Genomic DNA, 105,138 nt, shown 5'->3' on the forward strand with positions numbered 1-105,138 from the left:
CGCATGGGAGACCAGAAGAAGCTCCTGGCTCCTGGCTTTGGATTGGCTCATCTCCAGCCATTGCAGCTATTGGGGAGTGAACCAGCAGACGGAAGACCTTTCTCTCTGTCTCTCCCTCTCACTGTCTATAAATCTACCTCTCAAATAAATAAATAAAATATCTTAAAAAAATTTTTTTAAATGAAAGCAGAGTTACAGAGAAGCAGAGGCAGAGAGAGAGAGGGAAAGAGGTCTTCCATCTGCTGGTTCACTCCCCAGTTGGCCGCAATGGCTGGAGCTGCGCCCATCTGGAGCCAGGAGCTTCTTCCGGGTCTCCCACGTGGGTACGGGGGCCCAAGGACTTGGACCATCTTCTGCTGCTTTCCCAGGCCATAGCAGAGGGCTATGTGTGTGTGCATACAATCTTTGTGTCTGTGTGTGCCGTTATATAGATTTGGATCAAAATTAGTTTTGAATACAAACATTTTAGAAAAAATTGTTAATTGCCTTCTTCACTGCGCAACCTTGACTTATTTATTTACCATGGAGGAGACACATCTGGGACAAAGAGCATATTGTGACAATAAACTCTCTCACCAGACCCACGGATACCTGATTCTCCTTCTGCAGAGGAAATCGCTTGTTTCTTGCTTGTCCTTCCAGAAACATGGGTTGTGCTTATACCAGGAGACTTAACGAAAGTTCATGAAAAATAGGGGCCAGTGTTGTGGCTCATGGGGTGAGTTGCTGGCTGTGGTGCTGGCATCCCATATAAGTGCCTGTCTGAGACCCGGCTGCTCCAGTTCCAACCCTGTTCCCTGCTAATGTGCCTGGAAAAGCAACAGAAGATGGGAACATGGCCCAAGTGCTTGGTGCCCTGCACCCACCTGGGAGACCCAGATGGAGTTCCAGGCTCCTGGTTTTGACCTGGCTCAGCCCCAGCCATTGTGGCCATTTGGGGAGTAAGCCAGAGGATGGAAGATCTCTCCTTCTCTCTCAGCCTTTCAAATAAATTAATCGAAAAGAAAGAATGGAAAAAAAATGCACTGCATACCCCCACCCTTCCACACGGTGCACCACGGAGCCTCTGCGTTATCCCCTGCGGCCATGGGGCCCCTGATCAATGGCCAAAGAGCATTGGGCTGCATATCCCTGGCCTGGGGCAAAGATCCAAATTCAGTGTTCAAAGTCCGTGTCTACCAAATCCGTGTCGCTTTCACACCACTGTGAAATCGGGGATGGCTAGGGGCTGCGTTGTGGCACCACAGGTTAAGCTGCCACTTGCAATGCCAACATCCCATATTGGAGCACTGTTTGGAGTCCTGGCTGCTCCACTTCTGATCCAGCTCCCTGCTAACGCACCCGGGGAAGGCAGAAGATGGAATCCTTGGCTCCTGGCTTTTGGCCTGGCCCAGCCCTGGCCGTTGCAGCCATTTAGGAAGTGAACTAACAGAAGATCGATCTCTCTCTTTCTCTCTGTTTATCCTTCTTTCTCTGTAACTGCACATTTCAAATAAACGAATCTTTAGGGGAAAAAAATGCAGACATGACCATCAGCAAGTGATCAACATTAACTTCCACAATAATGGAATGAGCTGACGTCATGGGCCTGCTGACGTGACTATACCAAGGACACAACATTGTTTCTGTAGTAGTCCTGCCAAAAAATGCATAGCCTGAATCTAATAATGAGGAAAAAGACCAGTGTGGGGACACGCGTTTGGCACTCTGGTTAACACACCACTGGCAATACCCACGTCCCATATTGGAGAGCTTGGGTTTGAGTCTTGGCTCCCCTACTGATTCCAGCTTCCTGTTCCTGTGCACTGGTGTGGGGGGGGGGTGGCAGGGGCCCTGCCACCCATTTGGGAGACCTCACTGAGTTCCTAGCTCCTGGCTTCAGCCTGGCTCAGCCCTGGCTGTTGTATTTGGGGAGTGAACCGGCGGATGGGAGATCTCTGCCTTCAAAAAAAATATCAAAAAATAAATAAAAATAAAACAAAAACTGGGGGATATTCTGTAAAACTGCCAGCCTGTACTTGGAAATATCAATGTTGGGGTGGCATTGTGGTGTAGTGGGTTTTATTTTTATTTATTTTATTTTTTTTATTTTTATTTTTTATTTTTTTGACAGGCAGAGTGGACAGTGAGAGAGAGAGACAGAGAGAAAGGTCTTCCTTTTGCTGTTGGTTCACCCTCCAATGGCCGCCGCAGCTGGTGCGCTGTGGCCGGCGCACCGCGCTGATCCGATGGCAGGAGCCAGGAGCCAGGTGCTTTTCCTGGTCTCCCACAGGGCCCAAGCACTTGGGCCATCCTCCACTGCACTCCCTGGCCACAGCAGAGAGCTGGCCTGGAAGAGGGGCAACCGGGACAGAATCCGGCGCCCCAACCGGGACTAGAACCCGGTGTGCCGGCGCCTCAGGTGAAGGATTAGCCCAGTGAGCCGCAGCGCCGGCCACGCAGTGGGTTTTAAACAACTGCTTGCGATACCAGCATCCCATATTGGAGCACCTGCTCAAGTCCTGGCTGCTCTGCTTCCAATCCAGTTTTCTGCTAACATGGCTGAAGTGCTTGGGTCCCTGCCAACCACGTGAGAGACCCAAATGGAATTCCAGGCTTCTGGCTTCAATATGGCCCCAAACCAGCTGTTGTGGCCACTTGGGGAGTGAACGAGTAGATAGAAGATGCCGCCCCGCCCCATCATTCTGCCTTTCAAATAAATAATTTTTTAAAATACATACCAACACTGTAGAAGACAAGGAAAGACAAAGGAACTGTTTTCCATGCAAGGAGCTTGAGTGCAACATGTAGTCCCGAGTTGGAAGACAGAGTTGCTATAGAGACCATTATCACAACCAGTAGGGGATTGGGTGACTAGTGGAGTGAAGCAGTGTTGTGCCAGCAACTGTTCTGTAGGTTTACATTTTTCAAAATAAAAAGCTAAAAAGATCCCCACCTTAAAATACACTGGAATCAATGATCCAGGATGGGCTTTCTAGGGGATTCTATTTGTGATACCAAACTTGGGATACTAATCCACTGAGCCGCTTAAACACACACGTCTATCTTCCTAACGTCACTGGTGGAGGATGCTCGGAGCCCGAGTGGCTGAAGTTTGCTCGCCAACACGAGTTGTTAAGAGGGGAGCTTCGGCTGGCGCCGTGGCTCACTAGGCTAATCCTCCGCCTGTGGCGCCGGCACCCCGGGTTCTAGTCCCGGTCGGGGCGCCGGATTCTGTCCCGGTTGCTCCTCTTCCAGTCCAGCTCTCTGCTGTGGCCCGGGAGTGCAGTGGAGGGTGGCCCAACTGCTTGGGCCCTGCACCTGCATGGGAGACCAGGAGAAGCACCTGGCTCCTGGCTTCAGATCGGTGCTGTGTGCTGGCCATAGCGGCCATTTGAGGGGTGAACCAATGGAAGGAAGACCTTTCTCCCAGTCTCCCTCTCTCTCACTGTTTAACTCTGCCTGTCAAAAAAAAAAAAAAAAAAAAAAAAAAAAAAGCCACTAAGTGGATTTAAAAAAAGGGCGGGGTTAGGGATTAGGGTGGAGCCCCATTGTGGAGTCCTGATGGCTTTATAACAAGAGGGGGAGAGGCCAGAGGACACCCACGCAGGCTCCCTATCTTGTGCCCGCAACGCCACTGGGGCTGGACCAGCAAGAAGGCCATCGCAGGATGCGGGCCCTCGACCTTCCTCCTCCAGGACCATGAGCCATAATAAGCCTCTTGTTGTCAAAACCAATCTGTGATATGGTTGAAACTGGAGCGATGTAGAGGCGCAGGGAAGGGGGCTTTGGGATGTGCCGGACTCTGTGTTTAAAGATTTATTTATTTATTTGAAAGGCAGAACTACAGAGAGGCAGAGGCAGAGAGAGAGAGAGAGAGAGAAACATAAATAACACTAATTCTGGCCAAAAGAGATGGAGGTGGTGGCCCAGGGGTGGAGTCCAGTCCTCCTGGTCTAACACTAGCTCATCTTGGTTTGCCCACCACTGTCCTGGTTTTGCACTGAAAATGCTTCAAGTTCCCCCGCACTGGGAAGGTCCCTGTGTACTGCTGGGCTGCCACCAGCATGCCATATCCTGCAGCCCCTGGGTGGTCAGATGGTATTTATTTATTCATTCAACAAACTCCCAGTGGCCCTAAGGCTACAGGGGCCAGCAAAGCCTGCCTGGTACCACCCTTCCATGAAATCTACTCTTTGTCTTGAAGTGATATTAAACTTGGCCTCCACAAAGAAAAACAAACAAAGCCTTACTTTCCCCTTAGGGTCATGGTAGAATATTTAAAAAGTAAGAAAAGCATTAAAAAAGGCCAGGGGAAAAAAAAAGCCCACACTGGCGATTTCCTGCCAGTATTTTTCCTGCACATTTCCCATCAGTGTCCTAAAAAAGCCCAAGTGCGTTTTCGCTTTGGCCGCACACCAAGAACAGAAAGGTTAAGTGCATTGAATTAAGTTTTCAAGCCAAAGTTATGGGATGTGAGGATGATGGGCCGTCTCCCGGGGTCCCGGCCTGTTTTTTTCCATTAGCAGGTGTGGACCACAGGCCGGGCCGCGGTAATGATTTTCCCTCTCCCAGCAAGGCTTGCGGCTTCACAGGGATTTTCTTGTAGTGAATTAAAATGCTTGGTTCACCAGGCAGGGGAGAAGACAACAGAACACAAGGATGCCTCAGCCCTCCCCGCCTCGCTCCACCCTCCCCGGCCCCACTTCCCACCACCTGGAGGCGACTCCCTTCATGGTCTTAGCTCCCCTAGAGGTAATTTCCGAAACCCTAGCTACAATGTGCACACTGCCATTTCTTTATGTATCCACCTGAGCCGGCACAACTTTCTCATACAAAACCACGTGGGGTTTTGGGGTAGGCCTTCAACCTAGTAGCTAAGAGACTGGTTGGGACACCTGCATCTCTATCAGAGTTCCCGGTTCGAGTCCAGCTTAGTCCCCGATTCCAGCTCCCTGCTAATTCGTACCCTAGCAGGCAGAGGTGATGGAACGAGTGGGTGGGTCCCTGCCACCCACATGAGAGACCTGAGCTGAGTTCTCGGCTCCCAGCCTCTGCCAAGCCCAGGTAGCTGTGAGCATTTGGGGACTGAACCAGCAGGTGGGAGATCTCTCTGTTGGTCTGTCTAGTTCTCTCTCTCTCTCTCTGTACTCTCAGGATAAACTCATTTAACATGTGATGTTTAAATCACACTCCTGGGGCCAGCACTGTGGCACAGCGGGTTAAAGCCCTGGCCCAAAGCGCCGGCATCCCATATGGGCGCCGGTTCTAGTCCCAGCTGCTCCTCTTCCGATCCAGCTCTCTGCTGTAGTCTGGGAAAGCAGTGTTAGTCTGGGAAAGCAGTGGAAGACAGCCAAAGTCCTTGGGCCCCTGCACCCGCGTGGGAGACCAGAAGAAACTCCTGGCTCCTGGCTTCAGATCAGCTCAGCTATGGCCATTGTGGCCATCTAGGGAGTGAACCAGTGGATGGAAGACTCTCTCTCTCTCTCTGCCTCTCCTCTCTCTGTAACTCTGTCAAAAATTAAAAAAATAACTCACACTCCCTCTTCCCGGCGATGACTACATATTAATTTTTATTATAATTATTTTGGTTATTTAAATAAGCCTCTCTCTTCCCACCTCGTTTGGCCTGTGCTTCTGGGGAGACAGGCCCGAGGCGACTCCTCCTCTTTCACCCATTTCCACAGACAACCTTTTCCCAGGTCCACACCTAGCAAAAGTCAAGTCCTTACTGCAATCACACCCTAGTCTTCTGGATTTTTCTATCGGTTGACTCTAAAAGCTGAAATCCAATAAGTGGGATTTAACATTATCACGGCCTTGTAAATATTGGTGAAGCTCAGGCCAAACAACGTGCTGGGATTACACTTTGTCCTCCATACACAAAATCCGATGAGGCACCCGTCACTGCAAGGAGACCGCATCAAGTACTGAGGTCCTCTGTGGCCAGGGAGTGCAGTGGAGGATGGCCCAGGTGCTTGGGCCCTGCACCCCATGGGAGACCAGGAAAAGCACCTGGCTCCTGGCTCCTGCCATCGGATCAGCGCGGTGCGCCGGCCGCAGCGCGCTGGCCGCGGCGGCCATTGGAGGGTGAACCAACGGCAAAGGAAGACCTTTCTCTCTGTTTCTCTCTCTCACTGTCCACTCTGCCTGTCAAAAAAAATAAAATAAAATAAAATAAAATAAAATAAAATAAAATAAAAAAAGTACTGAGGTCCTGAACTGAGAACTGTGACAATGCAGTCATGTCATATCCCAGCTGGTTTTTCATTTTAATCACATTTAGATGGGGTCTTTGCAATCATGTTTAGTTCTCTGAGAAATAGTTCACGTTTTCTGTGTGCTCCTTTTCATTATAGCATTTGGGAATTTTCTGGGAGATTCTAGTTTGTTTGAAAGTCAGAGTTACAGAGAGAAGTAGAGACACAGAGACAAAGAGGTCTTCCATCCGGTGGCTCACTTCCCAAATGGCCACAATGACCAGGACTGGGTCAGGCAGAAGCCAGGAGCCAGATGCTTCTTCTGGGCCTCTCACGTGGGTGCAGGGGTCCAGGTACTTGGGCCATCCTCCATCTTCCACTGTCTTCCAAGGCATATTAGCAGGGAGCTGGATTGAAAGTGGAACAGCCGGGACTTGACCCAGCACCCATATGGGATGCCGGCACTGCAGGCCGGGACTTTAACCTGCTACACCACAGCACCAGCCCTCTAGAAAAGTCTTGGATAAAACTTAATATATCAGGGCCAGCCCCCACCCCCACTCCTGCTCTTTTAACCTAGTCCATATGTTATAGCATGAACATGGTTGGTCCCCTCCAAAACTCATGCGAAATTTCACCCCCATTAATGAGATCAGAAGAGGTGAGACCAGGTGAAAACTTCAAGAAGTAGTTAGGGCTCTGCCCTCATCCATGGGTTAATCTTTTCATGTGATAAATGGATTGATAGATCAAGGGAAGGAGGTTATCTCCAGGGTGGGTCTGCCATAAAACTCAGCTTGGCAAGGTCACCACACAATGCCCTACACCGCCCACTCTCCGCCAGCGAGAAGGCCATCGCCAGATGTGACCCCTTGACCTCTTCATAAACTTCTCTTTCCAATATCCAGCCTGTGCTATTGTGTTTTTTTTTCTTTCTTTCTTTTTTTTCTTTCTTTTTTTTTTTTTTGACAGGCAGAGTGGACAGTGAGAGAGACAGAAAGGTCTTCCTTTACTATTGTGTTATGAGCAACAGAAAATGGACCATGATATCACATCTTTAGCGTTTTTTTCAACCTGTCTCTCACACCCTTTTTTCAGTTCAAAGACCATCTGCCCTCCTGCTCAAGTTGAAGGCCACAGACCGTGGCGCTTGCTCCACAGCTGTCCTAGCTCTGCTGCTGATTGATCCTGAGTTCGAATCCCTTGCTTTTTTTACCCCAAATATCCCCAACAGCCAGGGCTGGGCCAGCTGAAAGCCAAGAGCCTGAAACTCCCTCTGGGCCTGTCAGGGCCCAAGGACTTAAGCCATCATCTGCTGTCTCTGAATGCAAATGAGCAGGAAGCGGGGTGGGAGGCGGAGGCAGGATGAGCCCAGGCCGGGGTCCCAGGTGGCAGCTTAACTGCTCCGAATTGCTTTTTCCTAGAAACTTTTCAGATTGCCCTTTTATTCTTGATTTCACATTTCACGAGGAAGTGTCTGGGTACGGCTGGTTTTCCGTTCATTACGTAGAGCACGAATAAACCCTTTCCACACAAAGACCTGCCTTTCAGTTCTGGAAATTTCCTCTTTGTTTTTCCCCCAAAATATTCGCCTTCCTCCTATTTATTTGAATTTCATTTCATTTCTGAGATTCCTAATAACCATATAATCCTTCTACGTTGGCCCTCTGTGTTCATATTTTCTGAGTTCCATCTTTCATCTTTTTGCTGTATATTTTTAGAGCTGTTTTTTAAATCCTTCTTTTGAACATTTTATTTTTGCAATCACATTTTTAGTCTCTGAGAAACACTTCTTATCCTCTGTTTTTTTTTTTTTTCATATAGTATCCAGTTCTTGTTTTATGGATGCTTCGTCTTCCTGAATCTCTTCTTTTCATACATTTTATTTTATTTATTTTTTTCATTTCATTTTATTTTATTTTTTAAGATTTATTTATTTATTTGAAAGGCAGACTTACAGAGAGGCAGAGGCAGAGAGATCTTTCATCTGCTTATTCACTCTGACCACAATGGCTTGGGCTGCGCCAATCTGAAGCCAGGAGCCAGGAACTTCTTCCTGGTCTCCCATGTGGGTGCAGGGGCCCAGGGACTTGGGCCATCTTCCACTACTTTCCCAGGCCATAGCAGAGAGCTGGATCGGAAGTGGAGCAGCTGGGACTTGAACTAGTGCTCATATGGGATGCCAGCGCTGCAGACAGCGGCTTTACCTGCTATGCCACAACGCCAGCCCTGGGAGCTGTATTCACTTTTGCTAAGGCTTGGAGGCAAACAAGGTATTTCTACAGGGCTCTTTCAAAACTTTTTTTTAAGCACTTATGTATTTTTCTGATAAGCAGAGCAACAGACAGAGGGAGAAACAGAGAGATGGTCCATCTGCTGGTTCACTCCCCAAGTGCCTACTAAGCCACAGCACTGGCCCCTTTTCATTTTACTTGAAAGGCAGAGAGAACAAATGACAGACAGAGGGACCAGCACTGTGGTTTTAGTCCTGGCTAGTCCATTTCCCATCCAGCTCTCTGCTGTGGCTCAGGGAAAGCAGTAGAAGATGGCCCAGGGCCCCTGCACCTGTGTGGGAGACCCAGCAGAAGCTCCTGGCTCCTGGCTTCGGATCGGCTCAGCTCCGGCCATTGAGGTCATTTGGGGAGTGAACCAATGGAGTATGACCTTTCTCTATCTGTATAACTCTGACTTTCAAATAAATAAATAAATCTTTGTTAAAAAATCTTTAAAAAAAATGCACTCTCCCATCCCCTGGTTCATCTCCCCCAAAGCCTGAAAAAGCTGGGGCTGGGCCAGGCCAAAGCCAGGAGCCAGGCACTTCAACCCCATCTCCCACATGGTGGCAGGGACCTGAGCCATCGTCTGCTGTCTCCCAGGCACATCAGTTGGAAGCTGGAACTGGGAGCAGATCCAGAACTTAAACCTAGGCCCTCTGACATGGAGTATAGGTGTCCAGAGCAGCACTTTTTTTTTTTTTTTTACAGCTATCCACTTTATCAAACTGAGCATAAAAATACACGTTTCCCTGATTCTTTGGGTCTTTTCTGAAGACTCTAGTGTTATGTAAAGCTTTTATTAAATAAATTGGTGCTTTTTTTCCTATTAATCCTTGTTAGTTTTATTTTCGGACTCATCCCCAGACCCCAAGAGGGTTAAGGACAATCTTCTTCTGCTATAGCAATATTTAATAAAGAACTATCCACGTGTGCTGTGTTTTATCTGACGGTGCCCCTGGGGGTGTACGGATTGTATTAATTTTCCTTTAGGTCTGTCTCTGGGTAGAAATTTTGCCTAGACTCTTTGAGGACCTGTCGGTGCTGTGGCACAGCAGGTTGTCACTTATGGCATGAACATTCCGTATTGGAGTGATGATTTGAGTCCCAGCTCTGTGTGACTGGGAAGACAGTGGAAGATGGCCCAAGTGCTTGGGCTCCTGCCACCCACGGAGGGCACCAAGATGATATTCCTGGTTCCTGGCTTCAGCCTGGCCCAGCCCTGGTTGTTGTAGCCATTTGGAAAGTGAACCAAAAGATGGAAGGTTTCTCTCTCTCTCTCTCTTTGCCTTTTGCATAAATGAACTTTTTAAAAAATATTTTTTAAAATATAGGACATGACAACTAAAAGGGGACAGCTTGGGTTGGGGAGAGCTGACAGCCTCCCGTCGCTCCCAAAGCTTGAGTAAGGGACATGTATCATGGATCCCCTGGCGGCTTTCATCCCAGCAGCCTGGACTTCCCTCGGAAAAGGAGCGCGGTTTCTTTGGAGAGGAGCCTCTGACGCCGTGTCTGGGGGTAACTGCCTCTGGGCGAGGAGGGACGGGGCCCTGCAGTGCTGCTGCCGTAGCCTTGCCCACTGCCAGTGGACTCCGGGCTCCCAGGCCTGCTCCCCTCCTCCGCCTTTGCTTGCTCACCAAGGACTGCGCCCTCAGCAGCCTGAGCAGCTGCTGCAGGTGGGGAGGACGATCTCAGTGCTTGTCTCAAGTGGAAGAATTTCCACACAGACGAGCACCCGGTGAGCAAAGCAGCAAAGCGGAGCTTACCGGAAGGGAGGGACCTGCTGCCACAGCCCTCAGGAGGGAGGCTCCAAGGGAGGAATTGCCAGAGAAGCTTGCCAGTGCTGGCTGTTTAGTATACAAAGTGGCTCTCCAGCCGGCTCCGTGGTGCAGCAGGTTAACACCCTGGCCTGAAGCACCAGCATCCCATATGGGCGCTGGTTCTGGTCCTGGCTGCGGCACTTCCGATCCAGCTCTCTGCCATGGTCTGGGAAGGCAGTGGAGGATGGTCCAAGTCCTTGGGCCCCTGCACCTGTATGAGAAGACTTGGAAGAAGCTCCTGGCCCCTGGCTTCGGATCGGCGCAGCTCCGGCCATTACTGCCATCTGGGGAGTAAACCAGCAGATGAAAGACCTCTGCCTCTGTCTCTACCTCTCTCTGTAATTCTGTCTTTCAAATAATAAAATAAATCTTTAAAAAAAAAAAAAGTGGCTCTCCCCGACTGGCCCCTTTCTCAAAAGTGAGTACAGAGTTAATCAATCAGAGGAAGGGCAGAATAACAATCAATCAGGATGCCCCTGTTATCCCTTAACAGCCAATCAGGGAACTGAAACTGTATGCTAATGAGGCATGCTACGTGAACAAATCAGGAAGCTGACGTTGGAGTAGTGTGATTTGCACAGAAGCGTGCAGAGTTCTCAACCAGGTCCATTTGGCAGGCTTGGCAACATCCTTTATGTCTCCCCTGTCTCCAGTCTCCCCTCCCTCAGGGCTCCTGCAGGGTCACATGTGTTTTTCTTTCCTGGAATCCCTACCACAACTGGGCTTAGATGCCCAACCCCACCCCCTGCCGCCATATTGTCTCTCTCATTTATTATCTTCGCTTATTTTATTTATTTTTTTTTTTTGACAGGCAGAGTGGATAGTGAGAGAGAGAGACAGAGAGAAAGGTCTTCCTTTGCCGTTGGTTCACCCTCCAATGGCCGCCGCGGCCAGCGTGCTGCGGCCGGCGCACCATGCTGATCCGATGGCAGGAGCCAGGTACTTATCCTGGTCTCCCATGGGGTGCAGGGCCCAAGCACCTGGGCCATCCTCCACTGCACTCCCGGGCCACAGCAGAGAGCTGGCCTGGAAGAGGGGCAACCGGGACAGAATCCGGTGCCCCGACCGGAACTAGAACCTGGTGTGCCGGCACCACAAGGCGGAGGATTAGCCTAGTGAGCCGCGGCACCGGCCTATCTTCACTTATTTTAATGAGATCTAGGGTGGGATTGGAGGCATAGGAGTCTCTTGGCCTCAAAGCAGAATTCCCGTACAGTGAGTAGAGTGACGGGGCCGATGGGACGGCTCATTCATCTCGGGCCATGGCTATCCGTGAACTGCTTACTGAATGTCAGGGCTGCAGAGAAGGAGCGGGTAAACTGAGGCAGGGATGAAGTCACTTCAAGGAAGCATGTTGTGTGGGTCAGGTTCTTCCACCTGGGGAGCTCTCTGGCTACATGAGGGGCTTAATGGCCGGCTTTATGGCAGCCACGGGTCTGGTGGAAGCTCCTGCCATCCTCCCTCAGGGCTGCACCCCAGACCTCCTCAGGGGGGCGCTATGGCCCAGCCAGGAGGCTCCACCTCTCCCCTTGCTCAGGACCACTGCTTTACCCTGCGGTTAAATTGTTACTCTTCCAGCAGTACTGTTTCCCAATACTCTTCATTGCAAATCTGCACAAGCAGACGTTACAGTTAAAACATTCTGGAGCACTGCACTGCTGTTCACAAAACCGTGTTCAGCGCCCAAAGGGTCCAGCTTTGACCAAATCCTTTGATGAGGCTCTTGCAACCCGCCTTGTCGTCCAGTATCCTTATTGGCAGTGTAACCAAAAGTGTAGAATTTAGGAAAGAGGGGGCACTGGAGCCGGGGCTCAGACTGCAACAGCTTGCTTTTCAGAAGCCGTTCCTGGAAGGCATACCTTGCGACATCGCACTTAGCGGGGAGCGGACTCCAAGGAAGCACCAGCAAGAACCCATCCAAGCTGCAAGAAACCGGTTTTGAAGTCAGATTTTTGAAGGAGGTGTATGGAGATGTGTGTTGTTTGAACAAAAAGGGCCCTCCCATGCTCCCTTTTCTACATCCTGGTCACTTCCCTAACCTAACTTGCTCTAAACACTCAGACGTAGGCGCTGTGCTCCCGACTGTCTCCCGTACCTGTTATTTTTGAGATATTATGTGACCACACCCCAAGCTGAAGGACCCCTTATGTCCACTGACATGAAGGGACTTCAGAAACTTGGTGGAAAATGGAATTAAAAGATGTTTTAGTAAAAAAAAAAAAAAAAAAGGTTGGCATTGTGTTAAGCTGCTGCCTGGGATGCTGGCATCCCACGTTCTCACGTGAGCTGCTTTTTTTTTTTTTTTTGAAGATTTATTTTATTTATTTGAAAGAGTTACATAGAGAGGTAGAGACAGAGAGAGAGAGAGAGAGAGAGAGAGAGGTCTTCCAGCTGCTGGTTCACTCCCCAGATGGCTGCAATGACTGGAGCTGCACCAATCTGAAGCCAGGAGCCAAGAGCTTCTTCCAGGTCTCCCATGTGGGTGCAGGGGTCCAAGGACTTGGGCCATCTTCTACTGCTTTCCCAGGCCATAGCAGAGAGCTGGGTGGGAAGTAGAGCAGCCGGGACTCAAACTGGTGCCCATGTGGGATGCGGGCAATGCAGGCAGGGGCTTTAACTTGCTGTGCCACAGCGCCGGCCCCAAGAGCCACTGTTTCTAGTCCCCACTTCTGGTCCAGCTTCCTGCTCATGGGCCTCAGTGCTTAAGCCCCTGCCTCCCATGGAAGAGACCTGCATGGACTTCCAGGCTCCTGCTTAGGCCTGGCCATCTGGGGAGTGACACGGTGGATGGAAGATGTCGCTCTCTCTCCTACTCTAACTCTGCCTTTCAGATAAATAATTAAAAAAAAAATGAAATCCTTCAATGCAAAGATTTCAAAATGTTTCACACCACAATAAACTTATCTCTTAATTCCAATTCTCACAAGCGTTTGGAGTTCCAGGGTATTAGCCGGAGCGGTGCCCCATGTTCCCAGGGAATGAAGTTCTGGAAACACTGGCTGGGGAGGCACCGGCTGTCCGGCGTGCTCCCAGTAAGCTGCAGGCCGCAGCGCTTGGGGAAGAGGTGAACCCACGACCGAGCTCATCGCTCTCTGTCCCCAGCTACTTCCTGGAAGGGACTGCCTTTAGGTGCAGCCGAGAGAAACCAAGTGCGTCAGGAGGACGGGGCCTCGGGCCTCGCTCGCAGCCCGCGAGGCCTGCGCCGCCCAGGGCTGGGCGTCGGATCGCGGGTCCGCGTGGGCAGCAGCCCCGGGCCCTCGCAGCCCGCAGGTCTGGGGGGAGTCCCGGCTCCGTCCTACTTCACTCGCTCTCTCGGGCCGCCCCTGCGGCGCACACGCACCTCTGCCCCGCCGGGCGCTGGGAGCCCGGGCCGGGCGCCGGGGGCAAACGCTCGGCTGGGGCGCGGCGCTGCGCAGAGGCTCCAGGCGAATTCCACAAACAGTGTCCGGCTTCCTGTCCTCATCCCCCCTCCCGCGCCGCTTCCCTCGCCCCTCCCTCTCCGCCGCCCGATCCGCCCGCCCGCTCCCCCTCCCCGATCCCTCGGGTCCCGGGATGGGGGGGCGGTGAGGCAGGCACAGCCCTCCGCCCCCATGGCCACCCGTCGGAGCCAGAGGCGGAGGGGGCGCCGGGGGGAGCTGGGCACCGCCCTGCTGGCCCCGCTCGTGCTGGGCCTGGGCCTGGCTCTGGCCTGCATTGGCCTCCTGCTGGCCGTGGTCAGCCTGGGGAGCCGGGCATCGCTGTCCGCCCAGGTGAGGCCCCGCTGCACACCCCTCCTTGGGCACATTAGGATCGGGCGGGCTGAGGGCCAGGGGACCTGAGGACGGGTGGAGGGCAAGATGTCAGGTGGAGGAGGACAAGGACGGGGTGACGCTGCCTCCTTCCCAGCAGGCGTCTTCCCAGGGGAAGCTGGTGGCAAAGGAGGAGCCGGAGCCCCCGGTGAGTGGGTGTGGGCGCGGGCTGCAGGCGGCTGGGCGCGGGGAGGCTGCGGGGCTGTGCACGCTGTGCCAGCTGTGCGGGGCAGATGTGCGCCCGCTGTGGATGCGTGAAGACAGCACGTGCGGGTCCCTGCGTGGGTGCACCAGCTGTGCGAGTGAGAGAGGCAGCCGGTGATGGATGTGAGGAGCTGTTGCCAGCGTTCTGCCACCTGAGCGCCGAGTGTTTATTGGCTTTGGGGGAAGTGGGGATCGGAGGTGTGTGAATTGAGCGTGCCCTGGAGGAGCGACAGCTGCGGCGCGCAGGGTGCATGCGCTGGCTGGGCGCATTCTGCCCCGGTGTTGGCAGGTGTGCAGCTTGCACAGGGTCTGCTGGGTGCGAGGTGGGTGGAGGGCACGTGGCTGGCCTCAGGCAGGGGGCTGAGCGCCGGGGCCTGCTCTGTGTGGCTGTTTCCTAGGGCTGGATGGTGGCTCTCAGGAGGGGCTTCGTAGGTCCCAATTTATGTCCCTGGTTGAGCCCTGTCCCAATTCCCTTAGGAGCTGAATCCCCAGACAGAGGAAAGCCAGGATCCTCTGCCTTTCCTGAACGGACTAGTTCGGCCTCGCAGAAGTGGTAAGCCCGCTGCAGCCCAGCCTCAGGAATGAGGACAGGCAGAGCAGAGCCCATTATCCCCGTGGAGAAACTGAGGCACACAGAGTGAAGGGAGGCCATGCAGCTAAACAGTCAAGGCTTGAATCTAGAAATTCTTCTAGTATTATTAATTTGTTTATTTTTATTTATTTAAAAGTCAGAGAGATGGGGGCCAGTGCTGCGGTGTAGTGGGTAAAGCTGCCGCCTGCAGTGCCAGCATCCCACATGGATGCTGGTTCAAGTCTCGGCTGCTCCACTTGCTCTCTGCTGTGGCCTGGGAAAGCAGTAGAACATGGCCCAAGTGCTTGGGCCTCTGTACCTGCATGGGAGACCCGGAAGAAGCTCCTGGCTCCTGGCTTGGGAGCAGCCCAGCTCTGGCCATTGCTGCCATTTGGGGAGTGAACCAGCAGACCTCTCTCTCTGTCTCTGCCACTCTGTAACTCTGCCTTTCAAGTACACTTTTTTTTAAAAAAAAAAAAAAAAAGGAAAGAAAGAGCAGAGACTGAAAGAGAGAGACAGAGAGACACACAGAACTCTCACCCGCTGGTTCATTTCCTGAATGTCTGCAATAGCAGGCTGAAGCCAGGAGCCGAGAACTCAAGCTGGGTCTCCCACGTGGGCAGCAGGGACCCAACTACTTGGGCCATCATCTGCTGCCTCCCAAGGTGTACATTAGCAAATGGCTGGAATTCAGAGTGGAGCTGGACTTGAACCCAGTGCCTGAACCACAAGACCAAAGGCCCCACCCAGCCTAGGAATTCTGATCCTCTTTTTGCATCTCCCCCGAAGTCAGAGGCCTGGGCCTGGTAAGCAGACACAAGCGTGGGGCACCCATGTGACTTTTATGCACAGGGCTGTCCTGGCCTATACCTGTCTTCTCAGTGTGATTCCTAATGGCACCCCCTGTGCTCCCAGAAGGATCCCGATTTGGAAGATGAATTACAGTCGCTTTCCTTGGGGAGGAAGATTGTGAGGCCAGAGTCTGGCTGAGAATATGGAAGGCCGGGTGCTGAGAGGGGAACAGGCCTGGGGGTGGGCCCTGGACCCGAAAGGAGCCTGCTGCGCTCATCTGTCTGTCTTTGATTCTCAGCACCCAAAGGCCGGAAGCCCCGGGCTCGCAAAGCCATTGCCGCTCACTATGAAGGTGGGTGACAGGCAAGGCCCAGGGCCAGGGAGGGTTCTGGGGAGGGGTCAGGCAGGCCCCCTAACCCTTTGCTGTGTTGTCTTACAGTCCACCCTCGACCAGGACAGGACGGAGCACAGGCAGGTGAGACCCCGGCCCCACTGAGCTCTCCCCTGACCACCCCCACAGCTCTGGCTCCCTGGGAAAGAGGCCCCTCAAAGCCTTTGACTTCACACTGCCTTCCTGCCTTCATTCCAGGAACCCCAGAAGCCAGTTTATGAGAAGTCGTCAGGGCTCAGTTCTCTCTGGGACCCAGGCAGAGGACCCCGGGGAAACCTCCCAGGACCCAGGCTAGCTCCGTCCCCACCCCTGCACCCCCCAGGAGGCACCTGGGATTCTTCCCTCTTTCCCTCCATATTCCACAAGTATTCATGGCCTGTCTTTTTCTTTTTGTGCGTGGGGGGTGGGGGGTGGCTGATCATTTTCCCCCAGAATGTTTCTAGTGTCCGCTGCTGCCTCTAGTTCCTTCCCCCTCCCCACCCATCCACTCCATCCCACCATAGTGCCAGGCTGTCATTCCAATGCTTCCTTTCTGGTCTCGCAGCATTGCCCTGTGTACCCTGGCTGGGTGCCACGCGTGTGGGCTGACCCTCCTGCCTCCTGTGGACGTGGCACATTTCATTTGGGGTGGCAGTCCCTGTCCTGGAATGTCTTTCCTTTGGAGTGGCCTGGAGGCCAGACCTCGGAGTGGCTGAGACTAGGGCTTTGGCACTGCAGGTGGAGACAAGTGCACAGATTCAGCGTGAGGCGTAGGGGGTCGGGTGTGGAGAAGAAGAGCAAGGGGGAGTCGCAGCTGACTTGTGGGTTTATAACCAGGGAAGAAACAGGTCAGGAGGGGTGGAAATGTTTAACTTTGGGATGTCTAATAATAAACAAGTGCGTAGATGACTTTAAAGTGAAATCCACAAATAGCTGGCTGGACCCACTAGACTGGGTCAGGCCAGGTCAGGATGAGTCCCAGCCTGTGCGTGGTTTATTTATTTATTTTTTTAAAGAATTATTTATAGCCGGCGCCGCGGCTCACTAGGCTAATCCTCTGCCTTGCGGCGCTGGCACACCGGGTTCTAGTCCCGGTCGGGGCACCGGATTCTGTCCCGGTTGCCCCTCTTCCAGGCCAGCTCTCTGCTGTGGCCCGGGAGTGCAGTGGAGGATGGCCCAAGTACTTGGGCCCTGCACCCCTTGGAAGACCAGGAGAAACACCTGGCTCCTGCCATCAGATCAGCGTGGTGCGCCGGCCGCAGCGCGCTGGCCGCGGCGGCCATTGGAGGGTGAACCAAAGGCAAAGGAAGACCTTTCTCTCTGTCTCTCTCTCTCACTGTCCACTCTGCCTGTCAAAAAAAAAAAAAAAGAATTATTTATTTATTTGAAAGTCAGAGTTACACAGAGAAAGAAGGAGAGGCAGAGAGAGAGAGGGAGAGAGGTCTTCCCTCTGCTGATTCACTCCCCAATGGGCTGCAACAACCCAAGCTGAGCCGATCTGAAGCCAGGAGCCAGGAGCTTCTTCTGGGTCTCCCATGTGGGTGCAGGGGCCCAAGTGCTTGGGTCATCCTCCACTGCTTTCCCAAGCCAAAGCAGAGAGCTGGATGAGAAGTGGAGCAGCCAGGACTCGAACTGGTGCCTATAGGGATGCTGGACTGCAGGCGGCGGCTTTACCCGTTATGCCACAGTGCCGGCCCCATGTGCACGGTTTATAAAGCTGTGAGACTGGATGAGACACCAAGAGAAAGAAGGGCCCCGTGATGTAAGCCCCCAGGCTCTTGGACCACATGGGAGTGGAGCAGAGGGGAAGCCAGCTGGGGCCACTGAGAGCAGCCAGGGAGGGCGGTGCCCTGGCATCTGAGTGCAAACAGTTTGGAGAAGGAGGATGTGCTGTCTGTTGAGTGCAGCCGAGGGTCACACAAGAGAAGAACACAGACGTGACTGCTGGTTGGTGACATAAAGGTCAACTAGCCTTGACCTTGACCTAGCATTTTCAGTGGTGTTGTTGGGATGGAAGCCAGCGTGGATTGGACTGAGGAGGAAACTGGGAAGTGGGGAACAGGAGACAGTGACAGCTCCTTTCCGGAAGCTTCTGTGTGGACCGGTGGACTCCAGGGGCATGTGTGTCAAGAAGTTCAGTCCTGTTAGCAAGGCCGTGTTCATCTTAGCTAACGTTTGTTGAGTGCTGTTGGGGGTCAGGCTCCAAGCCTCAGGATTTCGTATTACTGAATTCTTCCAGCAGCCCTAGAAGGAAGATATTTTGACGACCTCCAGTGTTTGTCTGAGGGCATGACCATGGTAGCAGCGAGGCCGGGGTTGGATCCCAGCCACAGTGTGTTGTGTGTCAGCCATCGTCTGTGTGAGAAGAAGTGGCTGGGGCAAAGCGGGGTTCCTGTGGGGACAGGGTCCTGGAAGGTGGGAGGGAATGGTTTCTAGAAGGAAGAGCGGACACATCTCCCACCGTCACAGAAAGGTCAACGGAGAACAGGAGAGCAGGTGGGTTGTGGATTTGAAATCAGGGTGTTGGGGGGGCACCCTGGCCTGATGACTTCTTGGTCCTGCAGAAAACCAAGGGGACAGAGGTGGGAGGTTTGAGGAGAGACGGTACAGATCCTTGTGTTGGGGAGCACAAAAGCCAGTTGGTGAGGGAGAGCAGGGTTGCCAGGCTCTGAAATGTCCACCCAAGGGCTGTGTGTGGTGAGACAAGTGACGCCAGGCAACGCTGCCATGGTCCCAGGCAACCACACACCCTGTGGGCGTAATCAGCCTTTGCCCAGGCTGGTTCCACAGCCAGGAATGGCCTCTCTTCTCCCCCCTCCCCCACTCTTCATCATACCCAAGCCACCTTCCTCTCCTGGATGTAGACCATTTTCTCTGGCAGTTATCTTAACATTCATTCATTCATTGAGTCGACACACAGGCATTGGAGGACTGAGCCGGGGGCCCACAGCAGGTGCTAGCCGGTTCTCGAGGGATGGCATTTGGTAGAGGAGACAAGCGTGGAAATCTGTGATCGCAGCTGAATAGGACAGAAACGATAGTGGAAGTAGCCAGAGGTGCACGGCAGCGGAGGGGAAGACAGACCAATGTCACAGCAAAGCCAGGGACGCCTTCCTTCTGAAGACAGGGCTTCCCTGGGCCTTGAAGAGCGAGTGTTAGATGGACAAGGGGCCAAGGACATCGCCACTAAAGGAACCAGAGGTGCAGATGCCCTGAGTTTGCCAACAGTACGAAGGTACTGCAAAAAGTTCATGGAAACAACATTAAAGATACATTTATTTTGATGCAATGCTTTTTGTTTTTTAAAGATTTAGTTATTCAAAAGGCAGAGTGGCAGAGGGAGAGACAGAGAGAGAGAGAAAGAGAAATCTTCCATCTATTGGTTCACTCCGCAGACGGCTACAACAGCTGAGACTAGGCCAGGCTGAAGCCAGGAGCCTGGAACTCCATCTGGGTCTCCCACGTGGGTGGCAGGGGCCCAAGTAGTTGGGCCACCATTTGCTGCTTTCCCAGGTGCATTAGCAGAGAGCTGGCTCGAAAGCAGAGCATCTGGGACTCAAACCTGCACTCCAGTATGGGAAGCCAGCGTCTCAAGTGGTGGCTCAACCAACTGCACCATGATGCCGGTCCCAGCAAAAACTTTGAAAGGTGTCTTCAGAGAGTCTGTGGGAAATGCAGGGCAGGCATTTGGCACAGCTGTTAGGATACCACCGGAGACACCACACCCCATAGGAAAGTGCCTGGGTTCAAGTCCTGGCTCTGCTTCCAATTCCAGCTTCCTGCTGATGTGCACCCTGGGAGGCAGCAGGCGATGGTTGAAGTACCTGGTCCCTGCCAGCCCTGTGGGAGACCCGGATTGAGTTCCAGGCTGGCTTCAGCTGGCCTAGCCCAGAATGTTGTAAGCATTAGAGGAGTGAATCAATGGATAGAAGATCTCTCTGTCTCTCTCTCTGTCTCTGCCTTTCAAACAAAAACATGAAAATAAAATTTTAAAAATTCAACCCTTCAAAAAAAAAGTTCATGAAAAATGCACATTTTTCATAATGCATGGATTTCAAAATTTTTTGCACCAAAATAAATGTATCAGTGTAGGTGTTTAGCCTAGTGATTAAGATACAAGTTAGGACTCCCATGTCCATCTGAGTATCTGAGTTAAATCCCCTGCTGTGGCTCCTGACTCCAGCTTTCTGCTAATGCAGGCAGATCCTGGGAGGCAACAGAGTGTCTTAAGTAATTGGATCCTTTCATCCACGTGGGAGACCTGGATTGAGTTCCTGGCTTCTGGCTTCATACTGGCTCAGCCCCGGTTGTTGTGGGCATATGAGGAATGAATGAATGAATGGTAGCTCATTCACTCTCTCTCTCTCTCTCCCTCTCTCAAATAACTTAAAAATTACTAATTAAAATTTTTTTTACTCCATGTTCCATGTTTTTGTGGTAACACTTGACTCTTTTTTTTTTTTTTTTTTTGAAAGGCAGAATTACAGAGAGGCAGAGGCAGAGAGAGAGAGAGGTCTTCCATCCACTGGTTCACTCCCCAAATGGCCACAATGGCTGCAGCTGGGCCGATCTGAAGCCAGGAGCCAGGAGCTTCTTCCAGGTCTTCCATGCAGGTGCAGGGGCCCAAGGACTTGGGTCATCGTCTGCTGCTTTCCCAGGCCAGAGCAGAGAGCAGAGAGCAGAGAGCAGCCAAGACTCAAGCCGGCTTCCATATGGGATGCCGGCACTGCAGGAGGCAGCTTCACCCATTACACCACAGCGCCAGACCTGTGACTCTTTTTTTTTTTTTTTTTTTTTTTTTTTTTGACAGGCAGAGTGGACAGTGAGAGAGAGAGACAGAGAGAAAGGTCTTCCTTTGCCGTTGGTTCACCCTCCAATGACCGCCGCGGCCAGCGCACTGCGCCGATCCGATGGCAGGAGCCAGGTACTTATCCTGGTCTCCCATGGGGTGCAGGGCCCAAGCACTTGGGCCATCCTCCACTGCACTCCCGGGCCACAGCAGAGAGCTGGCCTGGAAGAGGGGCAACCGGGACAGAATCGGGCGCCCCGACCGGGACTAGAACCCGGTGTGCCGGCGCCGCAAGGCGGAGGATTAGCCTACTGAGCCGTGGCGTTGGCCCCGTGACTCTTTTTTTTTAAAGATTTATTTACTGGGGCCGGTGCTGTGGCGCAGCAGGTTAATACCCTGGCCTGAAGTGCCAGCATCCCATGTGGGCGCCGGTTCGAGTCCCGGCTGCTCCTCTTCCAATCCAGCTCTCTGCTATGGTCTGGGAAAGCAGTACAGAATGGCCCAAGTCCTTGGGCCCCTGCACCCACATGGGAGACCCGGAGGAAGCTCCTGGCTCCTGGCTGCAGAACGGTGCAGCTCCAGCTGTTGCAGCCATCTGGGGAGTGAACCAGCGGATGGAAGGCCTCTCTCTCTGTCTCTACCTCTCTCTGTAACTTTGTCTTTCAAATAAATAAAAAATAAATCTTTAAAAAAAAAGGTTTATTTACTTATTTTATTTGAATGGCAGAGTGACCGAGAGAGAGGGAGAGACACACACAGCGTCTTCCAAAGGCTGATTCATTCCCCCAGATGGCTGTTAACGGCCACAGGGCTGGGCCAGGCCAAAGCCAGGAACCAGGAACTCCATCCTGGTCTCCTATGAGGGTGGTAGGGGCCTGAGTACCTGGGTACTCAGGTACTCCCCAGGTGCCTCCCCAGGTGCATTAGGGTTGGAAGTGGAGCAGCTGGCACTCAAACCAGCCCTCTGGCATGGGATTCCAGCATCCCAACTGGCGGCTTAACCCACTGTGCCTCAACTCTGGCCCCTCCATGAATTTTTTGAAGCTCCCTGGCGTGATGAAGGTAGGAACTGGGGTCAGCATGGCTGAGCCAGCAAGTGCAAGAAGCAGGTGAGGTCTGAGGCAGGCACGGACAGGAGCCAGGTCACAGATGGAGTTCTGGAAGTTATTCTGAGACAAGCCACCATGAGGAGGGGAGCAAGGAAAGCCAGGCCCACGCCTGCAGTTTGCAAACATCCCTGTGTGACTTTGTGGAGGAGGCGAGATTGGAAACAGGGCGTCCAGCGCGGAGACAGAGAATAGACCCAATGAGCAGACTGGAGCGGCAGGTGGGACAGGGCTGTCTAGGAGGAGAATTCGTGGGACGAGGTGACTGATGCATAAAGCTGGCGAAGGAGAGGGAGACGTGGTCCCCAGGTCGTGGCAGAGCTGTGTGCAAGTGTGGAACCCTGACAGTGTGCGAGCGTAGTGGGGGACGTCCGCGCGGTTTTCCTGGGGGTGAGTTGAGGGGCCGGTTGTTATTCAGGTGGTGGAGGTTAGCAGGGTGAGGAAGGGCAGGGGATTCAGGTGTGCACGTGGTGGGCAGGAAAATGCCCAGCAAGAGCTACTTTTCAGGTGAAAGGTGGACAAGGAAAGAGCCTGCGGCTGGCAGAGGAAGAGCCGCTGGGGAAGACTACTGCCGAGGCTCCTGAGTCCCAGCTATGGGGGCCTGGGAGAGCCCAACCCAGGAGGGCTGTTCACGTGCCCTCCGCCCCTCCATCTTCCCTCCAGTGTTTTCTGGGCACCCGCTTGGAGCTGGCCCAACTCCAGGTGCCGAGATACAGTGGGGAATAAGACAGTCATCTCTGCCCTTGCGGGGGTGTCAGACCCCAAACTAGCACACACACGTGTAAACAAGCTCCTGTCCCGCAGTGGTGACTGCTGGCAGAGACACCGGTGGTGTGACGGCGTAGGAAGAGGTGGATGGCCGGCCGGGAGCACAGTGGCAGGACGCTGGGAGCCGGGCATGCTTTCCCAGATGCATTAGCAGGGAGCTGGATCAGAAGGGAGGCAGCCAGGACTTGAACTGGTGCCCTTGTGGGATGAGTGCGTCACAGGTGGCCACTTAACCTGTTGCACCACAGTGCCCGCTCCTTTCCATGAACTTTTCAAAGATCTCTCATACTCAGAGTTGTGCAACCATGGTGATTTTAGAACACTTTTTATCACCTCCAAAATAAACACTGTACCCATTACTTCCTAGTTATTATTTCCAGAGCACTAAGCAACCTATAATCTATTTGCCTATTTGAATATCTCATATGGCTGGGATCACACAGGGTGACCTAATGCCTGTCCTTTTTCACAAAGCATGGTAACATCAGGCTTATTCATGTGGTAGCATTCCTTTTCACAACCAAATAATACTCCATTGTACAGGTACCCCACATCGGACTAATCTGTTCATCAGCCAATAGAAATTTGGTTGTGTTTCTTTTTTCTTTTTCTTTCTTTTTTTTTCTTTTTTCTTTTTCTTTTTCTTTCTTTCTTTCTTTCTTTTTTTTTTTTTTTTTTTTGACAGGCAGAGTGGACAGTGAGAGAGAGAGAGAGAAAGGTCTTCCTTTTTCGTTGGTTCACACCCCCCACAATGGCCGCTGCAGCTGGCATGCTGCAGCCGGCGCACCGCACTGATCCGAAGCCAGGAGTCAGGTGCTTCTCCTGGTCTCCCATGCAGGTGTAGGGCCCAAAGACCTGGGCCATCCTCTGCTGCCTTCCCGGGCCACAGCAGAGAGCTGGCCTGGAAGAGGGGCAACCGGGACAGAATCTAGTGTCCCAACCAGGACTAGAACCTGGTGTGCTGGCGCCATAGGCAGAGGATTAGCCTATTGAGCCATGGCGCCGGCCCTCTTTTCTTTTTTTTAAAGATTTATTTTATTTATTTGAAAGATAGAGTTACAGAGAGAAAGAGAGACAGAGAGAGGTCTTCCATCTGCTGGTTCACTCCCCAAATGGCTGCAATGGCTGGAGCTGCACCAATCCAAAGCCAGGAGCTTCTTCTAGGTCTCCCATGTGGGTGCAGGGGCCCAAGGACGTGGGCCATCTTCCACTGCTTTCCCAGGCCACAGCAGAGAGCTGGATCGGAAGAGGAGTAGCTGGGACTAGACCTGGCGCCCATATGGGATGCTGGCACTTCAGGCCAGGGTTTTAACCCATTGTGCCACAGCGCCAGCCCTGGTTGTGTTTCTTTTATAATGTTTTAGATTTGTTTATTTATTTGAAAAGCAGAGAGACAGAGAGAGGGAGAGACCGAGAGAGAAAGATAGAGAGATCGAGATCTTTGATTTTTTTAGTTTACTCTCCAGATGCCCCCAGTAACTGGGGCTGGGCCTACCTGAAGCCAGGAGCCTAGAACTTCCAGCCCAGTCTCCCACAGGAGTGGCAGGTTCCCAAGTACTTGAGCCATTACCTGTTGCCTCCCAGGGTACACATTAGCAAGAAGCTAGAATCAAAAGTGCAGCTGGGATTTGAACGCAGGCATTCGGATATGGGATGTGGATGAACGCCCGCCCCCTATCTTTAATGTTTGTGATTCAAGTAACGTATGTGTCCATTCTCAGCATCATAGAGCCCAACAGTATAGACACAGACGCAGTAAAATGTAAAAGCCGCCACACTTCTTCAAGCTTACTCTTTTCCCCAGAAATGACAATTTGCTCTGAATCCTGCCGCTTACTTCCCTCACTTCCTGTTACTCTCTGGACTTCCGTAGGGCACAGCCCCTCCCCTGCCTGGGCCATCCTTGTATGTATCTTCTGGGGAAGGCGGGTCCCCAGTGTTCATGAATTCAGTGGCTCCCTGGGGAGTGTGGGGGCCTTTCCTTATCTCTGAATGCCCTTGTTCAGGTGTGGATGGCACGGTGAGTGGCTGGGAGGAAGCCAAAATCAACAGCTCCAACCCCCTGCGCTATGACCGCCAGATCGGGAAATTTATAGTCACCCGGGCAGGGCTGTACTACCTGTACTGTCAGGTAAGCCCACCTGGTTTGGGTGGGGGGGTGGCCGCATCTGGGGGTCCAGGCTGGATGGGAAGCCAGACTGGCTAAGGAATTTGAGATTCCTGGACTCTCCTGCCCCGGTGCCCCCGCAGGTGCACTTTGACGAGGGGAAGGCCGTCTACCTGAAGCTGGACTTGTTGGTGGACGAGGTGCTGGCCCTGCGCTGCCTGGAGGAGTTCTCGGCCACTGCAGCCAGTTCCCTCGGGCCCCAGCTGCGTCTCTGCCAGGTGTCCGGGCTGTTGCCCCTGCGGCCAGGGTCCTCCTTGCGGATCCGCACCCTCCCCTGGGCCCATCTCAAGGCGGCGCCCTTCCTCACCTACTTTGGACTCTTCCAAGTTCACTGAGGCCCCCCCCCCATCTCTTCTGCCTGCCCCGCCCCCACCGCTGCTCCTCCCTCCTCCAGAACTGTCCCTCCTCCCGCAGGCTGCCAGGGCCTGTTCACGTGGTCTCCATCCCACATAAACACTTACCATGCCCCCCTCCTGGTCTCTGCCTCACCAGCTCTCAAGCCCTAATCTTTCCATGCCCCCATTTACCCCCCTCCCCCCAATCCCTGCTTCTCCCCCCATCGCCCCAGCCCCAACCAGGACACTGTTTTCTGACTGTGGGCAAGGATGGGTTCCGAAGACCCCCATCTTCAGGCACGAAGACGGGGCTGGACCTGGTGGCAGGAAGCCAGAGAGCCTGGGACTAGGCCAGGAGCTCTGAAATGTGAGGGGTTAGGGCCCAAGACAAGCTCTTCCCTTGAAAACTCCCTGTGGATTTTTAAAACAGATATTATTTTTATTATTATTGTGATAAAGTGTTGATAAATAGATACTACAGAGAATGAGTCGTGGTGGTCTCTCTTCATTGGGACTCAGGGGGCGTGCTCCAGGCAGCTGAGGGCCATGGGAAAGGGGTCTGGGCATTGGGAGTGGGATGCAGGGGAGCTGCAATGCCGGGGTGCGACTGTGGCGCTGGAGGGGGGACCCACGTGCACCCCAGGCGGGAGGAAGAATGGGGAGGCACACTGCCCAGCAGAAAATCAATCCTCTGCTCAAGGTACAGCCGGAGCAGCCTCATTTCCCTAGGAGGCGGGCTTCCTCCTGCGGGGGAATCCCTGGCTGGGAGGAGCGGGGCCCTTCCTCTTGGCAGCCTCGGGACGTGGAGCAGGTGCTGGCATAGGCCCTGACTGGCAGATGGGGTGGGAGCCGGCCTGGAGGGGGGCTCAGAGCCAGTAAGCAGGACGCCGGGGACCAGGCACGGTGGGGAACCTGGGCCCCTTGGGTCCCGGGGAGGAATCCCGCAGGGGCTGGGGGGCTTGGGGCTGCTGCTTTGTCTCTCCGTCCTGAGCCTTATGTAAGACTTTTTCTCGGGAAACAGGAAGTCCTGCTTGCCAAGTTCAGCACAGGGAGTAGTGAGGCCTCATTCCAACACACCCGGCCTGGCTTTAACCCCAGCACTCGGCCAGCTTCTTGCTTCTGGTTCTCCTCTCCACCGACCCCCGCCCCTCTTTTCCTGCCCTCAGTCACCCCTGGAGCTTCCCCCGTAATCGTGCCCATGCCTGAGCCGGGGGGTCTTCCACCCTCACCCCCCGACCCTTGACACTGGCCAGCTTATCCCCCCATCCCTGCTCCTGGCACCATGCCCCAGAGCCAACCAACCTTCCCTCCCCCAACTCTGGGGCCGCCCCTGGGTTCCTGCGCTCTGGCCGCTCCTCCTGGGTGTCACTGGCAGCCCTGTTCTTCCTAGAGAGACTGGCACCAAATTCTCCTGAGGCTGGGGGCTTCTCAGGACGACACTTGCCCCGCAGCGGGGTGCCGGGAGCACCAACAGTACCCCTAGCTCGCTTTCCTCCTCCCTCCTTTTTATTCTCAAGTTCCTTTTTATTTCTTCCTTGCGTAACGCCCTTCTTCCCTTCTGCACCACTGCCTGCACCCCCACCCTCCCGCCAACTCTGTCACCCCACTCCTGAGGCCATAGCTGTTGGCAGGGTCCTGGGCTCATGCCAGCCTCATCTTCTTTCTTGCTAGCCCCCAAAGGGCCGCAGGGCGACATGGGGGGCCCGGTCCGAGAGCCGGCACTCTCAGTCGCTCTCTGGTTGAGTTGGGGGGCGGCCCTGGGGGCTGTGGCTTGTGCCATGGCTCTGCTGGTCCAACAAACAGAGCTGCAAAGCCTGAGGAAAGAGGTGAGCCGGCTGCAGAGGAGTGGCGGGCCCTCCCAGAAGGGGCACGAGTACCCCTGGCAGAGCCTCTGGGAGCAGGTGAGTGAGGGGAGAGGGTGCTGGGGGAGAAGGATGGGCGGCAGGAGGGTTTCTGGACCCCTCGGTTCCAGCCTCCTGGTGTGCAGACCTCCAAGTGGGTGCGAGAGAGGGTCCTGGGTTTGGGAGTCAGAGGGAGCGGCCATACCAGGAAAGGAAACTGTTAAAGATTAATGCCTCTCGTACCTAACAGAGCCTGGAAGCCAGCCAGCACCAAGACGCAGGGTGCCAGGAACGGTGCATGAGAGATTTGAGGCTTTCCCAGTGCCGGGGGTAGGACAGCGGTCTGGGACCCTTGCTTTCTAGTCTAACCCTGCCCCTCTTTCCATGAGCAGAGCCCCGATGCCCTGGAAGCCTGGGTGAATGGGGAGAGACCCCGGAGAAGGAGAGCACTGCCCACCCAGAAACAGAAGAGTGAGGCCTCCGGGGTGCAGCAGGGTGGGAGGTGATCGAGCAGTGCCGGGACCGTCAGCTCGAGCCTGGAGCCTGGAGCCGGGGGAGGGTGGAGGGCGGGCAGCAGGGCAGCCGCAGCAGGTGGACGCTGCTGAGATTCCTCCGTCTCTCCTCCTCAGAGAAGCGCTCACTTCTTCACCTTGTTCCCATTAACATCACCTCCAAGGGTGAGCACCTCTTAAATCAGAGCTTTTGGGGAGGGGCAAGAACTGGGAACTCTGGGGCTGGCACCTGGGCCAAGAGAATCTTCGAGGTGAAAGGAGGAGGGCCAGTAAGAGCCTGAGAGCGCCCAGAAATCCTGACCACCACGCCGCTTATCTGCAGAGGACTCTGATGTCACAGAGGTGATGTGGCAGCCAGCTCTTCGGCGTGGCAGAGGCCTGGAGGCCCAAGGATACGTTGTGCGAGTCTGGGACACTGGAGTTTATCTGCTGTACAGCCAGGTAACCCCAGACTTCCCCTGAGCCTCACACCGGGGGCCCGAAGGCTGGCTCTTTGCTGTTCTCCCAGAGCCTACAGGCCCGGATGCTGAGGGTTCCCCAGGCCTCTGCTCCAAACCTTGGAGACCCTTGCTCCTCCCCTGGCCCCGGTGTGAGGGCTCCTGAGGCCTCCCAGGACTTGCACCATGCCATCTGGTCTTCTTCAACTTCTCCCCTCCCTGCCAGGTCCTGTTTCATGATGTGACTTTCACCATGGGTCAGGTGGTCTCCCGGGAGGGTCAGGGAAGACAGGAGACTCTATTCCGATGTGTATGCAGTATGCCCTCTGACCCGGATCGGGCCTACAACAGCTGCTACAGTGCAGGTGGGAGCCACGTGGACAGCCGAGGGGGTGGGCGTGAGGACACGTCTCTGACCTGGGGGTGCAGGGAGACACACTTGGAAGCCCGGGTGTAGAGGCAGATGTGAGATGACGGGCGCAATACCCCGGACCCTACAGGGACCAGAGGAGGGGCTGGAGAGGGCTGGGGGACCGTCAGTGAGCATCGCATTTCTGTTTTCTCAGGTGTCTTCCATTTACACCAAGGAGATATTCTGAGTGTCGTAATTCCCCGGGCAAGGGCAAAATTCAGCCTCTCCCCACATGGCACCTTCCTGGGGTTTGTGAAACTGTGATTGTGTGTTATCGAACGTGGTTCTGAGCTTGGAAGACCAGCGTGGTACCTATCGGATACAGCCAGGAGCCGACTAGACAAAAGGACAGTGCATGGGCAAGGGGCTGAGACCGCTTCTGGGGTTTGACTCGAGTCTCTGTTCCTCCCTCTTCCCTCTCCACTCCCAGTGCCCCAGCCTTTGACGTAGTGGACATTAAAGAGCTAGAATGTCTTGCTTTTAGCCCCCACCCAAATTCTTGTGTGCGTCTGTGGTGGCGGGGGCCGTGCCAGGCATGGTGTAGACCTGCCACCTTCGGGTCCGCTGGAACGCATCCAGGACAGCACCACCATCTAGTGGCAGCTGGAGGGACTCGCTCTGCCTCCTGGCAGCAGGCCACGGAGCCGCCCTCCGCTCGGGGAAAACCCCGGTTCCCTCTGCCTCTTCACTCCACCAGACGCCGCCGGCTCACTTCCTTCTCTCCGTCTGCTGCGCGCGCTTCCACCGCCATCCTACGGGTCTCGCTATCACGCGCCCGTCTGCGGCGGGGGCCCGACAACGACGACGGGCTCTGTGCGGGACCCACGTTTTGCCTTTCACGCTCTCCATTCGCGTGGCGTGGCAGGCACTCACCCGAGGCCTCTCCGGGCTGGGACTGGCCCCCGGCAGCCTTGGCTAAATCGTACGCCCCCGCGCGGGTCCTGCCTCCCTCCTCTGAGCTCGCTCTTCGGCTCAAGCCCTGCCTAAAGTTGAATAAATTGAATGAATGAAGGGATGATACAGCCCCGGCTCCATTTCCTCGCCTCAGGCCTGTCCCTGCACCAGAATCTCCCTGCTCATCGGGCTCTCGGGCGCTCCATTGACGGGACAGCCAGGCGCAGGCCCGCCAGAGTGCAGAAGGCAGGCCTACGCCGCGGGGCGTGAGGTAGGACGGTGCACGCAAGCGCAAGTGGGCGAGAGGCCGGGCCGCCACGCGCCGCCAGGTCAGCGGGAGTGCGCAGGCGCAGTCCTACGTAGGGCTCGGGGGCGGGGAGGTCCGGTCGCTCTCGGGTAGGTGGGACTGGGCGCGTGGTGGCCGCGCCGGCGCCGTTCGCCGGGTGTGACGTACTAATCCTGCGCCGCCACAGCCGGTGGGCCTGGGGCTCGCGGGCGGGGAAGAAGGAGGAGGAGGGGGAGGTGGTGGCGGTGGTGGTGGAGGTGGAGGCTGAGGGAGAGCCGAGAGGCGGCCACGGCGGGGCGGCGCGGCGGCACGGCGCGCGCCCCAGAAGCGTTGGAATCCTGAAGTGAGGCGGCTGCGCCTGAGGACAGCAGGAGTGGCGGGGCCGCCGCCGTCGCTGGAGAGATGAGCCGGGAAGCCTGAGGCCAGAGACGCCCGCCCTCGGGCCCGTCCGCCCGGCTTCCCCGCTCCGGGTGAGGACGCCCCTTCCCCTCCCCCAGCCTTGCCGTGGCTCCTTCCACTCCTGGGTCTCGCTCCCACCGAACCGCGGCCAAGAAGCCCCCCGGAGGGACTTCTTAGGGCCCTGCTACACCGAGCTTGTAGGACCATACCCGTGGTGGGACGCAATTCTGGTCCCCGGGGATGAGGCGGGAGAGTGGGCTGGGCCGGCTCAGCTCGCTCGGCGCGGTTCTGGCCCAGCGCCTTGATTGGGCTGCCTCATCGTTCTTTTTTCGGTTTCGTTCAAAATCCCCCCCCCCTTTTTTTTTTTATCAGACTCTGTGCCCTGAGCCGTAGCCCTGGCACCCTCGTTCCCACTGAGAGACCGCAGAGCGGGTCCACACCCCCCATTCAACAACTGTCTCGTGGTTTCCCTGAACTTGTGGTGTTTCAGGCACCTCAGTGTTATGTCAGGGTTCCTGTGCTGGATCATCTCCCTGAGCAAAGAAATGACCCTTAGTAGGCTCTCAACGGACAACCTCTGTTGGAACTGAAATCGAAAAGCAAAGCCTGAAAATACTGCGTTCGACCTGGGGATCTGCGAAATGCGATCCCTGAGGCCGACCGCTTGGCCATCTTCCTTTGGGAAAGATAATGGCACAGACCCGGAGAGGGTCTCTTGTAGACTGTGCTCATTGGGAAGATCTAAACTTTTGAGCTTTGTGATACCCTCTTCCCTTAGTTTATTTGCATCCGAATTCAGAGGAGACTGCCGAGGATCTGGTGGTTAGGATGTTCCGATTCTGATATTCAGACCTTTGTTTTTTACAGGGTGCTGGAAGATGAAAGAGACCACACAGGGGACCGGGTCTTGGGGGCCTGAGCCTCCGGGACCTGGCATAGCCCCAGCTTACTCAAGCCCCAGGCGGGAACGTCTTCGTTGGCCCCCACCCCCCAAGCCCCGACTCAAGTCAGGTGGAGGGTTTGGGCCAGATCCTGGGTCCGGGACCACAGTACCAGCAAGACGTCTCTCTGTCCCTCGACCCTCTTTTGATGCATCAGCTAGTGAAGAAGAGGAAGAGGAGGAGGAAGAGGAAGATGAAGATGAGGAGGAGGAAGTGGCAGCTTGGAGGCTGCCCCCCAGGTGGGGTCAACTAGGAGCTTCACAGCGGCCTCGCCCTTCCCGCCCCAGTCACCGAAAAACATGCTCACAGCGCCGCCGCCGAGCTATGAGAGCCTTCCGGATGCTGCTCTACTCAAAAAGCACCTCACTGACATTCCACTGGAAGCTCTGGGGGCGCCACCGGGGCCGGCGGCGGAGCCTCGCACACCCCAAGAACCATCTTTCACCCCAGGAAGGGGGTGCGACACCACAGGTGCCATCCCCTTGCTGTCGTTTTGACTCCCCCCGGGGGCCACCCCCACCCCGGCTGGGTCTGCTAAGTGCTCTCATGGCTGAGGATGGGGTGAGAGGGTCTCCACCAGTGCTCTCTGGGCCCCCCATGGAGGAAGATGGACTAAGATGGACTCCAAAGTCTCCTCTGGACCCTGACTCTGGTAAGGTGGGAAAGGGGTTAGGGGGAGTGGCTAAAAGTCTGGAGCACTAGGAGTCTCTTGGTTTGGTGAGAACTGGGCCTAGTAGGAAGGCAGAGGGAAAAGGCCAGAGTAGCTGCCAAATGTCTAGAAGACGGGCTGGGGAAACAGTCCGCAAGCAGGCGTCCCGTGTTCTCAAGCACAGATGAGAAGGGGAGACGTGGTTGAGAAAAATCCAGTGGTCTTGGTCTTTGCAGTGCCTCTGGCTATTGGGTTAGAGCCCCTGTGTGTCCCTTTCCAGATGGCACCACTTGCTGGGGGTGGGATGTGACCTCTCCCAGAGGTGGAGGCCGTCATCTCTGGGATCGTGTGTAACATTCTTGCCAGGGTATTTCTTTCCGAAACTCAGGAGCTAAACAATTTCAGGCTCTCTTCACTTTTATTAAATAGTCAAGTATTTTATAAGTTTTACTTATTTGATAGGCACAGTCTTGGGTGAGAGAAAGATCTTCCATCCATGAGTTCACTCCCTAAAATCCTGCCTGGGCCAGGCCAAAGCCAGGAGCCAGAACACCACTGGGGTCTCCCTTGTGGGTGGCAGGGATCCAGGTACGTGGGCCTCCATGTGGCGCCTCCCAGGCACACTAGCTAAATGGAATGCAGAGGCAGGACTGGATTGCAGGCAGGCACTCTCACATGGGATGTGGGCTTAACCCCAAGTGGTGCCTTAATCTGCTGCTCCATGACGGCCCCCTTTGCAGTATTTATCGACCTTTACCCCATGCTAGAGAGACCTGAAATTTACATCACTGCACCCTGGTCTTTTCTGTTTTCCTCCTGTCTGAGTGGGAACTCTTTCCTCTGTCCCATTGGAGTCTGTTGAACATCCTTATTTCAGGGGTCTCCGTTTCTTAGGTTTATGTAGGCAGATGCTGCTTCAGTTCCTTATGTAGTCTTAGTGTTTGTGTGTATTAGTTAATCCTCCCAGTGTCTCATCCCCATCCTATTTCCCCTGCCTTATAGGCCTCTTCTCATGTACTCTGCCCAATGGTTTTGGGGGGCCACCTGGGCCAGAAGGGGAGCGCAACCTAGCACCCCCTGATGCCAGCATCCTCATCAGCAATGTGTGCAGCATCGGGGACCATGTGGCCCAGGAGCTTTTTCAAGGCTCAGATTTGGGCACCTCAGAAGAGGCCGAGCAGCCTGGGGAGAAAGCTGGCCAGCACAGCCCGCTGCGGGAGGAGCATGTGACCTGCGTGCAGAGTAAGGAGGCCAAGGGGACCCAGGCTCCTTCCCTCAGCTGACTGCTAGATTGAGTCTGGAGTCCTCACCCATGCTTCTCTCCTCCTCCACTTAGGCATCTTGGATGAGTTCCTTCAAACTTACGGCAGCCTCATCCCCCTCAGCACTGATGAGGTAGTAGAGAAATTGGAGGACATCTTCCAGCAGGAGTTCTCTACGCCTTCCAGGTGAGGCTTGAAAGATGGCTGTCCTTTGAAGGGGGGTTGGGACCTGGGGGACGAAGAGAGAACGCTGCTGCCTTTTCTCTTAGGGATGCACTTGGGGAGAGGGAGGGGCCAGAGCTGAAGGGGAGGAAACTGTAGGCAAGGTGCGAAGTCCCTGTAAGCTGACTCCGAGGGTTGTCACCCGAGATCCTGACATATTAAATACACCCTCTACATATTTAGGTGCATCTTTCTGGGGAGTGGGCTGTTAGTAGGTCCTTAAAAGGAGCCACGACCGAAAAAAGGTAGGTGTAGATTCTTTTTCTAGGCAGTAGTAGTACTTCTGGGTGCCACAACTGTGTTATCTCTTACCGTGACTCCACCCTTGGCCTACTCAGGAAGGGCCTGGTGCTGCAGCTGATCCAGTCATACCAGCGGATGCCAGGCAATGCCATGGTAAGGGGCTTCCGAGTAGCCTATAAGCGGCATGTGCTGACCATGGACGACTTGGGGACTTTGTATGGACAGAATTGGCTCAATGACCAGGTGAGAAGAGTGTGGAGAATCAGGCCTGAGAAGGGGTTCAGGGAGCAGTATCTGGGCCCTCAGCATGGGGGAGCCCTGAACTCATACTCATACCATGTCCTCCATGGTAAGTTGCATCCCATCTTCTCCCCAGGTGATGAATATGTATGGAGACCTGGTCATGGACACGGTCCCTGAAAAGGTAGGCCCAACTAGATACTTGAGGCTCCTGAAAAATTGAAGTTCTAAATAGCTTTCCCAGTCCCTTTCATCTGTTCCATTTTATATTAAAAGTGATTCTGGGAGAGGTAGCAGATGATAATCTGTAGTCTTGACCCCACATTTATCAATTCTTTTACTTTCTGGCAGTCTAATATTTTTCTCTATGGCTAACTACAAGAATTGGGATGGGAACCTATCTGTAAGACAAGGTTACTAACAATTTGTATTTTACTTTCTGAATTAAGTGGGGATTGTTGAAACCAGTCCTTAGAGCCATATGGAATGGAAGTAGCCTGGGAGCAGAGGCTTTGTGGGAGAATGTGAGGTGTTTTAATTCCATCCAGCTCTTTTGCATCATTGGCACAGGTGCATTTCTTCAACAGTTTCTTCTATGATAAACTCCGCACCAAGGGTTATGATGGGGTGAAAAGGTGGACCAAAAACGTGAGTGACAAATCCACACTGATGTGTGGCACATCACCCCTAAAGAGTTCTGTTTTCTGCAAGCCCTTTCCCTACCCTTGTTCCTTCATCTGTTTCCAGATATTAACTATCTCTTCTGTGCTCTACACTGTTGTACGTACCAAGGGTACAGTGTTAAGGAAAACTTTGTGCCCTTGTGGAGTAAGACTAAACAAGTTGTATTTCTGCTAATGACAAGTGCAGTGAATAGATTAAAACAGAGTAATATGATAGCCTGGGATGTGGGTCTGTTGGGTTGCCTAGGAAGGCCTCTCACCCTGAGACTTGAACGATGAGGAGCCAAGCCACGTGTAGATCTGGGAAAGAGGGTTCTAGGCAAGTACATGAGACAAAATGAAGAACATGCCTGTGCAGTTAGTCCCAGAGGAAGCAGGGAGAGGATGATAGGAAATGTGGTCAGCAAGTAGACTGTGTAAAGGCATGTAGGGCTGGGGAGGGAGGGTAGCGTTCATTCTGGGTATCCTGAGAAGCCAGTCAGAAGTTGTTCGCAGCCTAGGGAGTTCCTCATGTTTGAAACTGCTCTTTCAGTGATAACTTGGAAGGAGGTGAGAGTGAAGGCAGACAGGCTAATTAGGAGTGAGGAGCTTGGCCCAGGTGCTAGAGGACAGAGGGAGTAATTTTCTGTAGGATAAAGTTTTAACGTGGAACCAGTGGGATTGTCAGGATGTGGGAGTGAAGAAAGACGACAGGAATGGAGGGGAAAGCCAGATTTTTGGCCTACGTACTTAGAAATGAGAAGAATGAGAGGAGCACATTTGGTGAGGAAAATCTAGAGTTCGTTTTACCTCTGGTTTCCCTGTCCTCAATTTAGTGACAGGACATTTACGGTGAGACAGGATTGTCGGCTCCAGTTTTCTTGACTTCTGTCCCCAGGTTCATGAGCTCACACCCTCAGGGACCTGGCAGGTCTGCTGCTTCAGGAGAAGCAGGGGTAGCATACCCTGAAGAGAACTTGCCCTTCGTACATTTGAGTTTGAACCCCACCTCTGCCATTTCTTGAGCAAGTTAGTTTGCTTTTCCAAGCTGCAGTTTCCTCACCTGTTAGATTGAACATGACAACTTTGTGGTAGGACTGTTCTGGGCATTAACTGATGGAGCATTTCCTCTGTGCCAGGCATTGTTGTGAGTGTAGTATGGATTTTAACTAGTTTAATTCTCAGACAAGTAGATGAGGTAGGTACTGTTATTTTCACCCTCTCACAGGGAAGGCAACTGAGATCTAGACTGTTACTAAGTAGCTTCCCTGCCCTCATAAACCAGTAAAAGGAGGGGCTGGATTTGAGGCTTCTTAATCTTGAGCCTGAGTTGTTAGCTGCTAAGTGCTTGTTGCTGTTGTGTGAAAAGTGCTTGCCCCATCTGACAGCATCTCCTTACTTCCTGTTCTACTCCATTGCCCTGAAGAATCGAAACATCCATGGTCTTGAGCCTTGCCTCACGATCCAGGGCTTGGGTCTGAGTTCTCCCACTTGGCTCCCTTGCCCCTTCCTCTTCAGAACCCTCATGGCAGTCAGCAGGATTGCTCTGTATTGTATCTGACCTCTGGTGCTGTCTCCTTAGGTGGACATCTTCAATAAGGAGCTACTGCTAATCCCCATCCACTTGGAAGTGCATTGGTCCCTCATCTCTGTTGATGTGAGGCAACGCACCATCACCTATTTTGACTCACAGCGCACCTTGAACCGCCGCTGCCCTAAGGTTTGAGGGGGAAGGAAGAAGATGGGTAGAATGTGGGGAGGACAGTGGCAAGGCATTGCAGGAAGGAGGGCAGGCTTTGGGCTTCTGAGGAGTGACCCGGCATGGTGCCTCTATTACCATACCCTGGGTTCCCTAGGTGTTCTCAGGGCATCACTTTGTTTTCTCCCCAACCATATAGCATATTGCCAAGTACCTGCAGGCAGAGGCAGTGAAGAAAGACCGACTGGATTTCCATCAGGGCTGGAAAGGTTACTTCAAAATGGTAAGTTCCCAGGTTGGGGGGGAGTATGGGGTGATGGTGGGAGGAGAGGTGGGAGGAGGCGGACATTGGAGTCACAGCCCTGGGAAACTCCAGGTGAAGGACCTACCTTTCTGTTCTCTAGAATGTGGCCAGACAGAATAATGACAGTGACTGTGGCGCCTTTGTGTTGCAGGTAAGCAGATGAGGGGCCTACTCATGGCGCTCTGGAGTCAGTTAGGGCTAAAGCACTGGGAGGCTGTTGTGTCCCTCATTTGTCTCACAGCCAGTTATGGAGCAGGGAGTGCCTTATGTGTTAGCGCACAGAACCCGTGGTTTCATTGGTTCTCGCTCGGGCTCCTCCACTGGAACTGGAATCTCGCCCTCGTATAGCCGTCTCTTCCAACTCCATGTATTTTCTCCCTTTTAATGCTTACTCTTACTGAGTAAGAATGCCAGCTTTAGAGCTAGACTGCCTTTGAAGCCCAAGTTACGGGACTTTGACTCCCTTTGTATGTGCAATGAAGATATTCTCTAAAACTGAGGCAAATGTGTCTCCTATGAAACAGGTAGCGCAGGTCCTCACTTGGTGGTGGTGGTGGGTGCTCAGTAGGTGGTTCTCATGGCCTGCTTTATTAATACCCAGTACTGCAAGCACCTGGCCCTGTCTCAGCCATTCAGCTTCACACAGCAGGACATGCCCAAACTTCGTCGGCAGATCTACAAGGAGCTGTGTCACTGCAAACTCACTGTGTGAGCCTCGTACCCCAGCCCCAAGCCCATTTATGGGCAGGGAGACATGGGAGACCTTTCCAAGAAACTCCAGTTCCTTTCCTCACCTCTCCTCACCCAATTCCCTTCGGTTTTTCATATTTAAATGTTTTAATTGATTTCTGTATTTTTTTTTTCCGAGAAAATACTTGTTGATCTCTGATGGCAGGAGATGGCCACAGAAAAGCCCCCTTTCTCTGCCTGCCTGCAGGGAGGATGGCCTTGTGGCCTGGGTGGGGCAGTCATCCCCCTTCCACGTGCAGGGGGCAGGAAATCAGTGCTGGGGGTGGTGGGCGGACATAGGGATTACTGCCTGCCAGATCTTCAAACTTTTTTTTATATATATATATATAAATGCCACGGTCCTGCTCTGGTCAATAAAGGATCCTTTGGAGATAAATAAGTGGTGGTGTTCCTTAAGGGGCCTCAAACTAGTGGATATGCTGTACCTCGGGCCTTCGAGCCAGTGCGTGAGCTTCTCGTTTTTTTGCATCTTGAGGTTTCAGGGGCTCAGTCACCCAGATGGGCCTGCCAGGGCGAGCACAGAAAGCGGGAGCACAGGGAACGCTCAAAGACAAAAGATCCTGCGAGAACCTGAGGTGCAAGGCACTGAAAGGGCCTGGGGAGGGTTTGGGTCTGGATTCAGGACAGCTGCCCCAAGTGCCCAGAAGTAGGTTCATCCCTCCAGCCCTAGGAGTCCTCCCCGCCCCAGGATGTGTCGCTCTTTATTCCATCATCCCTGGCGCACAGAACACAGGCCGGGCGGTGTCTAACCTGTCTTTGCTGCAGGGCAGAACACAACTAAAATTTGGGTCCAGTGGAAACCTGGAGCAGAAGGAAAGGGAAGTGGTAGTCTCGGGAGCCCGGAAGTCCCTGGAGGCTAAGACCTCGCCCCCCTTGCGTGATAGGGTCTATGAAGCCACATGACTAAGGCGCTATCGCCTCTGCACGTGTAAGGGTGCAGGGCCCAAGATGGCTGCCAGGCCTCGAGGCCTGACTGCTGTATGTCACTTCCGTACCGGCGAGAAAGGCGGGCCCCCTAGCCAATGAGGCCGCGGGGCGGGCCCTCGCCTTGATAGGCGTTCAAGCTATCCAATGGCGGCTGCGAGCCAGAGCGCCTACGAGCTAACGTCACGCCGAGTTGCCGAGCGCCGCCAGGCGGGGCTGAGGCGGCCAAGCCAATGCGATGGCTGGGGCGGGGTCGGGCGCTCTATAAGTTGTCGATAGGCGGGCCCTCCGCCCTAGTTTCTAAGGATCATGTCTGCGAGTCAGGATTCCCGGTAAGAAAGGCATTTGCAAGAGGTTGTGGCTACTCACCCTGCCGCTCCCTTCCGAGGGCCCCGTCGGGGAGGGGCTGAGAGCGCCACCAGGGTTGCGGGGGAAACCGAGCCGGGAGGAAACGTCCGGCGGTGGGGGGAGGCGGGCCGGGGGCAGATGAGCGGCCGAGCTGCCGCCAGAGCCGAGGCAGAGGGCGAGAACAGCCCGCGTAGGGCCCGGAGTGCGAGCTTCGTTACGAGGCCTCGACCCGAGGCAGTGGCGTACGTGAAGCCCCAGCGCTGAGTGACAAGGCGAGGTCGCGACCCAGCGAGGAAGAAGGGCCGCGGCGGCCGCCACTACGTGGCCATAGCCGGCGGTCCGGTTGCCCCCCTGTACCGGGGGGAGGGCCCGCGCGTTGGGGTTCGGGAGGATTCTGGCGGTACCACTCGCGAGAGGCGGGGGTGCCTGGGTCCTCAGGTCCAGTCGCTTCGTCGGGTTGAAATACGGGTCGGGGAAGAAGAAGCCGGCCGTTCAGTGTGCTGGTTTTCTTGACGGCCAGGACTGAGCCTAACCCCGAGGAGCGGCCGCGTGAGGCACCAGGAGCCCACCCGGCGCCGGGCGGGCGGGTCCATTTTGCCGCACAAGCCGGGCATTTGGCAAACTGCGGATGGGCAGGTCCACTTTCCTTCGGGGGTGAGCGGCCTGAGGTATGGGAGGGCGACGCCATTTCGCGACGGGGGCGGGCGGGATGTGGATTGTTCCATGGAGGGGGGAGACGCCGCCGGGTGGTCGAGGGAGCAAGCACATGGCGGCCTGAGGTGTTCCCCTCCCCCAGTCCGCTTCGCTTCTAAGTGTTGTGCAATCTCCCCCTGTGCTAGCTCGGCTGGGGCTCATTGTGCGCGAGGCCGCCACCGCCCGCGGCCTCCCACATCCGGGCACCGCGAGGGGGGGCTCGGCTGGAGGGAGAAGGGGAGGGCGCGGGCGGAATGACGTGGGGGGGAAGGGGATGGCCTGCCCTCCGATGTGGGAGGTGAAGGGCGGGACTTCCGGCGCGCTGGTGCCGCGAGGGGCGGTGCACGCGCTTCGGCTTTGAGCCGCGGGGCCTTGGGACACGTGGGCCGGCGGCAAGCACCGCATCCGGCCCCATGAGCCTTTATGCTTCGAGGGAGGTTTCCCCTACCGTGTGGGAGGGGGGGGCCTGCCCTGATCCGCTCACAGGACGGGGCAGAGGCCCTGACTCAGTTTTAAAGTAACTTGAGAGTGTCTTGACCACTGGTGGGAGTTAGATTGGGGCTGAGTGCTGATGGCATCATGCTTGGCCGGCTGCTGATAGAGCCTGACTGTCAGGATGTCTGGCGTGGTTCAGGCAGGCAGGGCACAAAATCCAATCTTTGAATCAACAGATCCAGAGACAATGGCCCCGATGGAATGGAGCCCGAAGGTGTCATCGAGGTGAGACTGGAACCTGCCACCACTGCCCTCCACCTCTGAGAGGCCGCTCTCTCTGTCCCCTGGTTCCTGGAGTAGAAGAGACTTGGGTCTTGGGTCACCAGAATTCAGTGCGAATCCCGAGGACATAGTGTAACCCCGAGTAGTACAGCTCTGCCCCAAAGGAGTCTTGACCATGGTTTGTAGTGAATCGATTAGTATTCCTGAGGCTAGGTGTGAAACGTGCCATTCATGCCCCTCCAACCTCACAGCTAAAGTGGACTGGCCCCTTAGAGTGACTTCCCAGCCCACCTGGAACCAGCGGCCTCCCTCCAAGGTGTCAGGGTTGTGGGTTCCAAAGCGCTGGCCCAGGCACCAGTTGGTGTTTGCTGAAGCACAGCCTGTGCTCACTAATAAAGCTTCCGTTTCCTTGCCTCCTACAGAGTAACTGGAATGAGATCGTTGACAGCTTTGACGACATGAACCTCTCTGAGTCCCTCCTTCGTGGCATCTATGCCTATGGTTTTGAGAAGCCCTCTGCCATCCAGCAGCGTGCCATTCTTCCTTGTATCAAGGGTGAGACCTTTTGGCCCCAGAACGGATCTGGCACTGTCCCTGACTGGGGTAGAATGGCTTTGGGTTAGTGGTGCCCATCTATCAGCCAGGGACAAAGCAAACCCTTGTTTATCCCAGCTTGGCTTTTGGTCTGTGCCCCTGCCTGGGTCATGCCTGGGACACACGGACTGCTGGCTTGCCTTTAATGAGGTACTGTTGTACACAGTTCTCACAGCCCTGTTTTCTGGCTTAGTGCAATGCTAGAGTTGGTAGCCTGATCGTTCTCTGGATTTGCCCCCGTTATGTCACCATACTGTGGTGGGGAAGGTTTGTAAGGCACTTAAGGCGTCATTCATGATTGGGTGCTTGTTGATCTCAGCTCATTGAGTTAGGCATAAGTCAGGATTTGACTGTCCCATGAGCCCAAAGTGCAAGTTCTCCGCCAGATCTCATTTCTTGTCTGTCTAGGTTATGATGTGATCGCTCAAGCCCAATCTGGGACTGGGAAGACGGCCACATTCGCCATATCGATTCTCCAGCAGATTGAATTGGATCTGAAGGCCACCCAGGCCTTGGTACTAGCACCCACTCGGGAATTGGCCCAACAGGTGAGAACGTGGCTTCTTTCTCCTGGAGGAATAATGAGCATAGCCTGAAATCCCGGGGGGTTACTTCCAAGGAGGAAGAGGATGCTCGGGGGGTGGGGTGGGATGGGGCGGTGATTTTTAGCTGGGTTAATTATATGTCATTTCCTACCCAAACGTAACAGCTGCCACTTCTCCACCCATTTCCTGAGTCAAATGACAACACTGCTGGGCCGGGCCTGACTGGCTAGGCAAGTTGGGTGACTGTTTATGCACACCCCCCACCCCTGGCAATGGGCAAAGAGACACCTCGTTCGTGGTGCTGCTCTTATATCAGTCAGGGGCAGAGCAGATGCGCAGTCCTTTGTTCATCCTAGCTTGATGCCTGTACTGGTGGCCAGAGCTGTTTCATGCCTAGGGCACAAACCCTGATGGTAGAAGTGATTATTCTGATGGGAACCGGGCGCAGATACTGTAACCAAGAAGCGATAGTAAGCCTGTTAAGACTGAACGGGTCGTGTGGCTTGTGTTTGGGGCAAGGGTGTAGTTGGCCGTGTGTGTGTCATGTGGCTCTTTAAACTGGCTATGAAGCGGGTAAATAAATAGACCACAGTTTTCAGAAGCTGAGGGTTCAGTTACATGTATCATGGTTGTTGGGAAGACCAAATCCGTGGAAAAGTGAGATGGGACCTGCCACGGTTGTAGCTAACAGCTGCACACCCACCTCTCTCTGGTTCAGATACAAAAGGTGGTCATGGCATTAGGAGATTACATGGGTGCGTCCTGTCACGCCTGCATCGGGGGCACCAATGTGCGTGCTGAGGTGCAGAAGCTGCAGATGGAAGCTCCGCACATCATCGTGGGCACCCCTGGCCGCGTGTTCGACATGCTTAACCGGAGATACCTGTGTGAGTAGCTCAATTTTCCACTGCCCTGTATCCCCCTCACCTTAGCCAAGCCCTCCTTGTCGGCCAGCTTCGTTCCCAAGGCCGCTCGTTCTCCCTCCCTGAAAGCTGCTCTGTGATGAACCCCATGCGTGTCAGCTGAGCCCTGGCTTCCCTGTCCTCTCAGCCCAAGCCCAGGGAGTGTTCTACTTCCTGGGGCTGTTGATTGGCCTCCAGGGCAGCCCTGGGCAAAGGATCAATCTCTGTATTCTGAGAGCAGACTGCCTCTGTCTCCCCTGTTCTTCAAGAAAGTTGGATATATTGCCTGTTTCCCAAGCTACTACATAGTAGTATTTCTTCCATGCCTACAGCTCCCAAGTACATCAAGATGTTTGTACTGGACGAAGCTGATGAAATGTTAAGCCGTGGATTCAAGGACCAGATCTATGACATCTTCCAGAAGCTCAACAGCAACACCCAGGTGAGAAAGGCCGTGCTAGAGGAGCTGCCGGGAGAGCCCTTGCGTCTCGCACCTTCTGTGGGACTGGGGACGGGGCGGGCGTCCTGCAGCATCGCCTACCCTGAGGCTGGTCTGTGTTTCACCAGGTGGTTTTGTTGTCAGCTACAATGCCTTCCGATGTGCTCGAGGTGACCAAGAAGTTCATGAGGGACCCCATCCGGATTCTTGTCAAGAAGGAGGAGCTGACGCTGGAGGGTATCCGCCAGTTCTACATCAACGTGGAACGCGAGGTGGGGCCTGGGTGCAGGAGGCGGGCCTGGGTGGGGACCTGTTGAGTATAGCCCCTGACTGACTATTCGCCCCAACCTCCAGGAGTGGAAGCTGGACACACTATGTGACTTGTACGAAACCCTGACCATAACCCAGGCTGTCATCTTCATCAACACTCGAAGGAAGGTCGATTGGCTCACTGAGAAGATGCACGCCCGGGACTTCACCGTCTCTGCCATGGTGAGCATCCTCGCACGCCAGCCTGTGTGAGCCCAGCTCCCCTGTGCTCATCTCGATCGCTAACCTTCAGTTTTCTCCCTTAGCACGGAGATATGGACCAAAAGGAGCGAGATGTGATCATGAGGGAGTTCCGCTCTGGCTCTAGCCGAGTACTGATTACCACTGACCTGCTGGTGAGTAGGGGGATTTCCAGCGCTGGAAGGCAGAAGAATCCAAGGTGATTCCCTCTCCCAGGGGCCCGACTAGTGCCTCTCTCAGGAAAGTAGCAACTTGGAAGAAAATCTGGCATGCCCAAGGGCTCTCAGAGCAAGGGGACGCTTGCTTCCTTTGCCTGCCTTGGGCTGCCTACATGCACTCACTGAGCCCCTTCCGGATGGACTGTGTGCACTGAATTCTTCTCTGTCTCCACATAGGCCAGAGGCATTGATGTACAGCAAGTTTCTTTAGTCATCAACTATGACCTTCCCACCAACAGGGAAAACTATATTCACAGGTGAGTGTGGGTCTGGACCTCCTGCCTAGCCCCCTGCATCCTGGGCGGAAGTTTTGGACATCCCTCAATGCTTGCAATGTATCCTCGTGTTTCAGAATTGGCCGTGGTGGACGCTTTGGCCGTAAGGGTGTGGCTATTAACATGGTGACAGAAGAAGATAAGCGGACTCTCCGAGACATCGAGACCTTCTACAACACCTCCATTGAGGAGATGCCCCTCAATGTTGCTGACCTCATCTGAGAGGGGCTGTCCTGCCACCTAGCCCCAGCTGGGGTTCAGTCCTCAGGGGCTGAGGAGCAGCAGGAGGGGGGAGGGGAGGGAGCCAAGGGATGGACATCTTGTCATTTTTTTCTTTTTTTTTTCTTTGAATAAATGTCACTTTTTGAGGCAAAAGAAGGAACCGTGACCATTTTAGAAACCCTTTTCTTTGGGGTAGGCTCTTGCCCCAGGCGCCGTCTCCTCCCAAAAAACAAAACAAAAAACACTAATCCATTTCCCTAACCTAGTCACCTCCAGGTCCCAGAGGCTCTCCCACCCCAGCTGAATCCCTCCGAACTTGATTCAGGGGCCGAAAACAAGTCACTCAACCTCATGTGCCGGACCAAACATGCAAGGAGCAGCCCCTAGTGAGGTTGCCCAGTGATTGAACCCAGCTGGGGGAGCAGGGGAGAGAAAGTGGTAGCCATTTTTACATTGTTTTGTATAGTATTTATTGATTCAGGAAGCAAACACGAAATTCTGAATAAAATGACTTGGAAACTGCCTGTTGGGCTTCTCATTTCTTCCTTCCCTCCTACCTGCTACTGGGTATGTCAGCTACCTTAACTACCTAGAAGTTACCAGAAGAAGCCATTTTCTAGGTCCAGAAAGTTGTAATAGGATAATAGGAGCCACTGAGGGCTTGGGTGTGTGCTGTCATAAGTGGTCACATGTCTCGCTAGGAGGAAGTCATGAAGCATGGTGTGTGGAAAGGGGCTGGCCAGAGGAGGGGCCTGCTGGCTATAGGGGCTGGTTAGAACCACTGGCCCTAACTGCCTAGTGAGGTTTGCTAAGGGTGACAAACGGGCCCCACCAATCAACTGCCTCACGGCTCCATCATTCTGTAGTCATGGGACAGCCTTGACTTTGGCCCTGACACCTCCCACTCGTGAGCTGGGGCCAATAGTCCCCTAACAAATGACTAGTGACTAAGAGATTGGTGGCTGGAGCCCGTGGTGCTTGAGTCAGCCTGGGGGTGGGATCATCTGTTGCAGGAAGTAAGAGACTTTCATTTCCTTTCCCAAGAGAGGGAAGAGGGAAGAGGGCTGAGCAACTGGTGTCCAGTTGAGAGTCGGCATTAGGTGAGGTGGATCTGCCATGAGGCTGCCTGTGCTTTTCCTGGCCTTGCTGGGGCTACACGCAGGTAAGAAGGGGGCACGGAGGGGGAACTTGAGGAAGCTAGCCCTTTCTGGGTCGCTGACCAGCTTCTTTGTTCCCTCTGCTGAAAGCCCAGGGGACATGGCCTTGGCCTCACAAGAAGGCAGCCACTCTGCTGCCATCCTTCACGGCGACACCTACAGCCACAGAAAGCACAGCGAGCTCTGGAACAACCAGCCACAGGACTACCAAGAACCCCCACACCACCAGTCACAGCACTGCCACCCCAGGCACCACCAGCCACAGACCTACAACTGCCACTCCTACCACTGGCCACGGAAATGTCACGGTTCATCCCACGACCAGCAACACCACCAGCAACACCACCACCACCACCGGGACCAGCCCTGGATTCTCCACCAGCACCCCCCACCCAGGACCACCTCCACCCCCTCCAAGTCCTAGCCCAGGCTCCAGAGAAGCGGTTGGGAACTACACGTGGACTAACGGCTCGCAGCCCTGCGTCCAACTCCAAGCCCAGATTCAGATCCGAGTTCTGTACCCAACCCAGGGCGGCGGACAGGTAAAGCTGAAAGGGGAGGCGGGCGGACAAGGGGAAGGTGGCCCGTCCTGCCTTGATTGAAGGGGAAGAGGAAGAGGAGAGAGGACAAAAACAGGCTGGGGATGGAGAAAACAGGGAACCTCGAGGAGCAAAGTCATGTAGTCTCATGACCCCCGCGTTATTTAACTTCCACAGGCATGGGGCATGTCTGTGCTGAACCCCAACAGAACCAAGGCCCAGGGGGGCTGTGAGGGTCCCCGTCCCCACCTGCTCCTCTCCTTCCCCTATGGACAGCTCAGCTTTGGATTCAAGCAGGTATGGCTTCACGACCTTGCCTTCCTCCTCCACTTGCCCTCGCTGCACCCCTTCCTTGGTAGGCATGGGAGGCCACACCTTCCTGTTCACCTTGCAGGACCCAGGGCAGGGCCAGAGCGCGGTCTACCTGAGCTACCTGGCTGTGGAGTACAACGTGTCCTTCCCCCAGGCAGCACGTGAGCAGCTCCTCCCCCTTCTCACCCTAGCACTGAGGGGGCAGAGCCGGGGCTGGGGCGGTGGGTAGCCACTGACCCCCGCCCCCCACCCCTCACCCCTTCAGGGTGGACATTCTCGGCCCAGAATGCGTCCCTTCGAGATCTCCAAGCACCGCTGGGGCAGAGCTTCAGCTGCAGAAACGCCAGCATCGCTGTTTCCCCAGCTCTCCACCTCGACCTGCTCTCGCTGAGGGTCCAGGCTGCTCAGCTGCCCCGCACCGGGATCTTCGGGCCGAGTAAGACCTACCTCCTGCTTGTCTCCGAAAATCTCCCGCTGCGCCCAGAGTCCCTGCCCCCTGCCCACGAGCCAGTCCCCTCCCTTCTTAATCCATTTGAAGCCCCGTGCATTTACTGCTCCATGTACGCCTGTACAGGTGTCCTATCTAGGACCAAGCTTCCTCCCTCCACTGCTCATCGAGGCTGTAGGGCAGCTGCCCTCGCGGGCCCACTTGGTGCTTTTCCTTAATGCTCTCCCAGCTCCTAGGAATTGGAGTCCCCTGCCCCCCTCGGGAGCCATGCTGACCGCCCTGTCTTTCTGCCAGGCTTCTCCTGCCCCGCGGACCACCCGTCCATCTTGGTGCCCCTCATCATCGGCCTGATCCTCGTCGGCCTCCTCGCTCTGGTGCTCGTGGCCTTCTGCATCGCCCGGAGACGCCCGTCGGCCTACCAGGCCCTCTGAACACCGGCCCGGCCCCCAGGGCACCAGCCCTGTGCCCCACCAGGCAACTGACTCGAGGGCAGGGAGGAACAGAAACGGGGACTGTGCAGTCGGGAGGGAGGAGAGAGTTTTATTACACGTGACACCCCCAGCCCCCAGGAGAAGAGCAGTGAAAACTCGGATCTTCGTCCTGGGTTCCCCCTGTGCTGACAGGATTAAAAGCCATGAGTTTCTTGTCACATGCCTGTCTGTGCCAACCCCGGCTGAGTCACAGAGCCACACAGGGCTGAACGGCATCTGGGACCCAACGCCCTGCGCTCTCTGGCTCGCCCCCTGAAGGCCCGACACAGTCCATGCTGAATCGGCCAGGCCTCCCCTCCTTCCTCTTCTGGGGCGCACTGGCTGGTCCAGGCCGCTGTCCCACCCTCCTCCACCCCCGCAGCCTCTGACCAGCCCCAGGTAGTTCCAGGCACGGCACTGAGGGCGGTGATGGAGTTTCATCTCCAGGCGGAGCACCAGGGGCTGCCCGCTGCGCCCAGCGCTGGCGGGAGAGCCCCATGAAACCGCTGTTAGACCTGGGAGGCTCGCGCCGCACCTGCCGCGGGCTGGCTGCATCCGCCGCAGCTCTGGGCACCTCCACGCACTTCCCCTCCACGTTCCTGGCTAAACGGATGTCCCTAGTCTGGGCCACCAGTACAGGGGGACGGGGAGGCGGGCAACAGTGTCACCTGCAGAGCAGCCGATGTCCGGCTAACAAACACCTGCCACTGGGCTCCCACCTGCGCCTCTGAGTGCCAGTCGTTCTCTCTTCAGTAGGCCGTGGCACGCCGTGGCCCCGCTGCTGGGGGCCTGGACAGGCGCCCCTGTTTCTGCAGGAACCCCACGAGCTGAAAGGCTGCAGCACGAGGCCGCACCGCGGGCCGGGCCGGGTCGGGGGGCCGTTCCCAGGTGGTGCTGTTGGGCCCACTCGGCACGTGGTGCGGGGCTGGAGCAGTCCCTGCACCCCACCTAGTGTCTCCGGGGCTACCCACCCCGACTTGTTGTCTTGCGTCGTCACCGGGCCACTGCAGTTCTGGCGCGCCCATCCTCCAAGGCCTCGGCCAAACAGGCGGCAGAAGCATGGGGCCTTGAGCGCAGCCAGCCCCGGGCCTAAGGAGACCTCCCAGAGGCCTGGTTCCCTCTAGAGAGGCCAAAAGAACGGAAGACACACAGCTACAGCGCCCCCGCCCAACGCCATTTTGGAGACTCAAACACCCTCTCTCAACTTGGAACAATACGCGTGTAAAGTTGGCAAAGAGGAGACAAGATGGCGCCTAGCGGGAGGAGCGGAGAAAGGCAGGGGACTAAATGTTGCTTCCGAAGTGCGAGCGCAAACAAAAGCGCGAAAGATCTGACTGCGCAAGCGTGCACTTCTGACACGCTTTAAAATCCAAACAGCCGGGCGCCTCCAAAGCGCGGTCTCCGGCCGTGACCTATTTCACGCTCCTGAAGCGAGGGTGGCGTAAGAAACGGCGAGGAACGAGGGGCGGTGCAACTTAGTCGTCGCGAGAAAAGAAAGGAAGGCAGAGTGCTCGGAGCGCGCATGCGCACCGTCAGTCAATGACGGCTTGAGAGAGACTGGCGGAAGCTCGCTTTCCAACATGGCGTCGGAGGCAGAAGGACTGCTCAAACGGCTACTGGTGCCGATTCTTTTACCTGAGAAATGCTACGACCGACTTTTCCTTCAGTGGGACTTGCTTCATGGTGAGTTTTATTCAGCATTCAGTAAAGCCCTGCTCGAGCGACTGTGGACGACGGTGGGGCGACTAGAGACGAGGTGGCGGCTGCGGCGGCCCGGCTGCGCGGAGCGGAAGACGCTTCTGAGAGGGCGGAAATGTCTCGGGCTCCGAAAAAAGGGGTCCCCATATTTGGGCAAGGGGAGGGGGGAGTAGCCCGGCAGACGTGCGCTTTAGCAACAGTGAAAGTCCAAAAGGCTCAAATTTACAAAACAATACAAATCGGACCAAAGCATTCTAACGTCTGTAAGGTCGCCAGCAGAGCTAAGCTTAGTTGAAAGCCTTCCCAAAGGCCACTGACGCCCGAATTGCTCATTCGGCCTCCACGTTTGCTCGTGATCTAATTTTGGTAAAGTTCGCCTCCCGTCCCGTGTAAGAGGCAGCTCCACAGCAGGGTTCCCTCAGGACTTTCGCCCCTTGGCGATGCCGCCGCGGTCTTCCGTCCCCTGTGCGCACGGAACGCTTGGGTGCACCTGTCAGCCTGACGCCCTAGCTCTAGGGGAAGGCCTCAAGGCTGGAGAAGTTGTGGGTTGCCAAGGCCAAGGGGCAGGCACAGGTGCAGCAGGTTTGGGACGCCCGCATCCCATATCCGTGCCTGGGATTAAGTCCCGCCCCCGCTTCCAACCCCACGTGGGAGGCAGCAGGTGCTGGCTCAAGTCCTTGGCCCCGCCACCCAAGTTGGCGACCCAGATTGAGTTTCAGGCACCTAATTAAAGCCTGGTCCAGCCCTGGTGGTTTGGTGAGTGGGACCAGCAGGTGGGAGGTCTCCTCTCCCTCCCTCCCTCCTTCCTTCACTGCCTTTCAGATAAAATATTTATTTACTTGAAAGAGTTACAGAGAGAGGTCTTTCATCCACTGGTTCACTCCCCAGATGGCCACAACGGCCAGAGCTGCACAGGAGCCAGGAGCTTCTTCCAGGTCTCCCACGCGGGTGCAGGGGCCCAAGGATTTGGGCTGTGCTCTGCTGCTTTCCCAGGCCACAGCAGGGGGCTGGATGGGAAGTGGAGCAGCCGGGACTCCAACTGGCACCCATATAGGATGCCAGCACTGTAGGCTCTAACCCGCTGCACCGCCGCACTGGCCCCATAAATAAATCTTTTTTTTTTTTTTTTTTTTTTTTTGACAGAGTGGACAGTGAGAGAGACAGAGAGAAAGGTCTTCCTTTGCCGTTGGTTCACCCTCCAATGGCCGCCGCGGCTGGCGCACCGCGCTGATCCGATGGCGGGAGCCAGGTGCTTCCTCCTGGTCTCCCATGGGGTGCAGGGCCCAAGCACCTGGGCCATCCTCCACTGCACTCCCGGGTCACAGCAGAGAGCTGGCCTGGAAGAGGGGCAACCAGGTCAGAATCCAGCGCCCCGGCCGGGACTAGAACCCGGTGTGCCAGCGCCGCAAGGCAGAGGATTAGCCTAGTGAGCCGTGGCGCCGGCCATAAATAAATCTTAAAAGCCAAATAAACATTGAGTTGAGTCTGGGCCAGGGACCTGGGCCAGTCAGAGTTGAGAAAGGAGCAACATGGAGACCTGCCCTTGGAGGGAAGATGTGCACACGGGGCCACCAGCAAGGGTCCCAGGGCACTCGGGCTCTCTCAGCTTTGTGAAGGGAGACCAGGGAAAGCTTGGAAGTTAGGCCTAGTTTAGAGGCCACTCGCTGACAGACACAAAGATCTCATTCACTCCCCAGGCGCCTGCATCAGCTGGGCCTGGCTGGGGCAACCTGAAGCTGGGAACCAGGGGCTCCGCCAGGTCTCCCACGTGGGTGGTGGGGACCCATCCGCTCAAGCCAGAAGCGGCCTCCCCTGCCACATGACGCACCCCTCCCGCTCACCTCTCTCTCCTCAGTGCCCTGCCTCAAGATTCTCCTCAGCAAGGGGCTGGGGCTGGGCATCGTGGCCGGCTCACTTCTAGGTAGGTGGGGTGTCGTCCCTCCTCTCCTGTCGCTGGGCGGGTGGAGGGACTGAGAGGCTGGGCTGGCCGGCCCGGCAGGAAGCGGGCGCTGCACCCCCAGTGCTCCCGGCGCTGCTGTCCTCAGCCCTGCTCGTCTTCCCCCACCCAGTGAAGCTCCCCCAGGTGTTGAAACTCCTGGGGGCCAAGAGTGCCGAAGGCCTGAGCCTCCAGTCCGTGGTGCTGGACCTCGTGGCACTGACGGGCACCGTGGTCTACAGCATCACCAACAGCTTCCCATTCAGGTGAGGGCCCCAAGGGAACATGGCCCCCACTCTGCTGGGGGTCACGGGGAGGGAGGCAAAGGCGCAGGAGAGCTTAACCCTCTTAGAGGTGAGGATCCAGGAGCGCCGAGGACGGCTCGGGTGGGCGTGGAGGGCGGCGGCCCTGGAGGCACAGCTCTGGAGGCTTGCCCTGCCTCTTTCCAGGCCTGCCTTTTTTCCTCCCAACTCTTGACTCTGCAGCTCTTGGGGTGAAGCCCTGTTTCTGATGCTCCAGACGCTCACCATCTGCTTCCTGGTCATGCACTACAGAGGACACACTGCGAAAGGTGCTGGGGACTTAGCCAGGAGCGGCTGCGGCTCTTGGGAACCCTGATGGGACTCGGGCCGGGGGGAGTGGGACACATGGAGAGGTTGCGAGGCCTGCTTGTCTCCTTGACCCCTAGGCACGGCTTTCCTCGCCTGCTACGCCCTCATCCTGCTGGTGCTGCTCTCGCCGCTGACGCCCACGGCTGTGGTCACCCTGCTGCAGGCCTCCAACGTGCCCGCTGTGGTGGTGGGGAAGGTAGGTACTGGAACAACGGAGAGGATGGGGGGCAACATCAAGGGACAGAGTGCCCGTGCAGGAGCATCAGACTGAGGGGGGACCAGCGATGGGACACGGGAAAAGTTGAGATGCCAGAACCAAAGGTGACCGCTCCTGCCCTAGCTACTCCAGGCAGCCACCAACTACCACAATGGGCACACAGGCCAGCTCTCGGCGGTCACCGTCTTCCTGCTCTTCGGGGGCTCCCTGACCCGGATCTTCACTTCCATTCAGGTGAGTGCACCTTTCCCCCTCTAGAGGGCGCTGTCTCCCAGCTGAGGGCTGCACCTGGTGCCCTCTCTGGAACCTTTGTCTCCAGGGGATTGGTTTTGGGGCTGCACTGCAGCCTGACCTTAGGTGCCTTTTACAACCAGGAAACTGGAGACTACCTCATGGCTGGCGTCTTTGTGGTCTCCTCTCTCTGCAATGGCCTCATCGCTGCGCAGGTCCTCTTCTACTGGAATGCACAGGCTCCCCAAGAGCAGAAGAAGGAGCGGTAGGGCCGAAACAGCCGCCGAGTGCTTGCGTGTTTCCATTCATCCACCCGGCCTCTGGGTGCTCCCGCCCAAGCCAGGCTGCTGGTGGGAGTTGCAGTTCTAATCTCTCCATTCCTTGGGCCAGGGTTTCGGTGGACGTGGAAATTGGGGGACCCAGATCCTTAGTAAGGATGGGGTCATCTTCCAAGCTGATCTTTGGACATTAAAATCAGTGACTTCCAGTTCTCCCTCCTCTGGGCCAGTGTCCTGCCCTGCCCTCCGCACTTCCCTGCTGGCTCCAGAGGACGAGCTGAGGGGAGGGACTTGGGGCTGCCTCTGCCCTGGACCCCAGTGCTGCGTGTGGGGGAAGGGGACAGAATGACTCAGGCAGGGTGGGGTGCAGTGGCTCCTGCTCCGGCAGGTCCAGAGGAAGGGAGTGGAGCTGGTGCAGGCTCCTGCTGGAGTGAGGAGGGCGCAGATGGGGCAATAAAGACAGACGTGGCTCGGTTGTACAAAATGAGTTTTATCCTGTGTGTTGTGAGCGGGCCGGCTGCAGGCAGCCTCTGAGCTGTGGTCCAACACTAGAGGGGGTGCAGCTTGTGCGTGGGGGTGGCTCTGAGGGAAAAGGGGGACACGAGGCCCGTGTCCGTGGGAGTTAGAGGTGTGCCAGGGGCATGGGGGCGCCTGCAAGTGGAGAGTTGTATGGATTGGGGGAGCCTGGGGGCAGGTAGGGGCTGTAGGAGGGAAGCAGCTCCGCCTGGAGTCTGGGGTCGCTCTGAGGGACGGAGCATGGCACGGGCGCCTCTGGTTTATAGTGGGAAGAGCTGCAAAGGGAAACGGGGAGGGGGGGTTAGAGGCTGCTTTCTGTGTTGGTGTCACCAGCTGAATGCTGGGATGGGTCAGACCAAATCTGGGCGGACAGGGGTACAACTTGCCCCCCACCCGGCGCGCTTGGAAGCACAGCCAGATGGCTTGGAGAGCAGTGCGGCCCTGTTGGGACACGCTGCAGCCCCGGCTTGCGTGCTGTGCGGCTGTTTCCCTCTTTCAGGGCAGCAGGCCAGGAAGGGGCATAATGTGCTTGGCCTCGCCTTACCCCGGGGGCTGGGAGAGGAAGCTGGGTCACACATGGGCCAGAAGCAGGGCGAAGTGAGGATCCCAACAACTAGAAGAGTTTCACAGCTAGGGGTCCGTCTCTGCACCTGCGGGGCGGCCACTCTGGTAAAAGCTGAACCACTGTAACCCACCCCACCTTGCAGGGCCCCTGGGCCGGGCTCAGGTTCTCCTTCAGCCAGTTTCCACCCACCCGCTACCCAGGCTCCCGGCCCCACCCAAGCGTCTGCTTCCTCGGCACTCACCTGTAGTTGGCAGGCAGATAGGCTGTCGGGTAGTTGGGGGGCTGGTACCCGAAGCCTCTGCTGCCTTGGGTGGCCGCGTATCCTGGCCCCCAGAGCAGGCCGCCGCTTCCCTGGCTGGCGTTGGCAGGTCCGACGCCCGAGTTCTTGGTCTTGCGCCGAGGCCGGTACTTGTAATCGGGGTAGTCGCGCAGGTGCCGGGCGCGGAGCCGCTTGGCCTCCTCCACGAAGGGCCGCTTCTCTTCCTCGCCCAGCTGCTTCCACTGCGCGCCCAGGCGCTTGGAGATCTCAGAGTTGTGCATCTTTGGGTTCTGCTGCGCCATCTGGCGGCGCTGAGCGGAGCTCCACACCATGAATGCGTTCATGGGCCGCTTCACCTTTTCCTGGGGGAGCCCCCCGGAGACCACCGGGTTGCCAGCTCGCTCTGGCTCCTGGGATCCCCAAGAGGCGTTAGCTGCCGCGGGAGTGGGGGGCTCCAGGCTCCAGGCCTGGGTCTGCGAGGAGCCAGGTAGCGCCATGGGGGGGGAGCCTTAAGTGGGCGTCCCAAAGGCCGTCCCCTGTAAGTGAAGCGGCGATCCTTAAATGTCTCTCTCCAGGCTGAGTCGTCGCAGAGAACAAAACTGAGGTCCTTAACAATGTAGGTCACCCCCAAGTCCACAGTTCAAGTGGGGTCTTGAACCAGTCCGGTGCACTGGGGAGAGCCGAATGCCGGTCTGCTGGCTGGTACCTGTGGCCTGGAGAGGTATTCTCCTTGTGGCCTTGAGGTTCCCAGCCCTGCCTCTGTTCCCCCTACCTGCTGCTGCGACCTGACAAACCTGTGAGGCAGTAAACGCTGCTCTGTGGCTCTCGAGTTCCCGCCGCTGCCTGGCGCCCTGGTGCCACAGGCCTCTCCCACCCGGGCTCAGTGTCTGTGGCTGGCAGGCTAGACCCAGGAACAGCTTTTAAAGACTGGCTCCTCCCCAGTCCCTCCCAAAGCCAGCGCCTCCTTCAGGGCTCCAACACCCCCCTCTCCCTTAGGCAAACCCAGGTGTCCTGTTCCTCCCAGCCCCCACCACTTCCCGCAGGCCACCACGCCCCCTCCCCACCCAAGGCCTCGGCAGGCCCTGCAGCCCCAGTCCTGATGGTTTCCCCTCCCTTCTTAAGCATTGGCAATTCAAGTCGATTATCTTCCACAATGAGATCAAGCACAGGCGGGTCAAACACCCTGAGGGTCAGAACTGGCTCAAAGGAACTTGCGAAGAGTCCACCCCCACCCCAACCCCTTTTCTGGTGCCAATTGCTCCTCAGACCCCTGACCTGCCCCTGGGGCCAGGAAGGCCGGCACAGGGAGGTTGGCCATTTTTGTTTCCTGAGTCATTCCAGCAGGTGCTTGGGCGATGATTCAGCCCTTCTCCAGGTGAGAAAACTTAAGCCCTCCTCCCACCTCTAGCCCCCAGACCTGGATTTCTCCACAGCTGTTTAATGATTGCAATTTTATCTTCAAGCTCAAGTGTGAAGGAGGGAACTGGGAAACCCGGGATGGTGGAGCCAGAGCAGACCACCAGGAAAGTGGGCTGGACTCCTGGGTTCCAGGGGCTATTGGGAAGAAACCCTGCTCCCCCATTCGCCCAAGCCCTGCCCAAGCCCCAGGCCTCAGGTAATCCGATTAAACAGCCTGCTTTGGCTCTCAACTGTTAGTAAAATGGTTCCAGCTCCCAGCGGCCCTGCCTAGCTTGTGTGGTGACTCAGGGTATAGGAGTGGCCCGGCTCCCTCTACCAGCAAACTGGGGGAAGGGGGCAGCAGCAAGAACAGGCCACTTCCTAGGGACCAGGAGGGCACCTGCACCAGAAGCAGTTGGGAATGTCAGGAATTCCCACAAGACCACCTTTGAGAGGGGGAAGCCAACTACAGAAGAACAGGGCAGAGGGCAAGGGCCACACAGATCAGTTCTAGAGAAACAAACCCCCGGGACAAGGAAAGCACAGGAACTACAAAGCCATTTGGATTTTTTTATTCTCTTTTTAAATACTGTACAGTGAAAAATAAATACGCCTTCTCATCCACCAGACAAGGTTGATCCCCCTCCCCCAGGGGCCCTTGTCACCCCCTCCGCACACCCCTGGTTCTACTCCAAAACCTTCCCCATGCCTCCCACCCACTTACACCCTTACTATCCCCGTCTTCCACAGTGATGAGGCCCCAGAAATGGGGGGTACAGGATGGGAGGAGGGATAGCAGGGGAGCCCCCCTGAACTGTCAAATCTGGGTAGGTCAAGGAGCACCCCCACCAACAGGTGGAGAATGGGGGTGTTCTGAGAAAGATTGGGGCATTAGAGGATAAAGGCACATCCAGTCTGATGGGGAAGGAGAGAGGCTCCCCTCACCCTGGGTAGGGTGGATAAGAGGGAGGGGGGATGACCCTGTTACGCACCCCTCCACTAGCTCCTGGAGGTTGAGGGGGGACCCAAGCTGCTGTGCCACCCCCCTCCCCCCTAGATAAGAGCAGCTCCAGCGCAGGTCAGTTGGGCCTGTGAGGGCCTGGTGTTGGGCAGCAAGCGAGATGGAGGAGGGATGGATGCGGGCTGGAGGGTTTATGAAACCCCATTCACCAAACTACCCAACTCCAGGGGGGCAGAGAGCTCCCCATTCTCCGAGGGGCCCTTAGGAAGCTTGCTGACAGAGTCACCCTGAGGAGGAAGTGGAAAAAGAGAAAAGCCAGTGGTGAGTAGATCTGCCACATGCCATTTCCTGCCTCCTAAGCTCTCCCTGCACCTGGTGACCCACGGTAGGCTCCCTGGTTTCATGCTCTAGTCACACTGGGACCTGCAGTAGCGAGGCGGCCTTGCCTCCCTGGTCTACTCAAATCTCTGTAGTCCCACGACAGCCTCTCATTCAGTACAATTTCTTTGGGCTTTTTTTTTTATGTCGCCTGCCTACCTTCTGTCCCGAAACAGAGTCCTCTGAGGGTTTAGTGCGTTCCAGGGGTGGCCGCTGGCGGCTCTGAGACTCTGCTCGTGAGATATAGTCAGCCACAGTCACTGGGGAAGGCAAAGGAGCAAGTTTCAAAAGCAACTCGGACATCTAGCCCTGAGACACCCACTGAACCCCAAACCCAGGTTCTCGCAGGGTAGGAGGGCCTCGCGGCAGCTGACCTGGCTGACGGTCTCCACTGATAGAACCATCAGTCCGGTTACCACGGTTACGGCGACGGCGGCTGCGATTACGCCGCTGGGGTCTTGATTCATCTTCTGCAGGGCAGAGACAAACAAGAGCCATGCACCCCATCTCCCACCCCTCAATTCTCAGTCACTGCTCAATTTTTCAGACCCTGGGCACAGTGCTCACCCAGGCCATTCTCTGTCATGTTGGGCCCATCAGACTCCAGGCCTCCATCCATGACAGTCCTGTCTTCGTCAGTGCGGCGGCGACGGGAGCGGCGGCGCCTGGCACTTGCTGGGGGAGGCTCCCCGGGCTCTGAATCAACTGGGGGCTCTGGTTCAGATGTGTCCAGCAGGCTGTAGGGGTTACTGTCTGGATCCTTCAGCACTGGTCAGAGAGAGGACAGGTCGGAGTCAGGGGGCCATCTTTCCTTTCAGCCCACATTCCTGAACCCAGCTGTCTGGTACCTGAGCTAATAGATGAAGAGCTGTATCTCGAGGTGGGCCGGGGGGCAGGAGGAGGTCCCCTACCCCGGCCTCCAACGGGCCGCCTCCGGCTCTCCTCTGCCCGCGTTGGGGGATCCCGGTCACCAGGCCCAGCTCGGCTGGGCTCCTCTCTCTTCTCTGACTCCGTCTCCGAAGCTGTGGACGGGTCTGAGCTGGGGCCTGAAGGGCACAGTGGGATGTATTCAGAGCCACTCACCGCCTCATCTCCATCCCAGTTTTCCCGAGGTTTCCATCAAGGAACCTGCTCTCACAGCTCTCACCATAGGCAGGACCGCCTGTCCTCCGGCCCCGACCCCGGCCCCCATAGCTGCCCCCGTAGGTTCGAGTCGTGTGGAGGGAAGAGGAGGAGCTCTCGTCAGTGGTATAGCCAGCCTTGTCACTGCTCCCACTGCCACGCCCGCTCCCAGGAGGACGAAAGCCCAGCCCAATCTGCCGCAGCTGTTCGTCAATTTGCAGCCTCTCCAAGCGAAGCTGCTCCACCTCCTGTTTTGGTAGAAAATGCAAGGAAACAGAGGAATGTGATCAGTGGACAGTCCCTTTCCTTTGTGTTTCTCCCTGTCTCTGTCTCTCTACTCTCAGGAATGCAAGGAAGTCACTGGCTGAACAGGCAGAATCCTGTGACCCGTCCCACAGCCCCACATTTCCACCTCCCATTCCCACTCTACAGAGGAACGAGCCGCACGCCACAGCTGCGGACTTTATCTGGCAGCAGTCTTGGCCCCTGCTCTGCCCAGCCCTTCCCTCCCCAGGTTTCAGACTCGTGTACCTGCAGGTAGGAGAGGTGATACTCCAGCAGGGCCTGGGCATTGCTGATATTTTCTCGAGTGCCAACAAATATGAAGGGAACCATCCCCTGAGAGCAGAGGGAAGGAAAGCTGATCAGGAAGAATAGTAGAACGCCACGTGCTAGCCCCATCCAGTCGCCAGGGGAACCCACCCAATGGCATCAGTCTAGCTCTAAAGTTACTAGAGCGGCTACAGAATTTCTGTGCATCCTCCCTGCCCCCAAAGTCTTAGCCCTCAGAGAACAAGCCCACCTACTTGTGGAAACCAACCTCTAGTCCTAGTTGGCCCATACCTCCTCCCTGGGGTTCTTCTTGTCATTGTCACCTTCCACTCGCACCCTCACCACACCAGACTTATCCACGATCTCCTGGATCACTTTCCCATTCTTTCCGATCACTTTGCCTAAATGGGTAAAGGAGGAATTAGGCCTTTTTTTTTTTTTTAAAGGTAAGGTCAAAACAGCCTCCCAGCCTCATCCTTCTCTCTCTGTACAGATTGCATTTCGTTAATTCTCCTGCTTCTAAGTTGTTGGTTAGGTTTTACAGAAAGGACGGATGTCTGACCCAACAGTAAACTGCTGCTGGGATGCCCATGTTCCCTACTGGGGCTCCTAGTTCGAGTCCCAGCTACTCAGTTTCCAATCCAGGTCCCTGCTAGTGCACACCCCGGGAGGCAGCAGATGATGGCTCATGCATACTTGGGTCCCTGCCTGCCACCCATGAGGGAGACCCCAGATGGAGTTCTGGGCTCCAGGCTTCGGCCTGACCTTGCCCTAGCTGTTACAGACATTTGGAGAGTGAACTAGTGGATGGAAAATGTAATGCCTTTTGGGGCTGGTGCCATGGCTCACTAGGCTAATCCTCCACCTGCGGTACTGGCATCCCATATGATCGCTGGGTTCTAGTCTTGGTTGCCCCTCTTCCAGTCCAGCTCTCTGCTGTGGCCCAGGAAGGCAGTGGAGGATGGCCCAAGTCCTTGGGCCCTGCACCCGCATGGGAGACCAGGAGGAAGCACCTGGCTCCTAGCTTCAGATCGGCGCAGCGCTGGCCATAGCGGCCATTTGGGGAGTGAACCAACAGAAGGAAGACCTTTCTGTCTATATCTCTAATTGTCAAATTAAAACAAAAAGAAAAAATGTAATTACCTTTCTACTAAAATGAAAGTAAAAAATTTTATCCCTAGAAATTTATTCTTCCTTTTTTTTTTTTTTTTATTCCGACTACAGACTTTCTGTCCTTGTGAAATCAAGAGTTACCAATACCCACTACAAGCCCAGAGTCATTTAAGGAGACTCACAACTGGCCCCTAACTACTCTCTTTTATACACACACACCCAACTCACCAACCAGGTTCCTGGGCACTTGCACTGAATCTTCAGAAAACTCCAGGTAGCTCCGAGCCTGTCGGCATGCCTCTGGCGTCTAGGGGAAGAATGAAGTGGCGTCACTAAAACAGGACCTGGATCTCAAATAACGATCTTCCTGTCTTTGGGAAGATATGCTGCCAAGTTCAGCAAAGTCACATAGCTTAGGCTTATTTCCCACTCCCTTCCCTCTACCCACTACAGGATCTTGAAGACAGATCTTTTGCTGACCTCCCCATAGATGCGGAAAGTGCAGGTTTCTTCACCCAACTCAATGGCGGTCACTCCAGGTACTTTTCGGGCCTGCTGGATATTGGCCCCATGAGTCCCAATTGCCAGTCCCATCAGGTCCTCTCGCACTGTAAACTCTTCCTGGAATGCTGCTGCCAGCTGCTTGCTTGTCTGAAAGGAAAACCACTCGAACAATCATGGTGGTGGAATCGCAGAACACCTATGCCAGGTAGTAGACTCTGCGTAACAGAGAAGCATGCTGGGGGCTAGCAGTGTGGCACAGTGAATTAAGCCACCACTTGTGATGCTGGCATCTCCTATCAGAGTGCCAGTTTGAGTCCAGGCTGCTCTGCTTCTGATCCAGCTTCCTGCTAACGCACCAGGGAGACAAGTACCCAAGTACCCCTGCCACCAACGAGGGAGACCTGGATGGAATCCTGGCTTTGGCTGGCCTACCACCAGCCATGACAGCCATCTGGGAAGTGAATCAGCATATGGAAGCACACTCTCCTCCCCCCACCACTTTCTGTCACTCTGCCTTTCAAATAAATAAATCGATCTTTAAAAAAAAAAAAAAAAAAAAAAAAAACCGGCCGGCGCCGCGGCTCACTAGGCTAATCCTCCGCCTAGCGGCGCCGGCACACCGGGTTCTAGTCCTGGTTGGGGCACCGGATTCTGTCCCGGTTGCCCCTCTTCCAGGCCAGCTCTCTGCTGTGGCCCGGGAGTGCAGTGGAGGATGGCCCAGGTGCTTGGGCCCTGCACCCCATGGGAGACCAGGAAAAGCACCTGGCTCCTGGCTCCTGCCATCGGATCAGCGCAGCGCGCCGGCCGCAGCGCGCCGGCCGCGGCGGCCATTGGAGGGTGAACCAACGGCAAAGGGAGGACCTTTCTCTCTGTCTCTCTCACTGTCCACTCTGCCTGTCAAAAAAAATAATAAATAAATAAAAATAAATAAATAAATAAAAAAAAAAAAAACAAAACCACACTGGAGTCAGCTGACCGGTAGGAACTATGCAGAAAATTCAGGAACTTTCAAATAGCAATGGCTTGAGGGGAGAAGAACCACCAAAGTTCTGGATTTGGCTCTAACACCATGTGGTTGTGTGATCCTAGAGAAAACACACACCCTGTGCCTCTGACCTGTCACCTGCTAAGTGGCTACATCTGACCTATACCACTTTCAACACCAGCAAGATCTGACGAAGTTCATGTGATCTGCAAAGTGTAAATAACTAACCTTAACTAAATGAATACCAACTTCTCCCAACAAGTTGATTAGAAAGCAAGAGACTGAGAAAAGAAAAAAATGAGCCTATGGAACACCACATTTCTCAACCAGGGCTCCTAAACTCAAGGGCAGGAAGACAGGAAAATTTCAAATACTCTGCTAATTCTAAGATGAAATACTCCCAAATCAAGAATTTACACTAGACAAGATGGCAAAGCTGAAGAAAAAAGGGAACAAACTGGACGATCAAGCATCACTGAGTTCGGGAAAGATCTACACAGACTTTTGTTTTCTACAGAAGTCTGCACATGTCTATCTTTTATATAGGCAATATTTTGAAATAATTTTTAGAAAATGCAATAGCAAAAAAAGACCGATGAGACCACTACTATGGCGTAGTAGGCTAGGCCTCTACCTATGGTACCGGCATCCCATATGGACCCCAGTTCGTGTCCCAGCTGCTACACTTCTGATCCAACTCTCTGCTGTGGCCTGGGAAAGCAGTGGAAGACAGCCCGAGTTCTTGGGCCCCTGTACCTGCCTGGCTTCAGCCTGGTCCAGCCCTGACCCTTGCAGCCATGTGGGTAGTGAACCAGTGCACCGCAGACCCCCGCCTCCTCCTACAACTCTGCCTTTCAAATAGATAAAATAAATCTTTATTATGTCTAAGAAGTGGGCCTTGGGGCTGGCGCTGTGGTGCAGCAGGTTAAAGCCCCTGCCTGCAGTGCCAGCATCCTATATGGGCGCCAGTTCAAGTCCTGGCTGCTCCACTTCCGGTCCAGCTCTCTGCCATGGCCTGGGAAAGCAGAAGATGGTCCAAGTCCTTGGGTTCCTCCCTGCACCTGCATGGGACACCCAAAAGAAGCTCCCGGCTCCTGGCTTTGGATCGGTGTAGCTCCCCATATTGTGGCCAACTGAGGAGTGAACCAGTGGATGGAAGACCTCTCTCTGCCTCTCCCTCTCTCTCTGTGTAACACTTTTTCAAATAAATAAATAAATCTTTAAAATGCCTCTCAGTGTTGTTTTTTTTGTTTTTTTTTTTTTTGTTTTTTTTGTTTTTTTGACAGGCAGAATTAAGACAGTGAGAGAGAGACAGAGAGAAAGGTCTTCCTTCCATTGGTTCAGTTCCCTAATGGCCGCTACGGCTGGCACTGCGCTGATCCGAAGCCAGGAGCCAGGTGCTTCCTCCTGGTCTCCCATGCGGGTGCAGGGCCCAAAGACTTGGGCCATCCTCTGCTGCCTTCCCAGGCCACAGCAGAGAGCTGGCCTGGAAGAGGGGCAACCGGGACTAGAACCCGGGGTGCCGGCGCCACAGGTGGAGGATTAGCCTAGTGAGCCGTGGCACCGGCCCTCTCGGTGTTCTTACACTGACGAAATGGTTCTCTAATACCACCATGATCCAGAATTTGCACAGGCTCAGAGACAAGCCCCCCCCAAATGACCAGTTCACTTGATAAATGGATGCATGTTCAAGACACACAAAACCTCGTACTCGCCTGGAATGGTGTAATACCTAGGAAATGGAATCTGATAGTAACAGTGTATCAGGACTCGAAAATTTGAAGAAATATTCTAGTCTAACTACCTCTTTGTCATGATGAAAACTCCAGCCAAGGGGCCAGCACTGTGCTGTACGGAGTCCAAGCTCTTCCACTTCCAATTCAGCTCCCTGCTAATGTATCTGGGAAAGCAGTGGAAGACTGCCCAGGTACTTGGGCCACGGCTACCCATATGAGAGACCTGGATGGAGTTCCAGGCTCTTGGCTTCAGCCTAGCCTAGCCTAGCCCAGCCCAGCCACAGCCTTTGCAGCCATTTGGGGAGTGAACGAACAGATGGAAAAGATCTCCCTGCCCACCCCAAAACTCTGCCTTTCAAATAAGTAAATCTTAAAGAGAAAGCCCAGTGAAATCAAATGATTTGCCAAATGGACAATTACATGACAAAGCAAGGCAGGAGGCCAAGCCCAGTGGTATTAAGCAGAGTATAAACACTTCTCATACATATTCCACAGAGTAGTTTGGTTTCCAGAGGTGATACAAGGGCATCAGTGACAGTAAGAGCCATGCCCCTTTCCACTTTTAGACAGAGCTGCTCTGGTTAATCTGTTTATGCATTGTGCCTTCAAGTAAAATCTCACTTGGCGGAAGGAGCCTGTGGCTGAAGTGTGAAGATGAGTGCGCCGGGGCCAGCACCACGGCACAGAGTGAAGCCACAGCCCGTGATGCCAGCATCCCATACGGGCGCCAGTTCAGGTCCAGGCTGCTCCACTTCCCATCCAGCTCCCTGCTGATCTGCTTTGAAGATGGCCCAAGTACTTGGGTCCCTGCATCCACATGGGAGACCCAGAAGCAGCAGCTCCTGGGCCCTGGCTTTAGCCTGTCCCAGCTCTGGCCATTGCAGCCACTTAGGGAATTAACTGGCAGATGGAGATATCTCTCCTCTCCATCTCTACCTCTGTCTCTCAAATTATAACAAAAATAAATAAATATAAAAAGATTATACCATAACATGATACAACTCTGTCATCTAGAGGAATTTGAAACAAAACAGTCAATCCAGGTTTAACAGCCAAGTGAAACCTGTTTTTGGGGAGCAAGCACTGTGGCGTAGCAGGTAAAGCTGCCACTTGCAGTGCCAGCATCCCATATGGGCACCAGTTCTAGTCCCAGCTGCTCCACTTCCCATCCAGTCTCTGCTATGGCCTAGGAAAGCAGTAGAAGTGGCCCAAGTGCTTGGGTCCCTCCCTGCACCTGCCTGGCAGACCTGGAAGAAGCTCCTAGCTCCTGGCTTCAGAATGGCACAGCTCTGGCCATTGTAGCCATTTGGGGAGTGAACCAGCAGAAAGAAGACCTCTCCCCTCTCTGTCACTCTGCCTTTCAAATAAATACATAAATCTTAAAAAAATAAAAATAAAAAAAAAAAAAACCGGGGGGGGCCTTTGTGCTCTATAAATAAAGAGCATGGGTGGACAGTGGGACAAGGAGGAACACCCTTTGGCAGGAGGGAGAGGAGCCACAAATTACCTCTAGGTGCTTGGTAGCTTCTTCATTGCGGGACATGAGTAGTAGTTTGGTGCGCAGGCTTCGAAAATGCATATCACCCAGCAGAGACGCCCGCTTCACAGGGGCTTCCGTGGTTGACTGGAAGCAAACCAATGGAAAGTCATGAAAATTGACTTGAATACACACCTGGGGAGAGCCGGGGACTGGGAATCAGGATGCCTGCATCCCTACAGTTGGGATCAGTGTTGTGGTGCAGCAGGTCGGACTGCCACGTGCCGTGCTAGCATACTAAGTACACTGCTTCTCCTGCCCCTGGCTTTGGCCTGGCCCAGCCCCAGCTGTCACAGATATCTGGGGAGTGAATCAGTAGATGGAGAATCTTTCTCTGTCTTGCTCTCTATGTAACTCTTTCAGTTAAATAAATAAATCTAAAAAATAATCAATGACGCTGAAGTGCCTAGCATTGTGGTACAGTGCTTGCAATGCTGGCATCCCAAATCAGAGCACCAGTTTGAATCTTGGCTACTCCACTGCTGATCTAGCTCCTTGCTAATGTACCTGGGGAAGCAGCAGCGGATGGCCCAAATGCTTGGGAACCCTGGCACCAGAGAACCAAATGGAGTTTCAGGCTCCTGGCTTTGGGGAGTGAACTAGCAGATGGGAGTTCAATCTCTGCCTTTCAAATAAATACATTTAATTAATTAATTAATTAAGTAAGTAAATAAAGAAGGAAGGAAGGAACTCTAACAGATAAATGTAAGCATATTTCAGTTCCTCCCTTTGTGCAAAGAGGTTAAAAGGGGAAAAGGAAAAACTATTGGAAGGGCTTATGGGAAATTCAGGCAGAATAAACTCACCAGAATGAAGAGCTCACTGTTTGTGATGTTGAGAAAGATGCAGTTGGCTCCAAGCGCTTTCTTGAACTCTTTATGGACGTTTTCGTTAGAGCAGCTACAGGAAAGAGGAAGGCACTCAGAAGGCAGAGCACAGAATGCACTGAACAGTTCAGGTGAGAAAATGAGAGGGACCACAGTTAAAGCACAGAATAGGGAAGATGCAGTTGGTCAGAGAACACCTAGCAAGGAAGGCTTGAGAGGGCCAGGGGACAAAAGGTCAGGCTGCAAAGTGCGAGTGGGACCTGGGAGATGAAGACAGGCTAGGGCTGGAAAGAGGGCTGCCCCCCACGCCCGACATCCCTAACACTCACGCCTCTCTCAGATCCTCAGGCACAGCCATGGTAACCTTGAAGAAGCTGCCTTTGGTTGCAAGGGGATTGGGATTAACTGGCCGAAGTCGCTCCAGGGTAACAATCTCATTGTAGGTGGCATCGCAAGCGGCATACTCAATGACATAGAACTGGCAGAGGAGAAACAGGGAGACGTTGTAGATGGCCTGAGCATCTACTTCCTACCTTTCTAGGAGTAAAATACTTGCTCCAATAGTTCTCCTAAGGCCTACACCGTCACTCACATCTCCCTTCATCATCCGCACACGGGCCAGCCACCAGCCACATGGCTCCTGTTCATTGGCTCGAGAATAAACCTGGAGGGAAGTTGAAAATAAAAGAGATCTTGAAGATTATCCAAAGCCATCAAGAACTGAACAAGCATTTCAATACCTGGGATGCATCCTAAACCAAAGAAAGGAAGCCAGAGGGGCAGGTACCGTGGCACAGTGGGTTAAGTAGCCACTTGAAATGCCTGCATTCCATATTGCATACCACCTTTTTTCTTTTAACGATTTCATTTTATTTGAGAGGCAGAGTTAGAGAGAAGGAAAGAAAGAAAGGTCTTCCATCCACTGGTTCACTCTCCAAATGGCCCAATAGCCATTTGAGCTAATACGAAGCCAGGAGCCAGGATCTTCTTCTGGATCTCCCAAATGAGTGCAGGGGCCCAAGCACCTGGGCCATCTTCCACCGCTTTCCCAGGCCATGAACTGGCGTCCACATGGGATGTCGGTGCCACAGGCGGAGGCTTAGCCTACTACGCCACAGTGCTGGCCCTGATACTTACCTTCTTCTTCTTCTTTTTTTTTTTTTTTTTTTTTTTTTTGACAGAGTGGACAGTGAGAGAGAGAGAGACAGAGAGAAAGGTCTTCCTTTGCCGTTGGTTCACCCTCCAATGGCTGCCGCAGCCGGTGTGCTGTGGCCGGTGCACCGCGCTGATCCGATGGCAGGAGCCAGGTACTTATCCTGGTCTCCCATGGGGTGCAGGGCCCAAGCACTTGGGCCACCCTCTGCTGCACTCCCTGGCCACAGCAGAGAGCTGGCCTGGAAGAGGGGCAACCGGGACAGAATCCGACGCCCCGACCGGGACTAGAACCCAGTGTGCAGGCGCCGCAAGGCGGAGGATTAGCCTAGTGAGCTGGCCTGGATACTTAATTTCTGATCCAGTTTCCTGCTGATGTGCCTGAGAAGACAGCAGATAATGGCTTAAGTACCTGAGTCCCTGCCAACCTCATGGGAGACTGGGATGGAGTTATTGGTTCCTGGTTTGGGGCCTGGCCTAGCCCTGGCTGATGTGAGCATTTAAGGGAATGAACCTGTCGATGGAAAGTATTTTTGTCTTTCTCTCTCTCCTTGTCACTCTGCCTCTCAAATAAATCTTAATAAAAGAAAAAGAAATAGAGAGGCTGTAAAGAGAGGCCTGACCTGTGGCATAGAAGGTGAAGCCACTGCCTGCAGCACCAGCAATCCATATGGGTGCTGGTTCAAGTCCCGGCTGCTCCACTTTCAACTGAGCTCCCTGCTAATGTGCCTGAGAAAGCAGTGGAAGATGGCCCAAGTCCGTAGGACCCTGTATCCACGTGGGAGTCCCAGATGAAGCTCCTGGCTTTGGCCTGGCCCAGCTCAGACCATTGCAGCCATTTGGGGAGTGAACCAGCAGATGGAAGGTCCCTCTCTCTGCCTCTTTCTCTCTGTCTTTCCCTCTGGCTGTAACTCTACCTCTCAAATAATACACCTTTTCTAAAAAAACCTTTAAAAAAGAGAAACAGAAACCAACGAAAAGAGATACTACATAAAAATCAAACAGCACTGGATTTTAGATGCCATCATAAAGGAAAGAAAAGTGAATCCCCTACAACTGTAGAGCCCCCTGAGAGTGTGGCTGATTGCTACAGTGACAGGAAGGAAACTGTTGCCTTTTACTTCACCAGCTGCCTGGCTGGATGTGGCTCAGCTGGGGAGAAGGACCATGAAGGAAGCAGAGAAGAGCCTAGGATCCTGGGCAAAGTGGCATGTGGAGAGTGAGTTCCACGTGCTCTGGACACTGGCCCTTACCTCCACCTCGTCCCCTTCTGTGATCTCCTTATTATAGTCTGCGGGAGGTGGTAGCCGGACATCCCCAAAAGGAATCTGTCTCTCACTCTGCCAGCTGCAAAACAAACAGTGCCATGGACGTTATTCAGAATGACATGCTGCCCTTTCCTTCAGAAAGGGGTTACTGCCTCAACAGAGAAATCTCCACCCTCCCTGGTCCTTAGAGGCTAGCCCTCAGGCCTGGCTCCATTGTACTGTCATCTGTCTCTTGCTAGAATCTAGCCAGTGAGTCAGCTAAGCCCAACCTCACCAAATTCTCAGCCCTCTCCTCTCATGGGATCCAGGTAAGTTGCCCACCCACACCCTCAGCTCTCCCCCACCTATTACATGCCTCATAGGACTCAGCCGCCCCCTCTTCTCCACTCTCCTTCTAGGACCTAGTATGCTGGATTCTCTAGTCCCAAGGTCTTACTTGTTTTCAAAGAAGATGGTAACAGAATCTTCATGGACATCCTTCACAAAGCCCTAGAGTGGATTTTAGAAAAAAAAAAAAAATGACATTTTACCACAACCTTAATAAGGGGATAGAAACATTGGAAACCTTTAAACCAGTTTTAGATGGGGCCACGAGCCCTCTGAAGACAGGGCCAGAAAGGTGTATTTGGGAAAAAAGAATGTAACAGTGAGAGAGAGAAAGGAAATGATACTGGCATGGAAAGAGAGGTATGTGGCAAAATCCGGAAATGAGATGAGGTGGGAAAGAAGTACAAGGTAAGGACCACCTGCATGGGTACGGCCTGTAAACTGGTGGTCTAGCATGGCTTCCAGAGGCCTCCCCAGCTGCCCTCTGTGCGCTGAGCAGCCTGCCAGAGTTCAATTAAAATACCAACAACCTTCAGCAAGGCTAAGAATATCCCATGAGACAGCGTGAGGCTGTCCTGGAGCACCTAGCGGACATCAGGATCTGCCAAGAGAGGAGGGGCTAGCCCCCCACTATAGCACGGGACTCGGCCAGACACAGGGCCTAATGCCCGGGTACTAACAGAATAAGGACACTGCAGAAGTTACCAAGGATGAACAGAGTTTACAGAAGGAAAAACTTGGGATATAAAAGATGTCAGATATTTGGGATCATGAAAAATGGACACTGCTGTTAAGGAGAATAAAATGTATGGGGCCCCAATCTTAGGACTGTGCTGAGGAGCAAGCATAACTCAAACAGGTCCATCTTTTTTCTCTGTCACTAACGAGGCCAAAGCTACTGTTCAACCCTATGTTCCCAATTCTACCTTATTGACCCTATTTATAACATTCAAAATTAGGGATTATTAATTTGGGTAAAGTCCAATTTATGAACTTTTTCTTTTATGGACTGTACTTCTCGTTTAATATCTAAGAACTCTCTGCTTAATACAAGGCCACAAAGGTTTTCTTTTACGTCTTCAAGTTTATGCTTTTCTGTTTTATATACTCAGGTCTATGACACATTCTGAGTCAAATTTTGTAAATACAGTAAGATAGTGATAAAAATTCCACTTTTCATCTCTGGATATCCAGCTGTTTCAACATTGGCTGTTGAAAAAACCATCTTTTCTCTGTTAAACCTCCTCTTCACACCTCTGTCAAATTAACATATGAGAACAGTAATAGGAAAGTAGGTAAGGGGTTGATGGGGTCATTATGGTTTCCCAATTACATACACATGTAAAAACTTACATTGTACACTTTAAAATGTGTATAGTTCATTGTGTATCAACTTTAAAAAGTGTAAAAATTACAGGTTTCAGAGGCAGGCATTGTGGTGCAGGTTAAGCCACCACTTGAGACCTCCACATCCCATATTGAAGCACCTGGTTCAAGTCCGTTACTCTGCCCTTCCCACTTTGCTTCCTGTTAGTGCGCCTAGGAGCCACAAAACAATGGTCCAAGTACTTAGGTCCTTGCCACCACATGGGAGACCTGGATGGAGTTGTAGGCTCTTGGCTTCAGTCAGGTCTAGCCCTGGCTATGGCAGGCATTTGGGGAGTGAACCACCAGATGGAAGATCTCTTTCTCTGTCACTCTGCCTTTCAAATAAAAAACAAAAACAAAAACACCTCATTCACTTAGAAATGGCACCTCTGGCTCTTCAAAGAAAAAAAAAAATCACAGTTTCCAGAGGTTGATACACAAAGTACTCTACAGTTTTGCAGATAGGGACAAGGCTGAGAGCAGCAGAAAAAATACCAAAAATGCCCCAGAGAACACACAGCTTCTACCTCACATAACTGGTCAATCATGAATACTTTTATCAGTGTTTCCTCATGGTGAGAAAAATCTAAACCTGAACTTCACTTTGATACAAGCCACCTTCTCTTTAGGGTTAGGACCTTATAAGGGAACCCCAGTTCTTTACTTTGAGCCTTACTACTGCCCAAGGCGTCAGTTCTCCTATATTTCCTGGTCCCCTTCTCAGCCATACTTTATATTTCTCTGAGATTCTCTTATCCAGAAACATTCTTCCCCCACTCCTACAGTTCTTCACTCGTCTTCAAAGGCCCTTTTCTTCCTATTTGCCTGGGTCTCTATGCTCTTTTGGATTCTTCCCTTAGTTCTTTCTTAATAAAGATCTGTAAGAATTCCTAGAAACATTTCAACCAGCCCTCTTAGTTGACTATGTCCAAATCCTTCATTCAAAACGTCTACCTCGGAACTAGCACTGTGCTGTAGCAGGTAAAGCCGCTGCCTGCAGCACCAGCATCCCATTTGGGCACCAGTTCGAGTCCTGGCTGCTCCACTTCTGATCTCTGCTATAGCCTGGGAAAGCACTAGAAGATGGCCCAAATCCTTGGGCCCCTGCACCCATGCGGAGATCCAGAAGAAGCTCCTGGCTCCACCATTGTGGCCATCTGGGGAGTGAACCAGCTGATGGAAGACCTCTAACTCCGCATTTCAAATAAATAAATAAATCTTAAAAAAAAAAAAAACAACTATCTCCAAGCCTTAGAAGTAATTTATTAAGACAGAATTACTTATTCTCCGAACATTTCAGAGATGAGACAGCAGGAAGCACAAAGACATAGATGGAGAAGAGGGTCACTTAACTGTCTTTCACGAAGAGATTCCTACTCTCCGACCCATTCACTGACAAAGGCTACACCTATGGCTCTAACCCAGAGATGCTCTGCCATTTTGGGGTTGGCCCTCAGGGTGAGCAGCAGTACAACCATGGCTTTTCAAGCCACCAGTTTCCAAGGCAGAAATGGGAGGCTCTGAGTGGAGTCATCCCTCACATGGCTCAGCAAGTCAATCAAGTATCAACCATCCTGATAATTCCAGGTCTTTTCCTTTAAATATTCCCAAAACAAGCTCTCCCGCTTTGTTCCAATCCCATCTCTGCTCCTTAATCCCACCCATCCACCCCAGATACTAGTTTTTCCCCCATCAAGGATACCAGTGGTAGGTAATTTTGCTTAGTCCATGCTCATTGGAAAAGTGCAGAAATCCAGAGGATAACTTGCTTCAGTGGCCAGAGCACATCCTGGCTTTGGCTGCTAGGGCCTAGCACCAGGCAGACACAGGAATAGAGCCTCAGATTCCTAGGTCCTTGTGTTTCCCTGGTCTCCACATTCACCCTATCTTCCAGTCCTGGGCTCTCAAAAGAAAAGGGTTACAGGAGAAAAGCACCAAGAGATGAGTAAAAATCATGTACTGGAGTTTAAGACACCACATTTACTCAAAAAAGAGTGGGAATCAAGATATCCAGGCAATGCCAACTGCAATGCCAATGCCAGTTTGAGTCCTAGCTGCTACAATTCTGACCCTGCTTCCTACTAATGCACCTGGGAAAGCAGTGAAGACAGCTCAAGTACTTGGACCACTGCCACCTACGTGGGAGACTTGGATGGAGTTCTGAGATACTGGCTTCAGCCTAGCCCAGCCCCATCCATTGCAGCCATTTGGGGAATGAACCAGCAGATTAAGATCTCTTCCATTTCTCCCTATGCCGTTCAAATTAAATTTTTTTTTTAAAAAAAGGAGATGGGGCCGGCGCCGCGGCTCACTAGGCTAATCCTCCGCCTAGCGGCGCCGGCACACCGGGTTCTAGTCCCGGTCGGGGCGCCGGATTGTGTCCCGGTTGCCCCTCTTCCAGGCCAGCCCTCTGCTGTGGCCCGGGAGTGCAGTGGAGGATGGCCCAGGTGCTTGGTCCCTGCACCCCATGGGAGACCAGGAAAAGCACCTGGCTCCTGGCTCCTGCCATCGGATCAGCGCGGTGCGCCGGCCGCATCGCGCTGGCCGCGGCGGCCATTGGAGGGTGAACCAACGGCAAAGGAAGACCTTTCTCTCTGTCTCTCTCTCTCTCACTGTCCACTCTGCCTGTCAAAAAAAAAAAAAAAAAAAAAGGAGATGATTGTTCCCTGGAAGGTGAAAAGATACCTTGCTTGGGAGAGTACAATTTAGAAGAGTAAAATACATTAACTTCCAACAGAAGTGGATAGGCTGGTGGGAGAACAACAGAGTAACTTAGATCCCAAATCTGACATGCACACGAGAAGAAAACCAACAGTAAGACCCAATTCTGAGAAAGGCAGCTTCCCAAACTTATAGTTCCAGAAGCAGTAGGAATGCTCCTTGACCTACACTAAAGTTTGCTGAGTCATGAATATTAAATTAAATCAGCAGCAAGGTCAGCATGGATAAATATCTATATGACACTGAGCTGAAGAAAGATTAGTCTCAATTCAGAGATTTGTTTTGTTGTTTTTTTACCTTAGGTATGGGACAAAAAATGCTAATGTTGCCAGAACACAAAATCCACATTACCTCGCTTTCAGTTCAACTCCAAACTCTACTCTGATTCAAAGTATTCTGTGCCCCAATTCTTCAAGTCACTCATGGCCACAGCCCAAGAGCAAAAAGGGAAAGTCAGAGACTTCCTGTTGTACACTTAGATGTGGATTACAGGAAAGATGGCCCTTCCCAGCTGTTTCACACATTTACTGTGAAGTGGGTACCATTCTTTCCCAGCTGTGCCTGGCTGTCATGCTTCCTAGAAAAAAAGCAAACATCATTATCTTGATCTCAAACTCAATTTAAGAATCATTTCTCTTGGACTCCAGAACTCGGGGGTGGGCAGGACTCAGATGAAAGACAAGACACTGGGATAAACAAGGCTAACATCTTATGAGGCAGGGTTTTCAACAAAGGTAATGCAAGACTGGAGGAAAGGATGTTAAGAGGCAAATGTGCTCTATCAGAACCAGAAAGGAATTAGAGACGTTTTGCCAAAGAAAACAGAAATGAAGAAAAAGTCCTAAGAGTTAGGAAAGTATGCAAAAAATGACAAAAGCAATCAGCTGGGAGCTTCCTTCAGCTAGAAGTGTAATAAGGTGGTTCCTGGGGATTATAGAAATATTAGGATAAAAGGCCAAAGACTTGAACTGAGAGGATGAGTTATGAACAGACACTAGATATACAGCAATCTGGAGAAGAAAGGAAGCAAAGAAGAGTGAATAGGTACTTACAGAGAGTAAAAAATGACTACAATGAGCTTATCAACTGAAGTGCAGGCAGTTACCATCCACTCCAACCAAGGGCAAGACCCTTTCCAGCTGTAGTAAGAGACGACTTCACAGTCATCAGCTCAAGCCACTTCCAAGGGCATGGGAAGATTGAGAGGTCTTTGTAGGGGGGAAAGACCAGAAGGGAACTGAAGGAGAGCTGGCCCTGGGAAGATCTCTCTCTTGCGACTCCTCAGGATGAAATGAGACAGGAATCAGGAAAATCTCTGGGACAATTCCAGACACAAAGTCCCAAAGAGGTTAGGATTAGCAACAATCACACAAAGAAAAATTCTTTGAGTGGCTAAAAAGGTCTCTCTCTGTACGGCATCATCTAAATGGGGACAAAAAGTTCAAGAAAATGGGTTCTAAACAAATAAAGCAGTAGTAAAAAGAATCCTAAGGAAACCAATCCTGGGCAAGGAGGGAGCTGAAAGAAGCAAGGGTCTTTGAAGGATAGTCCCCTTTTCCTTCCAAAAACAGGCTGCAGGATTCCAGAACTGGGAGAGATGGCCAAAAGTCTTCTAGAAGTGGAAATCCTTAAAAAGAGAAATGGAAGGGATCATGGGGAGACTCCCTTTTAGACACTATGCATATGAAGCTTACCATCAACATGCAGAAGCTGTATGAATGACCTGAATGGATCTGAGGTCAAGGCACGATAACAAACAGAAACCTTCCCCTGGGTAGAACGGTAGACCACCAGGCTGGCCCGGGACTGAAGGGGGCTGGGGTGCCAGACTTATGAGCAGAGGCCACTGGCTGGAAGGCAACATGACTGATACAACCTGAGGCCAGAGATGCCAAAAGTCATAAACGGATGTTGACCGTTTCTCCTTGGGTTGGGAACGGCAATGTAAGGCGAAAGTGGGGTGAGCGTTCCAGAGCCAGTAGGCAGAGGCCTCTCTGAGGATAAAGGAGCTAATATGGGACAGAGGGCCTTCCCAAGGGGGTCATGTGGGAGAAGAAAAGAACTGTCCATGTGCTTGGACCGCGGGGAAGAGGTGATTAAAGGCTAAGGTATGGGGCGGGCGTTGTGGCACAGCGAGTTAAGGGCCTAAGGTACGGCTTCCAATAGCAAACAGGAAAAGTCAATTAAGCTGAGGAAAGAGGCTTCTCCTGGGGGTCCGGGAGCGCCGATCCAGGCACAGCAATGCCCCGATTCTATTCTGAGCTGAAGGTAAAAGCAGGTATAGGAGCGGAGTCAAAAATAGGAGGAAGAGAGCGAACTCCCGGCAGTCTCCCGGGGAGGGCTGCGGTGGGAGCATGGGTCGAAGGTTCTACGGGTCAGGACTCAGCTCCAGAACCCTGGCCCGCCCCGCTCTGCCTGCTCCGGGAGCTAAAGACGGGGTCCCCGGCCGGCGCGCCGCCTCACCTTGTAGAAGGCCCCGTTGGAGCCGCGCACCTCGACCGGCAGTCCCGGCTCCACATCCCCCCCAGAGGCCAGGCCGCCCATGGCGCCGCCGCCGCCTCCGACGCCCCCGGCGGCGGCTGCAGCAGCGGTCTGAGTGCGGGCCGGGCCAGGCCCCCGGCGTCTCCCCGGAGGAGGAGCCGGAGGGGGAGCCGCGGGGGGCGGGAGCCGGGCCGGCCCCACGGCGGCCCTGCCACAGCCAACGAGCAGGGGGCCGGGGCCGGGCCGCTCCCCGTCCGCCGCCGCCGCCTTGGTCTCCGCCACCGTGAGGGAAACGGCCGCCGCCGCCGCTGCCTTCGTCACCTCAGCTTCCGCCCGCCGCCGCCCCCGCTGCTGCCCCAGTCCCGGGACCCGCTGCTGCCGCTGCCGCTCCACGGCCTCCACCTCCCCCTGCCGCCGCCGCCTACTGCGCAGGCGCACCGGGCACCCGCCCGCCGCGCGCGGGACCCCGAGGCCCACGGCGCAGGCGTCAAGGCCGGCGACCCAGCTCGCGCTCGCCAGCGCATCAGGGCTTCCACATTCCCTTTCGCTCTCTCACGCCCTCTCGTGGTCGCTTCCTTGCGCTTGCGCAGAACGAGATTAGCCCTCTTTCTTCCCCACCCGCCCCTCCACAGCCCCCATCTCTTCCTTTCCCCGCCCCACAACACTCGGCGCTAGCCAATCGCGGGGAGGGAGGAGCCGAGCTCGCGCAATCGGATTGGTTCTCGGCCGCTCGCGCTCAGACCACACCCTCTGCGCCCCGGGAGAGCCGCCGCGCTCGGACAAGTTCGGGGTGGGCATGCGCCTGCATGACTGCTTGGTCACTTTCCTCACCTTTGTCTGTCTTGGTGCGCACGCTCCCAAGGAAAAAAAAAAAAAAAAAAAAAGGGAGAGTCGAAAAGCAAAAAGTGCCCGGCGCGCAGGCGCTGAGCGCCAGTCGGCGCGCACGCACGGACTCTCGTCAGCGTCTCTGCGCTATAGGATATTTGAGACTGGAGCTTGTCGCCTTGAGCGGAGTCTGATAAAATGCGAGGCTAACGAGTCGTCTCGAGGCACTACCGAAAAGCAGCTAGGCTGGTGCAAGATCCCGAGCCTTAAATATTAAAGAAATTCAAAAGAGGAAAAATTTTCAGAAGTGAGGATGGTAGCGAGAAAACTTCGTATTCCTGAACTAAGATAAGAAATTAGGAGAAAGTTAAAAAAAAAAAAAAAACACAGACATTAGAACAGTCTGCATGTAATCATTTAGCCAATATTTATTTTACTCACACTATGTTCCAATCAATGCGCTCAGTGCTAAGGGTTACAAAGACAAAAACACATTGCAAGGTACCAAGGCACATGTAACAGATTGGCAAAGGGACGATTAAATATATAAACGCATACAGTTTGATGGAAGCTGTGATAGATTTAAGGAGGGGAATTCTGAGGAGACATTGGTTAGTTGTTCTCAGGAGTGGTCAGGGAAGACCACCCAGAGGAGTTGATGCAAGGGATGAGTGGAGTTTGCTGGGGGAGAAATGCAGTCACAGTATTCCGGAGAGAATGAGGGATGCAATGGTGCAGAAACACAGAAAACGCATGGCCTTGGAGGAGCACAATTACCAGAGTTCAAGTAGTATTTGCTGTGACGTGGGGAGCCACAAGAAAAAAAAAAGGTAAAAAGAAATGCAATAAGAAAAAATATGTAAGTATTTAAAGATATATATATATATATTTAACTGGCTTATTGGCCTTCTTTTAAACTGAAGGAGATCAACTAATCCAGTCAAAGTTTTTCATATCCCTGCAAAGTTTATTTTTTAAAGATTCATTTATTTGAAAGGCAGAATTACAGAGAGAAAGGCAGAGATGGAGAGCGAGCGAGCACATCCACCTGCTGGTTCACTCCTCAAGTGGCCACAGTGGCCAGACATGGATCAGGCTAATGCCAGCAGCATGGAACTCAACCAGATTTCCCACATGGATGCAGGGGTCCAAGCTGGATTGGAAATGGAGCAACCAGGACTTGAACTGACATCTGTATGGAATGCTGGCATTGCAGGTGGTGGCTTAACCCACTGCACCACAATGCTGGCCCCTTAAATGTGATTTTCTTAGCCTCCTACTATACCCATGTTAGCTTAGGTCTCCTGCCTCACTCTCTCAGAACTTACTGCATTCTTCCCTGGCATGCATCGTGGTTGTAATGTTAATGTTAATGATTTTTCCAGTGTTTTCTGCCATCACACTCTGTGTCTGTTTATCCCCACCTTATAGATCCAGTACCTAACACAGTTCCTGGTACAGCAAATAATAACTGTCTTGCAGGTGGATGGACACAATGTGTAGCCCAGAAGAGGTCTGGGCTGGGGAGGTAGGAGCATTAGCATATTAGTCATAGTCACAGCCCTAGCAGGCAATTAAATTGCTAAAGAAAATTATGGACTGAGAAATGAATTGGGTCTATGATGAAATTGCAACTATACCACTATTTAAATGGCTAGTAAAAGGAAGGAAGGAAGGAAGGAAGGAAGGAAGGAAGGAAGGAAGGAAGGAAGGAAGGAAGGAAGAAAGAAAGAAATGCCTCTAATAGAATAACAACAAGTAGGGAAGCAGAAATAGTAAAGAGACAATCGGCAGGATTCTGATAAGGAGTGGGGAGAGTTAAAGAAATTAAGTGGGCAGATTGTCAAGGTGTGCCGACAGGTTTTGTTAGGGGCCAACATTTGGCGTAGCACTTGGGAGCCCCACATCCTGCTTCAGGGTGCCTGGGCTTGAGTACCGGCTATGCTTCTCCTCTATCTTCCTGCCAGTGAGCACCCTGGGAGGTAGCAGGTGATGGCTGCAGTGCTTGGAGCACTGCCACCGGCATAGGCTGCCCAGACTGAGTTTCAGGCTCCTGGTTTTCACTTGCCAGGCATTTGAGGGTGAGCCAGCAGATGGAGGATCTCTGTCTCTATCTCTCTTTCTCTCTGTTTTTCAAAAAAAAAAATAAAAAATTGCTTGCTGACTGTTAGACTGAAAGGTTTGGATTTGGACTCATAAGCAATAGAGAAACAAATCTTAGAAATGGCAGCAACAGTCCTGTCAGGTCTGACTCCTCTTCATCTGCTCTAGTCATTGTATATTCTGACAAAGAATAGGGGTGGGGAAAAGGAGAGGGGCCGGCGCTGTGCTGTAGTGGATAAAACCACTGCCTGTGACACCGGCATCCCATATGAGAGCCAGTTCAAGTCTTGGCTGCTCCACTCCCCATCCAGTTCTCTGCTATGGCCTGGGAAAGCAGTGGAAGATAGCCAAACTCCTTGGGCCCCTGCACCTGCGTGGGAGACCTGGAAGAACTCCTGCCTCCTGGCTTCGGATCGGCGCAATTCTGGCTGTTGCAGCCATCTGAGGAGTGAACCAGTGGATGGAAGACCTCTCTCTCTGCCTCTCAAATTAAAAAAATGTAGATTTATTTATTTAAGGGCAAAGTTACAGAGAGAAGGATAGACAGACACAGAGAGATCTTCCAACTGCTGGTTCAGTCCCCAAATGGTTGCACAATCAGGGCTCTGCCAGGCCAGAGCCAGGAGCTTCTCCCGAGTCTCCCAATGGGTTCAGGGGCCCAGGGACTTCAGCCATCTTCTGATGCTTTCCTAAGTGCATTAGCAGGGAACTAGATCGGAAGTGGAGCAGCTGGGACTCAAATCGGCGCCCATATGAGATGCCAGCACTGCAGGCACTGTCTCTCCCTCTGTGTAACTCTGCCTTTCAAATAATTCAGGGAGGAGGGGAGACAGATCTTCCATCCACTGGTTCACTCCCTAGATAGCCACAACAGCCAGCACTGGACCTGACTGAATCTAGGATCCAGGAGCTTCATCCAGGTCTCCCATGTTGCTAGCTGGGGCCCAAACACTTGGGCCACATTCTGTTGCATTTCTCAGACCATTAGCAGGGAGCTAGTGTCACAGACAGCCACTTTACCTGCTATGGCACATGCCACTGCCCACACACACTCTTTTTTTTTTTTTTTTTTTTAAGATTTAACACTTAGGGAATATTAAGTTTCCTAGTTCATACCCTTGTCATCTGCTTTAGTGTTTACAGTTTTATTTATTTTTTGAAGAACTGATACGGAGGCATGACACAGAAGTCAGAAAGTCCCAGGTGGTGCTTAGGGACGGTCCTCTCCCTCCCTCTGACCCTGACCACTAAGAGGACACGACTCTGCTCTTGCTTCCTTCCAGAAATGTGTTCAGTTTTAAGTTTCATCACTAGACAGATTGTTCACGCTTGAAGAGCAGCAATCTTTGCCAGACTGAGCTGGGCCAGTGGTATGAGACTGAATTCCTTCTGCTCCGCCTGGGAGAAGGACTAACCAACTTCACTGTCTCAAGACAGGCAGATGGGGCCATCTGCAGGAAGCTGGACTCACAGGCCAGCGTCATATTGTGCAATACATACTAGTATTCGGGCAAACAATTCCTAAAATCCTTAAATGTCAGACAATGTATCTTTTAGTACGCTAATGAACTTACTGGTAGTTGGGCTGGAAGCCCCTGGGTGGTCTCAGGAGAGAAAGATCCAGGTAGGATCGATCAGAATGCTGATGAAGCTCTGGCTCCTGACTTCAGCCTGGCGCCCAGTACTGCTCCTTGTGGCCATCTGTTGAGTGAATGAGCGGATGGATGCTCTCTCTCTCTCTCTCTCTCTCTCTCTCTCTCTCTCTTTCTCTCTGTAACTCTGTCATTCAAATAAATAAACTGAAAGAAAATGTTTTTAAATAAAGTATTATGAAAGTGGAAAACGGGCCAGTTTCCCACCTTGTCTCCTTGGCCCTAAATGCTTTTGTTTTGCTGAACGCCAGACTGAAAACAAAGACCGTGACTTTTGAAAAGAGAAGCACCAGCTGGTGAGCTGGGTTTGTACAGGTCGGGTCCCTGTCCTTTCCAGCGCCCCCTGAAATGCCAACACCAGGTGGCAGCCTGGCTGTCTGCTGAGCCTGGGCCTGCCTCGGTCTCAGACCTGGCACAGACATCTGAGGCCTCTGTCTGGGTCCCACACGCAACAAACTGGATGAGCCAAGGTTACCCCTTGCTCCCCTGCCCTCGATGTTCCAAGACCACCAAGACTCTGGCCACCTGGGTGTGACGGTCACCTTGGGCCCAGCTTCCCCTCCCCCCAGGAAAGCATCCACCGAACAGAATGTTCAGGGAGGCTCTTGGGGTGGCTGAAGCTTCTCTCTCTATATTTTTCTTTTTTTTTTAAACTTTTATTTAATAAATATAAATTTTGAAAGTACAACTTTTGGATTATAGCGGTTTTTCCTCCCATAACCACCTTCCCACCCATAAACCATCCCATCTCCTACTCCCTCTCCCATCCCATTCTTCATTAAGATTTATTTCCAATTATCCTTATATACAGAAGTTCAACTTAGTATATACTAAGGAAAGAGTTCAACAGTTTGCACCCACACAGACATACAAAGTATAAAGTACTGTTTGAATACTAGTTTTGTCAACTTGCATAGTACAACACATTAAGGAGAGAGATCCTACATGGGGAGTAAGTGTACAGTGACTCCTGTTGTTGATTTAACAGTTGACACTCTTATTTATGACATCAGTAATCACCCGAGGCTGTTATCATGAGCTGCCAAGGCTGTGGAAGCCTCTCCAGTCCACAAACCTTGACCTTATTTAGACAAGTCCATAATCAAAGTGGAAGTTATCTCCTCCCTTCAGAGAAAGGTACCTCCTTCTTTGATGGCCCATTCTTTCCACTGGGATCTCACCCACAGAGATCTTTCATTTAGGTCATTTTTTGCCACAGTGTCTTGGCTTTCCATGCCTGAGAAATTCTCATGGGCTTTTTAGCCAGATCCAAATGCCTTAAGGGCTGATTCTGAGGCCAGAGTGCTGTTTAGGGCATCTGCCATTCTGAGTCTGCTGTGTATCCCACTTCCCACATTGGGTCGGGTCGTTCTCTCCTTTTTAATTCTTTTTTTTTTTTTTTGGGGACAGGCAGACTGGACAGTGAGAGAGGCAGAGAGAAAGGTCTTCCTTTACCGTTGTTTCACCCTCCAATGGCCGCTGCAGCTGGCGCACCACGCTGATCTGAAGCCAGGAGCCAGGTGCTTCTCCTGGTCTCCCATAGGGTGCAGGGCCCAAGGACTTGGGCCATCCTCCACTGCACTCCCGGGCCACAGCAGAGAGCTGGACAGGAAGAGGGGCAACCAGGACAGAATCCGGTGCCCCGAACGGCACCGCAGGCGGAGGATTAGCCTATTGAGCCGCGGCACCAGCCTACTCTTTAATTCTATCAATTATTATTAGCAGACACTGGTCTTATGTGATCCCGTTGACACTTAATCCTATCTTTATGATCGATTATGAACTTAAACTGATCATTTAAGGCTGATCACCTCACCAACTGCTCTACCCAACACATCAGGACAGGGCAAGACTCATTTATTGTTCACCCTCAACAAGGAGGAAAGGCCGCCCCTGAATTCCACTCTTTGCATACTCTGAGGAGTGCTGGAGTTCGCCGAGGAGGAGAGTCAGCAGAGAGAGATCCCTGAGGGATGGCATCACCTTCCTGCCAACTCCCTCATTGCCTCGCCTTCAAAGCGGAAGGAGTGCCAGCCTTCGGCCTCAGTCAGATCTTGGGCTCCCAGGGCCTTGTACAAGTCCATGGCCTTCTTGTTCCAGTTCAGGACTGCCAGGCGGAACTGGGAGCAGCCCTTGTCCAGAGCCACCTGTGAGAGAAGACATCGCTCGCTCTCCTGGGATCGTGGAGGAAAAGGCTTTCTTTCCTTTATTCTCCCTTATTTCACCCGAGGGGCCTTTTTCTGGAACTCCCTGAAAGTGCCCACCCCTCTCCTCACCTCGGCCACCTTTTTGATTATTTTGGTGCCAATCCCCTGACCTGTTGTGGAGAGAAAGAGGCAAAAAGAGTGATGCAGTCGGGGGGGGGGGGTGTCAGAAAAAAGGCCCATGCTGGGATGAGAGGGCAGGGGATGGTGGGGGGCCTTGCCCGTACCCCGGTATTCTGGCATCACGTAGATGTCCTCCAGATAAACGTTGCGTCCTTTCCATGTGCTGTAGATGTAGTAGTACAGCCCATAGCCCACCACAAAGGGCCCTGAGAGAGAGAGAGGTAAGGCGTGTGGGAGCCTGGGCCAGATACCTCTGGGATGGATGGGCAGGTGCTCTTACCCTGCGGCTCTCCAGGTTCTGGAAGAATCTCTGCGACCAGACAGTGATAGAAAGGATTCTCTCCAAAGCCATCTGCTCTCAGGACTGCAGAGATTGGAGTTGTGACAAAGAGACACAGAAGGAGGCCCTAGGTGCATGCCTAGCCCGGAGCTGCTGCCTGGGTAACCCATCCCTCACTTCCTCCCCGGGCTCCATCGGGCCCCAGGTGCTCAGTCCCCACCTTCTTCAGTGATCTTCACCTGATCAGAGAGCTTCTCGTATTCAGCAAGTTCCTAGGACGGAGGGACCCAGGCGAGATGAGGAGCAGGGTCCCAGGGCGCGCCCCTACCCCGGCCCCACCCGCAGGTCCCTGCTCAGGCCCCGCCCCATCCCCCTCCGGCACCACGGTTTCCGACCCGCAGCTTTCACCCGAATTAGCCTCAGGATGTCTCCACAGTCCCCCTCTTTGGCCTCTCGGATCCGCACGGAGGCCATCCCGGTCCCCAACGTCTGGACCAAAGTCCACAGTCCCCACTTCCGTCCTGCGGGGCTCCGCACAAGGGCCTACAAGCTCGGGTCCCGAAACTCCAGGGAAAGCGAGGCGGCGGAAGTTGCCGCGGACCAGGAAGCGGAGCGGGGGTCGGGCCAGGTGGTCCTCACCGCCCAGATAGCCCCTGGATGGTCCCCAAGCAGCAGCACTCCCACCAGCCAATCAGCTTGCAGAGTGGGCGCGGCCTCGCGCCAGCCCCGCCCCGACAGCGGAGTCTTGTGACCGGGCCCTGGAGCAGGGGTCAAGGCTGGAGCGCCCGGACTTCCTGGTGGCTGTTATCGGAGCGTCCCCGCCTCCCTGGGAGACGCTGCACGGCCCGGAAGTCACAGCCTCGCCTCGTGCTTCTTTAATGGAAGTGTGCATGGTTTTCAACTTAAGCCTTCACGCTCGCCCAGCCACTCGGGAGCACCCGCACTCGAGGGGGGCACAGCCCGGAGACCCCCAGCTCTGGATGCCTCCAAGTGTTATTTTCTGATTCAGGGGCATTTGCATTTTAAAATGGGTCAGACTGTTGGTAGACTGTTGGGTCCTGTACAAACGGATAAGGAAAGATAGTTGCGAGTGGGGGGCGGGCCCCTTCTTGGTACCCACTAAATCATCCCCAGACACAATACCTTCTTGTGCGAGGCGGCTCAGAGGCCTGGGAAAGCCCTGAGGGAGGCGTTCAGAGCAGATACCAGGCCCTCCCTTATCTCAACAACCCCATAAAGGAGGGATTATTTTGCTTTCAAGGACTAGGACTTGAAGCAAAAGGTGAGGTGACTTGCTCAAGGCTCCTGGCTCCATCCTGGGGCTTTGGCATCCCCCTCCTGATAGAGGGTGCTCCCTGGGGAGCAGGGCAGGACTGCAGAGGCTTGGGGAGCCTGGCTGTGGAGGAGGAGAAGGGAGTGAGGTCTCCTCTCCCCATTCACTGGCTTTCTTGGCAATGAGGGATGGTAGCAGAGTGACCGGCCCTCACCCCGTTTGCCCGGAGAGGGGCCATAGGGTCAGTGGCCCTGTCCCTCTTCCCCCGCCAGGGCAACCTTTAGCCTTCCACCACCCTTTGGCAAAGCTGCCTGCCCCCACATATTCATTGTCCCGGGAGCTGAGTGAGCCAGATTGGAGCCCGGCTGATTGTGGAGAGCAGAGGCCTGATGGCTACTCCGCCACTGCCGCCGCTGCTGCTGCTGCTGCTGCTGCTGCCTCACGCCCACCATCGGCTGGCCCTGAGAAGCGTTCTGGCCACCCAGGTGCAGAAGCCCGGCCCTGCGTGGGCTTCAATGAGCCGCATTGCCGGTTCTGCCCTCCTCCCTTCTCTGCTTATTCTCTATTTTCTCTCCCTGATAGAGGGCCCAGGACTCTCCTGCTGTGCACCTCATCAATGGCCTAGGACAGGAGCCTATCCAAGTGCTGACCTTTGACCTCACCAGGCTCGTCAAGTAGGGGATTGACCCATTCCCCCGGCCCTACCCTCTTTCCCTGTCTACCTGCCTGTCCTCTCTCCCTAACCCCACGCCCCCCCAACCCCACGTGCACCCTCACACGCTTTCCATCTGTGTCCTTACAGAGCCTCCTCCTCCTTTGAGCTCCGAACGTGGGATTCAGAGGGAGTGATTTTTTATGGGGATACCAGCCCTAAAGATGACTGGTTCATGCTGGGACTTCGGGACGGGAGGCCGGAGATCCAAATGCACAATCCCTGGGCCCAGCTGACTGTGGGCGCTGGACCCCGGCTGGATGACGGCAGCTGGCATCAGGTAAGCTAGCTCTGGTCTGAGATGGGAATTCTGAAGTTCAGTCCGTGGCGTTAAGTGACAAGGTCCGAGCCAGCCAAGGACACCGGCTGGGTCTCGAGCGCGTGTGTTCTTCGCACGCCTGTAAGCTGCCTCTGAGTAAGTGGGGGGAGCAGACCGCGGGGCCCTGGGATGCGGCTTCTCACCGCCTTCCTGCAGGTGCACGTAAAGATCAGGGGTGACTCGGTGCTGCTGGAGGTGGATGGGGAGGAGGTGCTGCGCCTGAGCCAGGTGTCTGGGACCCTGCACAACAAACCCCAGCCCGTCATGAAGCTGGCAGTGGGGGGGCTGCTCTTCCCCCCCTCCAGCCTTCGGTTACCGGTAACCACATCACCAGGGCAGGAACTTGGCCCTGGGCTGCGGGGCGGGGGCGCGGGGTGGGGGCAGCTCGGTGGGTGGCCCGTGAATCTAAGTGCATGATTTTAAGGAGAGGGGGTAGTTTGGGAGCTACAGTGGGGGAGACCAAATGCTTGAGCCTCGGAGGGCAGTAAACTGTGGGCAGGGAGGCTGGGCTGGGGCTCGGACGCCGTGATCCCAGTGTCAGCACATCTTCCTTCTCCCCATCCCGGCCAGCTGGTCCCTGCGCTGGATGGCTGCCTGCGCCGCGGTAGTTGGCTGGACCCACAGGCCCAGATCTCAGCCTCTGCCCATGCCAGCCGCAGAAGCTGTGATGTGGAGTTGCAGCCTGGGATATTCTTCCCTCCAGGGACTCACGCAGAATTCAGTCTCCAAGGTAGACTTCCTTTGGATCTCTTTCTCCTTCCATTACCGGCTCTCCCTTCCTCCGACAAAGCCCCTGTCTGGAGGCATCAGGAGGATGTGTCTCTCCTCAGACATTCCCCAGCCCCAGACAGAGCCCTGGGCCTTCTCTTTGGACCTTGAACTCAAGCCCTCCGAGGGCTCAGGCCGCCTTCTTGCCCTTGGGACGCCAGAGGACCCTAATTGGCTCAGCCTTCACCTGCAAGATCAAGTAAAAGGAGGGCAGCCCTGCTTGTACCCAGTGGGACCTGGGAGCAATGGGGAAAGCGAGGCTCCAAAATGTCAGTATTATCTAGGCTAAAGAGTGGGAGCCAGGCACATACTTGGAAGCTGCCTACAGCAAGTAAATGCCTTTTACTTGTTGGGCTGGGGGTGGCTGTATAGAGGACAACTGGGGCAGGATTTAAGGGGTGAGAACTAGGTGAAGCTAAGAGGCAGAGGGCAGTCTGCTCAGGGTGAGAGCCTAGGAGAAGGTGTTGCTCTGTCTTTCCTCCCTTAACACCTGTCCCTGTCCCGCACACGCTGCAGAAGGTGGTGCTGTCTTCTGGGATGGAACCAGGGCTGGATCTGCCCCTGGCCTGGGGACTCCCTCTTCAGCTGAAGCTGGGTGTATCCACGGCGGTCTTGAGCCAGGGGTCAAAGAAGCAGGCCCTGGGTCTGCCTCCCTCGGGCCTTGGCCCCCTCCTCAACCTCTGGGCCCAGCCTCAGGGGCGTCTCTTCCTGGGGGCCTTACCAGGTAAGGGAGAGTGATGTTCGAGGGGCACACTGGAGGGGAAAGAGATCTCCGGGGGCGGGGAAGGCCACAGAAGAGACAGGCTCAGGGAGCAGTGGGACGAAACGCTTTTGGAAACTCAGGGTGGAGAACTTGAAAAGCGGGGAGAGGCTGCTGGGCCCAAACCACCCTAATGCTGTCTGCCACCTCCCCGTAGGAGAGGACTCTTCTGCCTCCTTTTGCTTGGACGGCCTTTGGGCACAAGGCCAGAAGTTGGACATGGACAAGGCCCTGAACAGAAGCCAAGACATCTGGACTCACAGCTGTCCCTCGAGCCCAGGCAATGGCACCGACACCTCCCATTAAAGCCCCCTTGCATCTCATTCATTCATTTCTTGAAAAACTTGTCCCGTGCACAGGCAGTGGACCAGGCACTCACTGTGCCACGCACTGAGTTGTGTTGATGAGCAACACTTGGCTCCTCCCCTCTTGGTGGTCCCAATCTAAAGTTAACCAACGGGTGGGCAACTGGAAGCTGTCACAAGTGTGAGGAAAGAGCAGGCAGAGAATTATGAAAGGTGGAGACCACCAAGAGGCCCCCCAGGGAGGGCTTCTCAGAGGCAGCTCCGTAGGCTGAGATCCCACAGACACACGGGTAAGGGTCACTTTACGGAAGCCTGGTGCCCACCTCCTTCCCCAGCATCTGGTCCCTTTGAGACTCCAGAATGGTCTGGAAAGGTCAGGAGGCAGAAGGAGAGATGGAATTGTGTTGTCTCTGTCATTGTAGGCCTTGGACTGGTGACTGCTGCTCAGGGAAGGAGCAGCAGGGGGCGCGAGAGGGTCATGGAGAGATGGGGGCAGGGGTTCTGGGAAGGGGAGGGTGTGCGGAGGCGGGGAGGAAGAGAAAGGGAGGGGAGCACAGGGAGGCCCTCTCTCCTAGTCCACCTGCTGAGTGCCCATTTGCTGCTCTCAGCTGGGACAAATACATCCAGGAATATCTGTGCCCTCAAAGAAGGTGGGCCCCAACCCTCAGACCTGGGCCCCTGGAGACTTCCAGTGCCCCACCTTCTCTGTGGCACCTTCCTGTCTCAGCCCCCAGCTCGGGGTGGGGTGGGGTGGGGGAACGCTTGTGTCAAGCTCCCAACTCCTGGCCCCAGCTCCCAGACATGTTAGGGAACCCATGTGCCCCAGCCCGAGGCTCCTGCCCACTACAGAGCCCTCAGGGCTCCAGCCCTCAGTCTGCTCCTCTCATTCCTCATCTCTCTTAAGAACTGTTAAGCCAGGGGTTGACACTCTGGCTTAGTGGGTAAAGCTACTGCCTGCAGTGCCGGCATCCCGTACAGGCGCCAGTTCGAGTCCAGACTGCTCCATTTCCAATCTAGCTCTCTGCTATGGCCTAGGAAAGCATTAGAAGATGACCCAAGTGCTTGAGTCCCTGCACCCGTGTGGGAGACCTGGAAGAGGCTCCTGGCTTCAGATCAGCTCAGCTCTGGCCATTGTGGCCATTTGGGGAATGAACCAGCAGATGGAAGACCCCTCTCTCCCTCTCTCTCCCTGCCTCTGTAAATAAATAAATAAATATTTATATTTATTTCAATATTTCAAATAAATTTTCAAATAATATTTCAAATACATAAATATATTTTAAGATTTTTTAAAAACTATTTATTTATTTGAAAGTCAGTTATACAGAGAGAGGAGAGACAGAGAGAGAGAGGTCTTCCATCCAATAGTTCACTCCCCAATTAGCTACAATGGCCGGAGCTGCCCTGATCCAGAGCCAGGAGCCACGAATCAAGAGCTTCTTCCTGGTCTCCCATGCGGGTGCAGGGGCCCAAGGATTTGGGCCATCTTCTACTGCTTTCCCAGGCCATACCAGAGAGGTGGATAGGAAGAGGTGCAGCTGGGACTCGAACCGGCGCCCATATGGGATGCCAGGACTGCAGGTGGCAGCTTTACCTGCTATGCCACAGCATCGGCCCCAGAAAAATCTTAAAAAAAAAAAAAACACACACACACACCACAACAACCTGCTAATCCATTCCCCAATCTCCAGGCTCCATGGGAATCTCAGGGTCTCTCAGCTGCCTGGTTTCTTTAAAATATATATGTGTGTGTGTGTGTGTGTGTGTGTGTGTGTGTGTGTGTATAGGCAGTTACAGAGAGGGTGAGTGAGAGAGAGAGATCTTTCATCTGCCGGTTCACTCCCCACATCCCCACATGGTCACAGCAGCCAGCCCTGGACCGGGCTGAAACCAGAAGCCAGGAACTACTCCAGGTCTCCCATGTGTATGGCAAGTGCCCAATCACTTGGGCCATCTTCCACTGCTTTCCCAGGCACATTAGCAGTGAGTTGGCTCGGAAGTGGAGTAGCAGGGACTTGAACCAGTGCCCCTATAGGATATCGCGTAGGCAGCCACTTAACCTGCCACAGTGCTGGTCCCAAGCTTCCTAGCTCCTTACACAGGTCTTCCTATAATTAACCCCGGCGACAGGGTGAGTCACTCAGCCTACTTGCTGTCCCCTTCTGCAGGGATCAGCCTGGGCTTACATAAGCCAGGAGTAAGAAGACTTCAGTGGAGTCTCTGGGGTGGAAGACACACATCCAAACTCCACCTTGTACCCCTTGCAATCTTGAGTCTACAGCTACATTCACCCAGCCAACAGTAGGAGAATCCGCAGCGTGGCAAGAGAGTGCAAATTAAGTTTCCCCTTGGGAAGTGTTCGAGATCCATCTAGGCTCCCTGTGTATGTTCATCCAACTGATACTTAGTGAGTACCTACTCTGTGCCAGGCACTGTTTCTTTTTTCTTTTCTTTTTTTTCTTTCTTTTTTTTTTTTTTTTTTTTTTGACAGGCAGAGTGGACAGTGAGAGAGAGACAGAGAGACAGGTCTTCCTTTTCTGTTGGTTCACCCCCTCATTGGCCGCTGCGGCCGGCACGCTGCGGCCGGTGCACCGCGCCTATCTGAAGGCAGGAGCCAGGTGCCTATCCTGATCTCTCATGGGGTGCAGGGCCCAAGGACTTGGGTCATCCTCCACTGCACTCCCGGGCCACAGCAGAGAGCTGGCCTGGAAGAGGGGCAACCGGGACAGAATCCGGTGCCCCGACCGGGACTAGAACCTGGTGTGCCAGTGCCACAGGCGGAGGATTAGCCTAGTGAGCCGCGGCGCTGGCCAGGCACTGTTTCAGACACTGATGGTGCATTAGTGAAAATGACAGATGTGTTCCCTGTTCTCATGGAGCTCACAATATTGGAGAGGCAGACAAATCAGCAGGATCATTTCAGATAGTGGTTACAGCTAGCGGCAGATGCTGTGGTTCAGCAGGTTAAGCTGCCGGTGGGGATGCCTGTGCCCCGTATCTGAGTCCCTGGTTTAAGTCAAGGTTACACCGCAGTCAGACCCAGCTTCCTGCTGATTCTGAGAGGCAGCCAGTGATGCCTCAAGTACTTGAGTCTCTGTCGCCCTTGTTGGGAGACTCTGATGGAGTGCCAGGTTTTCTGGCTTCGACCTGGTCCGGCCCTGGCTGTTGTGGGCATTTGGGTAGTGAACCTGCAGATCAGAGACCTCTCTTTGTCTTTGTCACTCTGCCTTTCAAACAAATAAAATTACAGATTTTCCTTTTAAAGAGTTATCAGAACTATAACAAAATGAAATCGTATGACAGAATGGAGGGGGTGGGAAGGGCGTCTGCTAGGTGGCAGGGGAGGCCTCTCAGGCAGTGTCACTTGAGCACAGATCTGAATAATGAAAAGAAGTCACCCTGAGAAGGCCTCAAGTGTGAGCCCGTTGGGGTGGGGGTGGGGTGGGGGCGGGGGCGGGTGAGCCGGATACACCTGGGTACCCCGAGGGTGTTCTGAGGGCAACCTCGTGACCCCGTGTCCCTGGAATCTCCCGGGGGCTGGCTTTCCTCCCTCCCCGCTACTCTCTCCTCCGGGACACTGTGCCCCCAGCCTTTCTCCAGCCTGCCCTAGATTCCTCTGATTACCATCCAGAGCTGTCTACACTCTTTCATTAAGACTGACTTTGCGTCGACACACGCTGTGCCAGGCCCCCGCCAAGGGCACCCACGATGCCTGCCCAGTGCCCTCTGCCTTCCCCACACCCCCAAACTTTTCAGAGCTGGGCAGCACAGCCTGCAGCCTCCAGGCCTGGTCTCCCTATTCACCCCACCCTCTCCTTCTCTCTCTCCTCCCCTCTCTGCTCCCTCTTTTACTTTTTTTTTTTCCCTCTTTTACTTTCACTTAACATTTACTGGTTGCTGACAGTATGCCAGGCACTCTTTCTGGGTAGTCCCTAGAGATAATAATGATAATTTCTTTAAAAAAAAAGATTTATTTTTATTTGAGAGTCAAGAGTTAGAGAGAGAGAAAAGTACAGAGAGAGAGAGAGAAAGATCTTCCATCTGCTGAGTTGCTCCTCGGATGGCCAGGAGCCAGGAGTTTCATCAGAGTCTCCCACATAGGTGGCAGGGCCCAAAGACTTGGGCTGCCTTCTGCTGCGTTTCCCAGGCCATTAGCATGGAGCTGGATCGGAAGTGGGGCAGCCGGGACTAGAACCTGTGCCCCATGGGATGCTGGTTTGCAGACAACAGCCCAACCCACTGTGTGACAATGCTGCAGGTGTTTCAAGATGAGATGCAGGTATCCCAAGTGGCTTCTTAACTGCTGTATCAAACATTCGTCCCGCTAATGAAACATGAGATGTGGAACAGGCCCTGGCGAACTGAGGTCTTGGGAGAGAGACTGATAAGTAAATGTAGAGCTATCTGTAGTGCACTGGGGACCTGGTGTCTCCTTCCACACAGGCTTACTGAAGACGTGAGTTATTACTAGATGACCAAACCTTTTCAGAGTTTCCCCGTGTACAACATGGGTAACTTTTTTTTTTTTTTTTTTTTTTTTTTTTTTTTTTTGACAGGCGGAGTGGACAGTGAGAGAGAGAGACAGAGAGAAAGGTCTTCCTTTTGCCGATGGTTCACCCTCCAATGGCCGCCGCGGCCGGCGCGCTGCGGCCGGCGCACCGCGCTGATCCGATGGCAGGAGCCAGGAGCCAGGTGCTTTTCCTGGTCTCCCATGGGGTGCAGGGCCCAAGCACCTGGGCCATCCTCCACTGCACTCCCGGGCCACAGCAGAGAGCTGGCCTGGAAGAGGGGCAACCGGGACAGAATCTGGCGCCCCGACCGGGACTAGAACCCGGTGTGCCGGCGCCGCGGCTCACTAGGCTAATCCTCCGCCTAGCGGCGCCGGCACAACAACATGGGTAACTTCTATCCATAGGGTTGCTGGGAAGATTTGATGAGGTCATGTGGGTAAGCTCCACGTCTAATACAGTGTTTGGCATGGTAGAAACTGCTCAACGGGAGCTGGTGTTGGTGCAGTGGGGCAAATCCCTGCTTGGGACACCCACATCCCACACTGGAGTCCCATCTCCGCTTTGCATCCATCTCCCTACTAACGCACCTGGGAGGCAGTGGATGATGGCTCAGATGCTAGGGCCCCTGCCACCCACAAGGGAGACCCAGAAGCAGTTCCTGACTTCTGGCTCCAGTCTGGCCCTGCCCTGGCTGTTGCAGGCATTTGGGGAGTGAGTCAACAGATGGAAGATTCTCTCTCTCTCTCTCTCTCTCTCTCTCTCTCTCTCTCTCTCTCTCTGTTCTTCCTTTCTGGAGATCCTGGAGGGAGGGCTGGGTTCCAGGAGGAGGCTGGGGTTTGTAATGACTCTTTGATCCCAAACCCCCTTGGACTTTTCCAGATCTTCCCTTGCTCAGTTTGTTTTGCTGTGAACATCAATGCGGGGCCACTGCTTCCTAACCTACAGGAGACGACCCAATGCAGGGGACACTCATTCTTTCCCTCCTGGTGAGCAGGGGGCCTCTAGGGCTGTGTTGAGGTTGTGTCTTGAGGTTAGGGACCAGGTTTCCTGTCTCCAGACTGAGGCGTGACCATTCCAACGCTCCTGACCCTGATGAAGGAAAGAGCAGCTTGCATCCCTGGGGGTTCTTGCAGAAGGAGCCGTTCCATGTTTAAGTGCAGTTCATCAACCAGGCATTATCTTTGGCAGCTCTCTGCATTGCTGGGTGTGCAGGGCACATAAATAGACAAAGACGAAGGTCTGGGGCAGGCATTATGGTGCAGAACAGTGAGTTAAGCCACCCCCTGGCACACCTGCATCCCATATCCGAGTGCCTGGGTTTGAGTCCTGGCTATTCTGCTTCTGATCCAGCTTCTGGTTGATTTGCATCCTGAGAAGCATCAGATGGTGGACCAAGTACTTAGGTCCATGGCTTCTGGCTTTGACTGGCCCAGCCTTGGCTGTTGCAGGCGGTTAGGGAGTGAACCAGCAGATGGAAAATCTCTCTGTCTCTTTGTCTCTCTGCCTCCCCTCCTTTGTCTTTCAAATAAATAAATAGACATTAAAAAAAAAAACACAGAGAGTTTGGAATCTAGTTGAAAAGACATGGAGCTGGCATTGTGGCACAGCAGATTAAGCCCCCGCCTGCAGCACCAGCTCCACTTCTGATCCAGCTCTTTGCTCATGTGCCTGGGAAACCAGTGGATGATGTTCCAATGCTCGAGTCCCTGCACCCATGTGGGAGACCCAGAAGAAGCTCCTGGCTCCTGGCTTCGGATTGGTGTGGCTCCAGCCATTGCGGCCATTTGGGGAGTGAACCAACGGAAGGAAGACCTTTCTCTCTGTCTCTCTGTCTCTCTCACTGTCTGTAACTCTACCTCTCAAATAAATAAATAAAATCTTTTTTTTAAAAAGGACAAAAACTTAGGCATCAGCCTTGATTCCTCTCTTTCACCGCACCCTTCACTCTGCCTCCAGTGTAGACCCTGAAACCCTCTTCCCATCTCCATCTGCAGACCTGCTGCCCTGGAGCCACACCCCCCGCCCCACAACTTGTTGTGGAACTCTGCTCTCCTTGCTTCCTTCTCTCCACATGGCCTCCTTGGCGACTCTCATTAAATTTGATCACATCACTGCCCTGCTCAAACCCTAGAGTTATTTCTATGAAGGCTGAATTGAAATCCAAAGTGCTCCCTGCGATCTGCAAGGACCTGCATGATTTGGCCCCAAGCATGCCTCTCAGGACTCTTGCCCTACGGCTCTGGCCTTCCATTGGAATGCCCAGCCTTAAACTTGCACTTTCTTCTTCTCAGAAAGCTCTTCCGGGTGGGTGCTGTGGCTCAGCGGGTTAACGCCCTGGCCTGAGGTGCCGGCATCCCATATGGGCGCCGGTTCTAGTCCCAGCTGCTCCTCTTCTGATCCAGCTCTCTGCTGTGGCCTGGGATAGCAGTAGAAGATGGCCCAAGTCCTTGGGCCTGTACCCGCATGGGAGACCCAGAAGAAATTCCTGGCTCCTGGCTTCGGATTGGTGCAGTTCCAGCCGTTTGCAGCCAACTGGGGAGTGAACCATTGGATGGAAGACCTCTCTGCCTCTCCTCTCTCTCACTGTGACTTTCAAATGAATAAATAAATTTAAAAAAAGAAAGCTCTTCCCCCACCTCTCCCCAGCTCCTTTGGGTCATTGAAGTCTCACATTAAATCCTCCCAGGATGGACGTTTGGCCGAGCAGCTAGGACACCTGCATCCCAAATGAGAATGCCTGGGCCGGCGCCGCGGCTCACTAGGCTAATCCTCCGCCTAGCGGCGCCGGCACACCAGGTTCTAGTCCCGGTCGGGGCACCGGATTCTGTCCCGGTTGCCCCTCTTCCAGGCCAGCCCTCTGCTGTGGCCCGGGAGTGCAGTGGAGGATGGCCCAGGTGCTTGGGCCCTGCACCCCATGGGAGACCAGGAAAAGCACCTGGCTCCTGGCTCCTGCCATCGGATCAGCGCGCTGCGCCGGCCGCATCGCGCTGGCCGCGGCGGCCATTGGAGGGTGAACCAACGGAAAAGGAAGACCTTTCTCTCTGTCTCTCTCTCTCACTGTCCACTCTGCCTGTCAAAAAAAAAAAAAAAAAAGAGAATGCCTGGGTTTGGTCCCTGTCTCAGGCTCCTGACTCCACTTTCCTATTAATGCAGACCTCGGAAGGCATTGACAACGGCTCAAGTAATTGGATTTCTATCACCCATGTGTGAGACCTGGATGCAGTTCCCAACCTCCCAGCTTTGGTCCCAGCCAGGAAGATTGTTACAAGCATTTAGGGAGTAAACCAGTGAATGGGAACATCTCTCTCTCTCTCTCTCTCTCTCTCTCTCTCTCTGTTAAATATGTAAATAAATAGATAAAATTTAAGAAGGGAATGGGCATTGTGGCACAGTGGTTTAGGCTGCTACTGGGATGCCTACATCCCATATCAGAGTGCCTGGCTTCAGTGCGAGATCCTCCATTTCCTATCCAGCTTCCTGTTACTGTGCATGGGAAGGCAGCAGGGGATGCCTCAAGTACTTGAATTCTTGCTGTCCCTGTGGGAGACCTGGATGAAGTTTTAGGCTTTTGGATTCGGCTCGACCAAGCCCTGGCTGTCGCGGGGATTTGTGGAAGGAACCAGCGGTTGGAAGATCTCTCCTCCTGCCCCGACTCCTGGTCCCATCACTCTGCCTTTCAAATGAAGAAATAAATTTTTTTAAAAAAGACATTTATTTATTTGAAAGCCAGAGTTACACAAAGACAGAAGGAGAGGCAGAGAGAGGTCTTCCATCTGCTGGTTCACTCTTCAGTTGGCCGCAACAGCTGGAGCTACGCTGATCCGAAGCCAGGAGCCAGGAGCCTCCTCCAGGTCTTCCCATGTGGTTGCAGGGGCCCAAGGATTTGGGCTATCTTCTACTTCTTTCCCAGGCCACAGCAGAGAGCTGGATCGGAAGTTGTGTAGCCGGGACTCGAACCGAAGCACATCTGGGATGCTAGCACTGCAGGCCAGTGGTGTTACCAGCTACGCCACAGCACGAGCCCCCAATCTTTTTTCTTTGAAATGTCTGCTCCTTAGGAAAACCATCCCTGACTATCCAGGAACTTTCTGATGCACCACTCTGTCTTACTCTTTCTGCCTAACATTGACATTGTTTTGTTCACTTATTTTTCTTGGCTGCTAGATTGGTCCCCAGGAGCAAAGGGGCCAGAGCCTCATCAGCTGTAAGCCAGTGCTCATTAGGTATGCGCTGGATGAATGAATGAATGAATGAATGGGAGTTGGAGCTGGGCTCTGAGGACGGGCAAACTTCTAGGAGGAGAAAATGAAATGAACCCAGGTGTGAAGTCAGGAATAAGCAGAGAAGGCAGTGGAGGAAGGCCCAAGTGCTCGAGCCCCTGCACCCACATGGGAGACCTGGAGGAAGCTCCTGGATCCTAGCTTAGGCCTGGCCCAACCCTGGTCGTTACAGCCATCTGGGGCATGAACCAGTGAATGGAAGATTCCCTCTCTGTCTCTGTCTCTGTCTCTGTCTCTGTCTCTCTCTCTGCCATTCAAATAAATATATTAATTAATTAAAAAGAAAGAAAGAAAGAAAAGAATGAGCACAGTCTGCCCTGGGAGTGGTCAGCTTAGTTGCAGCGCAGGACCGGGTGGAGTTAGCGAGAAAGGAGGCAGAGGACCCTGGCTGGGTGTGGGCTGTGGGGCACCCTGCAGTCCAATGCGGGGAGCAGGACTCCCTCCTGCTGGGGAGCAGGGAGCCAGTGAAGACTTTTGAACTGAGGAGTGGCCTAATTAAAGCTGTATTTTAAGAAAATTAATCGAGTCTCCTGCAAAACAGACTGAAGCAGGACCAGCTCTGCACGATCTGGGAGACCAAGTGCAAAGTGTTGTTCAAACAGCAGGGGACAAGTGCTGTTAGAGGCACCAAGAGACTAAATATTTTCCTTTCTCCCACAGTTCTTCTCTTGACTTCTTGTGGTGTTTCTCTTTGCTATTAAAAATTAAAAATTAATGGGACCAATATTGTGGCATAGCGGGTAAGGCCACAGCCTGTGATGCTGGCATCCCATATGGGTACCAATTTGTGTCCCAGCTGCTCTAATTCTTCCTTCCTTCCTTCTTTTTCTTTTCTTTTTCTTTCTTTCCTCCTTCCTTCCTTCCTTCCTTCCATTCTCTCTCTCTCTCTCTCTTTTTAAGATTTATATATTTGAAAGTCAGAGTTACTGAGAAGGGGAGGCAGAGAGAGAGAGAGAGAGAGAGATACAGGGAAATCCATCTTCCATCTGCTGGTTCATTCTCCAAATGGCTGCAATGGTCAGGGCTGGGCCAGGCTGAAGCCAGGAGCAGGAGTTTCATCTGGGTCTCCCATGTGGGTGCAGGGGCCCAAGGACTTGGGCCATCTTTCAGTGCTTTCCCTGCATTAGCAGGGAGCTTGATCGGAAGTGGAGCAGCCAGGACTTGAACCAGTGCACATACGGGATGCCGGTGCTTCAGGCAGCAGCTTTACCCTGTATGCCACAGCACTAGCCCCCTGCTCTCTCTTTCTCTCCCTCTCTGTAACTCTGACTTTCAAATAACTTTCTTTTATTTTTGTTTTGTTTTCAGATTTACTTATTTTGGACATAAATTAACATAGAGAAGAAACATGACTCAGCCAAGACAGGCAGGATGCCCTCATCGCGCACACGGAAAGGTAGAATGATGTTGCTTGTTTTCCGCATTCAAATTAAGTTCTGCTTCCACCACAAAGTGTGGCCTCGCATCTATCAGCACTCTCAATTGTAGACGAGGCCGGTGCTGTGGCTCACTTGTTAATCCTCTGCCTGCAGTGCTGGCATCCCATGTGGGTGCTGGGTTCTAGTCCTGGTTGCTCCTCTTCCAGTCCAGCTCTCTGCTATGGCCCGGGAAGGCAGTGGAGGATGGCCCAAGTGCTTGGGCCCTGCACCTGCATGGGAGACCAGAAGGAAGCACCTGGCTCCTGGCTTCGGATCAGCGCAGCGCTGTCCGTAGCAGTCATTTGGGGGTGAACCACGGAAGTAAGACCTTTCTCTCTGTCTCTCTCTCTCTCTCTAACTCTGTCAAATAAAAATTAAAAAAAAAAAATTGTAGATGAACTCACTTAGTTATGTAGACATAACACATTCCCTTCGTGCTTGCTTTGAGTCTAGTGGAACTGCCTTTGAGTCTACTTCCAGGAATCGCAGGTAAACCAGAATTCGTGTGGTGGGGCCAGCATGTCACGTGCACCTGCTCACACCCATGTTCCAGTGTTCCACTGGAGCTTATCTACAAAGCACAAGTTCAAAGATAAAGCTATGAAGAATTTCAAGATGGAGATGGCAAAGCATGCAAGCAAGCAATTCTGAGCTGGGGCCTTTGGCAGCTGAGCAGGTTGCACGTCACGAGCTGGCACCGGACTGGAGGGACTCTGTTTGAGGACAAGAGTGATAGGAGAGATGTTGAGGACCTGGGCCAGGGATTTAGGCTGAGTGTGGAAAGCAAAGAATGTCTCCAAGCAAAAGTGACAAGATTTGAAGCTGGTGATTCTTTTCTTTCTTTCTTTTCTTTCTTTTTTTTTTTTTTTAAGATTTATTTATTTGAAAGCCAGATTTACATAGAGAGAGAAGGAGAGGCAGAGAGAGAGAGAGAGAGAGAGAGGGAGAGAGAAAGGTCAGTCTTCCATCCATTGGTTCACTCCCCAAACGGCTGCAATGGCCGGAGCTGAGCCAGGCTGAAACCAGGAGCCAGGAGCTTCCTCCAGGTCTCCCACGCGGGTGCAGGGGCCCAAGGACTTGGGCTATCTTCTACTGCTATCCCAGGCCATAGCAGAGAGCAGAATGGGAAGTGGAGCAGCCGGGACTGGAACCGGCACCCACATGGAATGCTGGCACTGCAGGCGGCAGCTTTACCTGCTATGCCACAGCGCCAGCCCCGAAGCTGTAATGCTTAAACAACTCCCTCCTCTCCTCCCCTCCCTGGCAGTGGGCCGCTGCCGCCTTGTGAGAGCTGGCACTTCACTTGAACCTGTCTTGGCCTCTCTTGAAAGACAGCTGCACACAGTCTCCTCAATAAGGAGGTGGGAGGGAAATTCAGGCATGGAGCTGGGGGTGTGGGCCGAACCCCTGAGCAGGCCCGGCTACAGGGCTGGGGTCTCCGGGCCATGCTGGGAACAGGGCTTCAGGAGAACCTGTGCTGGGAAGATGGAGAACCCGCGCCTCTTATAGGGGGTCTTGGGGACGGGATGAGGATTGCCCTCCTGCGGGGGCTTCTGGAGGTCTGTGTGTGGTTTGGTCCAGCATCCCCGCTGGTGTCTCGGCCGTCTTTCCTGGTCTTTGGCTTTTCTCCACTCCTCTCACATCTGGACCCTTCCGGGGCATCTCCTCGTATATCTTAGTGCTTTTCTAACTCCCTGCTTGGGGCCCCATCTTTGAGCAGTCTCTGAGTCTCCCGGGGGTTATCTCTCTCTCTCTCTACTCCACCCATACTCGCCCTGTACCCTTCCTTCCACCCTGTTCCAGTCCAGTATCTGGTGGGGACAGGGGACAGACAGCCTGGTCCCAAAGAGGCGGCAGGGGGGCGGGCCCAAGGGCTAGCTCCATATTTGCATATGCATGAGGTCGCCCTGGCCAACGGCGGGGGGCGGGGCTTCTGGGGGGTGGGAAGGAGGCGGGCACCCTCAGAGCCGCAGAGTATAAAGACCGCGCGCCGAGACCGCGGGCCCCGCACTGCTGAGGAGCGGAGCCTCCGCCCGGGGGACCCTCATCCCAGGCTGTCCCCCAACTGCGCGTCCCCGCCCCACCCTCGCGGCCGAGCCACCACTGGAGCCCTGAGCGGTCACCCACCCCGTTCCTCAGATTCTTGGCATCTTGGATTTCGGGGCGGCCCCCTCCCCCACCTCTCCCTGCCTCTTTGCACCCCGCTGTTCTCTGCGTTTCGCTCGGGTTTCGTAGCCGTCTGTTTTTTCGCACCCCTTTTCGGTTTGCTTCCAGGCGGTCTGAGGGCTGAAGCTGCGTCGCACCCCTCCCCTTGTTATCCATCCCTGCCCTGACAGCTCCCCTTTCCGTCGCAGTCGGGGGGCCTAGCATAGCAGCACCTCCGCCGCGCTGCCAGCACCCCGCCGCGCGTGGCCGTGCACCCGGGGATTCGCAGCAGCTGCATATCTGAGAGGGGGCTCCTTCGCTCCCAGCGCCTCTGTTCCCCGCACGCTCCAGCGCGTGGAGGGCTCCAGCGCGCGGCGCCCCCGCTTCTCCGCAGCCCCCCGCCCCGCGCCGGGACTCGCCCCGCGCCGCCAAGATGGTCATCCAGAAAGAGAAGAAGAGCTGCGGGCAGGTGGTTGAGGAGTGGAAGGAGTTCGTGTGGAACCCGAGGACGCACCAGTTCATGGGCCGCACTGGGACCAGCTGGGGTACGCAGGGTCGGCGCGCGAGGGGCTTGGGGAGGCGGCGAGGCGACGCCTCAGGGGCGCACGATCCTGCCGGCTCGGCCCCAGCTCCCCTCCCGGTTCCCGGCGTCCGGCCCCCCTGCCGGGCTCGGGGCTGGGAGGGGGCCGAATCACCGGTCTAATCTCCCCGGCTGGCCGCTGCGGAGGCGGAGAAAGTAGGTCACTGCCGCCTTCCCGCCCCCCGCGGAGCCCCCTCGGGCGGGGGGTCGCGGGCTCTGCGCGCGTGTCCGCGCCGCGGCGCTCACGCCCTCTCTCGGGGCCTTTGCGCTCTGCGCCGCCGGCCCCCGCCTCGGAAGGGCGCCCCTTCCCTGCCTCCGGCTCCCACCAGCTCGCCAGCCCAGCTATTTTTAGCTCATGCCCACGCCTGGACCCTGGGAACATTCATGAGGGGGCGGGTCTTAGAGGGGGGCGTGTGTGAGGGGGTTCTAAACAGCCGAAGTTGTGGGTCCAGTCTCCCACCTCCTGGTGTTTGGAGTCGTCGGTGGCTGCTTTTTGGATGGAGGGGCTGCAGGGGAGGGTGACCCCCTGGGGCTTTAGGGGCTGGATATTCCGCCCAGATGTCTTTGGAGCTAGGGGCGGCTGGTGAGATGTGCACATCATCGCGGGGTGTGTCTGTGGGAATGGTGGCAGGGCAGGGCTTAGGGTGTGGAGGGAGTTGTCCGTGGTCAGGGGCTTGGCGATGGGCACAGGTGCAGTGAGGGGTGGGATTCTGAAAGGGGTTCACAGGCAGGGAAGTCTGTGCGACACAATTTGCCTTTCATCCACACTGATGGGATGTGATCCCCATCAGCCCACCCACCTGGGGCCCCCAGAGGGGAGTCCAGCGAAATCCCTGCCCTTGGGGGCCAGCCCCTAGGGCTCCATGCATGCTTAGAGAATCTGCAGGGACTTCAGGGAGATGGAAGGGTGTAAAAGCCTGTGGTCTCAGGTGATCGGAGCAGGAGGCCCTTACCACATGCTGAGAGAGCCTGGAGAGGGGAGGGGTCAAAGGAAGGCTGTGGGAACTCTGCCTTCAGGCCCCCTGCTGCCCAGGGCTCGGTGTGTGTGTGTGTGTGTGTGTGTGTGTGTGTGTGTGTGTGTGTGTTGAGGGTGAGCTGACTGTGCAAGCTTTGCAGCTGTCTCAGACAGAGATCTGGTAGCTAGGCCAGAGTGTCCAGGTTTGGTTCTGGGGGCTCCAGGAGAGGGGAGGGTCGCACTGCCGTCAGTGGGTCCAGGCTCTGCAGGGTGGTAGGAGAGCTTGGAGGTGAATGGTGGCCGGGAGCTGCTTCAGAAGGACAGCCTTAGGCACGAGGAGCAAGCAGGATTGCCGGAACAGATGTTGTGCCTTTTCAGGGCCATGCATGGCTGGGAAGTTGGAAACGTAATTGGAGGCAAAATGACAGCGGCCTGTACTTGGGGTTGTCCCAGCAACAAGAGTTTTAGGTCTCTTGTGGTTTTCACAAGGTTGGGCTTCGCTGTGCTCCAGGACCAGGAGGGGGCTGGGAGTCCTGGCTGGAAGCCAGACACAACTGCCTGTTTCCAGTTTGTCTCATTTTGCTCCCTGGGGGACAGCTCTGAGCCGTCCCCTTGGCTCTGCCATCAGCCCAGCGCAGAACTCCTCAGTGGCTGGAAGGGTGTGTGGGGAGAGGTGAGGTCATGGCGGGAGACTTTGAACCTACTGACCCGTTTCCTCCTCCCTAGCCTTCATCCTCCTCTTCTACCTCGTCTTCTACGGCTTCCTCACCGCCATGTTCACCCTCACCATGTGGGTGATGCTGCAGACTGTCTCTGAACATACCCCCAAGTACCAGGACCGACTGGCCACACCCGGTGAGTGAGGGGCTGCCACGCCCTCAGCCCTCTCAAACACTCGCCGCGGCGTTCCGGCGTTTGCTTCCGGTGAGCCACTCCCTGTGTGCTGGGGAGCTGTGCTTTTCTGCACCTTGCCCTGGTGTCTCCATGCCCATCTTCTTCCCTCTGAGTGTGGCCCCTCATCTTCCATGACCCCCCACTCCCACCCATGTCTGCTGCTGTAGGCTTGATGATTCGCCCCAAGACTGAGAACCTTGACGTCATTGTCAATGTCAGTGACACTGAAAGCTGGGACCAGCACGTCCAGAAACTCAACAAGTTCTTGGAACGTGAGTGTGGGGCTGGCTCTGTGGTCGTCTGGGACCTTGGGCAGGGGGTTGGAGCCCCACCTTGGGCTTGTGACTTTTCTGCTTCCTTCTACCTCCTTAGCTTACAATGACTCCATCCAAGCCCAAAAGAATGATGTGTGCCGCCCCGGGCGCTATTACGAACAGCCGGATAACGGAGTCCTCAACTACCCGAAACGCGCTTGCCAATTCAACCGCACTCAGCTGGGCAACTGCTCTGGCATCGGGGACCCCACCCACTACGGTTACAGCACTGGGCAGCCCTGTGTCTTCATCAAGATGAACCGGGTACCGTGACCTTTGTCCTCGGGGGGCCACCGTCCGCTGACACCTGTGTCTGGTCACTGGGGCTGCCAGGCCTCAGAGAGATTTTTGGATATTTGAGGAGTTGAGAGAAGAGGAAGGTGGGGCCGTGGGAGGCTGAGCTTGGCAGCTGGACGGTTGGATGCCCGTGGCGGTGACAGCTTCCCTAACTGTCACCACCGTCCCTCCTCACTGCAGGTCATCAACTTCTATGCAGGAGCCAACCAGAGCATGAACGTTACCTGTGCCGGGAAGGTGAGTTGGCGTGGCCCTGCTTCCTGCTTCCCTGTGTGTTCTTGGTGGTTTCCGTGTGACTCGCTCATGTCTCCGTTATTTTCTTTGCTTGCCAGAGGCCCCTACACTATAGGGACAAGGGGGTAAGAGGGGGCTTCAGTGTGGCTTCGCCTCCAAGGGGCTCCCGCACCTCTTGCTTCCCTAGGATGCAGATGCCCGCTCTCAAGGGGTTAAACACACGCCTCGTCCTCCTCCAAAGTCTTGACTTCTGGCCTCTCCCTCTAGCCTCCTGCCTTCTCCTTCTCCTGCCCTGGTCGTCTGTGTCCCTGCCCTCCCTCGTGTCTCGCTCCTCTCCGCCAGTTCCCTGTAGATCCCTGGTAGCCGCTGCTCTCTCTGCACCATCTGCCACCCCTAAGCGTCCCTGGTGCCCGGCTCCCCCACTTCGTCCTCCCTAGAAACCTCTGCCCCTCCCCATGCTGTCCCCTCCCTGCTTCCCCCGAGAGCTCACCCGTTTGTCTGTTCTCTCTTGGCTCTGCTCCAGAGACCGATTCCTGAGGATGGGGTAAGAACTGGGGCAGGAGTAGAGTAGGAGGCCTTGGTGTCCTTAGCATCTTTTTAGGGGTTCGCTGTGTGATGAGAACCGGGCTACCCGTTCACACACTTGCACAGGCACCTAGCACTCCACAGCTCAAGGCAGGGATAACTTGGGGCAAAGAAAAAGCCAAGAGGAGTATAGTGAGCTTTGGGGTGCCTTCCCTAAAGCGCTCACCCCTCCCGCTTCCTGTACCCGCACAGCGAGATGAAGACGCTGAGAATCTGGGCAACTTCGTCATGTTCCCAGCCAATGGCAACATCGACCTCATGTACTTCCCCTACTACGGCAAAAAGTTCCACGTAAGTCGGGGAGCGTCCGGGGATGGTGACTCCTCGGGAGACACAGGGGGCATTGGGGAGAAGGTGGGGCTGCTCTAGGCCTAGACCCTTGCTCCCCTGTGGCCCAGGTGAACTACACACAGCCCCTGGTGGCCGTGAAGTTCCTGAACGTGACCCCCAATGTGGAGGTGAACGTGGAATGCCGCATCAACGCCGCCAACATTGCCACTGATGACGAGCGGGACAAGTTCGCCGGCCGCGTGGCCTTCAAACTGCGCATCAACAAAACCTGAGGCCCCTTCCTCTCACCCCCACCTCTCTCCTGTGGATGCTTCTGGAATGTCCCTGACCCTGCCTGATCCCTCCCTCACCCACCCCAAAGGTATTTTTTATAACAGAGCTATGACTTGTCTGAGCCTCACACCTTTCTCCTTGACTTCTGATGTGCGCTGTGACCCCCCTGGCTACACACATTCCCCCCACCCCAACTTCCTCCAACCTTAGCTCGGCTGGATCGGGGAGGTGGGTTACCCAGAAGGCCGCGGAGTGGTTGGTTCTGCTGTGGTTGCGAGTGGAGTGCCCTTGCAGCTACCACTTCTGCCCCCCTTTCCCTTGGGTGCTACAGAAAACACCCACTTACCCCCTGCCCTACACACATGCACACACACCCACACACACGCATACACACACACGTCCCTTGTGTCAGCCCTCGTCTTTCTCACCTCCGTTCCCGAGCTTCCGCCTCTGTTCCTTTCTGTCCCCACCCTCCCGCTTGGTCCACGCTGTCCCTGTCTTGAAGGATTTTGACCTCTCTGGCTCGCTCCCTAGTCCCGCCTCTGGAAGGCAGCCATTGGTCGGTGCCTGAGCACAAGGTGGTTGGTTCTGTGGCCTTGCCCCTCTTCCCTGGCCCATCCTGCTTCTTCTCACCCCATGGTGACCCCATCAGCTGGAAAACAGGGACTGGAAATGGAGTCCCTAAGGATCCTTCTCCAACATCCTCTAGCGCCCCCTGGTTCCCTCCCTGTCCCTCCTGTCACCCCCAAGAGCCAGGACTGACTCAGGAGGGCAGGGTTGACCTGGGCTGAATTCTGTTTCTTTCGATGGCGCCCTTCCCCCATTTGCCTTCCCAGAATATCCTTCAAGTTCCACTTCCCAGGGAGCTCTGGGGGAGGGGTGGCCGTCTTGGCCCCGTCCCTAGTGGCTACCTTGGGAAATGTGCTTGGTGTGGGACTGCTCCACCTCCCTCCCCGAGCCACAGCGGTGGCCCCCACTGTCCTCTCTCTCTGGCCTTAGCAAGTTATCAACAAATCACTAATCCCTTCCGTCTCCTACGCATGCCATCCCCAAAGTTTCAAATGCCCGCCTCCGTCCAGGATCCGAATTTCTTGGCTCCGTCTCTCCCAGCTCTTCTGCCTTTACAGGAAACACCCCAGAACGCCCCTAGAATGTTCAGCGAGGGCCCCCTGCCCCGAGTGTCCTTAGCTTCTGAGGCATTTTAACCTTTTCTCCCCTTGTCCCTTCACCTCCTGATCTCTCTAACCCCCCTTTCCTCTGTTAATGCTGCCCCGCCTCCCCCCACGGGCCCCTCCCTTCTCCCTCTTGCTGATCCACGTCTCTTCCCATTGGGTCCCCAGCTTTCCTGCACCCACCCCTCCCACAGTGGTCTCTCTCTCTGCAGTTATTTAATGCCTGTGTCAGATCTACTGTAAAAAGAGGATAAAGTACAATAAAATGAGAGCAACTATATATATAAATATATATCACACACAGAGCCCTGTGTGCCGGTTGTTCCTTTCTGAGCCCTGGGAAGAGAGTGGAGGGGGTTTGTGGGCGATTCCAGGGTTACCCATGTTTGGGGGTTGCTTCCTGCCTTTGTCTCTTCCTTCCAGTGCCCAAGCATCCTGTCCCCTCTCCTTCACCTCGACTAATGTTGTAAGACATTTTTATTTATTAAAAGACAGAGGGGCCAGTGCTGTGGTGCAGCGGGTTAAAGCCCAGCCTGCAGTGCCGGCATCCCATATGGGCGCCAGTTTGAGTCCTGACTGCTCCACTTACAATCTAGCTTCCTGCTAATGCGCCTGGGAAAGCAGCTGAGGATGGCCCAAGTGCTTGGGCCCCTGCACCCATGTGGGAGACCCAGAAGAAGCTCCTGGCTCCTGGCTTCAGATTGGCCCAGCTCCTGCCATTGCGGCCATTTAGGGAGTGAACCAGCAGATAGAAGACCTCTCTCTCTCTGCCTCTCTGTAACTCTGCGTTTCAAATAAAATAAATAAATTTCTATTAAAAAGAGAGAGAGAGACAGAGAGACAGAGAGACAGTGACAGAGACCTTACATTTGCTGGTTCATTCCCAAATGCTGGCAGCAGCCAGGGCTGGTCTTAGCCAAAACCAGAAGCCTGGAATTCAATCTGAGTCCCACGTGGGCGGCAGGGGCCCGCATACTGGAGCCATTATCTGTTGCCTCTCCCGGTGCGCATTAGCAGAAAGCTGGGTCCCAAGTGGAAGGGCCAGGATCTGAACTCAGACGCTCTGATACGGGATGTGGGGGTTCCAAGGGTGTCTTAACTGCCAGCGGCCTGCCTCGCCTTGGCTGGCTTCGTGCACAACATCTTGAGGTCATTCAGTGCAACAGCGGGAGGATGTCTACACTCCTTCATTCAACCGTACTCACAAAGTGCCTACTGTGTGCATTCTAGGCACCATGAAGACACACTTATGAAGGAGGCAGAGTTCCTGCCCCCAAGGAGCTCCCCAGTTTAACGGAAAAGGTGAGGAACACACGAGAAACTCATACAAGGTAGAGCGAAACGTGATCCAGGAAGGGGAGAAAGCTGGTGATGAGAAAATTCCCGGACCAGCCACTCCCTGCTGGGGGCCTCAAAGGGAAGCTTTCTTTTTTTAAAGGTTTATTTTAGTTATTTGAAAGGAGAGTTACAAAGAGAGAGAGGGAGCGACAGAGATATCTTCATCCTCTGGTTCACTCCCCAAATGGCTGCAACAGCTGGGGCTGGGCATGGCTAAAGCCAGGAGCGAGGAGCTCTCTCTGGGTCTCCCAGGTGGGTGCAGGGGCCCAAGCACTCGGGCCATCTTCCGCTGCTTTCCCAGGTGCACTAGCAGGGAGCTGGATCAGAAGTGGAGCAGCCAGAACTGGAGCCGGTGCCCACACGGGATGCCAGCAGCACAAGGTTTAACCTGCTGCCCCACAGAGCTGGTCCAGGAAGCGTTCTTAGAAGAGGCAGCATTGAAGCTGGGGCAAAAAGGATGGGTGGTTTATGGTGAAACGAACATCATCAAATGCTTAGAGACAGATGGGAGAAGTTAAATAGAAGAAACATTGACCTCAAAACAAGATATCAGACCTGCAGGAGCCTAAGTTTGTATACAAAGACACAGGACAGAAGAGTGGGTGGTTAGACACAGCAGTTATATTGCTCGATAAGGGGAGGGGAGGAATTTATGACTTTTTTGTTAAGTATTTCTTTATTTGAAAGGCAGAATTGCAGAGAGGGTGGGGGGAGACTTTCCATCTACGGGTTCACTCCCCATGTGGCCCCAATTGCTGTGGATGGACCAGGCCAAACCAGGAGTTTGGAACTTCATTCGGGTCTCCCAGGTGGGTGCAGGGGCCCCAGCACTTGGGCCATCTTCCGCTGCTTTCCCAGGTGCACCGGCAGGGAGCTGGATCAGAAATGGAGCAGCCTGGGTGTGAACAAGGGCCCACATGGGAAGCCAGCAGCACAGGCAGTTGTTTAATCTGCTGCTTCATAATGCTGGCTCCTGATTTTCTTTTTTTATTTTTGTGGATATTTTTTGCAATCAGTTGGTATTGCCATTTGCTTTGAAAAATAGTTTTTTTTCTTTTTCTTTTTTTTTTTTGACAGGCAGAGTTAGACAGTGAGAGAGAGAGAAAGAGAAAGGTCTTCCTTTTTCCATTGGTTCACCCCCCAAGTGGCCGCTACGGCTGGTGTGTTGCGGCTGGTGCACTGCGCCAATCGAAGCCAGGAGCCACGTGCTTCTCCTGGTCTCCCATGGGGTGCAGGGCCCAAGGACCTGGGCCATCCTCCACTGCCTTCCCGGGCCATAGCAGAGAGCCGGACTGGAAGAGGAGCAACCGGGACAGAATCCGGCGCCCTGACTGGGACTAGAACCTGGGGTGCTGGCGCCGCAGGCGGAGGATTAGCCTAGTGAGCCGCAGCACCGGCCGAAAAGTAGTTTTATTACATATTCATATACACAAGGGTGCTTAAAAAGTCATGGGAAATGGAATTTAGATATTTTGGTGCAAAACTTTTTTTAAAGATTTTATTTATTTTATTTGAGAGGTAGCGTTATAGGCAGTGAGGGGGAGAGACAAAGAGAAAA

At 54.3% G+C, this 105,138-nt stretch overlaps 11 protein-coding genes, 2 long non-coding RNA genes and 4 other non-coding genes across 31 annotated transcripts; 12 read left to right on the forward strand and 5 right to left on the reverse strand.

Moving 5' to 3' along the window:
• Positions 1-11,040: 11,040 nt before the first annotated feature.
• LOC127484437 (uncharacterized) lies at positions 11,041-13,747 on the reverse strand. Its single transcript, XR_007911405.3, has 2 exons — positions 13,613-13,747; positions 11,041-12,194 (listed from the first exon to the last, which is right to left on the reverse strand). It is a non-coding gene; the product is annotated as an uncharacterized LOC127484437 (long non-coding RNA).
• On the forward strand, positions 13,588-25,650 carry TNFSF12 (TNF superfamily member 12). Of its 4 annotated transcripts, none has more exons than XR_016224278.1 (8): positions 13,588-14,021; positions 14,161-14,208; positions 14,742-14,817; positions 15,926-15,979; positions 16,067-16,102; positions 16,217-16,308; positions 24,667-24,791; positions 24,911-25,650. XR_016224278.1 is itself a non-coding variant. In XM_051825244.3 (7 exons), exons 1-7 carry the CDS (start codon positions 13,863-13,865, stop codon positions 25,160-25,162), a joined length of 750 nt encoding a protein of 249 aa, XP_051681204.1. In that variant the 5' UTR covers positions 13,588-13,862; the 3' UTR covers positions 25,163-25,650. The 4 variants fall into 4 exon arrangements, 2 of the variants coding, with proteins under 2 accessions (XP_051681204.1, XP_051681203.1); XR_016224277.1 differs by having other exon boundaries at positions 13,732-14,021; positions 14,158-14,208; XM_051825244.3 differs by lacking the exon at positions 16,217-16,308.
• Positions 25,651-25,928: 278 nt separating this feature from the next.
• TNFSF13 (TNF superfamily member 13) lies at positions 25,929-28,854 on the forward strand. Of its 6 annotated transcripts, none has more exons than XM_070059950.2 (7): positions 25,929-25,973; positions 26,184-27,063; positions 27,396-27,474; positions 27,633-27,680; positions 27,838-27,956; positions 28,179-28,317; positions 28,519-28,854. In XM_070059950.2, exons 2-7 carry the CDS (start codon positions 26,806-26,808, stop codon positions 28,626-28,628), a joined length of 753 nt encoding a protein of 250 aa, XP_069916051.1. In that variant the 5' UTR covers positions 25,929-25,973; positions 26,184-26,805; the 3' UTR covers positions 28,629-28,854.
• A 788-nt stretch (positions 28,855-29,642) lies between these two features.
• SENP3 (SUMO specific peptidase 3) lies at positions 29,643-37,291 on the forward strand. 2 transcript variants are annotated; one of them, XM_002718799.6, is made up of 11 exons: positions 29,643-30,014; positions 30,811-31,536; positions 32,536-32,775; positions 32,870-32,981; positions 33,356-33,503; positions 33,637-33,684; positions 34,071-34,148; positions 35,745-35,882; positions 36,061-36,144; positions 36,266-36,316; positions 36,767-37,291. In XM_002718799.6, exons 2-11 carry the CDS (start codon positions 30,822-30,824, stop codon positions 36,875-36,877), a joined length of 1,725 nt encoding a protein of 574 aa, XP_002718845.1. In that variant the 5' UTR covers positions 29,643-30,014; positions 30,811-30,821; the 3' UTR covers positions 36,878-37,291. The 2 variants fall into 2 exon arrangements, with proteins under 2 accessions (XP_002718845.1, XP_089174454.1); XM_089318328.1 differs by lacking the exons at positions 33,356-33,503; positions 33,637-33,684; positions 34,071-34,148; ... (2 more) ...; positions 36,266-36,316; positions 36,767-37,291 and adding an exon at positions 33,201-33,312 and having other exon boundaries at positions 29,647-30,014.
• An 843-nt stretch (positions 37,292-38,134) lies between these two features.
• Positions 38,135-43,826, forward strand: EIF4A1 (eukaryotic translation initiation factor 4A1). 2 transcript variants are annotated; one of them, XM_070061336.2, is made up of 12 exons: positions 38,135-38,171; positions 38,708-38,855; positions 39,552-39,600; positions 40,020-40,152; positions 40,600-40,739; positions 41,455-41,623; positions 41,971-42,080; positions 42,206-42,349; positions 42,432-42,569; positions 42,653-42,742; positions 42,983-43,062; positions 43,158-43,826. In XM_070061336.2, the coding sequence occupies exons 3-12, from the start codon at positions 39,577-39,579 to the stop codon at positions 43,300-43,302; spliced, it is 1,173 nt and encodes a 390-aa protein (XP_069917437.1). In that variant the 5' UTR covers positions 38,135-38,171; positions 38,708-38,855; positions 39,552-39,576; the 3' UTR covers positions 43,303-43,826. The 2 variants fall into 2 exon arrangements, with proteins under 2 accessions (XP_069917437.1, XP_002718844.1); XM_002718798.6 differs by lacking the exon at positions 38,708-38,855.
• LOC127484538 (small nucleolar RNA SNORA48) lies at positions 40,187-40,318 on the forward strand. Its single transcript, XR_007911599.3, has one exon. It is a non-coding gene; the product is annotated as a small nucleolar RNA SNORA48 (small nucleolar RNA).
• Positions 40,998-41,142, forward strand: LOC127484539 (small nucleolar RNA SNORA48). Its single transcript, XR_007911600.1, has one exon. It is a non-coding gene; the product is annotated as a small nucleolar RNA SNORA48 (small nucleolar RNA).
• LOC127484550 (small nucleolar RNA SNORD10) lies at positions 41,731-41,877 on the forward strand. Its single transcript, XR_007911613.1, has one exon. It is a non-coding gene; the product is annotated as a small nucleolar RNA SNORD10 (small nucleolar RNA).
• LOC127484521 (small nucleolar RNA SNORA67) lies at positions 42,780-42,922 on the forward strand. Its single transcript, XR_007911582.3, has one exon. It is a non-coding gene; the product is annotated as a small nucleolar RNA SNORA67 (small nucleolar RNA).
• A 517-nt stretch (positions 43,827-44,343) lies between the features above and the next one.
• Positions 44,344-46,407, forward strand: CD68 (CD68 molecule). Its single transcript, XM_089318329.1, has 6 exons — positions 44,344-44,464; positions 44,550-45,001; positions 45,176-45,295; positions 45,393-45,471; positions 45,576-45,746; positions 46,053-46,407. The coding sequence occupies exons 1-6, from the start codon at positions 44,419-44,421 to the stop codon at positions 46,187-46,189; spliced, it is 1,005 nt and encodes a 334-aa protein (XP_089174455.1). The 5' UTR covers positions 44,344-44,418; the 3' UTR covers positions 46,190-46,407.
• Positions 46,408-47,798: 1,391 nt separating this feature from the next.
• On the forward strand, positions 47,799-51,683 carry MPDU1 (mannose-P-dolichol utilization defect 1). Of its 3 annotated transcripts, none has more exons than XM_002718797.6 (7): positions 47,799-47,911; positions 49,782-49,847; positions 49,996-50,128; positions 50,348-50,433; positions 50,551-50,669; positions 50,814-50,924; positions 51,065-51,683. In XM_002718797.6, the coding sequence occupies exons 1-7, from the start codon at positions 47,809-47,811 to the stop codon at positions 51,188-51,190; spliced, it is 744 nt and encodes a 247-aa protein (XP_002718843.3). In that variant the 5' UTR covers positions 47,799-47,808; the 3' UTR covers positions 51,191-51,683. The 3 variants fall into 3 exon arrangements, with proteins under 3 accessions (XP_002718843.3, XP_089174457.1, XP_089174456.1); XM_089318331.1 differs by having other exon boundaries at positions 50,001-50,128; positions 51,065-51,677; XM_089318330.1 differs by lacking the exons at positions 47,799-47,911; positions 49,782-49,847 and having other exon boundaries at positions 50,312-50,433.
• On the reverse strand, positions 51,670-53,462 carry SOX15 (SRY-box transcription factor 15). Of its 2 annotated transcripts, XM_002718796.6 has the most exons (3): positions 53,334-53,462; positions 52,522-53,075; positions 51,670-51,990 (listed from the first exon to the last, which is right to left on the reverse strand). In XM_002718796.6, exons 2-3 carry the CDS (start codon positions 53,034-53,036, stop codon positions 51,822-51,824), a joined length of 684 nt encoding a protein of 227 aa, XP_002718842.1. In that variant the 5' UTR covers positions 53,037-53,075; positions 53,334-53,462; the 3' UTR covers positions 51,670-51,821. The 2 variants fall into 2 exon arrangements, with proteins under 2 accessions (XP_002718842.1, XP_089174458.1); XM_089318332.1 differs by lacking the exons at positions 51,670-51,990; positions 53,334-53,462 and adding an exon at positions 52,226-52,365 and having other exon boundaries at positions 52,522-53,186.
• Positions 53,463-54,493: 1,031 nt separating this feature from the next.
• Positions 54,494-73,460, reverse strand: FXR2 (FMR1 autosomal homolog 2). The gene is made up of 17 exons (XM_051825238.3): positions 72,952-73,460; positions 66,509-66,561; positions 66,058-66,151; positions 64,245-64,316; positions 63,982-64,130; positions 63,632-63,725; positions 62,796-62,912; positions 58,544-58,714; positions 58,292-58,370; positions 57,242-57,351; positions 56,930-57,016; positions 56,424-56,646; positions 56,125-56,322; positions 55,844-56,044; positions 55,651-55,746; positions 55,436-55,536; positions 54,494-55,185 (listed from the first exon to the last, which is right to left on the reverse strand). The coding sequence occupies exons 1-17, from the start codon at positions 73,030-73,032 to the stop codon at positions 55,090-55,092; spliced, it is 2,022 nt and encodes a 673-aa protein (XP_051681198.1). The 5' UTR covers positions 73,033-73,460; the 3' UTR covers positions 54,494-55,089.
• Positions 73,461-74,198: 738 nt separating this feature from the next.
• On the reverse strand, positions 74,199-77,696 carry LOC149121238 (uncharacterized). Its single transcript, XR_016224279.1, has 2 exons — positions 77,472-77,696; positions 74,199-74,591 (listed from the first exon to the last, which is right to left on the reverse strand). It is a non-coding gene; the product is annotated as an uncharacterized LOC149121238 (long non-coding RNA).
• A 1,693-nt stretch (positions 77,697-79,389) lies between these two features.
• Positions 79,390-80,849, reverse strand: SAT2 (spermidine/spermine N1-acetyltransferase family member 2). Of its 2 annotated transcripts, XM_002718795.6 has the most exons (6): positions 80,565-80,849; positions 80,377-80,428; positions 80,157-80,240; positions 79,981-80,082; positions 79,826-79,866; positions 79,390-79,696 (listed from the first exon to the last, which is right to left on the reverse strand). In XM_002718795.6, exons 1-6 carry the CDS (start codon positions 80,628-80,630, stop codon positions 79,529-79,531), a joined length of 513 nt encoding a protein of 170 aa, XP_002718841.1. In that variant the 5' UTR covers positions 80,631-80,849; the 3' UTR covers positions 79,390-79,528. The 2 variants fall into 2 exon arrangements, with proteins under 2 accessions (XP_002718841.1, XP_008268995.1); XM_008270773.5 differs by lacking the exon at positions 80,157-80,240.
• Positions 80,850-81,766: 917 nt separating this feature from the next.
• Positions 81,767-84,310, forward strand: SHBG (sex hormone binding globulin). Its single transcript, NM_001082370.1, is given in 8 exon segments — positions 81,767-81,914; positions 82,012-82,103; positions 82,232-82,421; positions 82,617-82,778; positions 83,031-83,190; positions 83,291-83,427; positions 83,745-83,952; positions 84,146-84,310. Coding segments are annotated over 8 exon segments (1,194 nt in total). The 5' UTR covers positions 81,767-81,818; the 3' UTR covers positions 84,295-84,310.
• Positions 84,311-97,080: 12,770 nt separating this feature from the next.
• On the forward strand, positions 97,081-101,196 carry ATP1B2 (ATPase Na+/K+ transporting subunit beta 2). Its single transcript, NM_001082780.1, has 7 exons — positions 97,081-97,192; positions 98,909-99,037; positions 99,244-99,348; positions 99,449-99,654; positions 99,868-99,924; positions 100,699-100,797; positions 100,905-101,196. Exons 1-7 carry the CDS (start codon positions 97,081-97,083, stop codon positions 101,067-101,069), a joined length of 873 nt encoding a protein of 290 aa, NP_001076249.1. The 3' UTR covers positions 101,070-101,196.
• The last annotated feature ends 3,942 nt before the right edge of the window (positions 101,197-105,138 follow it).

This window comes from Oryctolagus cuniculus, chromosome 17 (assembly GCF_051225735.1).
Source record: "Oryctolagus cuniculus isolate XC-2025 breed Fujian yellow rabbit chromosome 17, ASM5122573v1, whole genome shotgun sequence".
NCBI lineage: Eukaryota > Metazoa > Chordata > Mammalia > Lagomorpha > Leporidae > Oryctolagus > Oryctolagus cuniculus.

Coding starts and splice junctions, on each gene's coding strand:
- TNFSF12 (XM_051825243.3), top strand. CDS start 13,863: ATGGCCACCCGTCGGAGCCAGAGGCGGAGGGGGCGCCGGGGGGAGCTG. Junction 14,022..14,157: donor GGGCATCGCTGTCCGCCCAG/GTGAGGCCCCGC, acceptor CCTCCTTCCCAG/CAGGCGTCTTCCCAGGGGAA. Junction 15,980..16,066: donor CATTGCCGCTCACTATGAAG/GTGGGTGACAGG, acceptor GTTGTCTTACAG/TCCACCCTCGACCAGGACAG.
- TNFSF13 (XM_070059950.2), top strand. CDS start 26,806: ATGCCAGCCTCATCTTCTTTCTTGCTAGCCCCCAAAGGGCCGCAGGGC. Junction 27,681..27,837: donor CATTAACATCACCTCCAAGG/GTGAGCACCTCT, acceptor GCTTATCTGCAG/AGGACTCTGATGTCACAGAG. Junction 28,318..28,518: donor CAACAGCTGCTACAGTGCAG/GTGGGAGCCACG, acceptor CTGTTTTCTCAG/GTGTCTTCCATTTACACCAA.
- SENP3 (XM_002718799.6), top strand. CDS start 30,822: ATGAAAGAGACCACACAGGGGACCGGGTCTTGGGGGCCTGAGCCTCCG. Junction 35,883..36,060: donor TGAACCGCCGCTGCCCTAAG/GTTTGAGGGGGA, acceptor CCAACCATATAG/CATATTGCCAAGTACCTGCA. Junction 36,145..36,265: donor GGAAAGGTTACTTCAAAATG/GTAAGTTCCCAG, acceptor TCTGTTCTCTAG/AATGTGGCCAGACAGAATAA.
- EIF4A1 (XM_002718798.6), top strand. CDS start 38,149: ATGTCTGCGAGTCAGGATTCCCG. Junction 38,172..39,551: donor TCTGCGAGTCAGGATTCCCG/GTAAGAAAGGCA, acceptor TTGAATCAACAG/ATCCAGAGACAATGGCCCCG. Junction 42,081..42,205: donor AGCTCAACAGCAACACCCAG/GTGAGAAAGGCC, acceptor GTGTTTCACCAG/GTGGTTTTGTTGTCAGCTAC.
- CD68 (XM_089318329.1), top strand. CDS start 44,419: ATGAGGCTGCCTGTGCTTTTCCTGGCCTTGCTGGGGCTACACGCAG. Junction 44,465..44,549: donor CTTGCTGGGGCTACACGCAG/GTAAGAAGGGGG, acceptor CTCTGCTGAAAG/CCCAGGGGACATGGCCTTGG. Junction 45,747..46,052: donor CACCGGGATCTTCGGGCCGA/GTAAGACCTACC, acceptor TCTTTCTGCCAG/GCTTCTCCTGCCCCGCGGAC.
- MPDU1 (XM_002718797.6), top strand. CDS start 47,809: ATGGCGTCGGAGGCAGAAGGACTGCTCAAACGGCTACTGGTGCCGATT. Junction 47,912..49,781: donor TCAGTGGGACTTGCTTCATG/GTGAGTTTTATT, acceptor CTCTCTCCTCAG/TGCCCTGCCTCAAGATTCTC. Junction 50,434..50,550: donor CAGAGGACACACTGCGAAAG/GTGCTGGGGACT, acceptor CTTGACCCCTAG/GCACGGCTTTCCTCGCCTGC.
- SOX15 (XM_002718796.6), bottom strand. CDS start 53,036: ATGGCGCTACCTGGCTCCTCGCAGACCCAGGCCTGGAGCCTGGAGCCC. Junction 51,991..52,521: donor TATCTGCCTGCCAACTACAG/GTGAGTGCCGAG, acceptor TTCCCTTTGCAG/CTCTTCCCACTATAAACCAG.
- FXR2 (XM_051825238.3), bottom strand. CDS start 73,032: ATGGGCGGCCTGGCCTCTGGGGGGGATGTGGAGCCGGGACTGCCGGTC. Junction 62,913..63,631: donor ACAGTGAGCTCTTCATTCTG/GTGAGTTTATTC, acceptor GTTTGCTTCCAG/TCAACCACGGAAGCCCCTGT. Junction 55,537..55,650: donor CAGTGGAGACCGTCAGCCAG/GTCAGCTGCCGC, acceptor TGCCTTCCCCAG/TGACTGTGGCTGACTATATC.
- SAT2 (XM_002718795.6), bottom strand. CDS start 80,630: ATGGCCTCCGTGCGGATCCGAGAGGCCAAAGAGGGGGACTGTGGAGAC. Junction 80,429..80,564: donor ACATCCTGAGGCTAATTCGG/GTGAAAGCTGCG, acceptor CCTCCGTCCTAG/GAACTTGCTGAATACGAGAA. Junction 79,867..79,980: donor CGTGATGCCAGAATACCGGG/GTACGGGCAAGG, acceptor TCTCCACAACAG/GTCAGGGGATTGGCACCAAA.
- ATP1B2 (NM_001082780.1), top strand. CDS start 97,081: ATGGTCATCCAGAAAGAGAAGAAGAGCTGCGGGCAGGTGGTTGAGGAG. Junction 97,193..98,908: donor CCGCACTGGGACCAGCTGGG/GTACGCAGGGTC, acceptor CCTCCTCCCTAG/CCTTCATCCTCCTCTTCTAC. Junction 99,925..100,698: donor ACGTTACCTGTGCCGGGAAG/GTGAGTTGGCGT, acceptor GTACCCGCACAG/CGAGATGAAGACGCTGAGAA.